Here is a 142816-nt window from a genome sequence, read left to right as displayed (position 1 = left end):
TGCTGATTGGCCAGTAGTCAGGCAGGAAGTATAGGCAGAGTGACCAGGCAGGAGGTAGAGACAGAGTGACAAGACAGGAGAACTCTGAGAAGAGGAAAGAGCTCAGTCTGTAGTCGTGACATAGTTGCAGAGAAAGCAAGATGAGACTGCCTCACCGATAAAGGTACCAAGCCACATGTCTAACACGGACAAGAATTAGGGGCTAATGTAAGTTGTAAGAGTTAATAAGAAGCCTAAGCTAATAGGTCAACCAGTTTTATGATTAATATAGACCTCTGTGTGTTTTTTGGGGACTGAAGGATCAGAGAAGCAGAGCAGCAGCCACTGTTGATTGTGGTTTCTGTCCCGCCCCATCTCGCAAAGTATACAAAAATCTCTTTGGAGAACAAAGTGGGCTAAATACTTCGCATTGCTACCTAGGCATGACTACCTCAACACGACTACCTAGACATGACTACCTAGAAATGGCTTGCAGACTCCACAAAGATAATCTCTACAGATTGACTGGGAAAAACAAGTTTATGATAAAGGTCTGGGGGAGGATCCCATGTTTGAAAAGTCAGGCAACACAAAGGACGTCAGGCTATTAAATAAGTCTGTTCCTAGCCTTCTGGGTGGATAACAGGTTATACTAGTGGTTCTCAATCTTCCTAATGCTGAGACCCTTTTATACAGCTCCTCATGCTGTGGTGACCCCCAACCAAAAAATTCCATTGCTACTTCATAATTGTAATTTTGCTACTGTTATGAATCTTAATGTAAATATCTGATATGTGGCGGCCCCCAAATGGGTCACGACCTACAGGTTTAGAACCGCTGGATTATACATGCCTTCCATCAAAGAAACAACCCTGTGTGTTTAACATTCCAGGTTTCCCTCATGCTTTTCTGTGAGTACAAAGACCTCTGATCCTCCTACATAGCCTAATATAACCACTATGAAAACAAACACAAAGGCTTTCAAACTTGTAAAATAAACTATCATAGGGTCCATCTGTGCCATACCAAAGGACTCTTACTCTATTACAGAAATCCCTAAACACCCATGCTTACTGCTGCATTGTTCACAGTGGCAATGTGAATGACACACAATGGGATTTTATTCAACTGTAAAGAAAAATGAGATTTTCTGGAAAATGAAGCAAACTAGAAAGTATTATATCAATCTGTTTATATGAGGGAGTGATTATGAATATAGGGTATGAAACCAGAAAGGAAGGGGAAATGAGATGTGGAGGCAATATAGAATACACAAAATAACAAAAATGAATGGAAGGAAGTGATGGAGTGTGTATGTGTGTCAGTGGGTGGAAGGGGACAAGGGAAGCCAGAGTGGTTGGGAAAGAGTAGGAAGAAAAATTAACAATTTTGTTTAAAAATATATAATGAAACCAAATATTGTTTATGGTAATTTTAAAAAATGAAAATAATAAGAAGAAAGGTAAAGACTTTCTGCTACCATGCAAATATACAAATGTATGGATGTATTTGTATAGAAACACGACTTTTCCCTGAAGGTAGGCTATTTTGCCCTGCTTCCCAGATGTCTTTTTTAACAGTTCCCTCATGTGTTCCATGTACTCATCTGTAAACAGAGCTTCATGTCCCAACTGAGCCTGTTACTTGCCATAAATTCATGTAGGAAGGCTATCCCTCACTCTGTCCCTCTTTGCTTGAATACTGTCTGATGGTCTTGGTCTTGGAGAAAAGTTCTGTCGAGCCTGTAGAACTTTATATTGAGGGGACTATGACTGTATCTTTTCCCCTGTATTGGCAGACACTTCAGCTTTAAGGACCAGTTCCACAAAAATAGAAGCAATACCAAGTAAGGAGGCATTACCAAATGAGGCAACATGTCACTTGGGTTTTACTTTGCTTACCTGGTTTGGAGTAAGCCCCTTGTTTCAGGAAAACATGGTCAGATGAAATGCAATGCCTCTAAACAGTTCAGCTCTACTAACAGCTGTGACGATAATCACTAGACTTATTTCTTTTAGACTTATGCTTATTATGTGTGTACTTTCAATATAGTATACAAAGTACTTTTAGAATTTAGGCATAATAATTTGTATGTTTTATATGCAAAAAGATTTTACCCTGCAAAGATTTTCCAAGTTCATATATTATTTTTATTTGTTTATACTGCTAGGCATTAAAGAAACTCACAGCCTCAGGCATCCTGGGCAAGTGCACAGCCAAGGAGCCAAATTTCAAGTCCTCTGAGTTCATGCATTTGAAACTGTTCTCCAGACTTCACAGAACATACTCATAGAAGACTTTCACTTAAAGTCCAAGGACAGAGTGCAGCAAGAAAGGAGAATACAGCCATTGAGGACTCAAGGGTGTTTCTCACTTGCTGCTTCTTCCCTTTCTGTCCATCGCTGTACCTACTGTTCCAATTAGCAATCTTTGTAACTGTTCTCTACTTGTCTGAGTTTATGTGTAAAAAAAAAACTCTTCCAGTTTTGTGTTATGGACTCTAGCAGAGTGTATAGAAAATAGCACAAATTATTTGAATCACTTATACTAAGTGGAGTCTAACGTTCAAGGTACTTTGATTAAGAATGGTAATGTCAAATCATTACTTGTATAGACCAAGTCTTCCAGTCATTCCTGAGTTGATCTTTTCAAACTGAGGCATGTTTCTACAACAAACAAACAAACAAACTACAGTGGTGTGGGAGGGTCTTCTTTCTATGTGTTGCTTTCATTGGTTAAGTAAAGAGACTGCCTTGGCCTTTGATAGGACAGCAGCTTAGATAGGCGGAGTAGACCAAACAGAATGCTGGGAGAAAGAAAGTAGAGTCAGGCAGATGCCATGGCTCTCCTCTCCAAGACAGACATAGGTTAGACTCATCCCGGTAAGCCACAGTCATATGGTGATATACAGATTATTAGAAATGGGTTAATTATGGTGTGAGAGTTAGCCAAGAAGAGGCTAGATATAATGGGCCAGGCAGTGTTTAAATGAATACAATATGTGTGTTGTTATTTCGGGTAAAGCTGGCCGGGAGCTGGGCGGCAGAAACGTAGTCCGCCGCTCCTTTTACTATACTACAGCACATTTTGTAGCTGTGGTAGTGGCAAGCTCCCCTAGGCAGTGTAGGGTTCATAGTAAACCACAAGTTGATCACAAAACTTGGGAGCACAGCGAGAATGGTCTGACTGGCAGCTGGCAGATCTAGCCAAGGCAGATGGCTGGCAAAAAGCAAAGGTTAAACAGAATGAATAGAGGTGCCTGAAACTCATGATACTGTCCTGATTGGGCAAACAGTGCATGATCATGTCTCAGGTCAACAGAGCATATGAGCTCCCATCGGCTCAGCAACAGTGTGCTCAGCCTTTGTCTAGTTTCTGCCCCAACACCTTTAAAAAGGCCCTAAACACAGCTTGATCTTTTTTTAATAACAAAATTTATTTCTTAAAGTGAATTTTCAGAGTTGTCATTAACAATATTTCATAAAGCCAAAGCTGTTTTCTGTCTCTTGGGACCCCTCCCATTCTGGAATTCTTGGGAATCTCTCTCACTTTTTCTCAATAAACCCAATTTCATTTTACTCACTCCTTTCAGCAAATTTGAGAGGTGACTCTGATGGACATCTGGTACTTTTGTCCCCTAGGCAGCTGAGAACCAAGAAAGGCTTCAGTCACCCTCAAAAAAGATCAACATCAGTACATAACCTCTGCATGTAATATTTTTCCCCAAAGCTAGAAAGACCATAAATGCCACTAAGTTAGACAATTGTGTTTTTATAATGAACATTGGTTTATAGTTGAAGGCCAATGTCACTACTCTAGTGTTACTAGGTTTCAGAAAAGAACTTTATATGGCAAAGAACTGTTGTAAATAGTTTTAGGCTGACATTTCAAGTGTTTAGAAGCCATCTGTAGCCAGACAGGGTGACTTGTGCCTTTAATCTCAACATTTTGGAGGCAGAGTCTTTGAATATGAAGCCAGCCCAATTTACACAGTTAGTTTTAGATCAGTCAGAACTACAAAAGAAAAGAAAGGCATTTATTGTCTTCTGTGTCTATCCAGATATTTTCTGAAAACATCTGTACTGTGATATTTATTTTCTTTAACATAGTTTTCACTTACAAATTAATATAAAATGATGAAAAGATATAAAACACTTTATAGAAATTTGCATATCAAATTATAGCTATTATAAGAAAAGAGAGATACTATCTACTTTTTTTTCAGTACAATTATTTAGCACCAGGTATCCCGCTCTCAAGTTAGAGAATTTTTTTAATGTCTCAGTAACAACTCATGAGTAGGGGAAAGTTTACTATTCCTTTAATCTTGAAAGAACACTGAAAGTAAAGGGCAGGGGATGTAGAGATGGAGGACTTCCCTTGTGTAGCTCGTCACACACAGCATTAGCAGATGAAGGGAAAATGTGATGGGAATAGGACTCAGTAAGGGTATCCATGGTGGTAACTTTCATGATGACGGTAGTCATCCTGGTAGCCATCCTGGTAGCCTTGGTGGTAGTTATGGTAACCATATCCTGCATACTCATCTTCTGGGCAGCGCATTCCCAGTGACTGCTGAATAGCCATTTCCTGTCTTCGAAGTTGCATGGAATCAATTAAGTCATACACGATGACCATCGACCACATAGGAGAAGGATACCAAGATTTAACATTTCCATCTTTTCCAACTAGAAGCATGGAGAAGTACTCTGGGCTCACTTGGAAATAGTTGCGAATGTCTTTCACCAAGTGGGCTGGTACATCTTCCCGCTCAACAGTGGAGCTCCCTGGAAGAGCATTGGAATGGTTGTTAGTGGATTAAAGAGTCAAGAAAGAGTTCATAGACATAACAATGCAAGAGGAAATCACTGCAAGAGAAGACCCATAAACTTGTTTTCTTTAGCTCAAAATCCAGTTGTCTGCTGGGAGCATCCAACTAGAAATTATACACTGTGTTGTTCAAGGTGGTTAGTGTCAAACTATGGGGCACGTGGCATCTCTTTTGAGAATGTCACAAAACACGGAACCCAATGCCTTATTTTAATCCTGCAATACCAACATCTTTACACTGACAAACAAAAATGTTTCTATTTCTAGGCATGTTTCCAATTAGCTTGCTTCTTTGCCTTCCAGTTTTCTTTTCAAGAGACAATAGAAAGCTTGTTTTGACATCCAAGGTGAAAAATACCAATTACATTGAAAACCAATGACTGGATTTAAATTAGTAGTATATGTGGGAAAAGAAGAAAGAGTGGGGGGACCAGAAGCTTTCTGGGGGGGAGGGGGTCTGCTCCCGCACTCTGCCAACTATTTAACACACTAGCACTTATTTCAGTAGGAGGAAAGTGCTGCCTGCTGCAGCCTTCAGTCTGTAGTCATTTTCCTTAGTTTCTCTGAGCACTTTATTGAATTTCCTTATCTCTTGAAAGGAAATTAAGTTGATACAACCTCATAAAACAATCACGGAATTAAAAGATAGAACATAAAATACTTCGAAAACCTTCAACCCTGTTATCAACAAAAAGTGTGCTTTTGCTAATAAAAATGGATATTTTTTACTGTTAGCTTGAATAATTTTGTATCAAACCCAAGATTTGTTCCTAGTCCAGCCCCTGCCCCAGACACATCATGGACACACAAGCATATTTATGCACACACAGCGTTCTTTGAGGTATACTTCCTGCTCGCATCTAGCTTAATGTAATTTAATTAAACTTAATACTAATTCATAATATTTTAAAATAATAAAACATTACCATTAATTGGGAACAGTTCTAAGACACCTCCAACCTCTTCTCCAACGCCCAAAAGCTTCAGAATGGTTATGTGACGAAGACCTGACACAGGAGAAAAAAGTCACAACATTAGAGGAGAAGCCCTGAAAATATCTTTTAATTCCAAAAATCTGACATCTGATGACTTTTCAAGTCAATTTAAGTTGGAAAAGAATATAGAACATAAAACGCCAAATAAAACAATCTGTTCTCCATGTTTCCAAAAGATAGGAAACACTCTTAAAACTGAAAAGACCAGTTACAGATTTTAAGATTAGCAAAAATCAGGAAATTTTATGTGTCAGGGGTTGGATAGAAACACAAAAATTTGCTCTTAACATGACTTTCACTGTAAAATACCAAAATACGAAGCTCTTGGTAGCAAAATAGTAAACTACCTAACAGGAGCTAAGCACAGCGATGGGTTATTCTGAAGAAACAACTTAAACCTGACGTTCTCACACAGATTATGGATAACTTTGCCTCAGAGAGAAAAACCACACAAGTCAGGTGAGTCAGCACAGGTGTTTCCCTTGACTGGCAGGTTCTTCCTCCTGCAGAGGGTCCCCAGGGGAACCCAGGCAAGCACAGCTTGCTCCCCATCTTCAGCTAAGGTTTCTATAGAGGAGGGAAGGTCACGCCTTGAGAGCTGGTTGGAATTCTTTTGAAGATGAAAAGCATGTGAAGGATTCAGAAAGAAAACATCAGGATGGGGTAATAGCTTGGAGCTAATGATAAGATCAGTGGAGTAATGTTGCCCAGGGGAGAAAATTGAAAGCTTGTCTAGTGGAGGGCTTCTGGAAAGGAGGATCTAGAATCAAGGCAAACCACTGTTTCCCACAGTTTTGTTTGGTTTTCCACCTTTGTCTTTTCCCAGAAAGGTGAAGCATGCTATTCTGAACCCCAGTGCGTCACATTTCCAGAAGGGAAGAATGTAAGTTTAGTGACTCCTGGAAAGCGTGGTTTGTTCACATTTCCTGCCTGTAACAAAAGGTTTGGCTTACACTCCTGTGGCACAGGCTTTCTGTGCTAGAAGAAAAAACCCAAACACCACCTCTTAGCCCTTGAAAGGGCATCTTTGAAAAGGCAGCAAACTATGGCTTTATTTGTCATCATTGCTTTTTGACACGGGTGGCACTCCACAGCCCAGGCTGGCCTGGAGCTCACAAATCCATGGGCTGAGACTCCCGGTGCTGAGATTATTGATATATGCCACTAAGGTGGAATTTGTTTTGATTTACATTTTTACTGTGATGCGGATGAATCCTTGGTTGCTCTAAGAATATTTTCCATAATTAGCACCATTGATTACTCCAAAGTGTAAATACAATTCATAATATTGACGCACTCAAGACTCTAAGTTGAAAGTTGTAAACTGTTAGCCTTGATAAATTCAGGGTAAGTGAGAAGTTCATAATTGGTCTTGCCATTTGGGGCTTGCTTTCTGCCTCCCTTTGAGTTATTTCCCATCTTACACTTGAAAAGTGCTTGTAGTTTAGAGACACTGAGCCATATCACAGAGCAGGGTCTAGATAATGTTCACAAAACTTTTGAAGACCCTTCCTTTAAAAATCAAGTACAATTTTAGAGCTACTTCCTCCTGGAAGAATCAAAACGGTCTTCATTTGTAACGTTGTAATGAATTTTGCAATGACCAGAACCCAGTCCTCCATAAATCTATGGATTTAAGGTGCGTTCTCCGCAGTTGCATAGCTCATGGGGGGCAGCTGTGACATGGACACCACTGACTTCACCATCACCCCATTTCACACTGAACCTAGTACTAAGTTCTCTGGACTGAGCATATGCTTCTGTGGCTACATTAAAAATGATACTAGTGCTTTCCATTAGCCTAATGTTTAGTAAGTAAGGCGTCGTGTTATTTTTCAAAACATTGAGGGATTTGCAACAAGGAGAAAAGAAACATTTTTTATTTTCCTTTTTTGACTTGACTTAATAAGGTTCAGAACCAGTCACAGTGACACACACCCGTAATTCCAACACACAAGAGGGTAAATCAGGAGGAGCTGGAGTTCCTAAGTGACATTCTGTCTCTAAAACCATAAGGTTCTGTTTCATTAATTCCCAGAATGAGATCAGTTTATGGAGAAGCATGCAATGTTAACAGCCAGTACCCAAGTATCAGATAAACAATGGTGCCTATATTTTATCATCTTGAGACGTGTGTAAAAATAAATCAAAACTAATTGTAAGTAAAATGGTAGATACTTCCCAGGGCGTCAGTGTAGCGTGTGGAAGAAAGAAGGTGAGGGGACCTATAGTTGACTAAAACAGTACTTGGAAAGCAACTTCACATTCAATAAATAGAATGTGTACCTGGGAATCTACGTTTGGATTGGGGTATATCTGAACGAGCCAAGGCCCTATGTTTCATTTTAGAACCATCCAGAAAGAAAGCGGTATGGGAAACCAGAAATGAGGTGCCTCCCACTCACCAAAATTGCATGCTTGGCCACTGAGTGCAGAGAGCTGTTGTGAATAGGCCCAGTCTTCATCATTAGGAGCAGAGATCACCAACAACCGCCTCCTCCATCGGAACCTGGAAGAGATGCCCAAGGCTGCTGTGACTGCTTCATACAACAGAGGCCAGTGTAAGAAAGAGCAACGTTGGCTGTTGGATTTTTCCATTCCCAGAATAGAGATCCCTGGCCCTTAGAACTCCCCCACAGATCCTGAAAACCATTAAGCTACATTGCCACATACTCATCCTTTTTCTGTTGAGACTTCAGTATGCCTGAAGGATATATTGGGCCCTGGTCACCATGCCTGATGGGGTCACTTAGGGTAAAGTGAAGCTCTCAGTTATAGCAAAGACTAGTCAAAACTGTAAGGGAGGCAGCCAAATCAAGACTACAGAATTGAAGCCCCAGCCGAGTTCCACGTGGAGTTCCGTGTGCATTGGGAAATGAGAATGCAAACAAGAATAGGCTAGAAAAAGACCACTAAATTTGACGTGGATGACTGTGGCAGCAGGAAGGAAAGTGAAAAGTCACTAAGAGTTAAAGAGGTTTCAGAAGAATAAAAGCCTATGCACTTTCTTTAGTAGCCAGTTGTTATTCTAGAGGCAAATGTAAATTCTGATCTTTATCTTATTATCATTAATAAAAGTCAGTTCAACTGCCCCCATGAAGTGGAAAGTCACGGGAATTTTGGCAAATCCAGCTTCTACTGCTAGTATGACTGTTATGGTGCACTAATTAGAGCTTCATCTTATATGTGGAAGCTTGAATTCAGGTTTGTCATCACTACTTTTTGGATGTCTTCGAGCATGTCACTAAGTCTCACTTTCCCCTTATTTCTGGAATTGAAAGTATCAGGGTCTCCTTCAGAGGGCGGTTACAAAATTAAATTCCAAACCCATCAGTATGCTATCCATGTGATGGATCTAGGAAATCGTGTCTTCGTTCTCAGCTCCCAGTTTCAAAACCTGTCATTAACCTACCCTAGACATCATCCATCACCATGCCACATGACAACGATTTGATTCTTGTGTCAGGGTATCATTTGAAAGCTCACTTTCACGACACAGTAAGTGTTCCTCACAAAAGCTCAAGAAAGCAAGCTGTATTTTCCCCAGTTTATGAATGATGAGAGAGACATAGAGAAGTGAGTGGGCTGCACAAGTAGTAAATCTAAAGTGGTACCCAAATGTAGGCTTAAAGATGCTGATGCTGTCGCCATGCTCTCAGGTTCCCAGTGTGGTATGAAACACATACAGTATGCGTCCAAGGAAAAGCTAAATGGAGTTGTCTCCAAAATGGAATGGGGGGTGTTGCTTTCTGCCTCAGGTGCAGGCAAACAGTGATTAACAATCACTGGGCACATGGTTTCTCTCCCTATGCCCTATCTCGATTCAGAGGGAACGCGAGAGCTCAAGAAAATGGCCTCTTGGAGAGAACAGCAGTTTGGGATGGGGGAAAATAATAGTCGAATGAAATACAAGCTCTGAATGGATGCCTGTCTCCCAAGTCTTGCCAGGAATGGCTTGCTGTGACATTACATTTGCTTCCTCTGCTTGTTTTTCTCCAAAGGGAAAGAAAAACAAGTCTCCGCTGAGGATAAGGAGATGAATGTTTTGGCACAGATGGAGGGAAAGGAGCACATGAGACAGTCCAGAGGTTCCTGGGAAAGGGGGCAGTGGCGGCTGCGGGGTCACAGACACGGTTGGTCTCTGGATTTCCCTGCTTCCTTAGGAGAAGTGCCAGACCAGCACTGGCCCCCAGCCAGGATCTAACCAGGCCAGCCTCTCTGGCCTACATGGAGCCATTGAGTTATTTTAGAGAAGTCTGTTTCAACTTGTTTACCTGTGCCACTGAATGAGGTTTTGATGGGACAGGGATGAGACGCCCTGTCTCAGACACAACAGTGCTTCCCATAAGGAGTGACTGGACTTCCAATATGGGGGTTTCAAGACCCCAGTTCAAGACACTGAAGGAAATAGCATTCAAGGCCCGAAAGTGACAAGACTTGTGACCCTGCTTTGGTCCCCATTTGAGGCAAATTGTTCTTCTGTCGCTCCAGTTTCTCAGTCAATGAAACTCTACAAAGTCTGCATGTGTTTGCTTTCTTTTAACTGGCATACCAAATTAGTGTGCATTTGGTCACTCTTTGGGGCTTCTGTCTCAGGGATGGGTAATTATAGTGTAAAAAACAGTGCTAAAGACCAGACTGCCTTCAGGGTCTGATCAGTTGAAACCAGGCTGTGCTGTCTCACCAAGTCAGCAAATTTAAGGAAAGTTCCCATTTAGGGATTGACTTAGTCATTGGATTTTTTTTCACCCAGAGTTTTTTTTTTCTTTTTCCTTTTTCTCTTTGCCAGGATTTCAATTCTGAGTTTCTCTCACCAACACAGAGTGGTATAGGGCCTGAACAACATGCTGGAATACAGTAATAGCCTTTAATAAATAACAGTTATAGGTTATAGTAAATAACCATTTATTGGTTACTTGCTTTGTGCTAAGTCCTGGGCCTTTGTTACCTTTAATATCCAATTTCCCTTCCACAATGATCTTAAGAAAAAGAACACTTATCATCATTGTGCAAATTAGAAGACTGAATCCTGAGGTGGTTAAAAAAACAACCCAATTTCTCACAATCGATGAGTGAGAAAAAGATAAAAGCAGAATTCCAACATGGGGCTGTTTTCTTCCTGTCTCTGAGTAATACACTACTCTGTTTAAATTTTTAAGATAATTCTTTGAATATTTCACATTTTGATCATATCCTCTACTTTCCAACACTCCCAGATTTACTTTTCCACCCATAACTTCCTACCCACTCAGCTTCCAGTTTTTCTCTTCTTCTAAAAAGCTATTAAGTGTTAGCCGGGCGGTGGTGGTGCACGCCTTTAGTACCAGCACTCAGGAGGCAGAGGCAGGCAGATCTCTGTGATTTCAAGGCCAGCAGCTTGGACTACAAGAGCTAGTTCCAGGATAGGTTCCAAAGCCACAGAGTAACCCTGTCTCAAACAAACAAACAAACAAACAAACACACACACAAACAAAAGCTATTAAGTGGAATTTACATTGTCCAGCTGCTTTCAGGAATAGGGCCCGCCCTGGGGTCACCATTGAAAAACACGGACTCTCATTCTCCCAGCAGCCATCAAGTGTCAATCTCTCTTCAGCTAGTTAGTGGAATTTGATGTCTACCATGAAAGGGGGTCAGGGAGATTTTAAGTTCAGAGAAGGTGATTAACTTCAAGGAAAGTGTTTTCTTTACATGACAGAGCAATTGTAATACAGACTTACAAAAATTATGAAACCATGTAGAAGATCTGTGGGTGCATATGTACACATGCATACATGCATACATACATACATACATGTTCTTGCAAACTTTAAAAGAATTTGACCTAATGACAAACTTGCAACAACAAATGAGGTTGTGTAATTGAATAATTAGGAAGTACAGCGCAAGTTGAAGTCTAAGTGAACATAATTGTGGAGGGAATGGATTTGAAAATATTCAAGGACAAGAACCTATGAGCAACATTTTATATCTGAATGTATACCAGGTAAAGCTCTTGGTACCAGTAAAATGAGTATACAGCAACTCCGGATGGAGAAAGGGCACCTACTAGCATTATTTTCACTTTAGAGTGGAAAGATTTTTAAGGCAATTTACTTGAGAAGCACAGGGTCAGCATCATGATTGTGTTGCAGACTGAATTTCCATACGAATGATAAATGGGACCTCCTTTAGATTAGATGCCATGCCCTAAGAGCCCTGAGTCCCTTGAGCCTGCAGGAAGTCAAGTTATTCACTTATTAATCCCTGAATTCTTGAGACGCTGTCTAACATGAGACAGTGTCTAAAGATTCAATCCACGTGACACACATTTAACATGGAGCCTCCAGCAAACACTTGCTTCATTTCTGGAGACCCTCAACCGTGAAGTGTATACAGTTGGGGTGGAACTTGTATTGAGGTCTCTGATTTTTTTCTGTTGTGGGTGTATTTTTCAATTTTGCCTCTCTTAAAGCCTCAAAGTCCCTGTGAAATTTTCACCCAACATTGGAAAAGGCATTTTTTTTAAACTCTCTTTTCTGGGGTATGTTCCCCCTCCTTGCTATCAAAGAGCTTTGAGTACACAATACTCCCCAGAGAATCCTGAAGCTCAGTCAAAGGGATTCCTACTTTTAGGGTTTTAGTAAGACTCTTTTTGTTTTGTTATAAGGAAGTGGAACTCAAACAGTATACCAAGTCCCATTTAGAAATGAAAGTACACTCATGTAAAACAGAATGTCATGATCACGGCTTCTTAGAGTCACTGACTGCGTGAAGCAATCCCCGTGGAAGTTCCGAATTCTATGCTTTGTACCAAAAAAAGGAACTGAAGACACCCATCCAGCATCACCAAATCAACCTTCATAGTTGGAACCTTGAAACCAGAACCAGAACCATTTTCAGACACACACAGCTAAACCCAGCAGGCAAGAAACAGACAAGCACCCTCCCAGAAGCACATGTGAAGCGCTGTGTTTCTTTGGTTCTGGGCTCACTGCAGGCAAAATTGCACTAGCCTCTCCTAGGAATGCAAAGATCATGTACCTGGAAAGGAAATTCTCCAGGGACTGTTTTTTGTCCTCCTTGCAGGTTATGCCCTCCTTCTTCTGCTTCTCCATGTCTTTTATTCGGGACTGGAAAGTATCGATCAGATCGAACACAGACTTCATTGCTATTGGAACTTCATAATATTGCTGTTTAAGAAAGAACAGGGTATATATAATTCCAGTGAGGTCTAGGGAAATCTTCTAATTTGGGGTCTAGAGGGTTTGATGGTTTATAGATGTTCTTTTGCAAGAGTACTCTCTTCCAATTGCTTGAAATTAGTACTTCAGGAAGCGATTCATATGTTCATAAAGAATTATTCTTGCTTTCTTTTACTAAAAACAATTTATATCTTCCTTACCATATAAACCCTACATTCACACCCATATGCTTAGGACTAATCTGGTTCCTCTTTATGACACAATCGAGACGTGAAGAACAGTATACTAACATAGAGAACTACATGGAAAAGGATGGTAGAATTTTTAACTTGACTTTCCCATCAAATCCTGTTTCATTGAGTCATTTAACATCAGGTCTCTTTGCTCACCTGTTCTGGAAAACAGATTGGGATCCAACTTAAAGGCATTGAAATTCATTTCTTTGGATCCCAGATACTCATACTTTTAAAAGTCACCTGAAGTGGAGATGGGCCCTGCTGAGCAGAACCAATATGAGGGACCATCTGAGTGTGGCTCACAACTTTGTCCCAGTGGGGTTTCACTTTAGGGATGGGTAGTGTAGTCCAACTTCTGTTGGAGATAAGGCAACACTTGTACACAACACATTAATGGGGAGATCTCTCCCCCAAACCACAAAAATACTGCAGGAAAAGTCAACTGTTATGATGTTGCAGACAGCACCCCTCCCCAGAGATCTTACTATAGTGTCAGCATCCCAGAATGATGAAGGCAATGAGATCTGTAGCTAGCCACTGTGGGGATGAAATCTAATTCTAGCTGGATCAACTTGAACAAGTCACTTATCCATTCAGGGGTCAAACAAGAACGATACTGGTATTCATTTTACATCTTTATGGCAAGGATTACATAGTTTTGAGCAAGGTGCTTGGTGAAAGGAAAGTGCCAATTAAAGCTAGATATCGTGTGTTATTATGACTGTGTAACCCAGTTTTGATGTGTTAGAAATTGAAAGTAAATGAAAAATCCTTGCAGTCTTTTTTATCTTAAATGAGGACTTTCCGTCATGGGCCCTGGGATAAGTGCAGGTTTCATGAAGGAAGGAATTCATCCTTTTCTTCTATTCCAGGGCTTGGAGCACCACAGTCATTTAACTAACAACTGATAAATTCACAGTGTTTGTGTGACGGGAGGACTGATTCAGTTTGAGGCATGCGGCTGGGCTGTCTAAAGCGCAGCTCAACCCAGTCTTTTCCTGAATACATCATTTCTGAATGCAAAATCGTTAAGACAACTGAAATAGTAGGGTCCTTTCAGAACCTGACTGCTATGGCATAGTATGTGCTGAATTATACATCTAGTGAATCCATTGACCATAGGGCACCATGGTTTCTATTTTAAGGAATTGCACCGCATCACCGACAGCAAGAACCTGTACCTTGACTCTTAGGTCCACATCTGTCAGCACCATGAAGAAGTCATTGTAGGTCATTCCGTACTCTTTCCTCAGCTCGCCAATGAGATGCTGGTCTCCCAAGTCCTCATCATCCACCACACGCATAGGTTTCTCATTATCTTAAGGCAAATGAAATGTGAGTAAAAATGAGTATGGCAAAAGAGGAAACACTGAGAAGAGACTGAGTGGGGAGGCTTAACTTTCATCCAGCCCAAGCTAGCTAATACTCCCTAGTTATATATATATGCTTTACTCTCAATATGTGTGAACAATACTATAGTAAACTAAATGAAAACCGCTCTATAGTGAATTGATAAGTATAATAAGGAATACGGAAAATAGTATTGAAAACCACTCCACTAATGATGGCAAAACCATCTTGGCCCACTCTAGTCATATGACTCGGAAGTGTTAGCCTTAAGAGTGTCTAGCATTCCTAGAGAACTGTCCATCCTGCCAGGGTATGAGTCTTCACCTAAATTGCCAGGAAACTAGACCAGACATGTTTGTTAAAGTTCATTTCCACTATAGATAATACTGAGTCTGAAGCCTGTGTCTGTTCCTCTTTTAGCATATAATTAACTTTGGAGTTCAGTAAATACACACCATAGAGAAAAATAGTTTATGCTCAAAACTAGTCCCAGGTTCCTTTTGACTCCAGAAGTTAAAGTCTTCACTATACAAGCTTCGCCTTTAAGAGTTTTGGAAGACTAAGCATCACGCAAGTTTTCAGTTAGAAAATCCATTATAATTCAGATTTGTTCTTGAGATTTTCGTTTTTTGAGACAGGGTTTCTCTGTGTAGTTTTGGAGCATGTCCTGGCACTAGTTCTGTATACCAGGTTGGCATCGAACTCACAGAGGCTTCTGCCTCCTGAGTGCTGGGATTAAAGGTGTGTGCCACCACCACCCGAATAGAATTGTTCTTGAGTAAATGGGAAACATGAAATGCAGGGTCTTACTTAGTTAGGAATTTTATTGCTGATATAAAGCACTGTGACCAAAAGCAACTTGGGGAGGAAAGGATTTCGGCTTACAGTTTCACAGCACATCCCTGAGAGAAGTCAGGGCAGGAACTCAAACAGGAACTGATACAGAAGACATGGAAGGATGCTGCTCACTACTTTGCTCTTCCTGGCTTGCTCTGCCTGCTTTCTTATAGCACTGAGGACCACTAGCCCAGGGATGGCACTACAAGATACAGCAGTACCACCCACCCCATCATCAATCACAAAACTGTACCACAGGGTTGCCCACAGGCGATCAGTTGGGGCATCTTCTCAATTGAGGTTCACTATTCCAGAATGACTCTAGCCTGTGTGTGTCAAGATGACATAAAACCAGCCAGAACACAAGACCCAAGGTATCCATGGCTCAACACGCAAGTTACATATCTGGAAAGTATTTAAACATTTCTAAGGACAGGACAACTTTGCAGACTGTCATTAACTTGTGGTTTCACTTAAAAAGCTTGTCCAACTTTGTGATAGAGAGTGAGAATGATGCCCAGGAAAGCTGTGCTTTGAATTGAGATCTTTCCCTAATAGTCTTTCATGATGACAAGGCTGCAGAGTCCATTTGATCATGGGTAACAACTGTATCTGTAGCCCAAGGTAGCATTACTAGGCTGTGCATCACAGCTTAGAAAATCAGAAGGTTAAGCACATTTCTTATTTTTGAGTGTGTGTGTGTGTGTGTGTGTGTGTGTGTGTGTGTGTGTGCAGGTGCCATGTGTGCATGTCAGAGCATAGGTGTGGAAGAAAACTCTCTGGAGTTGGTTCTCACAAGAGTCAGTTCTTTCTGGCCACCTGTGGGAACAAGGAATTGAACTCAGGCCATGAAATCTTCATACAAGAGTCTCAATCTGCTGTACCTTTTGCAGGCCCACCCTAAATGTGTGTCTGTATCGTACTATCCCAGGTCACCACGGGTTTATCAGTATACAATCCTATGGTAAATTAAAAGGCATCTATATTTACTTCCTCTTCAAAACAGATTAGTGTTTCCCTCAACTTGCCTAAAATCTTCAAAATAATCCTGAATATTAAGAATAAACCTGGGAAAATAAAATTAGTGAATATAGGACAACTTAAATAATAGCCCAAAGAGTCTCGGTTGTCATCATGGACACAATGAACAGTAACTTCCTGGTAAGAGGACAATTACAGTTAAACTGTTACTCTGATTCATTTGATTAGGCTACATATATATATATATATATATATATATATATATATATACTAGTAGCTTGATGTCTCCAAAAAAAAAAAAGTACAAGAGTAGAAAGAAATCTGTTTTCAATTTCAAAGTTGTAACAGTGCTTATTTGAAGTGATCCATAGTCACAAGACCTAAGAAGCTGTATGAGGATCAACCACTGTATGGAAAAATAAAAAATGAATATGATTGGACATATTATATAGGGCACATATCTATGTTTTCATTTATACAGTTTGTTGTTGTTGGCAAAATATATACCAATTAAAAATTGTTACATTGATATAGTAGTTTTCTTTTTAGTGTTTCTTCTTTAGCATAGAAAGTAAGTTGGAGAATTAAATGTGTAGTATGATATTATTTTTGGTCAAAAAAATAAGGCAAAAGGAAATGCCAGCATCATTGCCTTTACAAGATGGTGGCTTCTATGCCTAGGCACTGAATGATCAGAAGACAGAGCTCTGTTGCTCTAGCAAGCTTTATTATAGTTAAAGGTTGAGGGGGAAGGAGAGACCATTTTCTTCAGTGTAGACACTGTGAAGGTCCCCATGTTCTATAAGTAAATTCTCACCCATTTTTCTCTAAGCAGCACTAATGAAACTAATTGGGACATACATGCATACCTATTATTGTGCATAATTAATATGTTAATAATATTATGAAAAATAAAATTGTTCTTTGCAGTTAATATTCTAAATCTTTACAAACAGGCTTTATTTTCACCTAGGAATTATAATTTTGAGGGTGTTTGCTCTTATTTTGTTTTGCTTATTTTTATAACAGGATCTCAAATAGTCGAGGCTTGTTTTGAATTCTTCTATAGATGAAGATAGCGTTGAACTCTTAAAAAGTTGTGTTGTTGTTATTATTATTATTGCTATTATTGTTTTATGAGTGTGTGTGTATCTATGACGTGCATGAGAGGATGTTTACACCTTGGTCCACATTGGGAAGGCAGAGGACAAGTTTGTGCAATCTGTTCCATGGGCCGAGGGGATTAAACTTAGGTCACCAGACTTTTGAGTGGCAAGTACCTATGCATTCTGAGTCATCTCAGTGGCCTTGCCTTGTACATATGTTCATTTTGGTTTTATTTATCTAATAAAATATTTAACGCTAGTTCTGAATCATTCCTCTGCTGGTGCTAGGTTCATGGGTCAGTAACTTGGGTAGAGATGGAGAGTCTAAACTTGAAGTAGAACCAACCAGAACATTAATACCTAACAGGTAAAGGCACAAAACAAGTCAGCCACAGCAAAGAAAGAAAGGTGGAGAATGTAACTGTTTTTTTTTTTAAAGTGATCCCAATTCTTTACGTTTTCTATACCAACCTATATCCTTGTCCAAACTGTAACCCCTCCATCCCTTATGGTGAAAGGCTTGAACTATCCTTGCTACCCTTGTTGAGATTCTGAACTCATGTGTACCAGTAAATTATTCATACAGCTGTCATGAAGGAAGCTATGTATTTGATGGTTCCTGTCTCTACCAGGGACACAAGGACATTTTCACACTAGCCTGCCAAGCTTAATCAAGCCACTCAGGCTGGTACCATTTGAGCCAAGGCTCACTTCCTTTGCCCTGATGATAAAAGCATCCCAGAGGAGGTCAGCAGACTCACCCAGTTGACATGTAGCTGAGTACAGACACATACATAAACCTAACCAACCTAGACCAGCTGAACCCTATAGTTGAACCTTTGTCACCAAGAGGAGGTTTTTACATCATATGCTGCTGAGGTTTGTGAGTCTTGACTCCATTACGTCGTTGAGGGCGAATCTAAGGCACGGTGGTGGATGCTGTCCAGTTCCACCTGCTTTCAGAGCAGAGTTTACTGTATCTGTAGCTGGATTCTCCTCCCTGAGAATTGTTCCTAAAACACAGCCAACGTTCGCCCTGTTACACCCCTGCCAGGGCACAGCTCAAGTGCAAAGGTGGGTGTGAAGTTGGACAAAGAGAGTAGGTATAAAAAGCACCCCTTCACCCCCAAAACAGTCCTGCAAGTCAACCACCTTAGAGCTCAAAATCCACCTTTTGAGCTGGGCAGTGGTGGTGCACGCCTTTAATCCTGGCATTTAGGGAGGCAGAGGCAGGCGGATCTCTGTGAGTTCTGGGCCAGTCTGATCTACACAGTGAATTCCAGGATAGCCACAGACAGGACAGGACACAGAGAAACCCTGTTTCTAAAAGCAAACAAACGACAAGTAAACTCAAATTCACCCTTTGTCCATCCTTGCATACTTTTCCCTCGTTGGAGTGGAGGAAAGGAACCGACTTTCCATTAATTTCCTTACATTCAAAACACAGAGAATCAACGTCTCTGTCTCCGAACCACAATCTGTAACAGACTCGGAGGAAGGAAAGATTTACTCAAGTCCACACTGATAACTAGAAGTAAAATTAGGGCAGGACTCAACGACATGACTTATTTCCAGGTAGCCCTCTCAGTGGCACACAAACACCTCACGACTGTCGGCAACCAGGGCCCCGGTTCAAGATCTCAGGCAAACTTTGTTCTAACTGGCGAGAAGCTGATTTCACAGTCCGGTTTCTCCTCTCCAGCAAAATGTTTGCAGAACGAATCCAGTCAAACATTAGAAATAAAACGTTTTGCACTCTCAGGCTACTGAAATGTCTACGTGTTTTGCCTGAGGAGAAAAATCTGCTCAAGGAAAACAATGAAGGCCCTGATTAACCCGCAGGATCGAAGGAGGGTGGAGGGCAGGGTCCGCTCCAGGCCAAATTCTGAGGAAGGTGCACACGAGGCCACCTTCTGCCTGCTGCTGCCTGCACTAGCCGAAACTCTCTGCTATCCTCCGCATCCTGTGCAAATCAGGGCTGGGTTAATATTGCTCTTCAGAAGGGGGAGCAACCTAGAAAGTGCTGATTCGGAAGCATATCCACTTGTCTAGTCCTTGGGAAGTACTGTAAGGTCTGCAAGTAGACTCCCTTTAAGGGAGGCCTGTAAACCATTCTCCTAGTCCAACTAAAATGGCTCAAATATCCACATCCATTTTGTGATATTTGGACTAGGATTATTTAGGAAAGGGCCAGCCAGAGGAGGTGAACACTGTTTCTCCCTATTACCATTAACCTAGAGGTGGAATGTTTGCCTGGTTCTTCATCCTTTAAGAATCCCAATCCCCAGCCAGGCGGTGATGGTGCACGCCTTTAATCCCGGCACAAGAGAGGAAGAGGCAGGCGGAACTCTATAAATTCGAGGCCAGCCTAGTCTACAAGAGCTAGTTCCAGGACAGGCTTCAAAGCTTCAGAGAAACCCTGTCTCTGGGGGAAAAAAAAAGAATACCAAAAGCTACAGAAGTTTCTTCATGTATTTGAGTGACAGTACAGTAGAACTAAAAAAAAAAAGTTTCAATTATAAGCTATTAAGCAATTGTATGTTTGGCATTACGGTCAATCCCTCCACCTATGACTGCCTCCTCCCTGTGGCATCCACAGTTTCTTTTTCTCTCACCTTCCCTTAAGTTCAAGTCATGAATTGACATTTTCTAAGGACGCCCTATCTGTGCTGGAGAGTGTGCAGACTCCGGCTGATTGATGACTGACCTATGACTGACAAGAATGATGTAGTTGTGGAGAGACGGAATGTTACAGATTAAGAGGCAGAACTATCTCGGGCTGTCTTTAGTTTCCTTCATATCCACTTACTCCCCAACTTATTTGACCCGGCATCTTTCTGACTGTTAGTAAAACCCCTGGAATGTGTTACTCAGCAGATCTCCGGCTTCCACCAATCTTGAAGCTAAGGATGTTAAAAGATAAATCTGGCGCTGAGACGATGACTCATCTGGTACAGAGCTTGCCACGCAAGCAGAAGGGCTTGGGTTTGGACCTCTAGACCACACATAGAAAGCTGAGCACGAGGCAGTACCAGCTACCAGTCTAAGCAATCGGCAAGCAAGATTCAGTGAGGGAGCCTGTCTCAAAGATGAGATGGGGAGGCCAGGCATGGAGGTGCATACCTTTAATCCAAGCACTCTGGAGACAAAAGTGGGCAGATTTCTATAAGTTTGAGACCAGCCCGGTCTATGAACAGAGTTCAAGGCCAGCCAGGGCTACGTAGTGAGACCCTGTCTTAAAAAGAAAAAAAAGCAAAAGGGGTGAAGGGTAAAGAAGAAATCTGACATCAACCTCTGATTGCTACACATAATGGCACACATTAGAACACACACACACACACACACACACACACACACACACACACACACACACCTGTAACCTGTCTAAGAGATTGTCCTGATCTGCTGTAACTACTAACAAGATCTCATCACCAGTGCATTTGATAAACACATTGATTTAGGAGTTTCCGTTTGTTCTGTCACTACAAAAATTCACACAACCTCTTCTGCATTAGAGCCTAAAATATTTTTTCTTTTGATTTTATTGAAGAGAACTATGCTATATTTTAGGCTAGAATGTATTCTGTCATTCTTCTTTATAAATGTTAGTTTAAAATTCATCAGTGTGTTGTCAGACAGGAGTGGCACACGCTTTTAATCCCAGCACTCTGGAGGCAGAGACAAGTGGATCTCTGTAAGTTTGAGGACAGCCTGGTTTACAAGAGTTAGTTTCAGGACAGGCTCCAAAGCTCCAGAGAAATCTGACTCGAAAAGACAAAACAAAACAAAACAAAAATTATCAGTGTGTTGTTGTATGCCACACTCATCAGTTTTTCTACCCCCTTTTTGTTAATTTTGTTAATTACCCTTGAACAGTCATTCCTTCAGAAGAAGCTATCAGGACTGGGGAGGTAGACCAGCAGGCAAGAGCGCTTGCTGTGAAAGCAAAAAGACCTAAGTTAAAATCCCTAACACCCACGTAAAAACCCGTAACTCCAGCATTAGTGGGTGGAACAAGCAGATACTGGGACCCCTAGTGGAAACAATATGCTCACATTCCACGAGAGACTCTGTCTCAGAGGAGTGAAGTAGATAGTAATAGAAGACATCAGTTGTCTTCCTATGGCCTCTGAACGTAGTCACACTCAGGGAAGGTGAGGCATCTGTACAGAACACACACATAAACACACACATACTCTCAATGGCAGGGTGAGGGGAGGGAGAGGGATGGAGGGAGGGAAGAAGAGAGGGAGGGAGTTTAAAGTATTCCTTGTGTTTTAGCCCTTAATACTTGGGGATCTAATACCAATGCCAAAGTAATTTTCAACTTTATATTTTTCTAGGGGAAAAAAAAATCCTCACCTGCTATATTCTTCCTCCTCATTTCATCCTTTACTAAAGAACTGCTACCGAACAACTTCTTCCTCTATTGATCAGTTCTGTCTATGACCTTTCCACTCAACATCACTACTCTTATGCTACAGTGACATTTTACATAATAACAGTAAAGAATGCCTTTATGAGTGTATCTATTTTAGCATCTCATACATCTGTATTGGCAAACCCAGAGGGCATTGGAATTTCCCAAGTCTCATGACTTTCTTTAGACTAATGTCTGAAACCTTAAGTTTCCTAGTGTTTGTAGGTCCACACCAGATGTTACAACTACCTTTAACAAGATGGACCAGCGGGAGAGGGCAGCCTACACTGTGTCTGGTTATCAGCGTCTGCTTTCAAGGCCTAGTAAAACACAGCAGTTGCTTCATATTTAAGGAGAAGTAAAGCCACTGGACAGACTTCCAACCGAAAATCAGACAAAGCTGGGATTTGGTTCACTGAGACTGCAGCTCACGCCAAGTTTTATTTTCCCATAACTGACTCCCAGCCTTGGCAAAAAGAGCTGCAAGTCTTTCTCACAAGGGTAACCTGGGTCACAGCACAGGGAGGGGAGGGCCTTCCAGGAATTAGGTGAGCGATCCTCCCCTACCTCTAAATCAGCCCAGTGCTGTCGCTCTTGCAGACGGAGTTGTAAACTACTGACTTGCAATAAATCAGAGAAACAACAGCAGCAGCAACAAAACCCCATCCCCCTACAGCTCACATTCAATCCAGATTTCTAGAAAACACCAGAATAATGCTAAAAATTCTCCAAGGCGGTACCAGATGCTTATAATATGACTCTACCAGGACTGAAGTAGAAGATGTGATGACTTTTCCAAACTCCTCTGAAGTAAGGAGGGAATGGGAGCGCTGTGGAAGAGTTGGTAGGTAGCGCATTTGACACCGAGAACACCTGGCTGAGAGAACTTTCATCCTCTGCCAGCACCAGTCTGCACTGGATTGAAGGCCCATTTCCTCTCCAGACATCTGGAGTGTCATGGAGCCTGCTGGCTCAAGCGACTGTGTGAAAGTCCGGGAAGCAAATAGTTTGAATCCCTGCTAACCACTAAATATGCCTTTCTGTTGTTATTCTCTTGGGCTTCTCGCTCATCATCAGGAGTGCTAATGCAATCTGACCTGAAAGAGCAGTTGCAAGTCAGCATTCTATAGTTAGCAGAGAGCAACAGCGATTGTTTTCCTGGTGACAACTGTGACAGCTCATTAGATCTCCAAACCGCTACCTGATTCAACGGTGGTGATAAGGACAGCCACAAGAATAGTGCCTGTTATCAGCAGGGGTGTATCCACACAATCTTATTTTGTCCTCGCCACAGCCTGTGAAGGAGGCTTGATTTCTTTAAAGACTTAATAACTAACCTCCCCAAGATCACATAACAAATAAATTGTACTCTGGATGTGGATTTACTGGCCTCCAGAGTGACTTCTTTTGTTTGTTGGTTTTAGTTGATGGTTGTTTTTAATATTTTGAGGTAGTCACCATATAGACTACCCTCAGAATCACAAAGATACATCTGCATCTGCCTCCCAAGTGCTGGGATTAAAGGTGTGTGTCACCATATCTGGGTATTGTTGATTAAGGACAGTATTCCTGTCTCTAAACATCCACATTTCAGAGGGATAGAGTTCACAAATCAGCTACTTATCCATGGCGATTTATGATGGGGCACCAAGAAGAGTGTTATTTATTTGTAGTTTGAGCCACCTCAGGGGATAGTGAGCTAATGAAAGAGAATGCATAACTGAAAATGCACAGCCACATTCCACAGAGCTATTGGGTAGCATTGTGCCTATACTTAGACTACTATACTTTACAGCAAAACACTTGTTAAGACAATAGATCTTATTTTAGTGTTGTCATAATTAAAATTCACAGTTCAGAAAACTAGTCCATATGCAAATCAAGTTGACACCATCATTAGGACAGATGTGTCATTTGTAACAAGATCTCGCATCAGAAAAATCTGAGCTATGTTATATTATTTTGTGTAAATGTTAATCTTTTCATATACTTGCAGAAGTATAAAATATAGAATATAGAATATATATTCTACGAAAAATATAGAGGATAATGAAATATAAAGAATTAATTCAAGGAACTTTAATTATAGCTAAACAACAAAAGTAGTGAACTAATGTTTTAAAAAAGATTTTCTAAAAGATAAAACTTTTGTGAGGAAGAAGGGTTTCAGTAGGAAAGGGAGGAGGTATGAGAGAGGGTAACTGGGGATAAAAAAAATGACCAAAATCACACACACACAAACACACACACACACACAAATTGTTACATCAAATGTTTTATGCATAAGAGAAACATAAAAGAAGTCATAGCCTCTGGTTCTAGCCTTCTGAACGCGATAAGCGACTCTTCAGCAAGCCCATGGGAACAGCTGTGAATTACTCAGCTGCCTGAGGCCAGCAGTGCCTCATGAGCCTCACACACACCATCAACATGAAAATTGTGAAAACGCTAAAGTTCAGCCAAATTCTTCCACTCTCCAAAGGGATTTGGGTAAAGTTCAACCCATATTTTCAGTGACTTTTCATTTAGGCTAACAATTCTAACTCTAGCTAATTACCTCTCCAGGCTTGCCAGAGTCTAGGATTCTGGCAGGTCCCCATGTATGATGAATCACTTGTAGCACAGAGCACGTAGGCATATTGACGGGTGCTGCTCACAGGCAAGAGGACTCAGGACCCAAGAGAAAGGGACTGCGTGCTCTCTCATTCTCCCCAATCATATAATACTTTTCTCATTTCCCACCATTTTTCTGACTTGAAAAAAAGGGAGAGGGTATTACATATTTTTGTTTCAAAATGCTAACACCAGAGTGTTCCTGGCTGCATAGATATAGATAGATGATAGATAGATAGATAGATAGATAGATAGATAGATAGATAGATAATAGATAACAGATAGATATAGATAGATGATAGACAGCTAGATGTAGATAGATAGATAAAAGATGAAAGAGAGATAGAGAGAGAGATAGAAAGATAGGGAGAGAGAGAGAGAGAGAGAGAGAGAGAGAGAGAGATAGTCAGATGGACATCATCTCTGTCATTACAACCAGAGGACCCTCCAGACATTTCAATGTTTCTTTTGATCTCCTCCAACCCCCAACCAAGACCTCTCCCATAACAACTGGCCTACCACAGATATAGGCAAAAACAAACAAACAAACAAGAAACAAAATTATAAATGATTAATGCACCTAGCTGGAAGTGGTCAATCTTCAGGGTGCTGTTGTTGACAGGACCAAAGATGGTGATCACAGAGATCCTCCGGGTAGCCATCTTGCAGAAGCTCTCCAGATACTCATCCCGCTGCTGCACATACATGTTGTTCTCAGCCTTGGGAGTGGTGATCAGCTGGAGGCACGGGAGGATAAGCAACCATTAGTTCATAGTGTTCAGGTCACGAGGAGGTCGAACCCAGAGACAACTGAGAGCAGAGGGCATCTACACTGTAAACTGCTTTCTTAGACAGTTGCATAATCGAGACACAAATGACCATTTAGACTGTCTATCTTCCTTCCTCCCTTCCTTCCTTCTTTCCTTCCTGCCTTCCTTCCTTCATTCTTTTCTTTCTCTTTCTTCCTCCCTCCCTCCCTTCCTTTCTTTCTTCCTTCATTCATTTCTTTTCTATTTCTTCTTCTCTTTTTTTTAAAAATCTTTTCTTTTAGAGTAAAATAGAACCTAGTCCAAATAGTTCCAATGCTTCTTCTTCGTTCTCTAATTTGCCTTCATTTTATCTGTACTGTGGCTTTCCTATTTGTCGGCACACAGAAACATTTCTTCTTCAAGCCTGTCACATTCCATGAATTTCTGACATGCAATAATTATCTTCCTTCCTCTATTTTGGTCTTCATGATCCTAACTAACTAATCAGGTTAGTTCAATAATTGTTTTTTCACTTCTGCAATGTTTAAAGAGTTTCAGAGCCAGGCCTGCACACTGTGGAACAGAATTTTTATTAGACAACCCGTAAGACAGTTTTTATGGTGACTTTGGGGGTTATATTTTGCCACACAGATGGTATTCACTGTCATACTGGGCCCAAGGCGGGAATTCTGATACTAGAGCTCAACCCTACCCCATCAGCATGGCTTTAACTGTCTCACTTTAGCCTTGCCTCTAAAGTAGATCTGGGATTTTCATCCATATTTTATGACTCCTGACTACTGAAGGAAAGATACAGCTGAGGTATTTTGATCTCTAGCCATCTGGGGAGCGGTATTTTATTTTGCATTGGTTAAAACAAGTATGCTTTGGTTATTCTATGTATGAATGTATGCATGTTTGTTTGGGTGTGCATGTATGCTTGTGTATATGCATGTATATGTGTATGTATTTTGTTAATTACCTAGGCTGTCTTTTATCCTCTAGAATGTCACAATGGTTTGAATCTACCCTAACAGGAAAACTTCTCCGATACTTTGATCATTTTAGTTGCCTTTTTTGAAACTTTCTCCAATGTCACTGATTTTCCAACGTGAAACTAAACCTATTTCCCGCATGCCAAGAATGGGCAGCAGCACTTTTCTTGTCCTGGAAGAGGAAGGACGTGAAGATGCATTCTGATGATGGCCAGGTCTTGTTGATCTCCTGGAACCAAGAGAATTCACTTGGCAGGTGTCTACAGAGAGCTCTATCCAGGCGTCCTTTGTTGGCTCACCATAGACAGGGCTTGGAAGCAAGCCCCTATATTTTTTGTTCCTGTAAACATTTTCCTGCGTTCAGCCATGTTTAAATTTAACATTCCATTTTTTATTTATGCACCCAAAACGTATAAACTCTTTCTAAAGTTTGTGTCTAGCACTTTAGCATTTTTGGTGGGAGACGTTACTATGCTGGTAACTTCTGTCAAATATATATATATATATATATATATATATTTATTTATCAAAAATGGCCAGTAATTTGGCTCAAAATTGATCATGCTGCCTATTTTTTTTCTCCCTCAGAGGTGTTTATTGATACCTACAAGCTTTCCTTGCTGAAATCTCTGTGCTTGACTAAACACTCCCTCCAGGAAGTTAAATGCTTCTGGAAGCCTTTGAATGGAAGAGTAGCAAAGGTTTTTGGTTTTGCTTTTTAAGAAATTTTTAGTTCATCATTTTAAGTAGACATGTTTTGGCTCATTTTTGATTTTGTGTTTCATGCCTATTCATATGGACATAATGGCAGGAAATATGTGTTAAGAGAGACTTTTTCATGAGGGAAAGTATTAAAATTCCACATATACTGCTTAAAATTCATTCATTGATTCAGATTTAGCCTGATGGAAAAAAATACTACGGTAGTTCTAAAAAGATATATTAATCATATTTCAGTTGTTAGTTTGTTTTTAATTAGCTATATGTGTTTTGATAGGGAAGGAAAAATTTTGAAACTTTATTTTAACTTGACATATTCTAGATTTTTCTTCTTCTTTCTTGGCATGTCTTTGTTCATAAGCAGACCATTTTGGAATGAGCAAAATGTTGTTAAAGAGAGAACATAAAACAGTGAAAGCAAAGATAAAAAGATCGACTGTTCAAGATTTTGAACTCCTAGCCCGTATTTAGAATATATTCTAGAAAGTTCCATGGCACAGCTTCCCAGACACTAGATGGATGATAATTACGGTCCTCTCACTTCTTATCCACACCCAGGCTTCCTTTCTTTGCCTCATTCTTTGTCATGGAGCCCTGTGGTCCACAGTCATATTTTTAAGAATTTTCAAAGCTTCCTCCAGTCTTCTCCTCCTGGGCATGTATAATTAAGAATTTCAGACAATATGTAATCTCAGAGATGCCCTTCCTTTCTTGCATGCCAGTGTCTCCCACATATGCACACTACAAAGAAAGGCCACTGATGCCCAGTAGGAACCTGAGGAAAAGAACATCCTTACAAGCTTATTTTAACCTGGAGCTTTTGCCCAGAGATGCTTTAACTCACCAGGCAGGTGATGTTCATGTTGCATGATTTAATTCCTGGCTTCTGGCCTTGTAGGCTCTCTCCCTTATGTGCACCCTTTACACTTGTTATCAGAACAATTCCGACCATGAAATAAAAGCAACTTTTGGGCAACATGGCACAGAGGAAAGGCTGATGTCTACCATCAGAGTAGGAGGCCTGACATTTTTGTTTTACTTCAACCCCTGGACAGCCTGTGGCCTCTCACCTTTGTCATCTTTACCATGGAGCAACCTCTCTGCAAACTTCATAAATCTCAGGAACTGAACAATATAATACATATTTGTCCGGGGCTATGCATCCAAACACATGCATGCCCGTTGCCTCTGACTACTTCGCTGGCTCTCCTACCGTCTGTGCTTGTCCATGTCTTCTAGCCCCTTACATCCTCCTCCAATACCCTATCTCAAAGACTCACTCCTTTTAATTACAGTTCTACTGGTCTGAACAGCACGCATGGAAATTTTGTATCCCCTTTACAAATATTTTATGTTGACATCAAGTTCCTTAAGGCACTAAGATCTCAGACCATGAAGTTATCCTGTGTTCCATGCTGTCTGGTCCACATTCTATAAGCTAGAGATCAGTCCATTCATATCAGGGCAGGGAGAACTCAGAAGCATGAGGATCCCTGACTATGCACACATCTAGACAAAGCCCATAAGCCAGACGGAAAGCCTTTTCCTAACACTTCATCTGCTGATGGAGTTTGCACAGGGAAACAGGAGCAGCTGGTCACCTGACATGTCAGGGCCTTTCCCTGTGTGTTGACATCTCTGTCACATCTATTATTCTTCAGTTTGGCAGTGGTTCTAATACTGCTTAATATGGAAACTGTTTTCTCTTCCTAGAAGGAACACCACAGTACTCCTCAGTGAAGAGTCCTGCCATTTGGTCTCTTGCCAGCTAATGGCAATAACTCAGGGCATGCGTCCTGAATTTACAGTTGTCCTGTGATCTTATTTGTGTTTCTGTTCCAATGGTGTGTTGGGTCAATGAGTCCCAGAGGAGAATGAAACCTGGTTGTATAAGTAAAGGGAACAAACAGGAGTCAGAAAATATGAAATATTTTCAGTCTTCGCTTAGTCTGAGTACTGTGAAAGGCTTGCAACGCGAGATTTTTAAAGGATTCCATAAACTAGCTTTCAGTCTTGGAGACTGCCTTGTAAAACAGAACTTTAAACCCCTTTATAAAACTAAACCAAGTAAGTAGTTTGCTATCTCAGTTCCCAAGTCTCTGTGGCCGAGTTGACGATATTAGCCCACTTGGACTGTAGGAGATTCCATCGGCAAAAAGAGCTAAGACTTGAGCCTGCATTTGTACGGTTCAACATACCGAAGGTCCCTGTGAGCTGTCACTGGGTGGATTTCAGAGCCACCAAATGATTATTAGCTACTCTCCGGAAGGACCAGCAGTGTAGTGCTAAATAGCTGTCCACCATCCCTGGAGCCCCCAAATGGGCAGCAAGCAGATCGAAGGAAGAGAAAAATGGATTCAGTCCACTGTTCTCCACCCACTGCCTGGTGAGCCAGAGTTGAGTGCGTAGGAAAGGCAGTGACCCCACCTTTGCACTTCCTATAAAAATGTAACTGTTTCTTCACTTGATTGATAATTCAAAGTTCAAAATGAAGTTTTTAAAAACTACTGTCTATTATTTCTATTGTTTATTTATTACATGTGGGGTGGGGGGGTTGCAATGCATGTGGAGGCTAGAGGACAGCTTTTGGGAGATGGTTTTCTTTCCACCGTGCGGGACCTGGTGATTGAACTCCCGTTGCTAAGCTTGGTAGCAGGTACTTTTACCTGCTCAGCCATCTCACTAACCCCAAAATGAACTTTAAATGTTCATATTTATTAATGGACAGTTTTATTCTCCAATTTCCCATTTTTTGGGGGGGGCATATACCTCCCAAGGCCCCAGTGGAAGGGAGGTTGAGTGTGGATTGATTTTGAAGTTGAACAGAGACATAATAGCTACACGCCTTGGGTGAACGTCTCAAGAAATCTAAACTTGCGGTTTCTCATCTGGGAAAGAAGGTAAATAAGCCATTCCTTGTAGGAATTGTGAGAAAAGAAACCATGAAGCTTCAATAAAGTGTCTTACAGGTAGAATCTGCTCTTTTTAAGAAACCGAGAGGCAAAGGGCTTAAAGGATTGCACTCTGACTTAAAAGTCCGGCATCTGGATCTATCTGCAATGCGCTTGAAGGCCTCAAAGAAGCCATTCGCTCAACCACAACTTACACAGTTGCTGCTAGAGTATCCCTGAGCAATCGGTTAAACAGCAGTTATGGGATGTTTTCACATCCAAAGAACGGCATGAATGAATACAAAGCACCAGGGGTTAGATTAGAGTCAGGGATCTGGTTACTGAAAAGCTGGAGAAATGAGCCAGAAAGCCCACACCATTTCCTGGAATGCAAAGCCGCTCTTTGAGCACACCAGGTCAAGTCAAGGCCAGAAGTACATGCTCTCTGCCATACTTTAACAGTTCAAAACTGCTCAGCCTTCCTGAATGCTATTTGAATTGTCACACTTCCTGAATAACATCAGCAGAGACTGATGGGAAAAGTGAGTGGGAAGGGATTCATGCATGAGTAATGCCTTCTACCCGGAAGCTTTGTTTTGGTATCATGGCAGCTCCATCTCATCTTTTCTAATCCATTCTCTTTTCATACATCATTAGCACTTCAGAAGACACATTCGTGATATGATCAACTGGCTCCATGCAAGACTGACAGACTGAACTATGCCCTGTTGGGATTTTCTTTCTAATAACAAACCTGATTCTCTGGCTAGCTCCAAAAAGCCAACATAGGCAGAAGCAATTCTGGCTGGTTTCTGCCTTGTCTCATATGACATCAGCAGACGCTATCCTTTGAGCTTCATTTGATAACAATTTATGACCAGGGATACTGTTTAAAGTGGAGAAGTCCCTGAAAAGTGGGGGCATCCTGATCCCCAACGCAGAGAGCAGGGTGCAGGCAAGAGAAATCGAAGGCACAGCTAACACCAGGGATCGAGTATGAAAACCTCTTTCTTTTGACTTACCCGCTTGGGGCAATGAGAGTATTTGTCAGGCGGGTGCACAATTACAATCCTGACATTTTACCCTTGATTACCTCTTTCTGTGCTTAAACTCTAGCCATGAGGAGTGCTCTGCCTGCCTTGTTGTCTAAATGGACAGAATTGGGTGAGAGACTGCTTTAGTGGGCTGGGCAAAGTCCCAGGTACTCAGCCAGCAAAGAAACTCAAGTCGTAAGGCTTTCCCATGCCCCCAAGAGAGTAGCTTGGCTCCAAGGATCCTGGACAAACATCCAGGTACTGGCTAGAGTTCTACTTTAAATCAGTGATTCTTATGGCTCTAATTGGGACAGTTTGTGGATCCTGGGATTATACAAGCAGCTGTTAAGCTTCTTTAACAAATAGACTATCACTTGATTGCCTGAATTTGTGCAGTCACTTGAGAAATCTGGTTTAAAATGCCATGAGCTTACAGAAAGTACTACTGGAACTCTGTCTCCCTCAGAATCTCTCTCTCCCACCCCCCACCCCCAATCAGCCAGATTTTTAGGTTTTATTCTACTCCCTAACACCACTATTGATGGAGATGAAAAGAAAACTCAGGACATGCTCCACCCAGAGCAAATACCACAAGGGCCTCTGCTCTGGTTAACACTTCAAATGTGCCTTTAAAAATTTTGAAACCACTAAAGACACATGGCCATCAGAGTCTCTCTGCTCAGATCATAACTCCAAATATAGGCCACTTTGAGAAATTTGAAAAACCCCCGAGGAATGCCTTAGAGAAGGGTGCCTGTCTAGTGTGCAAGATGAATGTAGGCAAGGAGTCAGATTCTGTGTTCAGGAGGATGGGTGTGGTGGTCACAATGGCCTGGTATGGCTCTATCCACCGATATCTTAGAAAAACATTCATGACTTGCCGTACCCAATATGAACTTGCTGGTCTTTTACTATGTATTGTGTAACATATTAACCCTCTCCCCTTGGCAGCTCAGGCTAACACTGTGGTGTTACAAAGTCAGAGTTAAAGTAGAAATCTTGGGGGAGTTCTGAAACATGAAGGCGCGCAGAAGGAGTCATAAACAAGAAGAGTCATGTCCTGTTCTTGATGAGAAAAGACCTTCCATTTAGCCTTGGCTTGTTCCTGCCCAAAGCCTTCTTCCAATTTATCTAAATCCTTTTACCATTTTACAGACAATGGCAAGTAATGTTCAAAGAGAAGGTTCCTGATATGTATGTACACACTGCACACTAGTGGTACCCAGAACAGCAGGCTAAACAGAAGTGTGGATTGCTTATCTCCTTTCCCCAACACGGGCACACATGCCCATTTCCAATACAGCCTCGGGACAAACTGACAACTGACTCCAAATTCATACACACCTCCGAGGTTCTAGAAACCAGAGCAAACAGCTCAGTCCACATGCTGTCCTGGGGTTCTTTCTGCTCTTCCTAGTAATTTGGGACAGCAATGGAGGAGGCAGCCTTCCTGAAGAGAGAGGATACCTACCCACCAGCTTAAATGTGCCTGTGACAATCGCAGCAACAACTCGTCATGTAGACCAGACTGACCTAGAACTCACAGAAATCCATCTGTCTCCCAAGTACTACTGTCAAAGGCATGAGCCACCACACCCTGCCCCCAACCTTCCTGAACATGAGTCAGGCTCAGCCCCACTCTATAATCCAAACTGTGATTTTACAACATACACAGTACAACAAACCCGTCAATGCCCCACCTCAGCACATGGGAAAAACGCCAAAGAGATTACTTACGAGGAGTCTTCGTTTGCCTTCGAAAGAGCCCAGCAGGTCGCTCACTGACTTCTTGGGACTTGGTGTGAGTTGCTTTGGCGTGGGCTTCTGATAGCCATCCTCTTCTGGTTTACCAGCCTTTTTCTTCTTGTTCTTTTCTTTCTCCTGCTTGCTCTTTTTCTCGGCTTTCTTCGCTTGCTTTTCATTCTTGAATAGCTTGTCTGGTTTCACACCCTTCCCCTTTTTTTTCTTCTCCTTCTCAGGTTTCCCAAGCTTTTCGGGCTTTTTCGACTCCTTTGCATTCTGGGAGGGAATATTATCCACCTGCGGTTCCTCCTCCCCTTGAGATGCCGTGGGCCGGCTGAGGTCGTACTTCGCTTCATACTCATTGCTGAGAATTTTGTCCTTCTTTTTGGGCAGTTTTCCCTTTGTGGGCTTGTGAGGACCTGGCACCACATTTGGGTCCTGATGGCCATGTTCTCGTCTGTCTGTCCGATTGTCGCGGAAACGACTTGTGCCCACAGCTCTTGTGCTGCCCTCCCAGAGGGTGGTGGGTGGGGCTGCGGTGAAACCCCCATAGTTGGTGGCTTTGCTGGGCCTTCTGGTGGCCTGTGGCTTCTCCCTCTGTTGCTCCTTCCGAGATAGAGGGTAGATCTGCTCTGAAATGGAAGTGCCCCTGGCCGTGGTCACCTCAGTTGTTGCAGGAGGCCCGTGGGAGACTGAGAAAGGATGCAGCCGGGATGTCCAGGGCCTCTGGGTGGTTGGAAAGGCAGTCGTGGTTGTAGGTCTCGCAGCTACTGTCACCATCCGGGATGTGGCACGAGTGGCCATAGTGACTGGAGTAGGAAGAAGAGTGGTGGCCCGTGGGGTTGGGGGAGGTTGGGGAGTGGCTGCCTTGGTGGTGGCCAGCTTTCTCTGAGGCTCTCTGGTGGGATGGACTTGTACTCTCTTTGGGTCCTCTTTCCTCTTCTCACTGGCCAGGCCTGTGCTTCCAGCTCCTTCACCGCCATTGTTCCCTTCCTGGACCACATGGCCCTCTATGCCCGAGGCCTTACACTTTTGGACGAAACCCTTCTGTCTTATCTTTTCGATCCTGCGGACGGGGCCTTGATCAATGACCTCATACATGGCCTCCAGCCTGACGGGGTAAGGGTAGCGCTCCTCCACCTGCAGAGTCTTCTTTAATAGCACCATGCTAAACTTGCCCTTCTCCAGTTTTAGGAAGCTCATCAGCTTTGGGATGAGATTGGGGTCCAGGGGCTGCTCAAGGATCTGGCCTTCACTGGTGATCCTTCGTACCTTGCCCCCTTCCTCACCGGCCTGGTGGAAGAGCACAATCTGTTGAATGTGCCTCTCAGCCAGTTCACAATACACATCATCCTTCAGGAGGCTCATCATGAGGCGGTAGTAGCCCTCCGAGGCGTGTGGGGCTGAGATGACCCACACCCGGTTCTTTCCTGCAAAGCTGGCCAGGATATTGGGAGAACTGGACCCAGAAGGGAAACGCAACATTCTTGACCGAGCAGAAGACCCCTCATCACGGACCATCTCACGCGGAGAGCTCCTAGCGATTGGTCTCAACTCAGGTCTGACTGGGACTCCATCGACACCTAAGGGGGTTGGCCTCACGGTCGGGTGAGCTAATCTCAACACTGGTACACTCTTCCTCCTTTGGGAAGACTGAAGATTTGGTTCTTCCTGAGTGGATTTCTCAGTTCCACCGGACCTCCCAGTGTGCCTCAGATACCGAGCGGACCTAGTGCTGATTGGAGAGGCCAAAGGTACTTTGCGCACCGTGTGACTGTCTCTATCCAAGATAGGAGAATGAGATTCTGATCCGCACACCAGCCACATGGCCAACAGTATGGTGAAATGCGGTCCCATTTTCCACATCATTGTGCTTTCCACTTGGGAATGCAGAGGAGTCATAATTCGAGAGAGAGAGAGAGAAGGGAGAAAAAAAAATCATTAATTGCAAACAGAGCTGGGCATCATCTATTTCTCTATCTTGGCCAAGGGGAAGGGGTAGCTAGAGAAGAAAGGGGAGGGAGGGCAGAGGAGACAAAGCAGGGTGAGAGCCTGTTGCATTCACGCTTCTGTGATTGCCAGGGCTTAGCAGAGGCAGTCCTTAAGCAGGAAATCCAACCCTGCTTCACTGGCGGGGTGGCAGGCACGCTTGTACTGCCTCAGCTGTGCTCTGGATGCACCAGAGACCCTGCAAACCGAGCACTGTAATTATGACAACATTCACACTTCATGTCTTCAAACAAGCAACAGCGAAGCAAACAGCAAAAAAGCAAAGATTGCACACTTACATCGTGGTTCATGGAGGTGGAGTGCACAGGCTTTCCAGAGAAATGGCAAGGTTGGTCCCTAGGACAGGTTCCTAGATGAACTCCTTTCCTTCCAGCCCTCCGTCTTCTCGTAGAGGGTGAGCAATACAAAAGGGGTGTGCTGCAGCTCCTGTTAGAGAAAGCAGCCCTGGGAAGCTCAGCCTCTGGAGCTGAACTGATCCTTTTCCTGCCTGGCTGTGTCTTTTTACCTTCTGGTCCAGTGAGACCGGGTGAAAGTTGCTGTCCTCCGGGGGACTGTTCGCATCTCCATTTGTCTGTAGTTTCTCCTGGGTCTGTGTGAGCTGGTCCTTTGCTGCCACGGGGGTTTTCCTTAAAGTGAAGTCCTAAGGATTTCTGAATCTCACTCTTGCCCTCTGAGGAGTTCCAAGACCTTTCTTATCTCCCTTTCCCCACACAGTCTGGCCGAGTCCCTTTGTTTCCGAGTGTAAAGGCACTGGAATTAATGTGTTTTCCAGGCTGCTGGGAAACGGGACTGCGAATGTGGGAAAAGGGAGTTTTCCCCCTTTCCTTCCGTCTCTCCTCCCTTTATTTCTCCCCACCTTTTTTTCTCCTCTTTCTTCCGTCTCCTCCGATTTCTTCTTCCTCATCTGGATTCCATTCCAGAAATGTCAGGACTACCTCAGGTTTGCGCCAAACCAAACTCAAACAACAGCAGCCTCTGGAAATCAAGAAAACTTCACTAAGAATTTACCAGATCAGCAAAACACGCCTCCTTTCCATTTCAGTACAGGGAGAGTCAGTGAACCTGGTGAGAAGGGAGAGAGTTGTGCTTGGGCTGGGGAAAGTTTTGAAACACTACACATCATTGTAAATCACTTCAGAATGGGAGGACCAGGGACTTAACCCCTTCCGTGCCCTACCGAGCCATCAGGGACCGTTCCCTTCCTGTCGATTCTCACACTAGGGTTTGAAAGGGGAAAATCCTCAGGTTTCTCCACCTGACTGATTTTCTTGGAGACAGCTGCTCACTTGGGCCACAGAACTTGGCAGTGCATATCCAGACAGCACGCATCTATTTATAGTTCCAAACATGGATTTTTTTTTTAATCTCTTTCTGCCTGGTTTATGCTTTGAGTTTAAGGTTGGAAAAGCCCCTGGAAAACATGACTAAGTTGTTTTTATGTTATGCTAATTGGGGCTCATGTTACTGTGTTCTTGGTACTTATTTCTTGGGGTGGCTGGAAACTGGTAGAAGGTTAGCAACGCAGAAAAGGCTGCTGTCTCCTGAGACTGCAGTTGGACATTACATCAGGGAATGGGCACTCTGGCTCCCAACCCTTCTGTAGAGATGGTGAACACAGTGTGTGTGTGTGTGTGTGTGTGTGTGTGTGTGAGAGAGAGAGAGAGAGAGAGAGAGAGAGAGAGAGAGAGAGAGAGAGAGAGAGATAATATTCAGCTCCTCAGATGTTCTAGGAATCTAGACTCTTTTACAGTCCCTAGAAGTAGTTATGTGAGGGACTAGGAAGATGCTCAGTCAGTAAAGTATTTGCTTCTCAACCATGAGGACCCAAGTTTGGATTCCCAGGACTCACATTAAAAGTGGGCACCAAGGCTGTAACCCCACCACTGGGGAGAAGGATCAGGGCACTCTGATCCCTAGTGCTCACTGGCCAGTCAGTCTAGCTGAATCAGCAAGCTCAAGGCTCAGTGAGAGACTTGTCTCAAAAAAAAAAAAAAAAAAAAAAAAAAAAAAAAAAGAAGTTGAGGGGTTGGATAGACTCACTGGTTAAGAGCATTCATTGCCCTTGCAGAGGACATGGATTCCATTTCCAGCACCCACTTGGAGGCTCACAACCATCCACATACAGTTCCAGGAGATCGGTACCTTGCCGATTTCTGCAAGTCACCAGGCATGCTCATGCTACACATGTACAAATGCAGGAAAAATATTTGACACATTAAAGAAATAACAGTGGAGAGGGACCAATGAATGTGACTGATGTCAGCCTCCGAGCCTCCACTTCCTGCTACTGTGTGCACACATGTGAATATGCACATGGATACATAAAACACACACAAATAGGCACATACACAAAGAAATAGTCAGACCAGGCTCTACAGGAGAGACAGTGGCAACTTGTGATTTTCACATCCTGGGTCTCTCGTGTGGACTCAACTTTGAGTGAGAAGGGACCCGAGTGTCTACTCAGGTCCTATGGGCATTTCTCCCAACCTCTCCTATTCACTATTAACTGCCATCGACAGTAGTAACCCAGGGCTCACCAAAGCCTTGTGAACTAAGCCTTACAAATAGTTTCTCTCAATGGGTAAAAACCTCATGCCCAGTTACAGCCCTCATCTCTCCCAGTTCCATGTGCCTTTTTTTTTTTTTTTTTTTGCATACCAAGCTCTGAGCAGAGAGTTGAGGAAATTCCTGTAGGGGCTTTGGATGTAGCATTCTTATCTCGTTGTTTAGAGTGCATAGGGGACCAAGCAGGTAGGTGCCCTGGCCACTGGCCACCACTGTGAATACATGAAAGTCAGAGCCAATTTCAGCTCAAACAGTAAAGTGGATCCAGGAGTAGAGTCTAGGTGTTGTTTTCATTATTTTCAGATGTGTTCCACTGCCCCCAAGCCTTCTCCCTTCTCTTATTTGTTGTTGCTATTTTCTTCTGTTTTCTCCTACTGACAAGTTACCCATTTGCTGGGTATTTTCAAGGTCTTTGGTGTTTTCATACATAGTCCTGTTACTTAACACAGCTGGGAAGAGGGTGATCCCCCACCTTATAGCTGGACAGAGGCAGGTTTCAATAAATCTCTTGTCATCACACAAATAATTAAGTGTGGTGGAGCTGAAGTTTAGACCTGGTGTTCAGCAGGGTGGTGTCCTGCCTTCATCTTTCATTTTCTGCCTGTGCTTTTCCTGTCTAACATATACTCTCAATTTCTATACGGCTTCCCACTTTTATGAAAAGAGTCTCGATTTCTTCAACTGGAACACTTATCCTTTGATGGTTCTACTTTCTGAAATAATTGTGCAGCTTACCTTTTACCCTTCTCAGCAGGTCCTTTAAGATCTCATTCCTTTTCCTGAATTCTCATGTATTCCATGTACTCCCAGCCATGTGCACAACATCCGAATCCTGTGCCCACTCCGGGCGATAGTAAAGTTGAGATACATTTATATTAATGAGCTGGTGGTGTCCTGAGAGGGAGCCCCCTCAACCTGAGCTGCTTTTCTCTTCCTCAGGCTCCCCTTTCTTCTATGAAAGAAAGAAGTCGTCTACTGGGTCAGTAGATGGCGCACTAAACACATGAGCAGCAGCAATGTAAGGGACAGGTTCCCATCCACCCCTTTAAAGGGAGACTTGGTGGCTTGCAAGGATCTGAATGTCTACTTTTTTTAAAATTCCCCATTTAGATAGACAGTCCATTTTGCATCAACCTAGGAAAGAAATAATTTAGTATAGGGATGAGGCGGATCTAGAGGAGAGGCTGGAGCTGAGCTGATGTGTACTCAGTCAAGGTAAAAGGATATGTGAATTAATTTGGGAGGATTCTTTTGTTTTGTGTGAGACAGGGCCTCTTCACATAGCCCTAGGTGTCCTGGAACTCACTAGATAGACAAGACTGACCTTGAACTCATAGAGGTACCTACTGTGCCTCTGCCTCCTGAGTGCAGAGATTAAAGGCTAGCACATCCCACATCCCAGTCATGAGAAGATGTTATAAATGCTAACATTTTGTGAGATTTTGTGACAGGAAACTACCTGGTGCTGATTGCATAGTAATTGAGCGGGGGTGGGGGGAGGAAAAGATTATCAGGATTGCTTTAGAGAAATGAGTGGGGGAGGTAGGTATCTGGTGAAAGTCAAAGTGAATATAAAGAGATAGGCATCCAGAAAGGTGACCACCAGCTGACTGTACCCATTTTCAAAGAAATGTGCCGTCCCAGGTATACCAGTGAACCCAGGGTGCCCATCCCCTTGCACAAAGTAACATTCAGTAAATGCCACTGAACTGAATTCAAAACACTCTTCTATTGCCTAGAAAACCACCAGCTGAGAAAGAAACAAGAAAACAAGGGGGAAAGAAAACAACTCAACATTTCAATGTCATGGAACAGGGAGTAAAGGGGAAAAAAAAACAAGCCGGCATTTCAATGTCACAGGACAGGGGAGCCACCTCCTTGGCTGCAGGAGTCCATTCTCTCCTGCAGGAAGGCTAGCAGAGCCGTTTGATCACACCCTGAGGTAGACACTGAATATTTGCACAGTGGATGTTTCTGTAGATTTTATTTCCACCCTCAGACCTTAATCGAATGTTCTTCTTTGACCACATTTATGTTCTTCAGCATGTAAATGAACCCCCTTTCTTGTTATCACAGTATGGGAGGAACTACAGTGGAGATAAAAAAATTAGATAAAAGGTCAAGGGGAAACCCCATCATGACAATAACCCAAGAAGCTGAGGAAACCCAGAAAGGTTCTGAGAAAAGACAACCCTAAAGCAAATAAATACTTGAAATTGGTCTCAAACTACCAACCAAATGCCACATGCCTAATTTAAACTGGAAAATGTTTGTTTGTTTATTTGTTTTGTTCTTCAAAAATATAAATGACTACCTAAAGAAGGCCTGAAGAAGTACACCACCAACAGACTTGCTGATAGGAAAGGGGGAAACTTCACGGTGCCACATCCCTAGATAAAGAACTATAGGCAACCAAAGGATGCTGAGAGCAGTAGAAATGGCTTCCCCCAAGGATGGGACCACAACTGTTTATCCAATAGCAAGTGGTCAACCCAACCTCATAAGCACACACTTTACAATTATCACCAAAGCAACTGAGAAAGTTGTATTTATATAAATATTTGTGTATTTGTGTGTGTGTATAACATATGCTTATGTATGTAACAACAACTAAAGAAAAAAGACCCATGATTTTTAAGACATTTTAAAGCAGGCACATGGGAGGGACTGGAAGAGGAAAATGATGTAAATATATTTTAACTAAAATAAAAATAAAAATAAAATATGCAGGAATAAATATATATTATATATATATATATTAAATATATAATTGCCTGAAGAGCTAATGGCCAAAACTCTCAAGAAGTGTTACTGATTTTCTCTTTTTAAGGTTGATATAAGCACTTAAGAGCTTTTTAGGGGAATTTTAAAGGCACTGTAGAAGGTTTTAAAATTAGAAATATATTGATCTAGAGAACATTGAAGGATCTTACCCTAGCAGAACCTGAAGTCATTGGCTCCTTCTATTTATTTATTTGTACTTATTTATTTTTATTCAATGTGTATGTTTGTCTGCATGTATGAATATGCTCCAGAGGCCCAGTGACTTCAGAGGCCGGGAGTGGGAGTTGGATCTGCTGGAACTGGAGTTACAGGCAGTTGTGAGCTGCTGTGTTGGTCTTTGGAATCAAAATTTGGATCCTCTGCAAGAACAGCACATGCTTATAAGCACTGAGTCATCTCACCAGCCCCTAATGACTCTTTTTAAATCCCCACAGCCAGTGATTTAAAGTTCAAATCTTACTGTTCTGTGTGAGAGGAATGAACCTATCTGAGTATGAATCTGCTGCTTGGAGATGTGGTTTCAAAACCCTTACCCACCATGCAAAAGATTTCTATCTGTCACATTTGAAGGGGGAACATTCTAGTTGCTTTTTCTGCAGCCTCATAGGTGTATTCAAGATGGAAAAGATCTAAATTCATTCCCAGTTTTTGGTTGGTTTTTTGTTGTTGTTGTTGTTGTTTATTTGTTTTGGGTTTTGATTTTGGTTTTGTTTGCTTGGGGTTTTTGTTGGGAGGGGTTGATTTTTTTGCCTTTCCTTTTTTTCCCCCCAAAAGATCAGATTTTGCACCTGAACTAACAATCATCCGGGCAGATCCTTTTATAGAAGCTGACAGCCTGTCAGAGAAGACAGGCAATGCTATAGTCTCCATAGCACTACTGCTAGCTTTCTCCCCATGTGAAATTCTATGCCAAAGAAGGCTGAAGCCAACTGCAACGTCCACTCCTGTGGCAGGCATTGCTCCTTTGTTTCCTGGAACGGGCTTTCCACAGAGAGCTCAGGGAACATCCGCACAGCATCTGGTCCATCTTGCTTGGTATGTTCTATTGGCCTGAGAATAGACGAGAGCTCTAGCTATGCCAACTGACTGTGCTGCACTGCCTGCTGGCTTTTTGTGGTCGTTCCTCCCATCTTCATCTTGGCTTTGTCTCCAGCACCTGTTTTTCTAGGCAGAACTGAACCCAACTTTCTTTGGTCACATGTATTGATCGCATCTTCAACGTTTTGATCAAAAGACCTCAGATTATTACCTCATTGGAAAGTGGGAACCAACGAAACAATAGCTCATTTCCTCTATGTTTATTTTCGCAGTGCTGGTCATTGTTGTCGTCACTGGTAGGATGAATGTGAGCTTACACATTAGTGGAGACATCAGGATGAAAGTTAAGTGTAGTAGTCCTGTCTTACATGAGGTCTTGCTTTCTGATGTCTTGTTTACCTGTGGGCAAGCAAAGTTTGAAAACAAAGCACATACAAGGTTTACATCCCATGCAATTCTGAGGAATGGGATTAAGTCTTACACTTCGATGCTCTTTTCTTCCTAAGGATGAATCATCTCTTTATCCAGTGGATCCCCCATGGCACTAGCCTCCTTGGTGCCATGGTGGTGATCAGTTTGATGTTCTTGGTCCCACAGTACTTGCATTCAAGTAATCTAAGTTTTACCTAATGCAGAGTGGTTATACTGTCTATTGAGACACATAGAGATGCCATTTTAATAGAAAGTGTGCCCCCTTTAATAGAAAGCTGAATGTTTCTGACTTGATAGACATGCTGATTAGCTTTGTCAACTTAACACAATGTAAAGTCGTCAGGGAGCAGGGAACCTCAACTGAGAAGATGCTTACACCAATTGGCTTGTAGGCTCAATCTCCAGCTGACATTACTATTTGGGAAGTGGTAAAAACTTTAGGCTGTGGGGCCTAGTTTGAGGAGGTAGGTCAATTGAAGTTTGCCTTGAAGAGTATATTGGGACCTAGGATTTTAGTTCTGTTTCTTTGTTTGCTGGCCATGATGAAGGGAACGTCTTTATTCTACCACACTCCCAGCCATGATGTTTGCAGGACACAGGCACAAAGCATTGGGGCCAAGGGGCCACCCATTGAAACATCTAAGACTGTGAACTGAACTAAATCTTTCCTTTTTATAGGTCGATCATCTCAGGTAGTTCACCCCGTGATGGGAAGCCAACTTACATCTGGTTTGCAAGATTATCTTTGGGCAGCTTCTGTTAAGTTAGTTCTTAGTTTGAGTTGCATTTCAGTCATTGACTGAAACGTCTGGAAGCCAAATCTTGACGTAAATGATCAAATTATTTAGTTCTGTTTGGGGTCAACATATGATTATACAATAATAAGTTCCTACATAGTTCATTAACTAGCATTGAAGAAAATGCTTGGAAGGAATTTCAAATATGCTTTGAGGTTCTGCCACAGGATGAGTGTCCCAATAAGTGAATCCTCTGAACATCACCATCTCCTTCCAGTCTCTGGAAATGGCTCCTTTGAAGTCAGACTCTGCTATTTTCTTAAGGTCACACTGGCTAATAATCACATCTAATAGAGTTCTACGAGAAAAACCACATTGTATTCTAACAAAAAACGTTTTCAGCAAAAAGTCTATTGCAAAAATTTGAGGATAAAGCTCAGATATAATATGATCATCAGAACGTATAAACTATTAGAAAAATTTGGAGTTTGTGCCAATAAACGTAAGGAACTTCACCAAAGACAGGAGAAACAAATTATACTGAAAAACACAATCACAAGCTAGAGAACTCCTGCCCCCGTGTTGAAGATTCCTACCCTATTTAGAGAATCCATTCTTTTATTGGCTGGGATTTGTGTTGTCTATGAGAAAGCGAAGTATATGGTTTGTCAACATCCCTAACTCCCAGTTTATCCATCTTTAAAAGTATGTTTTATCCAGATGTGGTGGTGCACATCTGTAATCCCAGCACTTGGGAAGCCCAGGAAGTAAGATCATCACATGTTTGAGGCTAGTCAGGGCTGCATGGTGAACCTGTGTCTCAAAGAAGGGAAAAAGAAAATGAAAGTTTTACATAAACAGGAGAACTATTTTTTCCACTAAAGATGCATTATTAAAGTACCTCATGGTTTGAACAACAGAAAAAAACCGCATCTAGCTGGAGTAAGCAATTGGGAATTTGTTAGTTCACCAGACTCAAATGTCTCACTGTCGGGTGGCTTTCTTCATAGATTTGTTCTAGAAGTTCTATTATGATTTTGCTCTTAACATGGTAACATGAATATGTTGTAAAATCTACCATTGAGTCATTTACACACACAGTCCAGTGTCATGCTGTGCCCTGGCCTCGCGGTGAAGTCACCACGGCTGCTATCTCCAGAGTTTCCCATTATCACAAACTGAAAGTCTGTGCTGATTAAACACTAGCCCTCTGCTTCTCCTCTTCCTTTAGTGTCCAATGAGTACTACCCTGCTTTGTGTATCTTTCGGTTAGACTGGAAGTGGTTATATTTAATGTTTGAAAAAATAGGCCCACAATAATGCTAAAACCCAGGCCCTTGGAAAATAGCCACATAAGACTTCACTCCCCAGCAGCCTCAAGCAAAAGATAGTGAGGAAGGAGACAGGCAGGGGGCTAAGTACCAAGCACAAAGATAAATAGAGGAAACAAATTCTCCTATGAAGTACTGCAGCGCCTGTTTGTCATGGAAGTTGTAAGCAGAGCGGATCACAACATTGTCTTGTGTTAGCTCTCAGTTTCACGACTTTAGCTGTCTTGTGGGTTCTCTCTGGCTCACCAGACCCATCCTTCCTCCAAATGGCCTATATTATACCTTCCCTGAAATGTCAGCATTACATTATTACAATAAATTCCTTAGTAGTGTCCTCATTGGCCACAGTCTGGTCTACACACACAGCGTTGGCTTCCTCAGCCTTGCATGCCAACTCCGCTGAGCAGAGCTCTGATCATTCACCGCACATAGCATCATCTTCTCACAGTCTTGGAATCTGTGGCTGCTAAATTCTTTCCTTTGGAAAGAACCTCCCCCCTTCTCTCTGCACCTGCTTGTGTAATTAACTCACTCCAGACTCTACTCAAATGTAATATCATAATGTTTGGAAGAATTATTTGATCCATCTCTAGACTGACATTGGAACTTTTCTCTGTATCTGCCTGAAAACCCACAGTGTCTACTTTTTGGTACACACCATTTTTAGTCTGTCCCCTTACCATAAACACTTAGCAATTATCTTAGCAATTACACAAAACAAATACTATGTTCTTAGGATCCAGGTCAGTAAGGATCAATTAAAACCTGTTGAATGAATGAGTTATGTAACAAAAACATAAAAATCCATAATCTTCTCATTCAGAAAAATATTTCAGAATAAATCAAAATTTTTTATTTTAATCAGAAAATGAAAATAAATGGTTAAAAAATAATTGATTATCACCCAATACATGTGTAAGAATTTCTGATTATATCTAAGTATTTAAATTTGGTAACTTCTTTCAAAATAAATCTCATTTAAATATATTTTATGTCTGTTGTAACTCACATTTTAAATACAAATACAGTCTAATATACTTATGTGTGTGTGAACACACAGAGTGATTCTTAGATGGTTTTCTCAGACTTTCAAAAATTAGTTTTCCTCCTCAATGCATACCTACAACAGGATGTTCTCCACTCTACGATCATTTCCCCAGGCTTTTCAAACCCCCATCATGTAACTAACTAGATGTGAAAGGGAGTAGTGTGGTTTCTTGAGAGAGGCAATATAATAAAAGACATTGCAACTTCACTTTTCCTTCTCTTAAATAACTTGCTCCAAAAGAAGCCGACTGCCCAACATTCTGGGAAAACAGGCAGCCCCAAGGAGAGTTCCCTCGGCTAGAGAAACAGGGCCTTCAAGATACAGCAATAGCCCGTCTTCCACGTGAGTCGGCCACTTTGACATCATATTCTTCAGCTCCATCTTCACTTGTTTCTAATTCCAATCAACAATTTTTGCAGTTAGGCAAGAACCGTGACACTGGGCCACACACTCCCAACCATTTTCTTAATTTATTAATCAATCTAAGAACAGGATCTTTCTTAGTCATCCCGGATTTTGCTAAGCTGCCCCCAAACTGACTTTGCAGTCCAGGCAAGCATTGATCTGTCGTCCTCCCACCTCAGCTGCCCAAGTAGCTGTGATTTCAGGCAGCAGCTCAGCTGCTGCTCTGCAACCAGGTGGTTATTGAGCTGCAGTTCATAACTATCGAGCTAGAGTATCAGAGTAGTGCCCATCAACAGCTAATATGGCCAAAAATGTAGAATATATGCGTATGGATGTTCATTTATAACAAAGAAGAAGAGCACTTATTTGCAAGAAAATGGATGAGACTGAAAATAATCATAATTAAATTAATTCATGACCAATAAAATAAATTGCACTTGTTTTCTCTCATATGCAAAAATTAAAATTAAAAAGATGAGGTAAGAGGACTATTAGTAAAGAGAATGACAAAAGGGGACAAGGAAAGAAGATAAGAGAGGACATTATTGGATAAGTATGCTCAAAGTATATTATGTGTCTAAATGCAAACTTTTATTAGCATATATCTGTCATACAATATAATGGATTTTTAAAAAGCCTACGTGCTTGGGATAAATTATTTATTTTGTTACAGATTTTATTATGTATGCTTCACATATTCTGTAAGGGTTTAGAAAACTCAAGTGGTCAAGATAACTTGTCTAAAAATTTGTGCAAGTGAGATTCACAAGTTGAATCCTATTATGCATCTTCCAGGGTCTCTTCATGGGACTTGCAGAACTTCTCTTTATGGACTTGGGTACCATGTGCATGCCTGGTGCCCTCAGAGGCCAGAGGAGAGCGTGGATTCCCTGGAACTGGAGTCACAGAAGTTGTGACTTGATAGGTGCTGAGAATAAGACCCAGGCCCTCTTAACCTCTGACCCATCTCTCCAGCCCCCTTGTAGATTTTCCACAGTGAGAAATTGCATAAGACATGAAAAATTGTAAAGTCTATTTATGAACTGTATTAAAATATTAAAGTATACTGTATATACTTATATAATACATCTTATATAGAGAATATATGTAGAAAATACATTGTATATAATATATACCTGTTTTATATATAGAAAAATATATCGAGTATATAAAATACAGACAAGTGACTATCCCCACATATGAAGGGAAAGCACACCACACACAGAGTTAAATAGGATGATATGGAAGCTGAGTACCTGAGACTCCATTGATAAAGAATTTTTAGCATGATTGTAAAAAACTTCACATGAATCTAAACTTGCAATAAGGTGGAAAGAATTTGTTGCTACCATGGTAGCCCTAAGTTAAACATAAAGCTTATTTTCTTGTTGCTTTGTTTGTTTGTGCCAGAAAGAAGATTCTGGTTCAAATTTTACTTTGTAAGGATGAATAATTTATTTTCTCAATCAAGAATAGAGTTATGGTTTGAATTTTTAAAAACAAAAAGTCTTATTTAGAAAATACTGTGGTTTCAATTTTATTTTTAACTTGATGGTTTCTCAAAATAGATGACTAATCAAGGCGTAGTACACGGGCATCTACTCATGGCGATGTGGTGCGCTGATACTATTTTTGTGAAAATACGTTTACATTCTAAGAGACTGAAACTTTGGCTGATCATTATAGGTAATAATACACCTGGAGGTCACTTAAGACTATATAATTAACCAGATATCCTGCTAAATACTCAGACTATTTGCTTAACCTTCTTTTAGGACAGTGGTTCTCAACCTTCCTAATGCTGTGACCTTTAACAGTTCCTCATGTTATGGTGACTCCAAATATAAAATTATTTTGACTGCAATTTTTGCTACCATTATGAATGGTGGTATAAATATCTGTGTTTTCTAATGTTTGTAGGAGGAGGGGCTGCTTGTTTGTCCCAGCCACCCAGCTAGCTTACACCCGAAATAACCACACAGAGACTGTATTAATTAAAACACTGCTTGGCCATTAGCTCTAACGTCTTATTTGGCTAACTCTTACATATTAGTTTAACCCATCTCCATTAATCTGTGTATCACCATGTGGCAGTGGCTAACCAGAGATTCTAACCGGTGTCCATCTCTGGCGGAAAATCCACTCTTCTCTCACTCTGCCTTTCTTCCTCTCAGCATTCAGTTCTGTTTTCTCCACCTACCTAAGTTCCACCCTTTCATCTAGGCCAAGGCAGTTTCTTTATTCATTAAACAATTAAAGCAACACACAAACAGAAAGAACTCCTACACCCAACGTTCTTAGGCGACCTCTGTGAAAGGATCTGTTGACTCCCCACAGGTTGAGAACCACTGCCTTAAGAGATCAATGGAGCAACCAACCTTTCTTGCCCCAGATTTCCATGAAATCAGCTCTTAGCAGTCTGCCACAGACATAGAACTGTCCCTCACATTCAGAGGGTATGGTTTGGTCCTCTGCTGGTTCCTTCCCTGTCCAGCCAGACTTGGAAGGCTCCCATTAGCTCAGGTAAACTGCTTCAGTGGGTGTCCTAATTTCTGGTCTGCGTGTGTGCAGGCAAAACATTTTTATGCATAAAATAAATCTTAATTTTAAAAATTCATATTCTTTCTCTGTAGTTTTAAACAATTTTTATTTTCTATGCCAGTCCATGTCTGCTGTGATGCATTAATTATAGTGTCCTTCCTTTCAGTAATAAATTTCTATTGGATGATAAAGATTTTTTGTGTTTTCCAAAGAAACAGATTGCTTCCTCAAAACAATCTGAAAGTAAATATTCAAAATGGTAGGCAGTATAGGATTGGAACACAGTTCGAGAGTGGAGTCATGGGAGAAGAATTCTCAGTGCTTGTGAGAAAACTCTAAGAAACTAAGACATAAATCTTGTGACCTCAGTTTCTTCAAAAACACAGAATTGCTTTTGGAATGTGTTTCCATGTCCCTCTCAGGCATAGTGGATGTTAGTGAGTTTACTTCACATTATTTATTACAACTAGCTGTTGTATATTTGTTTAAATGCCTCAAGGGAAAAACATGTTTTTGCCACACGTGGCTTGTCTGCCACATTCGGCTTGCTCTTGGGATTGCACATTTTACTCATGTGACTCCTCTTAACCCTTAAAGTATAAATTGTCTGGTGCTCTGAATAAAGCCGAAGATTACATGAGACTTAGTCCGCCTAGTTCATAGGCTCCACTCTTCCAGGTCCCACCGCCTCTAGAGTGGTAAACATTATTGTTAGATCTCAAACCTGGGACAAATGGCTGGGGTGCCTATTTAACATATCAAATCATATACTGGCTACCAGGTTCTCCCAGCATCCTTCAGTCCCTATCTAATATAGGGCCCACCTGGCTGGCGTACGCTGCTCCCTCCCCTAAACTTCTCCAGCCCAGAGACTGGGCTGCCCTTCCCCATATAACCCAACCATGTTTTTAACCTGGCCTCTCTTCAGGTCTGCCCTTTACTCTCCTGGCCTCTTGGTCTGGCTGTCCCCTCTCCTCTCCCCATCTCCTCACATGGCCCAGCTCAGTCTAGTCATGTTCACTCTGCACTCTCCCAGATGTCCCTGCCTCTGGCTATGTTCTCCTTCATATCTATAATAAACCTTTACCTCCACCATATTTAGGAGCAGCCATGTCCTTACCTTTTACTTTTCTTTTTTCATCCAATTATATCAATAATTTTAAAGAAATTTAAATTGTCTATAAAAATACAGCAGAAAAAAGAAAGCTGAAAAGAGAAGGGTTATGTTTCTTGTATCTTAGAAATCAAAGATAATTTCATTGTTTAATTAAACAAAAAAATGATTTATGCAGATTTACAAGCATTCACTGGAAGCTGACCATTGGCTATAATTTTGGATGACTATGGGTCAGAGTTTTAGGAGATCTGGTATACCATGATTATGGTGTTTTTCCCTGAGCTTCCAGAGTTCCAGCTTTGAGAGTGATAACGGCTTCAGGAATCCCTCTTGACCTTCTTTCAGTGTTTTGGAGTCTCGGGCATCAGCCTGAGGGCTTATCTGAGTTCAAGTTCACTCTTTAAATCCTCAGAGTTTTCATCTAGGGCTATCTTAAGATAAATATCACCTAACCATCTTAAGAGTGCCAAGAAAAGGTACCCTGAACTTTTCAAAACTCCCTTTATTCTTCCGCTAACCATGGAATGACACCTCAGGAAAGAACCTGGGTCCTGAAATCTTGGACTGAGTGGGCAGTATTCATTCATAATTGAGCTGAGGACTTTGGAGGCAGTGCCAGGCTGAAGCACAGAGACTAAAGGCAAACCCAGGATGCCAAACAGCCCCTCTGGACCTTTCTAGCACCTTCTTTGTCCTTTACAGAATTCATGACCTCAGATCTTGACCACCTGTATTTAGTTCGAGGCAGTAGAGCAAAGCTTTTGAAGGAAGCCCCGAGGTACATTATTCTCACTCAGTTGTTCTTCAGTGGGAGCAAGGGCCTAACCTCTGAGTATCTCCACTTCCTGCATTCGTGCCTGAAGGCCCAGCCCCAGGGACTGTTTGCTTATATGGATGAAGATGATTTAAAGCCCCGTGCTTGGACTATTTCTAAAGCTTATCTTTAGATGGCTTCCTAGCATTTTTTTCTATGTTGGTAAATCCGTGCCTGGTTGGTTTTTGCTTGTTTTGTTTGTTTGTTTTTATGTGATGACTCTTCTATAAGGTAATAGGGCAAAGTCTTTAGCTACCGCTCTTGCTCTTACATAATTTATTCTCTTTGCCTTGGGGAAGACATGGGCCATTTCTATGTTTGCTCCTGGCTCTAAAGAAACGAAGCGCAAAGACTACGAGCTGCCCCACGGGACATAGCAAGACAACGTCTCCTACTCTGTGGAGTGCAGCCTGGGAGATGAGAAACATGCACCCCTCTTCTCCATAGTTGTCACTCCAACACCTTGTGAGGGCTAGCAGATATCAGTTCTGATTCTGCAACTCCTCTCTGGAACGCACTTGTGCAGTAAATTATGTTTTGCATTTGTAGTTTTTTTTTTTGATTTTTTTAAAAATGAACATCTGTTTTCTCTCTTTTAGTTTTGAAGCTCTAGTACATCTGGGCAGGGCCACTTGGCTTTCTTCAGATCTCTGTGAGTCATCGAGGAAGGCTGCAACCCTTGTCCATTGGCTCACCAGCTGCCACTCATCTCCCCACAGCTTTTTTGGGTCTCAGATCTCCTGGATGGGGAAGGGGTCTGGATCAGCTTGTTCCATCCAGCCCTTGGGAGTCCCCGGAGTGACAATGTTACATGAATTTATTCTGATCAGCTGTTGCCAAATGCTAAAGGCCCAGCCCTGAGTTGGTGAGAAGCCCTTAGAAGGTCTGGCTTGTACATCCTGGGCTTTTGAGTCATGGCAGATTAGTGCTGGTAGAAACTGTTTTTCCTCCCCCATTTCTGTGATCTGAAACTACAGATAAATTGGACTGTGCTGCAGCCGTGCAGCCGTGAAATGCTTTCTTTTCACCAAGGAAAATAAACTTCGGATCCAGTTTAGGAGTTCCATACTATTTGGAAGCAGGCGTTTGTCTTCTGCAAGTCTCAGCCATCCTGAATTCAAAACTCCTCAAGTTCTCAAGCCCACCACAGCCCTGGCAGTTTAGGACCCTGACTTGGCACGGGGGTGGGGACACAACATTAAGAGTTGTAGGAGAGGCACGGCAGCCCTCCAACACTCCGTGGAGTCCCTTTCCTGACCTCCGGTTTCTGTAACACCCTTGTCATCCCCCGTCAGCACTAAGCTCACAGCTGTTGGAAGCAGCTCACCCACTATCCAGCACTGAAGAGCCTCTGTAGTTTGTCCTCAGACTTTGATAGCCAGCTTGGCTATCAGTGCCTCCTGTGGTCTAACTCAAGTGCAGCTACTTGTGGCTTGCCACTGCTGTTTGTTCTCTGAGAGCTGTGTTTACGGGTTATGAGTGAGCGGGTGCCGAGAAGCCAACCGTACACCAGCTTACTATCGCCGTCACCTCCCTCTTCCCTGACTTCATTCCAAATGCACCCGGGTTGTCCAGAGCCAGGCCAAAGGTGTCTGCTACAGAAAAGTCCTCCCTGAGCACTTTGAACTCCTGGCCTCCTTCAAATTCCCAATTCTTTTTCTCAAAGCACTCGCTGGTGTTTTCACCCGGAAGAACAACTTACAGTGTCCCCTTTTCCTGTCTTCCCCATCACAGGCAGGCAGGGTCTGTCTAGTTGATCTTTCTACTTTGCCTAGACCCATCTAAATAGTATGCATTTGGTAAGCCCTTTCATAAAGACAGTAATAGAAGTTTGTAGAGATCTGTAGATGTACATAGCAGATCTATATTCTTTACTTAAGTCCCATATAAAGGCATTCTTTTTATTTATGACAAGTGAGGTGATGGAAAGGGAAAACAGATCCTCTTTAGATGAAATCATTTGTCCCGTTATCTCTGTGTACTTCATCTCCTATGTTGATAATGTCTGTGGAAGAAGGAGCCACATTCATTTTTCACTGCTGTGTCCCCAGTGTTTGGGAGGGAGTGAATTAGCGCTATGAAGCAGGCAGTGGCTTAGCACACCAGCTCAATCTCACCGCGGGTGCTATCTTTATTTCACAACTAAAGAAGCATTTTCACAGCACATCTTTCCTTTCACGGACTTACGACACCTTTCTCTCTGTCCCCACCCCCTCTCTCTCTCTCTCTCTCTGTGTGTGTGTGTGTAGCTGGAATGGAAGCCCAGCTCTCAGGATCTTAGATACCATGTGTTTTCCTACGACACCATCAGATGCCTGTCAATGACCTTTAAATTGTCTTTTACTTTTCTTGTGTATAACTCTAATTGCTACAATTTTATAAAAAGTAAAAAACAAAAAACAAACACTCAACCCAAATATTTCTTCTTGTTTATTTCAGACCTGCATGCAATTGAAAAGCGATAGTTTTTAGTTACCAAAACCATGGTCAAGAGTATCACTATGCAGCGGGAGAAGGGGCGTACTCTTAAAGGGAGAGGATTGTTTTTCTACCAATGTTCATTATTTTTCTCTATAAAAAATGATTTTTACCTAAGAGTAAATAATAATTAAGCTTCCATCTCAATTTATTCTGTGCCCCATCACCTAGAATACCCATCAGTACATTTTGTCTGTTCCTTCATTTTAAAAGAAGGAAATAAAATGGGAAACAACTCCATCAACCCAAGACTTTATTGAAGGGAAGAAGTATGAGGGGTAGATAGTATACTCACCTCTGTTGAATGAAAGTGAACTAGGCAGGAGCTGAAGAGATGGCCTAGAGGTTAAGAGTACTGTCTGCTCTTGCAGAGGACCCAGGTTTGTTTCTCAGCAACCATATGACAGTTCACAGCCACCAGTAACTCCATTCTAGGGGCGCTGGTGTCTTCGCAGGCACCACGCAGATACATTGACAACACACTTAAATAATTTAATTGTAGGCAAAACATTCAATATATAAAATAAAAATAAATAAACCTTATGGTTTAAAAGGGAGTACAGCACAGAGGCTGAGACAGGAAAGCTGTCATGTGTTCCGAGCCAGCCAAAGCTATGATGTGAGTCTCAAACAAATAAATAGAAGAAGAGACAAATCAACAACCTAACTGCTTCTATCCTAAACAAACTTTGCATTTTTTTAAAGTTCAAATAAAAATTTTGACTTATCTTTGAATGATTAAATTTTCTGTCCCTCCTCAGGTGAAATCTGGAGAACTTCACTTCTCTGGCAGCTTGAATGTTGTATTTTTCTGATTGATCTTCTGTAGTGTTTGCACATTATGGTGAATTGTTGAATCACTAGACTTCACATTTTGTGTTTGGTTAACAAACCCAATCAAAACCCAAGAATTAAGCCAGGCGGTGGTGGCGCATGCCTTTGATCCTAGCACTCAGGAGGCAGAGGCAGGCAGATCTCTGTGAGTTCGAGGCCAGCCTGGTCTACAAGAGTTAGTTCCAGGACAGGCTCCAAAGCTACAGAGAAACCCAGTCTCAAAAAATCAACAAAACAACAACAAAAAACCTCCCCAAACCCCCAAGAATTAAACATCTATTTTCTACTTGTTATTTTAATTAAATGTGTTTGTTTTCTATGGTCATGCTAACAGTGTATTTCTTTGAAGGCTGTCAGGGTGGTTCAGTGGATAAAGATGCTTGCTGCTAGGTTTGGAACCTTAGGCTCTACATGATGAAAGGAAAGGACCAACTCCCACAACTCACAAGTTGCTCTCTGAATTCTACACTCATACCGTGCTACACATATTCCCTTGAACATAACACACCCGAGTAAGTAAAGCACAATATGTGTAATATATACGTACATATGTCTTTGACTTCACATCTTGAACTTGGGAAGCCAAGTCTAAAAGTGCTGCTTTTGAGGGGAGGCAGGTCTGAACATGACTTCTTTTTCTTTCTTTTTGTTTTTTCCCTTCTGAGTGTGTATATGTGTGTGTATTTACATATGAGTGCCCATGGGCAGGTCAGAAGAAGACACTGGGTGTCTTGCTCTCTCTTTCTTTCTCTGTCTCTCTCTCTCTCTCTCTCTCTCTCTCTCTCTCTCTCTCTCTCTCTCTCTTTCTCTCTCTCTCTCACTGCTTTCTTTCTTTGTGTCTCATATTAAACCCAGAGCTGGGTTGGTGGCCAGTGAGCCCCACTGACACTTCTGCCTTTTTTTGTCCCCAGTGCTGGAGATATAGGAAGCGCGGGTACACAGCTTTCTGTGTGGATACTGACGATTTGAACTCAGGTGTTCATGCCTGCACAGCACACATTCTTACACACGGAGCCGTCTCTCCCTCAGCGTGATTTCTAGCACCATTTTATTTATATTTATAACTTTAATCTACCTTTAGTTCTCACCATCAACTGAGCATGGTTAGTACTCACTGGATGTGGTCTCAGCAGCTGTTCCTCCGCGGTTTCTGCTTCAGTTCCTGCTTGAGCTCGTGCCTGATTTCCCTCATGATGGGCTGTGACCTGTACCTGCAAGCCAAATTAACCCTTTTCTTCCCTACATTGATTCTGTTCAGACTGTTTTATCACAGCAACAGAATGAAGCTCAGACACTCTTCTCTTCCTCATCCTCCCACTTCTCCCTATTTCGGTCTTTCTGCCCCTACTATCCACCCATCTATACTTGTCTTATTTTTCCTTTATAATCCCTACCAAGGACATTCCCCATATCCCATGACTCATATTTCTGTTTCTGGCATCTATAGACATCCATGGTCATTTAAGCTCAGAAATCTAAATATTTAGAAATAAGATCTACACATGAGAGAGAACAAACAGAATTCTTCTTCTGGGCCTGAGTTACTTCACTTATATAGTACTTTTCTAGTCATTTCCCCACAAATTTCATACCTTTGTTTTCTTATTGATGAATAAAATTTTATTGTATATAGACCTAGTGCATTTTAATTATCCATTTATTAGTTGATGGATGCCTAAGCTCTCTCCTAGATATTGAACTGGAGCAATAATGAATATGGATATAAAACTGTCTCTGTTATGGGGTACAGAGTCCTTTGGGCACATGCCCAGGAATGATAGAGTTGAGTCATATGGTGGTTCTATTTTTAGCTTTTTGAGAGACATCCACACTGAGTTCCACAGGGACAGCACCAGCTTATGGTCCTGAGAACAGTAAATAAGGGTTCTTCCTGCTTCATGTCTTGCTAGCATTCATTTGCATTTGTTTTCTTAGTGACTACCATTTGACTGAAGTGAGATGGAATCTCCAAGTTATTCTAATCTACCCTTCTGTGATAACTGGTTTGAAAATTATTAGCTGTTTGTTTCTATTGCTTGTTTTGAGAACTCTATGCTCAGATTCATTGACCATTTTCAGTTAGGTTGTTTGTCTTCTTGATGTTTAGTTTTGGGTTTTGGTCTTTTGGTTTTCTTTTTAGTTTTTGTATATTTCAGTTACAAATCTTATGTCAGTTGTATGGCTGGCAAAGACTTTCCCCCCATTTTCCTCGACTGCTAAACTACCCGATTGAGAATTTCCTTTGCTTTAGAATAAAAAAGCTTTTTAATTTCATGAGGTCCCGTTAGCCAATTGCTGGCATTATTTCCCAGTGACTGTGGTCCATACTTACTATGGTGGATCTGGTAGAACGCATCCTCTCTTTTCACGTAGCACTCTCAGAGTTTAGGTTTTTTGCTGAATTCTTTGATGCATTTGGAACTGATTTTTGTGCAGAGTTAGAGATAGTGATCTAGTTTTAGTTTTTCCATGTAAATATCCAGGTTTCCTAGCACTATTGTTGAAGATGCTCTTTTATTTTCCTTCAGTGTGTTTTGTTGGCATCTTGGTAAAAACAAACAAAACAAGAAAACAAGCAAACAAAACTAGGTGTCTGTGGATATGTGGACTTATCCCTGAATCTTCTAGCCTAATCCACTGATGGAGTCTTCTTTCTCCTCCACAAATCTATGATGCATAACGCATCAAATGGGGGGAAACGTGAGTCAATTAACCCCAAGCTAACTCCGAATAGAGTATACTAAGGTTTTTCTTTATTAAAAAAAAAGGAACTCACAGAACAGGAATGAGGGTACAACATCTAAGTGTGGAGCACAGGAAGAGAGGGGCAAGCAGGCAGGCCCATGGCTTTTTGTTATCCCAAAGCCATGCCTCATCCTGGTCCAGCCTCTCAAAGGCCATTGACTGTTGGAGGTTCCCCTTCCGAGCTACACCTCTGTTTCTGGGCCTGTATCATGTTGCTTTCATCACGACTGTTCTCTAACATAATTTGTTACCAGGATTAGAGGGTTGGATATGGCTTAGAGCCTTGAGAAGGAAATCTCTATAATTTGATGATATTTTATTCTACAACTCAGAAGAGGAGTTGTTGCCTGAGCCGCTGAGGCAGACATGTAGACCAACAAGGTTTCTTTCACTTGTCTCAGATCTGGGAACCTAGAATCAAATTTGAATCTCAGAATATTTTTTTCACACTGAGTTCTGACCAATAGCTAGACTTCTCGTCTTAGTTGTTTCAGGACAAATCTACATTCCTTAAGCTAAGTCAGATAGAATGAACTTTCTCCCCAGCTGTGCAGAATCGGGAAGTCCTTGCACTGAGAGATGCTTCTACCAAATTCCTGCAATATTTCTGCAGAGAGATAGCTTCCTATCTAGTTATTGTTCTACTGTTGTGAAGAAGACACCATGAGGCAATTTACAGAAGAAAGCATTTAAATGGGGGCTTTCTTGCAATCTCAGGGATTAGACCTTGAACATCATCTCAGGAACCATGTCAGCAGGCAGGCAGGCATGGCTGTGGAGCAGCAGCTGAGAGATTATATCTGATCTGCAAGATGGAGGAAGAGAGAGAGAGAGAAAGAGAGAGAGAGAGAGAGAGAGAGAGAGAGAGAGAGAGAGAGAGAGAGAGAGAGAGAGCACTACTGGGCTTAGAGTGGACTTTTTTTTTTTTTTTAGTAAATTTTATTAAATTATAAAAGTTTCCATTTCCGCCCCCCCTCCCAACACCCTCCCACTCCCCCCCTCCTTCCCCTCCGTCCCCCAGGGCAGTCAGGGTTTCCTGCCCTGTGGGAAGCTCCAGCTCCCTCCCCCTCCCTCCAGGTCCAGGAAGGCGAGCGTCCAAACAGACTGGATCCCCAAAATCCAGCATATGCAGAGGAAACAGGTCCGAGTGTCATAGTCAATGGCTTTTCAGAAAGACCCCGGGCCAGCCACAGTCAGAGAATCCGGCCAAATTCCGAGAATCTGGCTAGATCACGTCCTCGTTCAGTCCCAGTCCGACTGGCCCTGGTAAACTCTCATCAGATCCGTTCCCTTGTATCAGTGGGTGATAGCATCCCTCGCAGTACTGATTTCGTTTTTCATGTTCCTCCTCCTTCCGCTCCCCCTCCGGACCTCGGGGGGCTCAATCCGGTGCTCCAATGTGGGCCTCCGACTGCATAGCCGTCCTTCGCCAGAGGAAGGATCTATGGTGATAAGCAAAATATACATCAGTATGGTCATGGGCCACGGCCGATTCAGGCACCCTCTCCTCTGTCCAGAGAGCAATCAGGGGGATTTCTCCTTGGACCTGGGATCCCATATATAATCAAGTCTCCTGTAAACCCTAAAATGGCTCCCTTAGTTGAAATATATTGTTCCCTGATCCCATATTCATCCTACCTCCCTCCCCCCACCCCATCCCCGGCCACCAAGCTTTCCCCGTTCCTCCCCTACTCCCTTCTCACTAGTCCTCTCCCCCTCCATCGACCCTCCCACCCCCCCATGCACCCGAGGTTACCTGGGACTCATGTATATTTCCTACCTCCTGGTGGATAGCTAAATAATCTTCATCAGGTTCATCTTCTTATTTAGCTTCTCTAGGATCACGAATAATAGGCTCAAAGACCTTTAATTATGGTTAGAATCCACTTATGAGTGAATACATACCGTGTTCCTCTTTTTGGGTCTGGCTTACCTCACTCAGTAAAGCGTTTTCTATTTCCATCCATTTGCATGCAAAATTCAAGATGTCATTGTTTTTTACTGCAGAGTAAAACTCTAATGTAACTCTAATGTGTTCCACACCTTTTTTAACCATTCTTCTATTGAGGGGCACCTAGGTTGTTTCCATGATCTGGCTATTACAAATAGTGCAGCTATGAACATAGTTGAACAAATGCTTTTGTAGTATGTTAGGGAATCTTTAGGGTATATTCCCAAGAGTGGTATTGCTGGGTCCTGAGGGAGGTTGACTCCCAGTTTCCTGAGAAACCGCCACACTGATTTCCACAGTGGCTGCACGAGTTTGCATTCCCACCAACAATGGATGAGTGTTCCCCTCACCCCACATCCTCTCCAGCATAGGCTATCGTTGGTGTTTTTGACTTTAGCTATTCTGACAGGTGTAAGATGGTATCTCAAAGTGGTTTTGATTTGCATTTCCCTGATCGCTAGGGAGGTTGAGCATGACCTTAAGTGTCTTCTGGCCATTCGAAGTTCATCTGTTGTGAATTCTCTGTTCAGTTCAGTACCCCATTTTTTAATTGGGTTAATTAGAGTTTTAGTGCCTAGTTTCTTGAGTTCTTTGTATATTTTGGAGATCAGACCTTTGTCTGATGAGGGGTTGGTGAAGATCTTCTCCCAGTCAGAAGGCAGCCTTTTTGTCCTACTGACAGTGTCCTTTGCTTTACAGAAGCTTCCCAGTTTCAGTAGATCCCATTTATTCATTGTTTCTCTTATTGTCTGTGCTGCTGGGGTCCTACTTAGGAAGAGGCCTCCTGTGCCTAAATCTTGTAGACTACTTCCCACTTTCTCTTCTATCAGGTTCAAAGTGGACGGATTAATGTTGATGTCTTTAATCCATTTGGACTTGATTTTTGTGCATGGTGATAGATATGGATCTACTTTCATTTTTTTACAGGTTGACATCCAGTTATGCCAGCACCATTTGTTAAAGATGCTTTCCTTCTTCCATTGTATACCTTTAGCTCCCTTGTCGAAAATTAGGTGTTCATAAGTTTGTGGGTTAATATCTGGGTCTTCTATTCGATTCCATAAGTCGACTTCTCTGTTCTTATGCCAATACCAAGCTGTTTTCAATACTGTAGCTCTATAATAGAGTTTGAAGTCAGGGATGGTAATGCCTCCAGAAGTTCTTTTATTGTATAAGATTGTTTTGGCTATCCTGGGTTTTTTGTTTTGCCATATAAACTTGATTATTGTTCTCTCAAGGTCTGTGAAGAAGTTTGATGGGATTTTGATGGGGATTGCATTGAATCTATAGATTGCTTTTGGTAGAATTGCCATTTTTACTATGTTGATTCTCCCAATCCAAGAGCAGGGGAGGTCTTTCCATTTTCTGGTATCCTCCTCAATTTCTTTCTTCAAAGACTTAAAGTTTTTGTCAAATAGGTCTTTCACTTCCTTGGTTAGAGTAACCCCAAGATATTTTATGCTATTTGTGGCTATCATGAAGGGTGATGCTTCTCTGATTTCCCTCTCTGCTTCTTTATCCTTTGTGTATAGGAGGGCCACTGATTTTTTAGAGTTGATCTTGTATCCTGCCACGTTACTAAAGGTGTTTATCAGCTGTAGGAGTTCTTTGGTAGAGTTTTTGGGGTCGCTTATGTACACTATCATATCGTCAGCAAATAACGAAAGTTTAACTTCATCCTTTCCAATTCGAATCCCCTTGATCCCCTTATGTTGTCTTATTGCTATTGCTAGAACTTCAAGCACTATATTGAAGAGGTATGGAGAGAGTGGACAGCCTTGTCGTGTTCCTGATTTTAGTGGAAAGGCTTTGAGTTTCTCTCCATTCAGTTTGATGTTAGCTGTCGGCTTGCTGTATATTGCTTTTATTATATTTAGGTATGATCCTTGTATCCCCAGTCTCTCCAACACCTTTATCATAAATGGGTGTTGAATTTTGTCAAATGCTTTTTCAGCATCTAGTGAGATGATCATATGGTTTTTTTCTTTCAGTTTATTTATATGATAGATTACATTGATAGATTTGCGTATGTTGAACCAGCCCTGCATCTCTGGAATGAAGCCGACTTGATCATAATGGATAATTTTTCTAATGTGCTCTTGGATTCGGTTTGCCAGTATTTTATTGAGAATTTTCGCGTCAATGTTCATGAGTGAGATTGGCCTGTAATTCTCTTTCTTGGTTGTGTCTTTGTGTGGTTTTGGTATTAGGGTAACTGTAGCTTCATAAAAGGAGTTAGGCAGTGACTCTTCTGTTTCTATATTGTGGAATACATTAAGGAGTATAGGTATTAGCTCTTCCTGAAAGTTCTGGTAGAATTCTGCATTGAAACCATCTGGTCCTGGGCTTTTTTTGGTAGGAAGATTTTTGATAACAGCTTCTAGTTCTTCACGACTAACAGGTCTATTTAGATTGTTCACCTGGTCTTGGTTCAACTTTGGTATATGGTACTTATCTAAAAAAATGTCCATTTCTTTTACATTTTCCAACTTTGTGGCATATAAACTTTCGTAGTAAGATCTAATGATTCTCTGAATTTCCTCTGTGTCTGTGGTTATGTCCCCCTTTTCATTTCTGATCCTATTAATTTGCAAGTTCTCTCTCTGCCGTTTGATTAGTTTGGATAGGGGTTTGTCAATCTTGTTAATTTTCTCCAAGAACCAGCTTTTTGCTTCATTGATTCTTTGAATTGTTTTCTGTGTTTCTATTTTGTTGATTTCAGCCCTCAGTTTGATTATTTCCAGTCTTCTACTCCTCCTGGGTAAATCAGCTTCTTTTTTTTCTAGAGCTTTCAAGTGTGTTGTTAAGTCTCCAATGTGTGCTTTCTCTGTTTTCTTTAGGTGGGCACTTAGTGCTATGAACTTTCCTCTTAGCACTGCTTTCATAGTGTCCCATAGGTTTGAATACGTTGTGTCTTTGTTTTCATTATATTCAAGGAAGACTTTAATTTCTTTCTTTATTTCTTCCTTGACCCAGGGGTGATTTAGTAGTTGACTGTTCAACTTCCATGAGTTTGTTGGCTTCCTGGGGGTACCATTGTTGTTGAATTCTAATTTTAATCCATGGTGATCTGACAAGACACAGGTGGTCACTAATATTTTTTTGTATCTGTGGAAGTTTGCTTTGTTACCAAGTATGTGGTCAATTTTCGAGAAGGTTCCATGAGCTGCAGAGAAGAAGGTATACTCTTTCCTATTTGGGTGGAGTGTTCTATAGATGTCTGTTAAGTCCATTTGATTCAGTACCTCCAGTAAATCTCTTATTTCTCTGTTAGGTTTCTGTCTGTTTGACCTGTCCATTGGTGAGAGAGGAGTGTTGAAGTCTCCTACTATTAGTGTGTGTGGTTTGATGACTGCCTTGAGTTCTAGAAGAGTTTCTTTTACATATGTGGGTGCCTTTATATTAGGGGCATAGATATTCAAGATTGAGACTTCTTCCTGATGAATTGTTCCTGTTATGAGTATGAAATGTCCATCTCCATCTCTTCTGATTGATTTTAGTTTGAAGTCGATTTTGTTAGATATTAGAATGGCCACACCCGCTTGTTTCTTAGGTCCATTTACTTGGAAAACCTTTTCCCAACCCTTTACTCTGAGTAGGTGTCTGTCTTTGTGGTTGAGGTGTGTTTCTTGTAGACAGCAGAATGTTGGATCCTGTTTTCGTATCCAATCTCTAAGTCTGTGCCTCTTTATAGGTGAGTTGAGACCATTGATATTAAGTGATATTAATGACCAGTGATCGATGAATCCGGTCATTTTTTTGGGTAGTAGCGTGTATGTGTTTTCCTTCTTTGAGTTGTACTTGTGAAGGGTCGCTAGATGTCTGAGTTAATGTAGGCAGTGTTGGGAATGTTGGATTCCTTGGGTTGTGATTTTCCTTCTAGTATTCTCTGTAAGGCTGGATTAGTAGCTACGTATTGTTTAAATTTGTTTTTATCCTGGAATATTTTGTTTTCTCCGTTGATAGTGAACAATAGCTTGGCTGGGTAAAGTAGTCTGGGTTTGCATCCATTGTCTCTTAGTTTCTGCAGTACCTCTATCCAGGACCTTCTGGCTTTCATGGTTTCCATCGAGAAGTCTGGTGTAAGTCTGATAGGTTTACCTTTATAAGTTACTTGACCTTTTTCCTTTGCAGCTCTCAATATCCTTTCTTTAGTCTGAATGCTTTGTGTTTTGATTATTATATGACGAGGGGATGTTTTTTTCTGATCCAGTCTATTCGGTGTTCTGTATGCTTCTTGAATCTTCATAGGAATATCGTTCTTTAGGATGGGAAAGTTTTCTTCTATAATTTTGTTGAGTATATTTTCTGGACCTTTGAAATGCAATTCTTCTCCTTCTTCTACTCCTATTATTCTTAGATTTGGTTTTTTTATTGTGTCCCACAGTTCCTGAATGTTTTGTGATGAGAATTTGTTGGATTTGCTGTTTTCTTTGGACAGAGTGTTTAATTTCTCTATGGTGTCCTCAGAGTCTGAGATTCTCTCTTCTATCTCTTGTATTCTATTGGTTAAGCTTGTTTCTGAAGTCTCTGTTCGTTTACCCAGATTTTCCATAGCCAGCCGGCCCTCCGTTTGTGATTTCTTCATTGACTCCATTTCAGTTTTCAAATCTTGGACTGTTTCTATTACCTGTTTGATTGTTTTTTTCTTGGTTTCCCAGAATTTCATTTACGGATTTACTCATTTCTTCAAACTTTTTGGTATATTTCTCTTCCAATTCTTTACTCATTTCCTCAATTTTTTTGTTATACTTATCTTCCATTTCTTTACGGCAGATTTTCACCTCCTGTTTAAGTTCCTCTATTATTTTCATAAAGAAGCGCTTAGAGTCGATTTCTTCTATTTCTTCTGGAGTAGGGTGTTCAATTCTTCTAGTTTCGAGCTCCCTGGATTCTGGCAATGTCATGTTGCCTTTCAGGTTGTTGGAGGAATTCTTGCATTGGCGCCTGCCCATCTCCTCCACTCTGGATGAAACTCCTCAGCACTTTCTGGATAGAACTCCTCAGCACTCTCTGGGTAGGACTTCACAGCACTCTCTGGATAGAGCTCCTCAGCCCTCTCTGGGAAGAACTCCTCAGCAGGGCAACAGGGCTAGCTGGTCTTGCCAGGACCCAGGAGACAAAGGGCCCGCAGCAGTGGGGGGAGGGGAGGGGTCCCTTGGAACACGGAAGACCCTGCCGCAGAAGCTGAGGGGGGCAGGGCTGTGCTCCCTTCCCGGAGAGGCAGGCAGGCTGCCCAGGCTAGCACCCACTCACCTCTCTGGGAAGAACTGCTCAGCAGGGCAACCTGGACTTTTTGTTTTGAGGCAGGTTCTTTTTGTAACCTTTACTGTCCTGAAACTCTCTGTGTAGATCAGACTAGCCTCTAATTCACAAAGATTCACCTGCCTCTGCCTCCTAAATGCTCAGATTAAAGGTGTGTACCACAACGCCCAGTTTGTTGTGGGCTTTTGAAACCTCAAAGCCTGCCCCCCCAGTGACACACTTCCTCTCACACGGCTGCACCTGCTAATCCTTCCTAAAAGTCCATCTCTTAGGAAACAAACATTCAATTATATGACCCTGTAAAGGGCTATTCTCATTCAAACCACCATTATTATGGAAGAAGTACACAATGTACAGCGATAGTTCCATTGGCTAAAGGATGTGATTTTTTTTCTTATCAGATGAATTTGAGGATACATGAAAATTCCAGTGTGGTTTATAGTAACATTTCAAAAAATATCCACATAATCCATATGATCTCACTAACTTAGAGGGTAAAATTTCCTCTTCTTTTGTAGAGTGACTGGGACCTAATGTCAGAAAAGGAATGAACATAGCCTTAAAATTTTTTTAAAACATTCATTGATCGTGTGTGTGTGTGTGTGTGTGTGTGTGTAAAAATGCATGTACCACCGGATGTATGTGGAGGTCTGAGGACACCTGGCTGGAGTTGGCTTTGTCCTTCTACCATGTGGGTTCTGGGCATTGATCCTGGATCATCACATTTATTCACAAACACCTTTATTGCTAAGCCATCTTCTCTGCTCCTAAAAAGCTTCCCTATTTTCCCAAGTTATATTCAAATTCTTCCTCTGTCTTTATTATCCTGAATGACAAAACCATGCTTGATGGATTATTATTGCCAAAGTGCTGCACAACACATGTATTCTTTTTCTTTCGCTTTTTCTTTTTCACTTAATAGTTTTTAAATTGGAGTAGTAGATTTTTGTTTTATATTTATTTTTTCTCTTTTTTCCCTTTATTTAGTCTTCTCTCATGTAATGCATTCCAACTTCAGCATCCCTCATGGATTGCATCCCAACCATAGTTTTCTCTCCCTCCTCTCCTTCAAGTCCCATCCTTCACCTCTCCTCTTCCCCAGATCCACTGCTTCTCCACTTCCCTTCAGAAAAATCAGATTTCCCATGATATCGTTGAATATACATAACAAGATACACTAAAACTTGGCACAAACCCTCATATTAATGCTGGATGAGGTAACTCAGTAGGACAAAAAGGGTCCCAAGAGAAGGCAAAAGAGTCAAAGACATCTCCAACTCTCACTGTTAGGAGTGCCTTAAAAACCCTAAACTAAACAAGCATAGCATATATGCAGAGGACTTAGCGCAGACCCAAGCATGCTCCACGATTGCCATTTTAGTTTCTGTGAGCTATTATAATTAATTTATTGTTGTTATTTATAAACTGCAAAAGAACATCCTGTCCTTGACATGTCAGTCTGATAGAAGTACATAAAGGGCAAGCAGGGAAAAGAAAGAATACAATAAACTAGATTATACTGCCTGTTAAGTGTGTGGTATAGAATGGTTTTATAGGAAATAGGACATTTATCTGATATTGAAAGGACAGGGAAAGATTAAATTATCAGAGAAAGGAATGTATTAGCTTGTTTTCTGTTATAATGAAACTAGATCTCTTATAAAGACAAGAGGTCAGCTTGCCTGTTAGTTCTGAAGGCTCAAGGGTATTGTCTCAGCTCAGGTGAATGCCTGGTGACAGAAGACACTGTCTAAGAGTATTAGTGAGACAGAGTTTATATACTAAGAGAGGAAGTCGAGGAATAATTCAAAGGTCATGATCAACCTTTCATAGAAAGCCTTTTTTTTTTGTGAGAACTAACTAGGTTCCCATGGAAACTGCCTTGTTTCCTTTGAAAAGCAGAAACCTCAATGACTTAACCACAGTCCATAGGTCCCACCTAGAAAGGCTGAACACCACCTATCAAAACTATCCCACTGGGGAACAAACTTTCAAAATGCCTTTGAGGGCCATATTCAAGCCACATCCAAACCACAAGGAACAACCCTGAAGAGGCCCCCAGAAGAGTAGTGCAAACCCTAGCGTTGGAAAATATCGATACTCAGCTGTAGTCTGCATAGCCAGGCAAGTTGTACATCTTAATTTATTCAATTCCTTGCAATACTCTTTTGAGTATTAATTATCCTTTATGCTGGAGAATAGAAACTTAAACAGAGCCACCAGATATGACAGTCTCAAGAATTCTGCCACCAGTGTGTGGTTGGTGTTAACTCTTTAATTCTAAATATCTCAGAACACATGAACAGCTGGAAGGCCTCCTGCAGCGGCAACAGCACAGAGCAGAATCATACTTGGATGTACAGGGGCAGAAGGTAAAAACAGATGGGAAGGAACACACATACAGAGATGTCCCCAGACCCTGGTGTTCTCAGTGCTGGTATTAACTTGGAGGGCATTTACCTATAATTTTTAAGACAATTCTCTTTTTCTTAAAATAAACAATATTTTATTATACCCTTGATAATTTCATACAGGCATACAATACATTTTGATCATATCCATTCCCAATTTTCTCCCTAACTTATCCTCAATCCAATCTGTATCCTCTACCCCTCCCAAATTTGTATAAAAGACAAGTTTCTACTTACAGACATACATATGTTTGTAAACATCAAAATTCAAATAATGCAGTCTCGCTGTTACAGATTGCAGCTTGTGGTAGCTTGGAAAAAAAAATGGCCCACAAAGATGTAGCACTATTAAGAGGAGTGGCCTTGTTGGAGGAAGTGTGTCACTGTGGAGGTGGGCTTTGAGGTCTCATATATGTTCAAGTGACACCGAGTAACTCCGTTCACCTCCAGTTGCCTTTGGATCAAGAAATAAAATCCCCAGCTCCTTCTTCAACACCATGTCTGGCTGTGTGCTGCCTTGCTCCCCACCATGATGATAATGGATTAAACCTCTCAAACTGTTTTCCTTTATCCAAGAGTTCCTGTGGTCATGGTGTCTCTTCATCGCATTAGAAACCCAAACTGAGACTGATTTGGAGTTAATGGGAAACCAGAAAGTGGCACAGGGGTGATCATCCATTTCAATTATAATACGATTTTTCAGTTGTGAAAATGTACAGATGAGATGTTATCTGAAATTTGTGGCTGTAGCTTTGAAATTTGTGTGTGGGCATCCATTTTAATTTTAAAAATTCACAGGTGTTAAGTTTGGTCTCAGAACTGACCCCTCTCCTCCATGCTGTCTCTGGGTTCTCCCTCCTTCTGCCCCGTCAGAGCCAGGCAGGGGTAGTGGTCATGCTGCACTGGCCAATCCCCATGCTCGCTGGGGTCCCAAGTAGGTGGAGATGTGGATCCTGCTCAGTCGCTTCCTATGCTGGTCACAGAGCACTGCTGTAAGCCAATGGGACAGAAGGGGAGAAAATCAAGGCTGCAGGAGAACGGGGGAGGGGGGAGGGGGAGAAGTTGGAGTGAGAGTGAGCCTCGCTCAAACTGACACTATCTATCCTGGAACAGATTCACAGAGCACTTCCCGTCCCAAGACGTTAGGAAAACAATGATCTCATCTGCAGGAGCCGACTGGACTTGGGAGAGGACTGCATCAGACAAGCTTCCTGAAAAGAGAGAAAAAAGAAGAATCAACATCTGAATTCAATAAATTCTTTAAAAAATAAGTTTCCAAGAAAAGAGCCAGTAACTCTGTCTTCTCCATGCTTCTTCCGGCTCTAGTTCAAACAACATCAAACAGGACCCATGCGTCTATTTAGAGATTTATTTGGTGGGGGGCTGCCTTGAAATTATTTTTGTTCCTCCACTCACACCGAGTTTATTTTTTTAAAAAACCTTTCAATCATATGACATTCATTTTCATTCCTTTGGAAACATGCATTTCTGATTCCAATTTAGTGGGGTCGGCTCTAGCTTTACCTCTTTAGCAAGGAGAGGTAGAACTTTGCCAGGAGCGAGATAGAGTATTTCTCACACACATTTACTCCTTGCATAAAGCTTTCCTATGCAAGTCCACAGCACCAGAACCCCCAAATGGCCAGTAGGGGTAGAGTGGTCCAAGAATGTTGAGTACTTACAGGCTACCTACGTATGACATCCCTTTCTTGAAACAAGAGTAGAACGTAGATAGTGCCCTTGTGCATTTTTCCATGTCTCCTAGTATGTGTTATTTATTTATCCATATTGAAGTCTTAATTGATAATTGTTTAGAATGCTCTAGAAAATAAGAAAAGGTAAACCTCTTTAGGGTTCGCTGGAAAAAGAAACAGATAAATTGCTTCAAATAATTCTTTACTGATGGATGAATGGACGGAAACAATATCTTCTGGCATCTCAAGTAGAAATAGATGCAGTGTGATCCTTCTTAGAAGGAAAGGGTCCACAAAGGGTCCAAAGAGGCTCTAGGAAGGATGAAGATGGAGAGGGAAGAGGAGAAGGGTTTTCGGTGAGCCAAGTGTGTGCTGTGATTGGCTGCTGAAGCAGGAGGGACTGGTGATGGGCACATCTCTGCTTGATACAGAAACAGGTAAGGGAGTCAGATGGTCACGTGACCGGGTGAGTAGACTCTGCCAGGTCTGGAAAAGGAAGCACAATACTGCAAAGGATAAGAAGACTTTCTGATCACGGATGGTGACAAACTTGCTTGGGTGGTTCAGTCAGAAACACAGTACCAAGAACTGGCCTCTGGGCTAATTGATGGCTTTTTTTTAAGGTCTAAGTATGTTCCTGATTTCCTAGAAAAAAATAACACATATCTTAGTTTTCTTGGGTATTTCCCCATTTTTCCTCCAGTCCTCTTCACTGGTCTTTGGGTCTCTTTTTCATAAGCCACATTTTTAACTGAATTTTGAGGTGATTTCACCTTTTCCACCTATTTCCTTTAGGCATCCAATCAGCAGTCTTCATTTCTTTCTGACTGATGTTTCTGTTTGGCTTGGATTGATTTGGTTGGGATCATTTCTGATTTTTTTTTCTTAAATGTTTAATTTGTCTGGTCATCCGGGTAAGTGTAATGAGATGAGAGAACAAACCTTGTGGTGTTTGTCTTAGTCTGGGATAGACACAAAGTAAAGTTTCAAGGACGGTGAGGCAAATACACATGTGTCTTGTGTGAGGAGAGTTGAAGAAGCCAGTGTGGCTAGAAGGGGAGCAGCAGAATTACACTTGCTTATGTGGGCTCTGTCTAAAGGTGTTCTAGAATATCACCTCATTTTGTTTCCATAATAATCCGATGAGTCAGCTTCTATGATGGTAGGGGACATGGAGGATTGAAAGAGAACAGGGTTGGGGAGGAGCGAAACAGGAGCCTTCGCATTTCTTGTTGGGTCCTAACAGAGTAGAGCCCCGTCAGTTCTCTACTGAAGTATTTTATCACCATATATTAATCATTCATAGTGGGTTTCTTTATGATATCTTTATACATGTACATTTTGATCATATTTACCCCCCCACACACTCTCTCTTAATCCCTTTTACAGTGCTAGCCTTCTTCTCAGCGAGGTCCCCTTCTGTGTGTGTGTGTGTGTGTGTGTGTGTGTGTGTGTGTGTGCATGTGTGTTATGTATTCAGTAACTTTCATTTGAGTTGTTTATAGGATCACAGGTGAGGGTTCTTTTAAATCAATATTTATTTTTTAATTTCTGCATATATGTGAGCCTGTGTGAGGTTATGTGCACCATATATGTGCGCCTGACTTCCAGGAACTGGAGTTACGGGCAGATGTGAGAAGCCTGATGTGATTGCTGGTAAGTGAACCTAGGTTTTCTGAAAAAACAGTAAATGCTCTTACTGCTGAGCCTTTGCTCAGGCTCTGGTTGGAGCCTTTGAAAGAAGCATGGGAACCTTACCTGCAGCTACACTAATAAAGTAAATGCCCCCATCAACTATATACATGCATCTTCAGAGAGGAAGGGGCCCATGATTCCCTCCCCTTTTCATAATAAGGTATTAATGCCCAATCGTGCCTACAACCTATCTTATAAGGTCATTAATCTCATTCGTAAGGACGGAGCTCCTAGGAACCAGTTGATTTCCCATCTTATTCCACTATATGAGGAAATGCGTTTCATTTCATTTACAACATTTGTAGTTTATTGATCTTGACAAGCTGAGCACACCAGGCCTAAGTGCAAATTGACTCTGGCTTCCATCAAGTTTCCAGCAGGGTGGGATGGGAATTCTTTTGAAGTTAAGTGCACTTATGTAGCAAGAGAGGGGTGGGTTTGGTTCTCCTTGGAACTTCCTGCCCAAGACCACAAACAGTTTAGCTACGATCATTTGGAGACTGCCTTCACTTCTCTGTTGGTTGGAGTGGAACAGGCATATGAACTCTGTATATGCTGATCCCAGGCATATGAACTCTGTAGGTTAGTGAGAATGCTGTGTCTATGCTTACACTACTTTTGTAAAACAAGCTGTTTTACAAAATTCAAATCAGCGAGGAAGCAGTGGTTGCATTTCCTTTTCCTTTACAGTTTCATTTCTCTATATGACATCTAGCCAATACCCATTTCACTAACTGTGAAAAATTCAAACAATAAAGCATCCCTTTCTCTCTGAAATTTCAACTCTGCCCCCAGGTAGGATCCTATTCCCTCGTAATGCCTTTACAGTGGCTTTTCCTTTACTTGAAATACAGGGGTTCATAAAGCAGTACACCCGATTATCACCAGGCGCATCTGACTCAGTTTGATCTAAAGCTACCTGAGGCGATGTCTAAGGCAAGCCATTGAAGTTGAAAGCTGTGTTGGATTCTGCAGAGAGAGGGGAATAGAATACATAACTAGAGCAGGCTGGTGGATAGACCAGTCTGTAAACTCCCCTTTGGCAAGCTGTGTGATCATGATCAGACCAAAGAACTTACAGAGATTTTGTTTTCACCCATGGAAACAAGAACACTAAACCAGACTCTGAGCCTCCCGGGATATACAAATAAGTAGATTCCATTTTCCTTTCGCGGCTTCTCTAGCCCAGCAGTCTGCTAGTAAGGTGACCATGTTCAGCTCATGTCCTTTCCCTGGCTCAACTTTTTCTTTGAGAAGTTTAACTTTAGTTAAAAATCAAGCTAAGGGAATTAGCATCTAATTGTAAGAGGTATACAAAGAAAAATTGTATAAACAATCAGGACTTTTAAAATTGTGTATCTCTAACACCATCTAGACTGCTGGTTATCACTAAGTTCAATGGTTTCCATCACCACCTAATGCTCTCCAACTCTGGTCAAAGTCTAAGACATCAAAATGAACCCCCACCACTTCCTTCCTAGAGTCACAAATTTATTTCTTTACCTCATTATGGAGCAGAGGCTCCTTGATTCCTTACCGATTGTAATTAGCTTTAGAGATCATTTCTGATAGGAGTTTTCTCCTCCCTCATCACTGGCCAAGGAGAGCACTGACAGGGACCCATATTATACTATGACTGTAGAAATACTTCTCTGTTCTTTCCGTCCTGTTGATGACATGACATTTAGGCCTAGCCACATTTACAAAAACCACCTAGCACTTGGTGTCTGTCAATGCTGAATTTTTCTGTCAGAGTCTTTCAAAGCACGTTTGAAGGGCTGGGAAGTGGTCCAGTGATTATTGCAGAATCATGGGGACAGATCCTAAGCATCCATGTAAAGGGCTGCCATAGTGGCATATACCTGAAATTCCAGCTTTGGGAGGCAGAGACTAAAGAATTCTAGGGCCTCTCTCCTGCTAGTCTAAAGCTTCGAGTTTGAGGTTCAGTGAGAGACCTTGCCTCAAACAATGATGGAGGGTAGATAGAAGGTAACGGATGTCAGTATCTATCCTCTGTATGTATGCAACACACCCACACAAACACCCCCCAAATGAACTTAATAGAAGAACATTAAACAAAATCATATAGTATGATTTATATACTTATCTATGAATTGAGCACTTTGCATCTTACTTTAGTGTTTAATACTAGATTCGATATCTCTTTTCTTACCTTGTCACAAGGAATTCAAACCTATTATTAAACACAATATAATATAAACAATGCACATATTTTTCTATGTGTATTGACTCTTTGGAACCATTTTTACCAATCAATGTTCCATTAACTTATATGTATCAGTAAGACTTTTCCTTTTTTGTAATGAATTATTTTTTGTGATCATTTTTGTTCACAATTGCTTTTTTTTTTTAAAGTCTAAAGCAGGTTCAGGGCCTAAATGGCACCTAGAATAACTTAGATCCTGAAATCATTTTCTGCAGAATACTGGCACAATAATTGCTGTTCCTATGACATCCCTTCCTCTCTACTTTTTGGGTCTGCTCACGAAAGCAAATTATGGGTCAAACATATATGTTTCTCCTCTAATGGGCCTTCACCAAACAGTGTTAGAACACAGCAGTGAAGATCAGCCTTCTCCTGCAAACCAGAGAGAGCCATGGCTGCCTAGGGACTCACAGAAGCATCTTTGCTGTGGAGCCACAAACCAAGTTTGTGGGGCTTAGGTGTCTAGCTGACTTACAAGTGCACGATTCTAGAGAAACCAGGGTTAGTTTTGCAGACTTAGACAATAAAATGGCTGAGAAAGCAATTGTCCAGGTCTTTGCTTCACTGGGCTGTGCCTTTCCTTGACAGTAAAGAATTTCCAACACAGAGAGCAAGTGTGCTACCAGGGTTCCTAGGATGATTTGACTTACCATAATCTTCTGTCTTCCCCATCTCCTACATGATTCCATACTAATGACTTTACCATGTTTTTCTTTCTTTTTTTTTCTGATTCAGGAAGATGTTTTGATTAGCAATTCAACCAAGCACGAGGTTATTGCAAACTCAAGATAGATGAAAAGTTTCCCAGAGATGCTGAATAATGTCCAGAGAATATGCTGTCCAATTCCACATGCATTCAAATATGACCAAGTGCAGTGCTCTGAAGACCAGAGCGGCAGGAGTTAACCTTGAGCAAAACCCTAGTTGTATACTTTGGGCTCTGTAAGCCTGGAGAACTGCTCAGTGTCTTGAATTTCAATTTCTAGAGTAGCGTGGATAATTTTCCTCCTTATAGGACTGCTGTGGGAATTAGTAAGATGAAGGTCCTTGTACCATGCCTGGCATGCAGAAGTAACTCAGTAGTCAGAATCCAAACGCATTTGAGGGTGCATATGAAGCTTTGTGCAGCTCATCTGGGATCTTAGCTGCTGACATACAGTAAAGACCCAGTAGGTTTTGTTGAGTAAACACAATTGTGAGTTTCCTCTTCTGTCCTGACCTCTTCCTCTCACTCCCATGCCTTTTTCCATCACAATGGAACTTACTGGAGCTTGAAGAAAGAATAAAAATGACTGTGTCAAAATTGACTATGACAAGGCTAAAAATGAAACCAAGAAGAGCCAGACCTCCAAGGAAGTTTACAAATCAGGACCAGGATGAGGATGAACTAGGAGCATAGGAATTCCACATATGTCTCCCTCCAGGGGCTGCCTGTGCTGGGCAGTACAATAACTTGAGCTCAGACAAGCTAAAACCTGAAAGCTTCTTTAAAGTTGTAGCAAGAGCTTAGTGGGCGTGCAAGTTCACCTTGATAGATGAAGTGAGGACTGGACCACTCTAAGGTATGGTTAAGGGGAAGGTTTTTATTGTAGATATGAGGGAGAGCCAGAGGCACCTGGAAGAGTACAGAACAAAAAGACCAGGAGACTAAACTGGACCATGAGAGAAGAGGGGGAGGGGCAAGAGAGGAGGAGAAGAGAGGAAGGCAAAAGAGAGGAGGCAAATGGAGGGGGCGAAGGGAGCACATAGTCAAAGTGTCAAGGTTATATAGGAATGAGAAGCTGAGCGAAGGGAAGCCCACGAGCTGGAGAAGTTTAGGGTAGAGGACAGGATGAGAAGAGCTAAGAGCCATGGACACCCAGCTGGCCTGGAGGCCAGCATGTGCTTTGATTTGCTAATAGGCACCATAGAGAGGCAATTGTCTCGAGTTTATTTTGGACCTGATACCAGATGCTTGTTTATTTGTTATATCCCCTCATCTGCCCTTCTTTCTACCTCCAGCATCTCTCTCTATTCAGACTCTGGGAACAGAGAAGTCAGGAAGTTGTTTCTTTGCATTTGAAGACTAGCAGCAACAATAACGTTCATACCCATCAGTAAAACCACTGTGTTACTCTTATTTAAATGTGTACAAACTAAACAGATAAGTTTTGTGTATCAATTCAAGGAAGCAAAGGGTCTGTACATCAGCATGTGGGTGGCAGAGAGTGTTCATCACTAACGTCTCAGTTGATAGCCTTAATGATCCTTTTCTTTTGTAACCTTCATGGTGTTACAACTTCTTACCAAGTACCTTCCATTAAAGGAAACATTCTAAGCCTTCTGCTTGTCATTAATAATTTAAAAATCATGTTGTTGGTTAGCATGTAGAGAAATGGGTTTCACAGTAACATTTTCATACATATATACGGTCATGCTCCCCATCTTCCCTAGCTCCCTTGCTGGTCCTCTTGTCCCAAGGAGCTGTTCAACTTCTGCTTCTGTAATACCTGTATTTCATTACCCCCCCCCCCCTTCTTTCTTACTTTTACTCTTCTTCCTCCCCTTCCAAGGTCCCCTTCTACTTCCTGTAGATTACAGATAGGTAATAGGTAGGTAGGTGTAGCTGGGTGATAGATTGATTCTGCATATGAAAGGAAACATTCAATAATTGGCTCTCCAAGTGTCCTGTCCTCCTTCAAAACCCTCAGCCCACCAACTCACCCCTGTAGGAGAGGAGGAGGTGTATTTTCATCCCCACAGACTCTAGCTGAAGACTGAAAAGTCAACCTAAAATGGATGGATTTTTCCCTAAGATCATTTGCATGTTGGTGTTGGCAGGAGTGCCAGCACAGCAAGAGAGGAGGGTTTGTGCCCGGTGGTGGCTTTCACACCCCGTGTGTCGACAAGGCAAATACTGAGAATGTTTCTGCAGTGTCTCAGGTTCTTGTCCACAATGGGCCGGCAGTTTGCTCTGTGGTCACAGCAGCTTACCAGGCTTCAACGCGTGTCTTTGGTGTAGTCTCCTTTCTCGCGCAGAGTCTCTGACCTGTGGTGGTTTCCCTCCAACGCTGAGCACAGACCACTGTGTATGTGGCAGGGGAAGAAAACCCTTGGTTTCTTTTCACACCTCCTCCTGCTGTCTTCGCTGACACTAAATCAGAGATTTTTTCTGCTTTCATTTTGTGCCTTTTTGATTCTGCAAGCATTCATTCTCCGGCTTTGAAAAATAAGTTTTACCTTTACCTTTCCTTTCCTGCTTCCTAGTATCCTAACTGTCCAAGCTTAGCAGCCACATCTCTAGAAACAGGTTCTGATTCAGGCACCAGAACTAGAATGGTAGGGCCAATAGGACCTGGGTCATATGAGGCACAGGAAAACCCCAGGATACAAGAGCCCCAAATGTGGTTTAAGCAAAAGAGACAAATGACTATATTTGGTACATAAAATATAGAACAGATGTTGAGGCCACAGAAAAACCTCAAAAAGAAGTTATGGCCAAAGCCAGAGTTCAAAGCAGGAGCGTAGAGCACAATTGTAGAGGTGACTTAGCTAAGAAAGGCCTTTCAGCCACCAGCATTGCTACCGTTGCTGATGTCTGCCACACAGCAACTAGCCTTGCTACCATGCTTGATATGCACCACACAGCAACTAGCCTTGCTTCAGTTCCTTGATATCTATCATGCAATTGATGCTCTGCTTGATGCACTACAAACACCACAGCTCAGTTGCACTTGGACCCTATGGTCCCCATGGTCCCCAAGGTGTAGCAGCAAGTGAGCTCAGAACTGGATGCTTTGTTTCACATGCATCCCTGCTTCTATGATGACGAGCCATGCTTTCTCAAGGCTCTGACATTGGGTAGGTTTTTCATGTTCTGGGTTTGGCTGACACTTTCTAGAGGAGATGATCCAAAGGTAATGTGAGGTTTGGTTATAATTATGCTTCAGCGTGCTTGCATGTTACAAGGCAGGCAAGAAGGAAGCACAGACAAGGAAAAGGAGCAACTGGATAATAAAGTAGAGGCTTTTATTCAGGACAAAGACCTGCAGAAGGGGGCTCCGGTTTGGAAGTCAGAGCCCAATGTCAGCCTACAGCACAGAGTAGAAACATAACAGAAAGAGACTGGTGTGAAGGAAATTGAATTTTTTCTTTCTTTTCTTTTCTTTTTTTTTTTTTTTTCCACAGACGGCCATTGCTAGGGGTACCTAGTGAGTGGTAAGTTGAAGAATGTTAGATAGTTCATAGATCTTCTGACTGACTAATACTGGGGTGAGGAGTGGATCAGTGGGACAGGGAAAGCAAGAATGGAGAGAAACCGGTTACTTAAATTCTGGAAATGAGGGGTCTTATTAAAGAGGAGAAACTTTACAAAATAATGTGGCTCTATTTGACACTTACCATAACTACTGCACTAGTCTGTATAGACACAGGCCATATTCTATGAATGCAGAAAGTTCTGTTCAGTAGAACTGTCAGGAAATGGCTTATAGCCTTTAGAAGTCTTTGCTTTCATTAGAGCACTGAGACTTTTATTCTTTTATTTCTTTGTTTTTGTTTGTTTTTCTGAGATAGGGTCTCTCTACAAAGCCCTCACTATCCAGGGTGGTGAAGATGGACACTTAAAAAAATCCCACACTAGCTCAGAATTGAGACTAATAGAGGATTATTTATTTAGGGTAGACTCAAAAATCAACATCCTATGCTGGAACAGAAAATAGCAACTGGATCCCGTAGCTGGAAAAAAGGCCAGACACGCACTTTACATCACTTTACATCGGCATAAATAGTATAAGAGGCCACGCCCAAGTGGGCAGGTAACTTAGGTTGCTGGCAGTAGGAATTCCTACAGCAGGCTGGCCTTGAACACACAGAGTTCTCTGCCTCCCAAGTGTAATGGGATGATAGAAAAGGCCTTGGTTTGGGATTTAAAATGGACTCAGATCTCTGTGTCTTACACTGAACCAACTGAGAAAATTCGGCCAGGAATCAATTTCTCAATAAAGAAGATGATAGTAACAGTGCTTCACAGGGATCCATTGAGTGGGTCTATGTAATATAGCTAATTCCATGGTCTGAACACAGAACTCAATATTCTTCATGTGGTAGTCTGTTCACTGTAAAAAAAAAAAAAACAAAAAAAACAAAAAAAAAAACCAGTGTGTGGCAGAATGAAGGATCATTGTGGCTAAATAACTAACCAGTTAGATCAGAGCTGTTCTTTGTTATATAAATGCCAATTCACTCAGTCCTCAAAGAACCCTGTTACATAGGGGATATTATTATTATTTTCATTAGTAGAGGAGAAAATTAAGATAGATCAAGAACCGAGTCTCTGTTAATGTTAATTTCTCAATGGTTTTTTCAAATAGCTCTCAAATGTCAGTGTTTTAACACAGGAAAAAAGTATCTCTTTTTAAAAGACAGAGGCTAGCAGATGTTCAGTACAAAACCACTGTGCAGCTCTTAAGAGCTCCAGGAACCTTCTACCCAGAGTCTCAGCCAACTCTGGGGTTCTCAGAGTTCTCTTGTGGACATTTTGTATCTAGGCAGCAGGCTGAGGGAGGCCTGGAAGCAGCATTTCTCAACTTCAGGGCTCCTGATGGCTAATTTTATATGGCAACTCGACTGGGATAAAGGACTCTCAAACAACTGGTAAAACTGTGTCTGCGTGTGTCAGGGAGAATGTTCCTGGGAAAGATTAGCACTTGAATTTGTAGGCCGAGTGAAGAAGATCCACCCTGCACAGTGTGGGTGGTCTTCATACAACCACCCAAATAGGGCCCCCAATACAGCTGAGGGCCCAATGAGGACAACCTGGTAGAGATGCCAATTCACTCTCCCCTCCCCCCACCTCTCTCTCCTTCTTTGCTCTCTTCCCCTTCCCTCCTTGAGTTGAGCCACCCATTTCCTGCTGCCTGCTCCCCTTTCTTGCTCTCAGGGTTTCAGCACCTCTCTGGTTTCCAGGTCTTCAGAGCTGGACTGACTCATGCTGAGAACCCATGAAGCATCTAGCATTGGTGAGACTTCTCAGTCTAGAGCTAAGGAGGCCCATCCCTTTTAAATCTCCTCTTCCATGCATCTAGCTAGTCATATCTGATGGGAGCTCTATTTCTATGGAGAAATTTGACTAATATTTATATTTTGGGTGGAATCATTCTTTATCTTTACTACCAGTAATCCTGGTCTCCACTCTAGATGCCAGTAGCCATCTCCCAGTTGTGATAGTCATGATGTTCTAGGGATGGTAAGTGGGGGATGAATACCAAGACTGCCCTACATATAAGAACATTCTTTGAAATGAAGACTTCAAGGGTCATAGAGTCTAGTATAAAGAGTGGTCAGCTAACTATACCCTAACTTTATTGGCCAGAACTCAATGAAACAGTCACACTTAACTAACCAAAGCAAAGGGGCTATCCAGTCATGTGTCCAGGAAGAAAAGGAGGTCTGAGAAGAGGAGCTTGGCAGTGTGGAATCTAAGTGTTATAGATGCTCTCCTCCCACCCCACCCTTGCCCCCAAAAGAATCACACTAAAAACTTCAGAAAATCTGGCAGAAATATGCAGGCTATTCTACACTGTTGGGAGACAGAAACACATCATTCTAATAATTTTTTTCACAACTTTTTGACTAACTCATTCTATACAGGCTCTCCTAAAGTAAGATATTGATGTTATCCACTGTTAGATGCCATGGTCCCAGGTGGAGAGATTTGCTAGCCAAGAGCCAGAAGCATTCAAACTGTTGCAAGGACCTATGAGAATGCTGAATACCTGCAGGGTGCGCATGAAACCAGAATGAGTGAGTGTTCCCCAAACACATTCCAAAAAGATGAACATTTATGGTATGTGTGGCCCAGAGTGCAAAAGAGACCAAAATACATTTTTGGAGAAGTATCAAATCTGCAAACATGTGTCTGCGTTGAAGGAGAATCACACCCAGAAAAAGTAAAGAACAGTAAATGCCATCCATTTACTGTTTATAGTTTCCCAGACAGCTCCTAGGTTAGTGCAAAGGCATTTGTCTAATAAACGACGCTGTCTAGCCTCTCACTGGAAGCGTGAGGCCTTTTGTGTTTGAAAATGCAAGAGGTCATACCCAGTTTGCACATTTTTTAATGGTCTTCTAAGTTGGCTCCCATGAGTGCATTCAAACTTTTTAAAGATGTCTCCTGTTCTGTGGTAAAAGGCAGAAGGCTTCTTGAAGCCTGTTTGTCTTGTGTGTTTTATTATATGGTGTGAGGGAAAGTGTTTCTCTGACATTTTTCTCCTGTATGCAATCACATTGCAGAGGATGGAAACTGCTCAAGTTTCCACCAGCTGGCACCAAATCAACCTCCTGGAGCCAAGGCTGGCTCCCCTTGCCCCTACAATTGGCCCAACCGCATCCAACTCCTACCCCAATTAAAAGAGAAGACCATTTCATCTCAGTGCCAATAAAAATAAATCAAATCTAGCCTAGATAGTCAATGCGAAAGAAAATGGTTGGTCCAATAAATACCAAGAAAGATCCATATTATATTAAAGTTACTGAGAACCTGAGTATGTCTTACTAAAATTAACTATTCCATTTCTTTGAAACACAGACAAAAATAAAAAAAAATAGAAAAATGAGGGAAAGAATCAAGTTCTTCTCAAAGAAAAGTCAGGCATGGAGGCACATCTCCATTACCCCAAGATTTCTGAGGCTGAGGTGGAAGCCAGTCTGGGCTCTATAGTGAGAACTCATCTTAATATATAATTTTGCTAAATGAATTAATTAAAAGATATTCTGATCTATCTCAATGAGAGGAAAAATTCATTTTCAGCTCTACATAACAGATCTCAGAGACATTTTCCAGAGAATGGAAAAAAACAGTCAGAACATAATATCAATCAATGCAATAACTAGAGGCAATGGCCTTTTTAAAATGCATTTTTAATTGAAATAGTATTATATCACTTTCCTCCTTCCCTTTCCTCTCTCTAGCCAATCACAGAACCCTTCTCAAGCCCCCTCAAGGTTGCTAGTCTCTTTTCATCATTATTATTGTCACATATAGATATATGAATGTATGTATATGCACAAGTTATAAAGATGCACGCACACACATCCTGCTGAGTCCTGTTGTTTTTGTGTACATATACGGTTACCAGGATGATGGCTGTGCTGGACAACCAATAAGGAAGGGGTTTCATCACTGAGATGCTAATTATGTAATTCCAAGGAATCATTATTTGCATGAAAAAAGAAATAAAAAGGAAAAATAAAAGGAAATATGACTGCTCCTAGGTATGGTGGAGAAGGTTTACAGCAGATAAATTGGAGAACACAGTCAGGAGCAGAAACCTCTGAGAAAGTCCAGAGTGGTCATGACCATACTGATACTGAGCTGGGCCCTGTGGGGAGAGAGGAAGAAAGGGAATCAGGTGCAGCAGCCAGGAGACCCCAACTACAAAGAAAGTTGGTAACTAAAATGGTTGGATTACATAGGGAAAAGCAGCCCAGATCCTGGGTTGGAGAGTAGTGTGGGGGCAGGGTATGCCATCCAGGAGAACCTTGTAACAGCTAGGGGCTGAGGGACGCAGGGAGAACCTGGTGGCCAGTTCAGCTATCTGTTAAACAGGCACCTCAGCCAGCATTTGAAACCCCACACTGAGAGTGTTTTTGTCTATTGGTGGGAGCCCTCATTATTTTTCCACTTGCACAGTAATATGTCCACTGATGTTGCCATTTTTCTGCTCTTGTTTATTCTGTGATTTCTAGGGCAGACTTTTTCACAGAGGACCTCCTGGTATCCTGGCCCTTCCACTCTTTTCTCCTGCCTCTCTTGAGATGTTCCCTGAACCATGGACACAGGCGCTGTGAGGTAGATGTAACCCCTGGGGCTAGGCTCTCCATGGTCTTCGGATGTCTTGTGTCCAGTTGCGGTTTTCTGTAATGTCTCCATTTGCTGTAAGGCTTCTTTGACAAGGGATGGTAGCTATACTCATCTGTATGTTTAAGGATAAGATTTAGGATGTGGAAAAGAACCATGCTGCTTGAGCAAAAGTGGTAATAGTAGATTGTTTTCTAAGCCCCATGACCTCCTTAGCCCTGGGAAGCTAGCTAGATTTCCAGTACCAGGAATCATTTCCCTCCTGCTTAGTGGGTCTGAAATCCAATTAGACAGCTGTTGGTAGCCACCAGCATGTAAGTGCCAATGATGGCGACTTTGTGTATATCTTGCCTTTGGTAATTGTCATAGTTCCCCTCCCTTGGCAGCTGAGGCAATGGCTTTTCTCTAGTGTTTCAACAAGAAATAGATTAGCGATCACGGCTAGTTAATCAAGGTGCCCATATGAATGTCAACTTACCAAATATTTATTTAGAAATGTCGTATGCAAATTACTTTGCTAAAATGGCAAATAAGGGTGAGAAAACACAAAATGTATCCCCAGCAAACTTGGGATATATTAGGTAAGTGAGGAAAATGAGACATTTGGGGGAAATGGGAAGTGGAGAGGATGGAGGGAAGGAGGAAGGAGAAGAAGAGGATGGGAGGAAATGAAAAGGGAAGTGAGGGGAAGAGTAGAGAAGGGCAGGGAAGGAGAGAGACTAAAGATTTGAAACACACTATTAAGTTATAAAATATGGAGCAAAATCAACAGTTTAAAGAGTTCAAAAATTTGGAGGTTGGTGATGGCTCAGTGGGTAACGGCATCTGCTGCTGAGATGGACAGCCTGAGATGGATCCCCAGTACCCATGTGGTGGAAAGAGAGAACTGACTCCCACAAGTCTTCTGATCTCCATATGTGCATACACACCTCCATACACTACACACTACACACATACACACACACACACGTAGACACACACACAAATAATAAACACACAAACAACCAAACACACATAAATAAATAGCTAAATAAATAAATGTAAAGAAAGCTAAGTACAAAATCTGAGGGCTGGAGAGATGATTCAACAGTTAACAGTGCTTCTTGCTCTTCCGGGAAACCTGTGTTAAGCATCACACAATGGTCTGTAACTCCAGCTCCAAGGGATCTGACACCCTCTTCTGGTCTCTAAGGATATCCTCCCCTCCACCCACACATGCACGCACACACAAGTAAACAGAACATCTGGAGAGGAATGTACTAAGGCTGTCAAAATTAAGTCTACCATTATTGTGACTTATGATGCAATGACAAATTTAGAACCCTAAGTGAGAGAAAACATAAGGCTTTATAATTTTTATTATTCATCTAATCTGGTGCCAAACCAGCCCCAACAAATGTCTTCTCTCAGCCCAGAAGTGAGGCGTTTTCCTCCCCCAAAGTCCTCAGCCCAGACTTGACATTGCTCTCAGGTCTAAGGCTGCCAACAAAGCAGCCTCCCTCTGTAGCAAATCTCCATCCAATCACTTAATCACTCTCCTCTGTTGAATTTGAAATACTGTAAGGAGGTTGTTTTTTCCCCTTGTTTCAGAGACACAAACAAACAAAACCTTGAGCAGACAAAATGAACCTGAGAAAGGGGTTGGTTTAGCCAGCCCCTCCCCTCCATTGTCCAGATGCTCCTGATTAAGGCCCAGCTTTCCCCTGTGGTTTCGCCTTGCCTGTGGGTGCGGCTAGAGAGAACCAAGTGCAGAGCTGACAGCAGCCACTAAAGACTATACCACTACTTACAAATTAAACAAGCAAGCTGATAGCCAAGAGAAAAAAGCCCTATGTGAAGAAATGGAATTGGCCAGATTTCATAGTCTCATATGCCTTGTGGATTTATGTACTCATTGATAAGTGTACTTTCCAAATCTGTGTGATGTCCCCCATGGACACATTTAGAATACTATAACTGTTATCATGCTATGCATATTTCATCTGCTATCTTGTTTCTTTTGTTTCACTATCATCTACAGCTTCATCCATATACAAGGCAGTGTCTATGTCCGTGTTGGTCCTAACTACTGTGTTTTGCTCTCATTGAGACAGGCACCCCAAAGCCACATTTCTGGGTGCTGACACACACATAATAAACGTGACCAAGAACTGTCACTTTCCTCTCCAGTGTGTCAGAACAGGCCACACTTCTTTTAGCCCTCTGTTTCACACCATAAACCTCATCCTTTTGTTTTCAGAATGATTTTCACAAAATCCCTGTTACCACCGACGTTTAAGTCAAGTTCTATTCTTGTGCACCCACCTCTCTGTGAAGGAACAGACAGTAAGAAGGGCCATAAATTATGTGCTTGCTTCTTCCTTCCCTGATATGTTCTTATTGGAACAAGAGCTTCCTTTCTCTATAGTAATTTCTCCCGATGTTGTACCTGTTACTCACTAGACTTATCTTAGAGCTTTATCTTTGTGTGTAGCCCCTCTTGTTCTCTTTCATGTGTCTGATTAAACCCCCTTTGAGCAGGTTTAGAGTTCTTCTGTCAAGCATAGTTTATTGTCATGGGCTGCTCTTTCTCCCTTGCCCTAGTTTTGATGTTCAGGCATGGAAGTCTTGGTCTGAAACACTCTCAAACCATTTCTGTAGCCAATGGTTCACTTCCCTCTCCCCCTTTTTCTTCCAAAAAGCTTCAACTTATAGCCTATCTTCAAATCCATCAGCAATGCTCTCCAGATTTCTTTGGCTGGTGTATTATTAATTCCCAAAGAGATCAGCAAAACAGCCAGTAGTTAGTGGGTTTGAGGAGAGTCAGTTGCTGCTACTTTTTAGAAGATTTCATCATCCTTTCCTCTGAGTCACTGTCTCTACACATTAATAATTTGACATTGGCTTCTATTCCATTTATTTCTTAAGATATTTTTAACTCCTTTCCTGGATTGTTTTGTTCTATGTTGTTGAAACAGCTGTGTAATTTCTCAGTTACAACAGGCCACCTAACTCAGGAGTGTGAAAACAGTTTTTCGGTAACTTTGCATAACTCTTTTGATTTTGAGTCCATATTTGCAATAACAGCAGAAAATTCAGAGACTGAAGCTCATCAAGTTAAGTTCAAGGTCATCACATCAACAAGCTAGTTCACAGAGATGTTTCTTTCTCCCCACCCCCAAACTATCAGGACTCAGTAGTCCTAGACATAGAGCATAAAGTCCCTATTTCCCCCATGCCTGCCTTCTGTTATCTCTCTGAATTGCTCCAGAGCTCAGTATGGTCATCAGATATTGAAAATTACAGATAATGCCCAAGTTCTAACCTGTCAACCTAACATGGATGGTGGGGGCAGGGGAGGAACATGTGAAGTACCACCCCTAGTGAAGGAGCTTTTGACCAGCAGTGGTTGCTGGGAGAGGAGGAGTCATTTACTTCTGCAGCGTAGCCACCCTACAAGTCACTGCCTGTGATTCAGTAAATCACCCATCACTCACCCTTGAATATGCAAGCAACACTAATAAAACCCAGGGACTCATCATAAAAAGGAAAGGATATGAAAGTAGCAGGAGAGATGATGGAAAGAAGGGTTCCACAGGAAATAGAAGGGGCTAAGATGAGGTAATAGATAAACATAATCAAAATGCTTTATATAAGCATGTGTGAAATTGTTAAACCATAATTAAAAAATATTTTTTAAAAGAAAGCTACAGGGGAAAATTGACTTGAATATGACAACTATTTTCTCCCTAAAAATTTGGTTCCAATTGATCCTTTGAATATATAGTCACTTTTACATCTTGTTCCCTGTAATAACCAATGAGCATTCTTCTGTGTTTCTCTGTCTGCTTAACTGGCTAGAGGAAATCTAAGAGTTAGCTAATAAAAATATACTACCCACTAACATCAAAAGCTCCCTGAAGCCATAAGGGAATTATACAAAACTTCTTAAGTTGCCAACCCTGTAGGGAAATTGAATATGGCAAAAGGGGAAATCATTGCTCCCATCCCACAAACCTAACTGCCATGTTTCCACCCAGCCCAAGGGAGTGATTGCTGTCCTAGGGCTGTGCCCAGGAAAATTCACTAATTCACCCACATAAGAATATTGCTTTATTCTCTGCTCTTTGGGAAAGTTTGGGATGCAGGGAGGTGCATCCACCACCATTTCTCTGCAAATCTTCACTCATAGAGAATTCAACATTCAAAACAGAGACTACCTGGGTGCCCACATCTAAGTGGCAACAGGTTATGTCCCCATTTCTACTGCAGAATATTCTTTGCTCAGTCTTCTCCTGATGCCTGTCATTTACTGGGTGTCTTAGTCAATGTTCTATTACTGTGAAGAGACACCATGGCCAAGACAACTCTTCTAAAAGAAGACATTTGACTGGAGACTTGCTTATAGTTTCAGAGGTTAGTTCATTGTCATCATGGTGCGGAGCATGGTGGCATGCAGGCAGACATGGTACTGGAGAGTTCTACATCTGGTTCTAAAGGCAGAAAGAGACAGAGAGAAAAAGAGAGAGAGGGAGAAGGTTGGGGGAGGAAGGGAGGAAGGGGTAGAGAAAGAGTCTGATCGGTCATGGACTTTTGAAACCTCGAAGCCTACTCTCAGTGACACACTCCCTCCAGCAAGGGCACACTTCCTAATCCTTCTAATCCTTTCAAAGAGTCCCTTCTACTGCCTGGTGACTGAGTATTCAAATATATGAGCCTGCGGTTGTCATTATTATTCACACCCCCGCCCCAGGACAAAAAATGGAGGTAGATCAGAGTGCAAACTTTGACTTTAGGGATTTCTGAGGTGGCTTGCCTCTGCAGCAACCATTTCCAACTAAGCCATTCAGGAAGGACAGGCACAATAGAGACGTGTCCCATCAGTACTTGAGATTAATTCCTTTGGGAAATTTCCTGGGGTTTATAAAACCAGGTAGGGAAAAACTTGCCTCAAGCAATGGATGGGACAACTTCTTGGAAGGTAAATAATTTACATCTAGTGAAATCCCATCTGGTAAACACTCACAGGCCTCTGAAGCTTGGTAGTGATCTGTATAATAACAAAAATCCTACCAAGCTGTAGACAGAAAATATTGAATTCAGCATGGAATCTCCCTAGGGACCTGGTCTAAACAATAAGCTTAACCTCAGGATCTGGCCCACGCCTCAGTGCTATTTAGCAGACATTAAGGTATGATCGCAATGTTTACTGTGAAAGCAATAAAACCTTGAAACTGTTAGAGTCCAAGGAAGTTTCTAGATTTTCTCATAGCCTTAATCAAGTATTTTTAATCATTTCTTATTTCTTGCCATTGTTCTATTTGATGAATATTTTAAGTACCTTTATGAACAAAACATAAACTATTACACATAATCAATTATAAGCATTGAAAGGAAAACATATATTTTAAAATTTTTACTTTTATACAATTTGGTGCTTTATAGAATTTGGTACTTTTTCAGCTGGAGCAGCAGTTGAGAAGAACAGTTTGAAATGGTCACATAGGTTACTTGATGCCTTTGCTCATTTTCTGCTCAGCCAGCTGTCTGCAGCAACAGGACACATCTCAACTTTGCTAGCTCTTCAGCCTGCAGAGTACCTTCCAGGACTACCACTCAGGTGTAGCCAGGATCTTCACACACACACACACGCACACGCGTGCACACACACACGCACACGCGTGCACACACACACGCACACGCGTGCACACACACACGCACACAAACACATGCACACAGAATTTCAAGGTAAGTCTGACATAACTGACAAGAGTGTAGGTGTAGCTTCCTCAGAGACAGAGAGAACAAGACATATCCTAACAACGGTTGTGTCTATTTCACAGTAGGCCATTTGGCTTTTGAGTTGCACTATTAAAAAAATTCACTCAATCTATAGCTAAACATAAAAGAGTAAGTAAAACACAGTGTTTTGGTATGCTTATCTAAGGAAGGTGGGGTTTTCTTGTAAATGAGATTATAAGGCAATTTATTGAGCACATTGCTTACATTTCTAGAAAAGAGGGGAGGGATGATAAGGTAAAATCTCACTCCAAAAGGTCAAAGGAGTTCTTAGTCTACACAGATCTCCCAAGAGAGTCCAGACTTAACATTTGGTAACTGATGTGGTCAGAACCTTGCTTGTGCAACTTTCTCAGAGAAAAAGAGGATAGGACTTTGCAGGAAATTTCATCAGCCGTGTTGAAATTCTTGACTCTCAGCCAATAGGAGACTTAAGATCTAGAGACAGGACGGGCTCTTTTCTTTTCTCCCGTTGCCTTGAGTCTCCCTATCTTCTGTACACATGGGAGATGTGGTTCTGTTCCTCACCCATCATGCAATATCCCTATATAAAAACAGCAGGCTAATCATAGAAATACATGATGAATTTAATTAATGAAAAGGTTAAAAAGAAAGCATTTGTGTACGTATGCTCTACTCGCCTGTATTGTATACCACATTGGTCATAAAGGAGGTCAAATCTCCTGGATCTGGAGTTATGGGTGATTGTGAGCTGCCTGGTGTGAATGCTGGAACCAAGCCCAGGTCCTCCACATGAGTAGCAAGGGCCTTTGACTACCGAGCCATCATCTCTCCATCTCTACCCCAATCAGTCTTCTGGGGCACAGCCCATTTCATCCATTTCTGTGCTTGGATTCCCTGAAGAAGAGACAGCGGTACAGACGCATGATTGGGTGAAAGGCCGTGGCAGATGGTGGTATGCTGAGGGAAACTCAGCCAGGCCGCTGGAGTCTCGTCCTCTTTGTACAGAGACGGTGCTCAGAGGATGCCACCCCACACTTTGGGGTGCTGGCACACTGACTATTTTGAACTGAAGACATATGGGGAACACCAGACACAGAAATAGTTTCCCCCAAATGCCTGTTTTCTACTTGAAGAGACTTGCCCCCTAAATGCTCTCAACTGTTATGAATTCTCTGTCCCAACCTTCACACTTATCAGGGAAGATGAACTTGAGTAGCAGGCATAAAACTAGGGGTTGATACCATGACAATTACCTATTCTTTGATTACTCAAATTTTCTTTTATTCCGAGTAACTATTCTACCACCCACTCCTTCCCCTTACTCTCTGATAACTCATGACCGCAGTCTTCAGAAGGACTACTTCTTTCTCTAGCTCATCCGCCACCATCTGTCGTCATGTCTTCAAGCCTCATATTTTGTGGGGCTCTTGCAGAACTAAAATGCTTTCTCTTCTGACCGGCTGCTCTGTTTTAGCTTGGACCCAAGCCAACAAACCTGGAAAGGTATAAGGAAGCCATTTCCCCTCCCCTGATCGCATTATTCCCCGCACCATGTGTCAGGAAGAACCTCTCTGAAATGAGCTTCAAATGGCCCACTTTCAGAGGAATTTCAAAGAATTTACTTATGAAAAAATAAAAAAGACCTGGGGTGAGAGAGGCCAGAGTGACCTTGAGTTCTTCCATTTCCTTTAGTTCAAAGGACCTTGGTGTAGAATTTTCTAAACCCTAACGTTGCAAACAGAGTAAAATAAAACATCACAAATATACTTCTGAATGGTAGAAGTCTGCAATGGGTTTTTAGGGCTAAAATCAAGTAGGGCAAAAGGCCACTGACATTTCTTGACTTATGTTTTTTTTTCTCCATATCCAGAGTAGGCAGTGCAACAAGTTCAAATCTTTAAAAATCTATCTATCTATCTATCTATCTATCTATCTATCTATCTATCTATCTATCTATCTGTGAGATTACCTCTGGCCCCTTTTCCACATTGAAAGGCTTTTGTAGATATTGTGAATGTCTCCAAAATATGTCTCCCAATATAAATGCCTTCGCCTTCTATCAAGATGGCTAGTCAGAGAGACTGCACAGCAGTACACAGTCAGAAATGTATAGATGCATTTTTTGATAGTTTCTTTTCTGCCCATAGAAGACCTTTGGAGACCGGGGATCTGACACTGGTCCTGGGAAACTTCACCTGTACAGAGAGCCCTCAGTTCTGCGTGCACAGCCCACTCCACCCTTGCAGTTTAGGTCATCTCCATTGCTAGCTGAAACTTCTGCCTTTGCTTAGTTCTGCATCACATTCAGCCATTGTGCCCCACTTTGGGTCTTGTGCTGAATTTGCCTGGCTTCCATGTTCAATCTGTAAGTTTGTAAGTTCTTAAAAACTCACCAAATGTATTTATCACCACACAGACTCAAATTATCAAAACCTCAGCTGGGGGGAGGATGGGAAATGTGAAGATAAAACTTCCCTACTTGGCACTGGGTCCTCCTGGATAACTGAATATCTGAATATCTTGAAGCCAATGGATTAGTCAGCTTAATTCCACACTTAAGCTTTAAAACCTTATTTTTTCACCTCACAAATAGTTTCCTTTAAAGGTGTGACCTTTGGTGGGTTGGCCACACTCAAGTGGATTGCCCACGAGCCTAAATTGAACTCCATGGGTTATTTTTAAAGAAGATGTGAAGTTAGGAGGGTGGACCACGGATTTAGGAGGAGGTGGGTAGAAGGGAGGGTGTATATAACCAAAATGAATTGTATGGATGTATGAATTCTCAAAGTATTAATTAAAAACAACATATTTAGCAACAACAAATTCCTAATGCTGTCCTCAGAAAAGCGAAATTGAGTTTAGAGGTTCACAACCACTCATTCTCAGCAGCCTATGAATTAAATTATTTGTTTGAACTTTTACTGTGGAAAAGATGGTTTTACATTTCATTCTCTGGTACCTATTAAACAGGTCTGTATTAATGCGTAAGTTTTTGTATTATCAATTGCTTTTGTCTGTGTTTGTTTCTCAGCTAGCCTAAAACTCATAATATAGACTAGGTTACCCCCAAACTTGAAAACACCCTCCTGTGTTTCACAAGTGCTGGAATCATAAGGGTGTATTTATTTTTACCCATTAACACCCTTAGAATCACCCAGCATTCAAGGACTACATATCATTACCAGGATCCGGAATGATTTCTCTATAAAATACTCCAGATAACAATAATTTTGTGATTTTAAAAGAAATGTTTCCTGAAGGGAAGGTTTAATTTAAAATAAACAGAGGAGATATTTTATTTTCCAAACCCCTTGTGCTGCCATGTTTGGATGTAAATATTCATTTGAAATTTTTGTGCTAGATTCTAAGACCCTTGCAAACTGTTGATAAATCAATGGCCGAGACCCTCCTATATGATAGGGCTTATATCCAGAAAGATATTTATTACCTTAATTATTTTGTGACTTTCCAACTTCAAAATTCTCACAGTTGTCTGTAGCTAAAACCTGCGCATCCAGTTGGGTTGTAGATATACAGCTGTGTCTTTAAAGGGAAGCTGCTCTGACTTATCTAAATGTTTTAGATACTCAAGAGGTTGGGGTAGGTTTACAAATGTCCAAATGTGAGCGCAAAATGAATAATCAGCAGCATAAAAGCTAATTTTCAGGGTCTGATACCCCAGCGTCCTTGCCGCGAAGGGCCTGGTATGGTGCTTAGGTGACTCTTAAGGGGCCAGCCACCGGTCCAGCTTCTATCACACGGGATAAACACTGCTTTATGTGTAATATGACCGTTTCACTACAGCACAAACCAAACCTCCGAGGTAATAGGTCACTGTTGAATGCTTTACGGCACAGGAAGAGTTGCACGGTCGCCGAGGTCTGTGTGGCAGGAAGCAACATGAAACACAGGCACCCAGGCCCTTATCTGATGGGGGCCAGGGCACAGGCCAGAGTTCACAAGTTTGGTATTTTGGAGAAGCGAACAGGTCATGTCCTATATGCCAGCCACTTCGAGTAAGCAGTGTACATCACGACACGCCTACCTTGCTGTACCTGGTAATGCTCTTGAATTGCTATAATAGATTACAGCCTTGATGGAAAATTGGGCTGTATCTTGTATTTCTAAAGCACGACTTTATCTGTCATGAGAGATAAAGCACTTGAGGGGCTGGAGAGATGACTCGGGATTTACAAACGCTGCTGTCTAAAAATGATGACAGAGGTGGGAATCCCGGCACTGGTCAACGGGCTTGGTTTCTTGCAAAGGCATGCAGCTTGGTTTCTGAGGGACTTGATACCCTCTTCTCCCTCTGAGCACTCGTGCTTATACACATGCACGCACACTTACATGAACACACACAGACACATATTCGCACAAGTAAATTAAATTCCCTTTTGAAATCTAAAGTATTTTTGCTGTTCAATGAATCCCAAAGCAGCTTCCAGGGCCAGCCTTTGGAGGCCAGTTTCTGTTAACAGCATTCCAGACCTGCACCTACTTTCGGGTACCCAGCTCTGTCCGCTGAGTTCAGTTTCTCTCTTTTTTCCTGGACAATGCTGACAGAACATGGAGGGTCCTGCTTTCTGTCTAGAGTAAGTTTGGGTCAGTCAGGGTAGAACAGATTTGGCCTCTAGGGGGAGCTCCAGGCCTCTGGTTCCCTCTTGTTGCTGCCACGCCCCTCATCTAAATCCACAAGCCTGGGCAAGTACTGAGGCCCTCCCAGAGAGCTTCTAGTGAGGCACTCCTCAAAGACTGTCAAATCCTTATCGATAGGTGTGTGTTTGTTTTATTTTGTTTCTTGAAAAATCTTTCTCCTACACTTATGGCACAAACGATGGCCAGGAACTGCCCCTGTCGAAGGCCGATCTCACCCTGAGAAAGCATAGACAGAGTGGACAATTTAAGCACAATAGTGTCCCATAGAACTTAAGACGTTGCAGGTCGCTCTCCTGTTGCCTTGGCAGGAAGGCTTTTGTGTCTCCCTTCCTTGTCATCAGCACGACACAACAGTGACATCAGAGGCTCTGATTTGACTCCAAAGGGGCAATGGGGAGATGCATCAGTAATTGAAGCAGGGGCCTCTGCATGCTTAGCCTGTCTTACCAGGGTGCACATTTGCGATTTAGGGTAAAAACTGACAGAAATAAGTGTCAATTTCTTGTCTTGCCCTCCATGTTTGTTTTCTACATGAATTTTGGAGAGAAATGGTTGTAGCAATGTGTTCCCTAGGTCCTCACATACTGTCTCCTCATTTAAAAACAATTTTTAAATATAGTTGAAACTGGATGGATGGTTCAGCAGTTAGGAGCAATTGATGTTCTTGCAGATGAACTAAATTCAGCTTTCAGCATCTGCATGGAGGTTCACAACCATGTGTAACTCTAAGGCCAGAGAAGCCAGTGTCCTCTTCTGGCCTCCCTGAACACCAGGCACACACGTCGAATGCACATACATGTGGGGAAGGAAATACTTTTATACACATAATTTTTAAAAAATACACCATTTAAAATATATGCTTGTTTAATATTTATACTCACTAATAAATTGCTTTCAAATAAAAATTACCACGTTTAAAAAATTGCAGCCGAGAATTACTTTTTTGGCAATGGTATCTATTTGCTCACTTTCAAGGATATAAATCTTCATAATTTTTAAAACTTTGAGACAAGGCTTTGATCTGTAGCAAAAGTATCAACAGATTCACACTGCACTCTCACTGGCTCTCGTATTAATCATCCTGCTGCCATCTCCCGCGTGCTTGGATCAAATGCACGTGACAACCCAGCCATGTCATTACTGTGCCCAGATGTTTTTACAAATGTTCCAGAAAATTTGTATAACTTGGACATTTTTATACCTCAGAATATCAGTTTATATAACGTAGATGTTGCATTTCTTTCCATTAAAGACTTGTTTGTTTTTATTTTTATGTCTGTGTTGCCTGAATGCATGTTTGTGCACCATGTATGTGCCTGGTCCCTGGGGAAAAGAGAAGCTATCTGATGTCCTGGAACTGCAGTTGCAGATGGCTATGGGCTTCCATGTGGGTGCTGGAAACTGAGCGTGGATCCTCTAATGTTAATTTTAAACAGAATCGCTAAATATAGAAGTTCAGGTATTGAACTATGTGATGGTAACTAAACAATATCTCTGCCTTAGTTTCTTCTCTGCTGCTGTGTTAAAACACTGAGCTAAAGCTACCTGAGCTGCGGGCGGCAGGGGAGAAAGGGTTTATTTGGTTTATAGCTTATAGCATATCATGAAGAGAAGTCAGCGCAGGATCCGAATACAGGAACTGATGGCAGGAACTAAAACAGAGGCCATGGAGGAGTGGTGTAAACTGGCGTTCTCTCTGTGTCTTGCTCAGCTGACTTTCTTTCTTTTACATCCCAGACCTACCTGCCCAGGGTGTCACAGACCACAGCGAGCTGGGCATTCTCATACCAATCATCAACTGAGAAACTGCCCCACAGACTTGCCCACAGGACAGTCTAATGGAGGCATTTCTCAACTGAGTTTTCCTCTTTTCGGGTTACGCTGGTTTGTGTCAACTTGATAAAAACGAACCAGTGCAATTCCTAATCAGAAGAATACACGCACACACGCACACACGCACACACACACGTTTGCCTAGCTATGCCATTTCTTGATTCTGATCCCATTTCAGCCTTACCTCCTTCTGTTCACATCTTGAAATTGGTTGGTTTTATACTTTCTGAGGGGTCACATTTACAGAATCCTTTTGAGATATTTCTGAAGGTGGTTCCTAATATCCACTTACATCTCACCAACTTAGTTTCAGAGGGTACCTTTGCATCCACATTGGATGCACAAAACCCCCTAACAACTGTAATGACACAGGCACCAACCAATCAGGACAAATGCTGGCTTCAACCTTGAACCAAATAGTACAGTACAAGGCCACACAGGTAAAGTCCCATTTTGGCAGGTATACATCCTGTAAGAATCTGTTGATTCTCTTTCAATCTCTACTCCCGCTCCATGCTTGGACAACTTGCCAATGCATCTTCATGTAACCATGAGGGCTAACAGTCAGAGACAGCATGTGTTTTAATGCACTCCATACTTACGCAGCAGAAGACTTAAGAAGAAACTAAACTCGGGAGGCTGATGCCCAGTGCCTCCTGAAGTGCAGGATGGAAGGAGCTGTTCTCTGGTGGAAGGTGATGTCTGCTTCTGAAAGGCAGGATGTGGCCTCTGAGAAACTGCTCTTCTGAAACGACCATCCTCCCAAAGCTGCATCAAGCCTTTAGCTCCAAAACAATTGCCTAAGCCTTATTCAAATTTTCTACTCTAGAAAGCACAAAAAGAAAAGATGTTTCCTAAACCTAATGACTGTAACCTTTTGCTATAGAAACACTGGGCGCCAAAAATACACATTTCATTTAAATATCTCAGAGCTTTCTGAAGTGTGAACCACGAGGGGGAATGAACTGCTTTTAGTATATGACGTCAAGTGTCTAACTCAGAAGTCTGTTCTGCACTTGAGAGTCCATAATACTACCTCTTGACCAAGGAGGGAAGTCCACATATGGCTCTATCAGACACCCTACGTTTCGGGGGAAAGAAAAAAGAACTAAGAGCACAGAATCATTACAGGAAGCTGTAAACAATAACAAAGATACAGGAAGAATTAGAAGAATGGTCTCTGAACAAAACTGGGCAACTCAAAGCTCCTACCACCTGCGTTCTGCTTATAAGGTTCCCAGGCATTGTCACAGCTTCCATTTCAAAAGCACATAATAGTATCACTAGATAAATATTAATAGAATCTTCTAATACAGCTTTATCTCATCTTTCTGTAGATAGAGAGGGGTTTGATGATGAACGCGAATGTCACCTAATAGACACAAGTTGATGGTCTCGTTGGTTGGACCATTTCTGCTGTGTAAAGCATAGGGTAACTGGTGGATAAAGTCTTCTCTTCCAGGGTTTCCAAACAGTGAGCCTGCTCTCGAGTGTGAAGAACCTCTTCCACGTAACCCATTCTCATTCCTTCGTGAGCTCACTTGTGGTCCGTATTTGTACCAAATTTCAGTTCAAAGTCAATTCTGAACTGAAATTTGATGATTTCAATTTCAATTAGTTTCAGATCTCCTCACTCAGACTTATAAAAAGCATTTGTTAGCCACTGGCATGGTCATTTACATTTCCCTAAAAACGCCACACGGGGTTGAGAATTGTGCTTAGAATTACTTTCAGCCAGGCGTCACAATAACTGTGTCTGGAATCTGCGCACAGAGAAGGGTGTCGCCTTATTTTTCAGGCGTAGAATTGGCAACTTAAAAGTAGCTTGCTTCTAATCCCAGAAATGTGGTAGGCACCACCCTGCACCTTGCTCTTCGTCCACAACTACTTGGTAAGATGGCTGAATAAGACCTGCTGGTTAGCCATCTTACTGGTTAGACCAAATTCAAACTCTTAGAGCTCACATCACCTATTACCAAGAGGGCTTGTTTTTACCGTGAAAATCATGACCATGTACCAGCTCATTTGAATCTTTGCTCGTGCACAGCGGAAATGATAGTGTCTACATTTTACATGTGATTCAGCAGAGCTCCGAAATAGCTCATTCTATCTGGAGGCTCACAGATGGGCTGACAAGCCGGAAAGGGCCAGGAACACACTGTAGGGCTGGTTACTGGGTGGATGGCTATCTTTTAACTTGTCTCAGCTGAAGCAAATGGAGGGAAGTGTTTATCTTGTAGGTTGAGCACTTGGTAAAACAAATGAAAAAGAGCAAACATGGTAAATGCTCAAATTTTTTATTTGTCCTATTTAAAGATGTCTTCATTGAAACTACGAGAAAATGATGGTGCCTTCCAAAAGGAAGAAAGTGTTTCCAGGGTTGGACACACACACACACACACACACACACACACACACACACACACACACACACACACACAAATATCAGACCTAGGATACACTCTTGCCAATTCCATCCTTATTACTCTACTCCATAGGATCTCCTGGGCTGAATCCAACAGTAAAGTTTTGTGCTACTCACATCTTCAAATTCATTTTAGTGAACACATTTCCCTGAACAAACTTTCCTATGGAGTTCCACTGTTCAAAGCAGTTGGTGACAATTGCTTTCTGGTTCCTCATTCAGCTTCCCCCTTTTCCCACAACAGCTCCCCCGATAACTCTATTAGACCCTTGGGGTTCCATGAAGCCTAGGCTGAAAACTAGAGGAAATTTCTTCTTTCTTGTCTCTAGTCAGAGAAGCTGGCCCAGATTGAGGTGAACCCTCTTTTCTTGCCACTCTTTCCTTCACGTACTCATACTTGACTCATAGTTACAGGCTCATAGTTGTACAGATTTCGAAAAACCCCGCTTTAAATTATTTATTGATCTCCTTACACAGCCTTATTAAAATCACACTTCTTTTTCTCTTCTTAGGATTGCAAGACTGCTGGCGGCAGAAAGATATCTAAGCAAATGATCAGAGCTGACCAGAACTGAGTAAATCAGAAAATAAAAAAAGAACATAAAGCAAGTAAACAAATTTTCAGGAACCTATCTCCCTCCAAGATCGCCACAAAATGTCAGCGCATTAACGTGAAAACCCAACCTGCTACGGTAGGTTTTCCAGAGCCACTCGAGTTTGCTCTTCACACTTTTGGAGAGAAATGCAGAGTTTCCTGTTAGGTCCTGTGGTTTTAGTTGTTTAGTTGATGTGGTATCATCCAGGGCCAACCTTCCTTGTGTTGTAAGACAGGAAAATACAAGAAACCAACAAAGACGTTTCAAATCTCCTGATTATCTGCTGATTCTGGTTTATAGGAATCAGACCTCTGAAAATACTGCAGGGTGCAGCCTCATGAGTAAAAGGTCTCAAAAGAACATGCTGCAGCTTCAAGTCGGATGCAAGGCAATACATGGAGGCCTAGAAATTTTGTCTGGATATAGAAATTGCTAGTACACAGGAGTTCTGGTAAATGAGGACTCTGACAAAGTAGAGTCTCAAGAACCAAGCATGGCTAAAAGTGGATGCACATACCTTTTGGGGAATTGCCAACATCAGAAGATTAGTGTTAGTCTTATTGAGATCATGGAGGAAGTAGGGCATGCAGTTCATTAATGAAAATGCCAGAGAGTAGAGGTCATAGCAGCATTTTGTTACCTCTTCTACATCCTGGGTTCCTCCTGGGTTGATAAAGCTTAGGGTGGTTTGAAGTAGCAAAACTATTATCCTTCTATTTGTTCTTCCTCAGGATGGTGTTCTCTCTCTCTCTCTCTCTCTCTTTCTCCTTCCCATCTTTTCTCCCATCCACTGCAGGTTGACTCAGAACCTCTTACATGTTAATGAAGTTTTCAGTCACTGAACTGCCTCCCTAGCCCTCCCCTCTCTTTTACAAAACCCTAATATATAATTTGGAGGATTTTCATATGACTATAAACACATTTTTTTAATGTGGGTCCTTGGAAGAAAGTGCAAGGAAGACAAAAAATACTGAGAAAATTTGGAGAGAAATCTCTTTAATCTGATTTGGCAGTTAAGGTTGACTTGGTTCCCCCCGCCCAGGTCTGAATATAGAGCTATACATTTCAGAGAAGCTCAGTACAAGATGACTCATTAGATAGTGCTAGATAATATAAGAATACAGGCTGTCACAACATTTTCATCGAGAAATTGAAACTCAATGCAATTTGCAAGATCTGTATTGCCTCCTAAAGTCATGATTTACAAATAGTTGCTTTTCTAATAGCACTTTATAGCAGGTAGTCTCAATGTTTAACTCAATAGTTTTGTAACAATACAATGACCCATTAACTCTGATAAAACTTTTGATAAAGGAATTTATCAAGCCTGTTATCTTAGTTACTTTTCTATTGTGACAAAACACCACAGCCAAGGTAATTTATAGAAGAAAGAGCATACTAGCAAGTTCACAGCTTTAGAGAGGGATTTCATGGCCATCAGGGAAGAGAGCATGGCAGCAGCAAAGGGAGGCATGGTACTAGAACCATAGCTGAGAGCTTACGCCTTTAGTAAGCACAGTGCAGAGAGAGGGCTGAGAATGGTGTGGATTTTAGAACCTCCAAGCCCACCCCAGTTACACATTTACTTCAACAAGGCCACACCTCAAATCCTTCCCAAACAGCTCTACCAACTGAGGACCAAACATTCAACTATGAAAACCTATGGGGACCATCCGCATGAAAACCACCACATCTGTTCTCAATTTGAAGCTGTAGGGTACCTCATGAAGACTGAAACAGAATGACATTTTTCCCCATTTTACATATGGGCAAAATTTAGGATCATAAATACTACAAAAGTCTATTGGGAGAGTTATTCTTTATTTCATTTTGTGTTGTTAAGACAAGGTCTTTATATATAGCTCAGGCTGCCCTCGAGCTCACAGAAATTCTCTTGCTTCAGCTTCCCAATTGCTGAGAGTACAGGATTGGCTATTTTAAATTTTATAATTACACCCAAAATTTCTAGATTGCTGGCTTTCGAGCTGTCTTCAAGTCCAACTACCATCCTGATATAAACATTTTGTAGAGCTAAGATTTAAAAAAAATCATAAGAACTAAATTTTCCATGCCCATACAGAAGAAAACCAGAATCAAACAATCCCCAAGTAAAACTAGATATATTCCAAAACAAGAAAATTGAACAACCTCTTAGGGTTTGGGGGATTTATCCAAGTATATGCTGTCCTCTAGTTTTCTACCACCCACAATACTAAGTTTTAAGGGAATTTTTAAAAAAGTACTTGCTGTCCTTTTACGTTAGTCTCCTTTCAACTTGAAGACCTAGGAACTGTGTATGGACTTAATAAAAACACCAGATGTTACTAGCACTGGAGTTGGGAGGATCAGCATCTTAAAACCATTTGATCTCAGTTACTTGCATGGGAGAGGTGACATGGGGTAGAAAGAGGAGAGGTTTGCAGGTTCTGGAGTCATGACAGAATGCTCATTTTCATATGTATGACTAGCAGGGTGAGAGACGGAGGAAGTGGTGGGTTGCTTGGTGAAGCATCTCACACAGAAGTGGTATTTAGTGGGCAGTAGCTAGCCTAAACAAAAGTACACTCCGTTACGGCAGAGAAGAAATGGATGAAGATGGTGTGAGATTTATTTTCTGTTTCCTAGGCCAAGGGAAAGAATCCAGAAAAAAAGAAGCAAGACCAGATTTCTTGAACTAGAGTAAAATAATTCATACTGAAAATTATGTGATGAACTCTTGATTACCATGGCATAAAAGGATTTATGTGCTGTTGGTGACAGTTTGGGATTAATTTGGAAACAAAAAGATGTGAGCATTTGGGATTTTAGGCGACCCTACGTTCCCTTCTTCTGAGGCTTCAAAGATGTGTAACAGTCTCTATTTAAACACATTTAGCTGAAAAGAAATTCATCATTAGCAAAGATGCTGTGAAACCACAAATTATAGTCCCATAAAGGTTTTCTGTGTTTATTGTGCTAAATGTTAGTTTTACCAGAGAGGCCAACCAGAGTTTATTCTTTTAGGGTTCAGTCTGTATTGCAAACATTGTGTAGAGCAGTCTTTCCATAAGATAATCAATAAGTTTCCTAATGATGGTTTTAAAGGTGTTCAAAGATCATAATTACCAGTGTCTACTTACCTTGGTGGGTCCTGAATTAACTGGGGGCGTAGTTAAAAGTTGGATCTGGAACAGGAAATAGGCCTTTCTCATTTCCACATCACTTCCTGGTTGAGTAAGATCTACTAGAACCTGAAAGATGTACAATTTTTGTCTCTTTCTTCAAGGTAGTAGCTTCCATGGTCAGCAGCTTTATAATTAATATCTGTAATTTTAGTTGGAAGTTTACTTATGGATTCATTCAACAAATATTTATTGAGCAATATTCTAGGCTTCATGCCCAGTCCTGGGGATTTGGGAATGAATTTAATAGAATGGAATAAACACTTCAGAGCCTACTCCAGGCATTTCTCCAACCAACTTATCATACGCCAATCAATCTACACTAGGCAACCACACAGTGTAGGCATCATTCTTCCCTGAATGGTTTTCCTTTAAAAGGAAAATTGATTGTTATGACACATTCCATTGCCTTATAAAAATAATGTGTGATTCTATAAAGAATATGAAAAACTAATATCCCTAGTAGGAACCCCTAGAGAGAATTGCTATTAACTTGGGAGGTTTTTCTGTTCAAATGCTCCAGAGCTGTTGTATTTGAAAGATTGTAGTGCATCCTGAGATGCAGCTTTCGGCCAAGTTGCTGATAGGGCTTAGAAACTGAAAGTCTGTGCTTAAACTCACTGCTTGCTGTAGTCTTGATGGGAAATGTCCTCTAGCAGCCCATTCACTAACTTCAACATTAATGGTGTTGGGAGACGGTGAAAATATTACATGTATGAGACCTACTGGAAATTTTATGGTTATTGGCATTGTGCTCCTAAATGTAAAAGTAGGATTTCTGAACTTGAGGATTCCTCTCTGTCAGTCCCCAGCCATGTGGTGAGTATCTTTGCCAAGTTATGCCATTTCCACCAAAATGTGTTTGCTCCCAGTCACAAACAAAGGAGCATCTTGGGGCATGAACTAAAATGTCAAAACCCATAAGACAAAACAAACCTTTCTTCCTTCTAAGGTAAGCATCTCGAGTATTCCGTGGTAGTAACCGACAGCTGGAAAACAACAGACCGTTTATGAGAGACTTTGTGAGATTTAGTCTCAATTCCATCTACATACCCACCTCACTATCTTTAATTGGAGGTATTGACCTCACCTTCCTTTAGTCTAAGAAAGTATCATTTTCTTTGGGATGTCAACATGAATGATTTATCAAATCCCCAATTAAATAAGGCCACCATTCTATGTTCTGACTTTTTTTTTTAACGTAGCACAATTTTCATTGTAACGGAAGAATCAGCTTTTGTTTAATGCCAGCTTCTCTCCTCATGCTATGATGTGCTGTACTTGAACTGGGTCCTTCTTCATTTTGTATTAATTAAACAATGAGTTATTTAGTCTATGAACACTTATACACGCACACAATGTAGTTTGATCATATCCACCCCCTACTACCTCTTGGGTCCCTATTTGCATCGTCATCCTAACTTCATTTCTCTCTCTTTTAAAAAACTTTTTTGATAAACTCCTCGCTTAGCACGGTAGAGCACACCTTTAATCAGGATATTCAGGGAATGGGAAGTAGAGGCAAGTGTTCAGGTTTCAAGGTCAACCCGATCTTTATAATAAGTTCCAGGCTAGCCTGGAACAGGGTGTTACAGTAAGACACTGTCTACACACACACACACACACACACACACACACACACACACACGCCCTCTTGCTTAGTACTGCCCATATGTGCATGAGTGTGAGGCCATCTAGTGGTTTGGGCAACCAACCTACCAGTGGTAACTTTCCTACCAGTGGTAACTTTCTCCAAGAACTCCCTGAGTTTCCTTCCACAAGCAGTAAGAGTCAGACCTCGTGAGCCCCTTTTCCATCTAGGCTGGAGTTTTGTCTGGCTTGACTTTGTGCTGGTCTTGTACAGATAACCATAGCTGGTGTGAACCTGCATGCGCATCACATCATGTCCAGATGTCACAGGTCTTCCCCTGTACTCTAATTCATCCTTCCTTCATTCCTTCCTTTCTTATGTATACAGTGTTCTACCTGCATCTGCGTGTATGCCTGCATGACAGAAGAGGGCGCCAGATCTCATTACAGATGGTTGTGAGTCACTATGTGGTTGCTGGGAATTGAACTCAGGACCTCTGGAAGAGCTGCCAGTGCTCTTAACCTCTGAGCCATCTCTCCAGCCCTGTCCTCTAGTTCTCACAGTCTTTCTAATCACTCTTCTGCTATGTCCCCTGAGCCTGGGTGAGGAGAGGTTGATACAGATGACCCACTTAGAGCTGAACATGTGTCATCACTTACTTCAACCCTTGGACCAGTTGTGAGTCTGTGTTAACCACTAGCATTGCAAAAAGGAACTTTTCTGGCCAAAGTTGGGAGCAGCACAGATCTACTGGTAGAAACATAAATATCTAGAAGACATTTTGGCAACATGGTAACTCCCTCCCTATCTTTTAAACTATTGTATCTTCACTATCTAGCAAAGTGTTGGGCATATAAAAGTAAATAGTCTTAAAATGAGCATAGTTAATGGACGAAGGGCTGTAGTATAAATAGAGAAGGCTAGATGAGAATTCACTAGGGTTGTAGATGGTGACAACAGCTAGAAACTCCTGCTCCTAATTCCACTGTATATTCTTCCTGGACAGAAGATAGAGAACACAACTTGTCAGAATGGGGAGCAATATGGCACAAAAATTCTCTTTTCGGGAAAGAGAAGAGAGAACGTGCCAATGAATCTAACTTACAGAACTTAAAGTTCACTTTATAGGAAACTGATCCATTTTGTACAGTGTAAATTCCAAAAATAAGTTGAACAAATGACCTCAAATTCATGTTCATATAAATAAAGAAATTATCCTAAAGTAAACACTTGTAATCTCATACAGTGGGTCAACTGCTTCACAAACATTCAGCAACATGGAGAACTTAGAATTTTGGAAACTGATGTGGGAAACAAGGAATCTCTGTTTTCTGGAGAAATATTTAAGGAGCTTTTTTTTTTGGTTGTCTTGCTTTTTAGAGTTCATCAAAAGGAGAGATTCTGAACAAGTATTTTCTTAAGTTATCTTTTATTCCCCGGCTTCTTTCAAAACCAGAAGAACAGTATCAACAGACTACAGGCAGCTGCTGCTGAGATTTTTCTTCCATTTGCTCATCAGAAAGGAGATACTGAGTCTTCATGCATTTAATCTTCACCACTATTGTCTGACTTAGGATTCTGTGGACTTCTGGGACTTCATGATTACCTGCTCCAGCTTCATTGCATTGCACTAAGTAATGCAGGGATAGAGAGAGCCACTAGCTGCTCTATTCCCTCTCTTCTTCTTCCAGTGCCCTGTCCCTGTGTGCCATTCTCCCAGGTGTGAGTTATGTTTGCATGTGTTTGGGGACAGGAAGGTGAGTTATGTTTGCATGTGTTTGGGGACAGGAAGATGAGGCAATGTCTGGGATTCAAGACTGATCAATTACTGTGTAACTATGGCCACCACTAGGTCTAAGGAAGTAGGTGGGCCTTCTGTCTATGTGTTACTTTCATTGGTTAAATAAAGAAGCTGCCTTGGCCTTTTGAAAGGCCAGTCCTTAGGTGGGTAGAGTAGACAGAACAGCATGCTGGGAGAAAGAAATCTGAGTCACACAGATGCCATGATTCCCCTTCCCGAGATGGATGCTGGCTAGACTCATGCCAGTAAGTCACAACCTCGTGGTGGTATACAGATTATTAGAAATGGGTTAGTCAAGATGTGAGAGTTAGCCAATAAGAGGCTAGAACTAATGGGCCAGGCAGTGTTTAAATGAATACAGTTTCCGTGTAATTATTTCGGGTGTAAACCAGTCAGGGAGGTTGGTGGCAGGAACACAGCCCGCTGCTCCTTTTGCAACAAAAGGAACCCAAACTTCCATACACACTAAAGAGTCAAAGAACATAGGAAGTTCTAACACAGAAATATGATGCATTGCCAGTTGCCTGTAAAAGAGCTTTTTGCATCCCTAAGAAACTTAAATCTGGAATCATCCTAAAGAGAAAAGAAACTGACAGAATGGAATTTGGAACATCCGTTTCTTATTTAAACTGAATTTGCGGAATTAGAACTGGATAAAAATAACATTTGAAAACTCCATTTCTCATTATCCTTAAAGAGTAGTTGACAATATCTACGATCGTCAATGATATCTAAAGTGATACTGAACATATAAAAGGAAGGTTTCCTCAGATGTTTGCACCTCAATACTCCCAAGAAATTAAACAAAGAAGGAGATTCTAAGAAGACAAAGTGTAAAACAGACAGCCAGAGCCATTTAATTTCTCCTGCTATTCAAGGGAGTTCTTGTGAAACATGCAAACGGCCCACGGAACATGGATGAAGATGAATTCATGTGAAGCCAGATAAGCAAAGGCAGCACATATAGATAGCCCAGCCCCAACCAGTGTTCTCCACGGTGGGAACAGAATTTCTTCCCTCTGTGAGATGCAAACAGAGTGGAGGCTGAGTCACGGGCTGGGCCTGCTCAGCCCTCTGGAGTGCTGAACATCTGGGCTCTGGCTTCATGAAGCTAAATCTTCAGTTCTTTTGGCCCCAAAGACGCTCATCTCCCCATTCTGGGCCCGACGGGGTGCTTATCTGTTTTGAACATTCAGTCCTTCTTTGCAGAAAGATTTTCCAAGAGAAACCTAACCCTTCCAAACTGCCAAATACAGCCTGGCTTCTGTGTCTCTCAGCTGGAGTTCTATTGAACACACATCCATCTGGCTGACTGCTTTGTTCCCCCATTAACTCAGAAGCTGCTACACACACACACACACACACACACACACACACACACACACACAGTACACAACTTTTAAAACACTTCATTGGTCATGGGCTTTCAGGCTTTTATGAGTTTTCATAAAAACATTAAAAACTTATGACTGTATGTAGGACACCTGTCGGGGACGTGGCTTTGTAAACTCAGAACTGCTGCTGTTTACAGATTCTAAGTCACCAAAGCCTGTGGGAGATAAAAGGAAAAACAGGAGAAGTTGATCATTTAAAGGATCCTACAACGAAAAAAAAAATGGGTTGTCTTGATTTCTGATGGGACTGTAACCTGCATAGCCTGGTATACTTGCTCTGCAGTCAGGTGCAGCCCAGGGAATTAGTCAGACCATATCACCATCACCATGACTCGGAAAACTATCAGGAATTTACTTGATTTTTCTTTTCAATTTCCTAAAACAGATGTATTTTAAAAAAAGTTTTGTTTTCTACAATTTCTTCTCCTCGGATTTCATATTGCCAGGAGCACTGACTTCACACATCATCAGGCAAATCCCTATGCTGGTACACACATCTATATTGAAGAACAGATTGAAGCTACAAAGGGAATTCATGCAAATTATTTCATTGGCTAGCTCAACGTGCATGCATTGAGCAGCAGCTCAACCGAACTCCACCCTACCCTATTCTACTCATGGTTTGGTTGATTTTCAGTGCTGGGATTAAACCTAGGCACTTGCACAGCCCAGGCAAGTGCTCTATCACTAAACCCCACCACTAGCCATTACCTCTTACTGTTCTATGCTTGGGGACTACAAAGCTGAGACAAACAACCCCGGCAGGATGGCACACCACATGCCTCTAATTTACAGCACTCAGAGCTAGAATTTAAGGCAAGAAATGAGTTCAAGGCCAGCCTAGAGTGCCAGGAGAAATCTTCTACCCTCCCCATCAAAAGAAAAAAGACACAAAACAATGCCCCTTTCTATTGATAACGAAACAGCATGGCAGTGATGTAGCCAACACTATTTTATAAGATAAAATCTACACTCTAGGATTATGAGGGCTTTACTCCCCCTCAAATGTTGGTTTGATGTTCTGATTAAAAATGGCCCTCATAGACCCATAGGGAGTGGCACTATTAGGAAATATGACTTTGTTGGGTAGGTGTGGTCTTATTGGAGGAAGTATGTCATAGGGGTAGGCTTTGAAGTTTCAAAAGCTTCAGTCAGGCTTAGTGTCTCACTGTCTCTTCCTGCTGCCTTCAGATCTGAATACAGAACTCTCAGCTACTTCTCCAGTATCATGTCTGTCTGCATGCTGTCATGATGCCAATGGACTAAATCTCTGAACTATAAGCCAGCCCCCAATTAAATATTTTCCTTTGTAAGAGTTGTGTGGTCATGGCATCTCTTCATAGCAAATAGAAAGCCTGACTACGACAATAAGGAAGTAAAAGAAGTAGAAAACTAATTTTATGAACTTTAAAAAAATCTCCCACATGGTAACATAGGAAGGAGCTTCAGCCCTCAGGCTTAAGTGCTTTCACTTGTGACCCAGGGGTGACTTTCCTCAAAATGTTCCATTGACAGCATATCAATACTACCTGGGGCTATCTGTGTCAGAGCATAGGCTCATGCATTTGAATACTTAGTGACCAGGGAGTGGCACTGTTTGAAAGGATTACGAAGTGTGGCCTTGTTGGAGTAGGTGTGGCCTTTTTGGAAGAAGTGTGTCACTGCGGGTAGGCTTTGAGATCTCCCAAGCCCAAGCCACCAGGACCAATCTTTCTTCTCTCTCTCTCTCCCTCTCTCTCTCTCTCTCTCTCTCTCTCTCTCTCTCTCTCTCTCACACACACACACACACACACACACACACACACACACACACACAAGGATGCAGCTCCCAGCTACTGCTCTAACACCATGTGTACCACATACTCACTTCCATGATGATAAGGGACTAAGCCCCTGAAACTGTAAGCAATACCCTCATTTAAGCACTTTTTTTTTTTTTAAAAAAAAAAATGAGCTGCAGCAGTTTAGCCACAACAAGATTGCAAGCAGACTTAATGATTCCTGGATAAAATTAGTCATCAGCTTTATTTCAGCATTTTTCCTGAGGCCAAAAACGAGAAGTTCAACAAGTATCTAACCGCCTATTTTTCTCTCAGGTTCAGTAACCCCACCAGGTGTCCTCTTACACTTCCTCCTGCCTGGTCTTGGCCTCTGTGGTCAGAAGGTGTCAGACACTGAGTCCTGAGAAAAAAGTCCTAAGAGTGATTGTCATTCCTCAAAGGGCACAATGATGCAGCAGCGTTTGTGCTGGGTTGTTCCCTAACTGAGTTCCTTTGTGTCTTATTCTTTGAGCCTGTTCCCTTCAGTCACTCCCCAAAGGGAAGGTCCTGATGTCTTACTCTTTTTCCATTAGACCATACCATTCTGGTTCCTGAACTCTTGGCCTTACAGGCCACAGGCTCTGGATTTGGGCCCATTCTTTCCCTAAGTAGTGTGTACTCTACAGTAAATTTTGAGTTCTCTATTCTTGGTGTAATCTGGGGAGAGGGGGGCGAGGGGTAAGGCACACAATGGGGATTTTTGTGCACCTTTCACACCATATGGTTCAACACTGGTGGGGAATTTTTCCAAAGAATTATTTTGCTTGAAGAGACTTCCGTCATATACAACCTCATTCTCCACTAAAGTCTGCACAAAATTTTTCAAAGGAAAAAGCATAAGGGAATTCCCATAACACACACTGAGAATCATTAAGAATGAAGGCAAAAGGATGCTGGAGAACTGTGATCTGCAATGTCGAAATGATGGAACTTTGTCACGCAACAGTGGTTACCATGTAGTCCATACCAGTTAGGGAAGAGAACCCATGTTTACTTCCCCCACTCAGTGCTGGGACCTTTCTAGCTTGAACCTGCTCGGGTCATGAACATGCTGCCATGGTCTCGGTGAGTTCATATGTGCATTGGTCTTGTAGTGTCTGGAAAACGCAGTTTTCTTGTAGTCACTGTAGTCATCCACCCCTACTGGCTCTTACAATCTTTCTGCTTCACCTTCAGCAGAGTTGTCTGATCCCTGCGGGGAGGAGTTTGGTAGAGACATCCCATTAAGGTCTCTCACTCTATGCACATTGTCCAACTGTGGGATTCTGGGCTGGTTTTCATTACTGCAAGAAGCTGATACTGGATGAGTGAGGTACAGGTATGAGTACATCTATATGTATAGTGGAATATCATTAGGAGTCGTATATTGATATGGCTCTTTATCAGAATAATAGTGTTTGGTTTTCCCCTAAGCCCATGGTGAAACCTCCAGTGCCAGGAATAGGCTGTATCAGTTGACTTGTTGGCCAAAGGGGCCCCATGGAAATCCTCAAACATCTTTGAGGTTTTTGATTGCATTTCACAAACTGATGATAAGGCTTTATTGATGAAGACAACACTTACACATCTTACTGAACACAGGGGAGTCAAGCCAGTACCGACTAGAGCCTTTACCCCCTAGTGATGAGTGTTCATGATACTGGAAGGTACTGGGCTTGCGGCCAGAGGATACTGGTAAACACCAACTCAGCTACTAACCCTGTGTGTGATCTACAATGGCGACATGTCTACCTGATATGTTGGTACCATGGTTCTAGGTGTAACCAACCACTCTCTGATTGGATGTGAGGTCCACCCCACTAGCTGTAACCCATGTCTGACATTGCTCAGTGGCCAAAAACTTGTAAGACGCTTCATAATGATACTTTTATCAGTTCAAGAAATTTACAGCTATTTCTAGATTTTTGTGTGTGAAACAGCTTTGAATTCTCCATATATTTTACCTGTAGGCATTGAAAGAATTGTATTATTCTCCTCAGCACAAGATACTGATTTCTATATTCGAATGCCAAACCAGAGTTGTATTCCCAGGACAAAAGCCCTCAGCCAAGCTCTACTTGTTAATATTGTCTCTTTTATTGAGCTTTGTTTTTTTTTTTTAATCATTGTTGTTTTTGTATTGTTTTGCTTTCTTTTTTCAATTTACTCTGTGTTTGCTTTGCTTTGTTTTCAGCTGGGAAAGTATGCTACTGTCCTCAGAAGCTGCATATTTTGTATACAAACATTTGAAAGTGCATTTTTCTTCCATGCTATTGTTTCTATTCATGTCAATATATTTTCTGATTTCCCTTGTGCTTTCATCTTTGACTGTAACTGAGTATCTTATTGTCAAGCAATTCATTGTAGCACGGCACTTGAAAGTAATGAGGCTATTATAGATAAGTAGTGTTTTCTTTCTGTCACTAAGTGGTTCGTAGTGTGATTCTCATCTGATATTTATTGAGCTTTCTTTTGTCTAGAGATGAAAGATTAAGAGTTGAAAATTTCTATTATGTGTTGGTTTATCCATTTATTCTTTATATTTGTTAAATATTTTAAGTATCTTATAATTGTTAAATTTACAACAATGCTGTATGTTGCCTAACATTATTTAACAAGTGAGAAAATTGAGATTTGTCTTAGATTTTTAAAGTCTGAGACCTGAAAAAATAGATTCTAGAGCAAGTAAGGATAGATTCCATATTCCAAGCCAGATAAGTAGACACTAAATCCTCAGCTAGGGCACAATGAAATAATCCATACCTGTTTCTTGGGTTTTCATGCATTTGCAATTGTCTGCTCATGGGTCAAATCTAACAGAATCTTCATAGGCGATCTAACCACTGAACAATGTTCTATCACCCGGACAAAAATAGAAACAAAGCCCTCTGTAGCACAATTAATAAAAATCCAGGGACAGAAATTGAGGTTCAACTTGAAGGGCAGAAAGACAAACCTTCTGTCACTGGCTCTTACTTCTATCTCAGTCTGAAATGGCAATTCTGCCTCTAGAGATCTCAGAATGAAATTGTGTGTACGAGCTGTCTCCTCCCATCTTATATTCCTCTCTAGGGCTGGGATTTAAGTTCTGTACCACTACCACCCAGTTTCTATGGCAAATTAACATGACTATGGAGATTGAAGGTATGTGTCACCACTGCCTGGTCTATCAAGCTGATCAGTATAGCTTCTTTACTCTCTGAACTTCAAACAAACTTTGTTTATTAAAAGACAAACGAAATAGCTTCTACAGCCCTCCTAGGGACTCAGAATTTCTATGGGATAATCCTTCTGTATGCTGTGACTATGTATTGTTCTCATTGATTAATAAAGAAGCTGCTTTGGCCTATAGCAAGGCAGAATAAGGTTAGGTGGGAAAGTCAGACTGAAAACACAGAGAGAAAAAGGGTGGAGCCAGGTAGAGATGCAAACCAGTCACAAGATGTGCTAGAGAACAGGTAAAGCCAGGAAGTCATGTGGCAAAATGTCGATGAATAGAAATGAGTCAATTTAAGTTGTAAAAGATGATTAGTAATAAGCCTGAGCTATAGGCCAAACATTTTTACAATTAAGATAAGCTTTTGTTTCTTTATTTGGGACCAGTTAGTTGTGACAAAAGAAAAGCTCTGACTCTGTTTACCCAGAATTGTTTTCTCCAGGCACTAGACACTATGAGCCTGTGCCCATCTTGGGAGTCCCATCTCCACAGCTGATCCACAACATTGAATAGACAGGAAAGTTTCTGACATAAGCTTTTATAATAAGATAAAGGAAATGTCTACACCATTGCAGTCACATCTTAGGGCTGTTGCATGGACTTGAACTACCTGTGGAACTCCAAGAATGGCTCAGTTCATGGGACTGATGGCAAAGGTCCACCTTTCATATGAGCACACATCTTGAAATTGATAATTTTCAGAACAGATCCTTTTCCTAGTGTATAATGCCCTCGGTCACATTTTTATACTGATTTATCTATAGCCAGTCAGTTGGCACAGCTCTGTCACCATTTGAAGATTGTTAAGTCCTCATAAAAATCTAATGACACACAAGCTTTGTTTGGTCTGATTCTATCTGGATTGTGGATGTCCCAACTCGAAAACCACACAGGGACTGCAGACTCGCTGGACATCAACATTCTGTACTGTATCCCGTGTTCTACTAGTCAGACTTTAAATTGTGGTCCTCCTGTTCTCTCTCACATTCACTCCTCCAAGCTCACTGCCTGGGATGGGAAGAACATCTCCATTCTGTAGCGGAAAAGCAGAAGTCTAGGGAGAAAGAGGGACTCACCAGACTGACACTGGATTGGAACTTGAAACAGGGCTTCCTTGTTCAGTGAATTTTTAGGAGTGTGTTGGGATCCACAGATGTGGATTTGTTCCACTTTGACCAGAGGTCAGAGAGTTCAGGCCTATTCTTTCTCCTTCAAGGTTTGACCCAGGGTATGGCTACTAATAGTATGTTTTGATCTAGGGTGTGATTACTTGATGATTTGGGTATTTGAGAAGGTGATCACTTTATTTGTTCCTTGCATTTTGGTAAAAAGGTCTTTTGTTCTCCCCCTTCTCTTTGGATGGAAGTCTATGGAAAAAAAAATGTGGGCAGATTCAGTGTTCATTAGGTTGCCCCCCCCCCCGACTCTATCCTGTGTCTCTGTCATTTCTTTTGTGTCTCTGTTTCTTCTGCCTAACATTTCTAATAAACACACCCCCACCCTGGAACACACAAACCTGTCGAGGCTGGAGCCCAACAGATGTGGAGCCCCCGACAACAGTGAATCACTCTCTGCATTAGATTTGGTCCGTATTCCACCTACCCCACATGCCTAGTGCCCTACACAAGGTGAACTGAGAATAGTTTTTGCTGGATATTGTTTTTAAAGAGATTGGATACCTGATTCTGGGGCTGCCATAATTAATTACTACAAACTCTGTTGTGTGAAGCAACAGAAATTCATTATTTCAGCATTCTGAAAGCTACAATTTTGAAATGAAAACATGAACAATGGAGGTCCTGGGGGCGTCTGTTTGATGGTGGGAGCAAGCATCGGTATAGATGCATCATTTATAGCCTAACCTCTGTCTTCCTTTTGGTGTTATTGAATTCTGGGGCCCAAGGATAACACAGGATAACCTTTAGACATGAACACATCTGTTGGGGAGGAAGGAGCACTGACCGCTGCACCATGGACTTCCTTTGCATTTATTTGTTTGGGTTTAGACTTGTTACATGCTAGAGTTAAGTAAAATAGCAGATTTAATTACAAATTTAAGAAAACTTTGAGTTTCTATCGAAAAGCAGGAATCCAGCTCGGAGCCAGGGATATCAAAAGAGACGCGCTGCAGCACTACTCTCCAAACTGTAATCTAATAACCGGCTCTTACGCAACGGATCAAAGACACCAGTGCAGCAGCAGACTTTGTGCTGTCGTGCTGCTGGACACTCGCATGTTTAGCATAGATGAGTAATTGCAACATCAACAAAAGTATCTCCTCAGATCCCACAGTTAAAGGAAATGCCATCATTTCCTCCGCCTTTGGTGTGAACCCAGCATACGAAAGATGACAGTACAGAAAGCTGGCAGGAGTTAAGGCATGCCTGCCCTGACTCTTTGAAATGATTCCATGTGGTATGTAGCAGAATCTTGGCTGGTTCCGACTCCCTTTGATTCTCGTGGCCAGACACTAGTAAGCGAATGTAGAACTCAAAACAAGCCTCTCGCTGGCCACCTTAGCAAGCAATCAGCATCACAGGCTTCCCAAAAGACAAGAAAGGATCAAAGATGGGAAATGTGTTGGCTTTAGCAAACACTTGCTGTTCGCACCCCGGAAACACTGGAAAGTTCCCTGTGAGCACCCCCTACCTCTTAACCTAAAGAAGGCACTGCGTTTTACCTACTGTTTCTGCCAATGTGGATTTAATGGATAATTCACTAAAACAAGACCTCTACACTACTCAGAGTCACAAAAATCAAAGTCACCAAATGAACTGTGCCCAAAAGGAGGGATTTTAAAATGCTCAAATCCCCTTCTTCGCCCCAGGCTTCATTCTTTTCCTTCAGGGGTTGCACCTCTGCCTTTTTCTTCCTAGTTTTCTGAATCTTCAGCTGCCATTGTCTGAACAGATTCCGTCCAATGCAGGCTCAGTGCTGTGACCTCTGAAAGCCAATGGGTGAACAAGAGAGGGGAACAAAAACGGCTTTTTAAAAAAGTTCCTGGATTTGTGGTCCTCAGTTTTCAAGAAACACTAGGAAAGGTTTACTACCTGTGTTTGCAGAAGAGAAAATCTTGAAAGCAAGGTTTAGGAGGAGCGGGGTTCCACTGCTGTGCTACTGGCATGGGGGAAATGAGGTCAAGGCTGGGAGATTGCTGTTTGGGGAGGAAAAGCAGCAGGAAAAGAAGAAAAGAGAAGGGAAAAAGGAGAAGGGAAAGAAAGCGAGAAAGTGAGAACCCTATTGCTTGGTGTCTGGCCTGATTCAAGGTCCAACTGGCAGCAGAAGCCAAGGGCATAAGTTTCAGAGAGTGGAAAAAGTGAGGAGGTACCCACAGGGTAAAGCCAGTTTACAGTCTCGGTTCAGATTCCTACATAAACTTGCTTGCCAGCCTGGACCAAGACACGCTCTTGATTGCTTCTCATACTACTGTTGGGGCCAAAATTCCTCCTGTTCTCTTCCTCATTTAATTGCTCGGCGGCCTTTGATCTCTAGGCCACAGATTCTGCCAGCTAAGGATACCCTTTCATATGAATCCCTCTGTCCATGGGATTTCCATTTTGGTATACCCGACGGGAAACTACCTTTGAATTTATTTCTAAAGCAATGCTTTTTGTCTCCAAAATAAGCTTCTTAAGTCTTCCTTAGTCTCAGTTTTTCTTATTTGGCCTTTTTTCATACCTCAGAAGGCTTCCAAGGTACCACTTGTAGATTCATTACTTAGGATTGTTTTTCTTCAGAGTCACAAAACCATGAGGTACTAGTCAGACCAGAATCACTTTCTTCCTCTAAGGCACACACCAGACACCCCCATTACTCCTGCAACAGTAACAATATTCCTGATGTGGGTGACATGGAGCTTTGACATGTACCTGATGAAACTTAGAACACATTCTCAAGCACTGTGTATTCTCAGGGTACTCTGCATATTTTCCTCAGAGTTAGTAATCTCACCTGCAGACCTGAGTAGGGATTTTACATCTAATCTCGTTAGTTGTAGAGAAACCAGTGAGCATCAAGGCAAAAGGGGTCCTCTCCATTGCCGTTCTTTCGTGTTACCAAGAACCACGCAGCAAAATACTAGAATAGGGTTGTCATTGCTTCCTTAAGTATCACACATCGAAGGCCAAACTAGCACTGGCAGAATAAAATTACTTGAAGGCAACCTATAAAATATAACATTGATGGAACAACAGAGAATGGTAAAAGTTGGCGGGGTGCCTGTAATGTGTAGAAATGGATCTTCAAAAATTAGCATGCTCAGTCTAGGCAGTAATGGTACATGCCTTTACTCCCAGCCCTCGGGAGACAGAGGTAGGTAAATCTTTAGAGTGCTACAGGAACAGCTTGCTCTACAGAGTGAGTTGAGGACAGCAAGGGCTACATAGAGAAACCCCGTCTCAGAGAAAACAATAGCATGCTCACGCGTACCTGCCTGGTATCATTTGCTTCACCCAGCCCCCAGTACCAGTATTTTCATATCAGTGGGTCTGACCCAAACCTAAGTTTTAGAGTATCCAGACGAGTTTTTTTTCCCTTTAGATACGCTTTAGATGTAACCACCACAAAATTGTAATCACTCAAGAATCACCCAGCAAGAGGTTGTAATAAGATGGCTGTGACCTCAATTTATATATGAAGAGGATAAAGATGAGGAAAACAGCCGAAAACTGAGACCAAGAAGGTGAGTTCCTGACATTAAACCTGATTTCCCTGTTTCTGCAGCCCTTTCCCCTGGAACTTCCTTAGACCTTACCGCTTCAGGACAACTCTTCAGCTGCTGTTTTGCTGACCACTGTACAGCCTCCATGATTAAGAACCCTTCATGTCAGTTATTTCCTTCCTCTGGAGGATTTGTAGCAATACCCCTAAATAAGCTATAATGAGCAACTGTTTAGACAGTTACTTTTAAGTAATGAATTCGGGTGGATTAAGGAATATCCAAGCACTGGCAATGTGTTTCTTCAGGGGCTGGGGAATCTATGAGTGTGGTTCCAAAGGCTGTTTGTGTGTGAGTCAGTACACAGAGTGTGGAGATGGTTCAGTGCAGGTGGATAGAACGCAAAAGGCATTTGTTTTCTCCCTCTTTCCCAGAGCTGTGAGACACTCTTCTCCTGACCTTTGTATCAGAATGTAAAACTGTCCATCAAGCAAGTGGTCTCCAGTTGTCAATATGGCAGCTCTGGCTGCTTTAACCTCCTCATGGCTACTCAAGAGTCTCCCATTTAACATCAGACATTCTCAGAAATCTTTATGACAGCCAGAGGAAGCACCAATGATACACCATGGCTACTGTTGCAAGCTTGGGGTTTGCTTTGGGTGACTTTGTTTCAGTCGGGGCCATACCAGATTCCTTGTGATAGCCCCGAAGAATTCAGTCCCACACACATTCCAGTTTCAGAAAGCCCCCATACGACCATGGCTCTAACTATTCCACATGACCCTACTCATTGCTTCTTTAGGATTTCTGCAGCTGTCAATACAGTGAGGAAGGAACTCCTCCTTGACCCATGATCATCAGGGCAGTGGACCTATTGTTTCTGCAGACCAGAGTGACTAAGCAGAAAGTGGGTGACCAATTAGTGAGAGGCTATGTGTCCGTGTGACTGCCTGTATCATCAGCCTTGTCCTCCCTTCCCTGGGGTCACTCCTATAGACCTCTCTCCCGGATATTGCCCTCCTGTGCTGCAGTATTATGACTCAATAATGCCACATCGGAATGGCTCTATTGTCTACTGTGCTCTTTATTGTTCACTGAAGCAGACTGAGCTGGTAGCGTGAAGAGCAGACAGCCCCTGGGCTAACAGTCATCCAAGTAAAACCAACAATAGCTAGAAGAGGGCTAAAGAGCAGATATCGGGGGAACCTCAAGTTAAGGCTGAGAAGGGAAAACACAGAGGAGCGTTTAGGATGCAGAAAGTAAAAAGCTACTAAGGCCCGAAATGGCAGAAATACTGCAAGCCCAAGAGAATACCAGAAAGCCACCAAAATTACTAGTTCCACCATCCCAGAAACTATACTACTGACACCCTATACTCAGAGCTGTAGCACAAACTGATAGATTCTAGAAGGCTGGCACTTAAAGTCTAAGCTGGAATGCTAGGGATAGAGGGGACCAGCATCTGAAGTTCTCAGTTCCTGGCAGGAAAGGAGCTACAGCTTGCCTATTTGTGATTGATATCCACATAGAGCTAAAGAGCCCACATCCCACTGACAACACACCTATCCAGAGACCCAAAGGTTCGGAAACAATTTTAGAAGTTAGTAGACTTTTTTGACAAGAACATGACCATTTGAGTCAAGGAGAGCTGGACTCGAGTACAGTTCTAAATGTGTGACCAAGTGTAAAGTTAGATTTGATAATGTGCTTACCAAATGGGAACTGAACAACGAATCTAATCACGTTCACATCGTAGAGTGATTGGAAGAGTAATCACTGATGTTTCCATATAGCTCCAAGGCTGGGAGTTAATGTTTATCTTTAGTGACATTTTGGGACTTCCCACTGTTATGGGTTGAGTGAACGCTATACTCCCGGATCTCTCATTTTGCTCTCCCATTCAGACTTCTGACTCTCTGTGTTGTAGTTCTAGGCTTTCTTTCACAAACCTTCTCTCTGAGCCTCTGCCATTCCTGTTGTGCCTCACTCTCCATCTTGAAAGGAGGCAGTTCATTCCTATGTCCACAAGACCTACCTCTTAGCTCTTGAAGTCAGCAAAAAGAATTAACAATCAAAAGGCAACACACACATTCTCTCTCTCTCTCTCCTCTCTTTCTCTCTCTGTCTCTCTGTCTCTGTCTCTGTCTCTCTCTCTCTGTCTCTCTCTCTCTGTCTCTCTCTCTCTCTCTCTCTCTCTCACACACACACACACACAGAGCGCCCTAAATGGTATCATTCACAAGGCAGCTAAAGGTGAGGACGAGGAAGAGACAAGATAGATGAAATGACTTGAGAATATTATTGGAAATAAAGCCTAGTGATCTGAGGAGTGAGAAAAGGTAACTGGAGAAGTATATGTTGAAATAATCAAATTCCTGTGTTCTTTATGCAGCTTTTTATGTGACATCTCAAAGTACTGTGACTACACTCTGAGGGTACAACCTAGGCCCTCAGATTTCAACATGGTCACCCATTGGCCTCTTATAAAACCCAGATGAAGGGTGAGTGATTTCAACTGGTTTTAAATCTGGTGAAGTTCTTGAAAAACGTAGGCCATAATCCATATCTACAACAAAACTAAAGAATATATTACTTGTCTAGGGAACCTCTGAAGTTGATGGCAAAGTAATGAAGAAAAAGCAATTTGGGGTTATTTGGACTTTCCGCTGGTTTCAGTACAGGCTGATATTATTTCATAAACTTTAAAATAACAAAATATTTCTTTAAATGATTCGTTAAAGTGTTTCAAAGTTGTGGTGTGTGGTTAAGAGCACTGATTGCTCTACTAGAGGACCTGGGTTTGGTTCCCAGCACCCACTGGGCATCTCACAACTGTCTGTCACTGTAGTTCCAGCAAATCTGATACCCTCTTCTCACCTCTGCTGGCACCACACACGCACATGTGGTTCTCATGCATGTATCCATATAGGAAAAACACTCATACACATAAACACAAATAAATAAATCTTTTCAAAGTTTATTGTATAAAAGGAAAAGGAAGAGAGGGGTGAGGGGAGAAAGAGGAGGATGGACGGGGTGAAAGAAACAGCAGTGATACTGCATAAACTGTCTGTGCTCTGAATCAATTCCTCTGTTGACCTCTAAGCCTGAATGTGATGACTGAAGATGTAGGGGTCTTCAGAAAGTGATTAGATAATGAGGGAAGGTATCTCATAAATGGACTAAGGGAGGTTGGAAAAAAACGGAACCATTAAATACTAGATTCACTATCAAAATGACGAAAAGAAGACAAAGGGCTCTTGAGTGAGACCACAATGATGACGCCCTCTTTGAAAAACAACCTCTCACCAACAGTCAATTTATGGCTCCTTGGCTTTGGGTGGCTCAATTTCCAGGACTGTGATCAATAAATTTCTGTTGCTTTAAAATGTCATAGTCTAATGTGCTTTGTTTTATCTGCTGGGAAAACTAAGACAATCTTTGGCATAAGAATCTGGACCCAAGGCAAGAACTAGATGGCACTTGAGGTTTGAAGGAAACTGGGAGGAAAGAGTGGGGACAAGTTTGGTGATTGTGAAAAGCAGGCTAGATCTTTTCATAACACTGCCAAACTTTCATATACATCCCCACTACAACCACCAACACAACGCACCCTATGTACACATTTGTCTGCCACTGAAAAGTTCCTAGTTGCCTCCTCTGGTCTAATTGTCATGGAATGTTACCTTGTTCTGAAAGAAGCTCTGTGAGAAACATCAGTTCAGATAGCTGTTCTCAGAAAAGTCTAGAGCAAACTAAGACCTCAGTTTCTTTTTGGGGCTTAAAAACGTAATTAATGAGGTGATTAATACACACAACTTTGTAATTTAAAGTTTATGCTTTGCAATATTTAGATTAAAAAGGCTATCTTGCGTGGATAAATCTCCAGTTTCCAGTTAGATAAGCAGTTATATTCAAAACATGAGGAAACTTGGACTTTCAGCTTTGATGCCACCCACATCACATTGACTACAAAGAACACATCCACTTTCCCAAACAAGGGTCTATTCCCCCACAGCCAGACATTACTCAGGGAGAGTGTTCTTGGAACTCACAGCTCTAAATGGGAGTCCCCACCAAATCTCTCCGGTCAGAGCTCTAGGAACCCCACAGAAGAGGAGGTGGAAAGCGTGTAGGAGCCAGAGGGGATGGAGGACACCAAGAGAACAAGGCCTTCCGTATCAACTAAGTAAACCTCACATGAGTTCACAGAGACTGAATCAGCAAGCACAGTGCCTACATGGGTCTGCACCAGGTCCCTCTGTGTATGCATGATAGCTTTTAGTTTAGTTTTGTGTAGGATTCCTGAGTGTGTGAATGACTGGACCTCTGACACTTGTGCCTCTTCTTGGAGTTCATTTTCTGTTGGGTTTTCTTTATCCAGCCTCAATGTGATGGTTTTGTTTCATCTTATTGTATTTTATTTTCTTATGTTTGGTTGTTATCTCTTAGAAGCCTGTACTTTTCTAATGAGACACAAAAAGGGAGTAGATCTGGATGGGAAGTGAGATGGGAGGAACTGGGAGGAGTAGAGGGAGGGGAACCTGTAATCAGGATATGTTATATGAGAAGAGAATCTATTTTCAATAAAAGAAAAAAAAAGAAGGTCCTATTTCAACCACATCTACTTCTCAGTTCTCCTAAAATTGGGCAAGGAATGAGTATGTGGTTCCTTTGCCTGGCCTGCTCTCAACCAGCTTGGAGCTGGACAGCTGAGCTCAAGCCACAGAAGGCTCCTCTAACTCTCCTCAACTGGGTTGTCTGCTATGCTCTTGTGTCTCATCACCATTGGAACCTCACAGAGTATAGGAGAGAGATCAGAGGTGTTTGTGGGGGTGACTTGGAAGACCTCCTGTGAGGTCAGTTCAGAAGTAAGTTTGATAAGAAGTAGCAGCAGTCTTGGGGGCTCTTCTGACAATGAGTCACCCCCACCTTTGCCAGGTTCCCTACCCTCCCTCCTATGGAGCTAACAGCAGACTCAGTCTTGTTCTTTGAGCCATCTTCCTCCTGTCCTGACCCCCTCTCCAGTCACAACACTGTCCTAAATATGTTCATATACCAGGCCGTATTTGAATCACCCCATCTAAAAGCTCCCCTCAAGGAACCGTCTTCCATTACCCCTGAAAACCTCATTTTGCAGGCATTAATTTCAACGTTGGTCTGCCTTATAGATAACTTAGTTGCTAGCATAAAAGAAGCTGCTAGAAGGTAAATAATCATCAGTTTCCTGATCTAGAAGATTCATGAGCTATTCTCTTTGTGAGAGTCCCTTGAGTGGAATACTTAAGATTTCTGTTCGGTCGTATTTCAATAAGAAGATTTTAAATACTCCCATTCTTACTGTCATCTATTCTCCAAAGACAATTTTTTTCATCTGCCTCCAAAACTAGAAACAAAAAAATGGATGGTACCTAAAAAATGTTACCATAGGACATTGATTTCAATATTAATGACCTTTCTGTAGAAATGGAAAAGTCCAGTAATAAGGTAATGAAATATAAATTTTCAGGCTCAAATTCTGCTCCTAGGTCAGCTATATTAAATGACTGATTAAACGTTAACAAGTCATTGGCTGCTTAGTCTCAGTTTATATAATTATAAAATGTACTTTCTTGCACTTGCCCTCTTAATAACTCTTTCTGGGAAATTGTAATGTGCGAGGTGACTATAAAATGGATTTACAAGGAGCTTTCTGCTTCCACCCATGTGGTTTGCTGTGACACAGGAAGCCTGGTATCAGATCTTTGTGTCTATTTGTGCAGTAGAAATAGAAAATCTTTTTCTATTATGGCAAATCATTGTTTTTAATTTTCTCTTCCTTCTCAGCCTGAATTCCTACGCAGTTTCAGAGATCCCGTTTCATGTCTTTCAGTCCATCAGGCACCAGGTTTGATTCATGAGGTCAGTTCTCAACCCTGGCCACATGGAAGACCAGTTACTCACTGTGCACCCTGCAGTGCACAGAGTCATAACCAACAGGAAGCAGCAGTGGACCAGTAGGAAGGCCATGATTAAGGAGGAACAGGAATTGGTCTGTTTGAGATAGCAAAGATTTCTCAGAGAAAAAAACCTAATCAGGACCCATTATAGTACAAGCTACAAAAGATGCTCTCCCTTTGAATGCACACTTTGAAGCAACTTGCTCAGAAATTGACCAGTCAATCAAGGAAGAATGATAAGTGGCCTTCCTGTGCTAGAGAGGTGTGGGGTTCCCACCGTGACCCGAAAGCTAATGTGAAGGTTTGACGCTTCTCTATGATATAATATGTATGATATTGATGTGATGTGTTATGATATGATATGATATGATATGTTCAGAAAACCAACTTTGGGCCATGTCAACTCTAACTTGAATCATAAGTTATGCAGCTTTGTGGCTGTATGACCTTGGCCCCTTTGAATGTCACCTGTTTATCTAAAAATGTGCTGGTAGGTTTCTGGTGAAATTAATGAGAGAGGACATAAAAAGCATTTATCACTGTGGTTGGCACATGGCAAACACACATTAATTGGCACACAGTAAATAGTTCCCCTTACCACTACGTTTTTAAATTAGATTTACAGGCGACCACTATAGTTTGGATGCCCTGCTCAAAGATCATGCAGAAATCTTATCTGTATTACAAGGTATTAAGAGATGGGACCGACTGGGATCTTTAAGACATCATTGTACTGTAAGGACTCTGCTCTCATGAATGGATTAGTCCGTTTATGAGTTATCAGCTACCTTGAGACTGGTATGAAAGTCAGTTTGTCCCCATTTCTTGTAGATGTGCCTGGCTGTTCATATGATGTCCTGTGACATCTCACTACTCTGCAGAGTCTCCAACAGCAAGAAAAGACCTCAGCAAGTATTATCTCTCAACACTGACCAACTCAACCTTCAGGTACATGAGCAGGCAAGGCTTTTATTCCACTATGTAGTATTTAGGTACAACAATAGAAAACTAAGGCAGACTATCATTGATTTGGACTGACCTCCTTAACTTAGCTCTAATGAGTGAACTCTAAATGAGCCTCTAAGGGTGAAACCTGGCCTCTTTGTTTATAAGATCTCTGGGCATTTAGAAGAGAGGCTATTGCCAGTTCCCTAAACAAGCCAGCATGAGGGAGTTCCCTTTGCTCTAACCCTGACAAGCAAAGTTACCTAATATAAATTGATTTTAACAAATCTATTGTTGTTTAATATTCCTGTTCAAGTTCCCTGACAAAATCCAACTCTTCTGTTGGATCATCAGAGAGCCTTTGCATTTTATAGATATGAGGGTACCCAATTAATACATCATTAACAGAATTCCATTATGTTTTTATACTAATTTTTTAATTAAAAACTGATTTTTAAAGTTCTGGTGTGTTTTATTTACATCTGTTAGTTATGACGGTGATCTGTTCCTGGTCTAAGGTCTGGACTGCCCACTACTAAGAAGCCAAGTCTGAAGTTGAGAGTTGGGGAGATGTGACTGCTCCTGTTTTACGAGCACTCCATCTCTGATGTGTCAGGGCTCAAAGGGACTGTGAAGGAAAGGAGAAGATAGAAGAGAGGAGATAAGGGAGGGGAGGGGAGATAACTTCATGAGGTCATTGGCCATTTGGCATTAAAAAGTGTGTTATTGAATTATTCCTTGGAACCCATGTAGTCACATTAGCCATGAATGAATTTTACATGAAGAACAACCATTTGCAGGTATGTGAACAATAAACATACTTGATCAACATTCATCTTTTTAGATGTGCAGTCAGAAAAGATCAAGAGGTGTTTATTTATGGCCAAGCATATTGTTCAAAAGTGTAAACAATGCTAAGTGTTGTGGTCAGCTGCCTCTAGAAAAACAAGATGTGTAAATAAATAATATTTTCCAATGCTTGCAATGATGCTCTATAGCAAACAACTCTAGAAGATGTTATTATCACCCTTGTTTGGGTGGCTCGTCCTACACTGCTAGAACAGTGCCTCTGTTTCTGGGAAACCAGTGGCTGCCTGGCCCATTACTGTGCTATGCTGCAAAGGTGATCTGCTGGTAATATGAAGGTTGCTTCCTTTCCCAACTTTTTTTCTTCTCACCTATGGAATGGGATGAAATGACTTTAACACTTCAAAGTAAAGCAAAACACCAGGGAGCATGCATGTAGCTAAAAGATTCTGCTCCCCAGATGGAGCCTCAAGGAAGGGAATGAGAGTGAATGTGTCTCCCCTGATCCTCCCGAAAGGCTAGACAAAGCTTTGGCTCTAATAGTACGGAGGCAACTGTGTGGGGAGGGGGTCATGAATGTCGGGAGAACTGAGCAGAATCAAGCAGTGCCTTAATTCCAGGCATTCAGTTATCTCCCTTCTAGGTAAGACACCTTCTTGCTTTATTTCTTTGTGCTTTATGTATGTCTGTTTCATCCTGGCTCCCACTTGTGACAGTTCATGAGGACTCACTAATGGGCTGGGTGCCTCTGCATAAGTACTACATTTAAAACACTATGATGCTGTATTCTCTCTCTCTCTCTCTCTCTCTCTCTCTCTCTCTCTCTCTCTCTCTCTTTCTCTCTCGTGTGTGTCCACATGTGCCACATCATCAGAGCCAGATTGCCTGTCATTGTGACCCACTTTCCAGTTGTATAAACTCAGTCTATTTACTCAGCATTACCAGTTTTCAGTGCCTTCATTTCTAAAACAATGTTCAGGAGGATATCTACTTCAAGTATTGAGGATATGCAAAATACTTAAAACATAAATATCTAGTAGGTGTTAGCTAGCCTAAGTACCACTGTCACGGCTACTATTCCCTTGTGTGAGCTGCAGTGACCAACCCTGTATATATTTCTTTATTGACTATTCCTGAGCTCTTCTGAGGTGTAGACTACAGAGAGGAGTTGCTAGGTCACAGGGTGTAGGCTCTCATAATTTCACCATGTACTGCCAATTTTCTCTCCAGAATGACTACACAGTCTAAGTTCACATCATCAGTTCTGGAGGATTCCGGGAAATGTTTTCTCAGCCATTGAGAGCACAGATTTTAATAAGTCTCCTCTCAATTTCCACTGACATCATCTGTCTGGGAGACTTTTGTCTAAGTTGGGTGGAGACACAGCTTCCTGACATGATGCCAATGTAACAGCATGTGCCATTATGTACCCTAGAGCCCAGAGTCTTGCAAGGTTCATCAAAAGGAGTAATTTTCACCCTGAGATAGGGCACATGACCCAGAGCACTTCCTCGGAATTTCTGACTCACTCTGTAGGAGGTCATGACCCTCCAGCTCCTTGGGGATCCTGAGTAAGAATTTCTACTTCTGGCAGTTACTGCCTTTGCTGGATGATATCTGCTCAGGATACCAGGCAGAGAAGTATTGTGAACAAGAGAGTTCTGCAGAGGGTTAGGGATCTGAGGATCCAGAAGCTGTTAATGGGAAAAGATGGAGCAGGAGAGACGCATGAGTCTTTCCCTTTCTAAGGTTTTTTATCATGGTTAGCAATTTTACCACGGTTTAACGAATAATATAAGTGAGAGGGTTTGTGTGAGTCTTTGAACTCAGTAACATTTTCCCTGGAAGGTAGTACACCATCATTACCTGTGAGGGTTCTAGGTTCAAAGCCTATTTGTATTAGAGGATGTCAGCACCTAAGCAATAGACACTAAAGGACTTGGGCATATGATAAATGTTTAGTATCCAAGTCTGATGAATGTTTGATGAGGTTTTAAGATGTGCCTTGGGCTCCCAGGAACAGTAGCTCCAGAGGAGACTCTGGGCGCTCTGAGATGTACCAGTTATATCCAGTCTGACACTCATACCATCATAAATATGCTAAAAATGCCAGGCTTAGTAAACAGGCCTGCAATCCCTGCTTCTTGGAAGGCTTGGACCGGAGGATTGCAAATTCAAAGCCTGCCTAGGTAGCAGTAAATCAAAACCCTATTTTGTAACTTATTTTGAATTTTATTGAATTAACTTGAATTTTATTGAGAAAACTTAAAAGAAAACAGGGTGCATATAACCTAGTGATAATATACCAGACCAGCCTGTGCAAGGCCCCAAAATTCAATCCCTGTATCACGAATGATAGCAATAATTTTCTTAATGTTAAGTGTTGTAGGAGGCTGCTTGTTCATCCTGGCCACCAAGAACTGAAATAACCACACAGAAACTGTATTAATTAAATCATGACTTGGTCCATTATAGCTCTAGCTTCTTATTGGCTAACTCTTACATATTAATATAACCCATTTCTATTAATCTGTGTATCACCACGTGGTTGTGGTATACAGGCTAAAGTCCTGGCATCTGCCTCCGGTGGGGCTACACGACTTCTCTCTGACTCTGCCTTCTTTCTCCCAGCATTCAGTTTAGCCTTCCCACTGCTGCCCCAGCCCCCCTCTGCACAGGCCCAAGACAGTTTCTTTATTAACCAATGGTATTCACAGCATACCAAGGGGAATCCCACATCAGCTAAATATAAGAGCTGTTAAGAATCTAAGATCTAGGTCTAGAATTCAATAAGTCCAAAAGGGCTCTTTATTGACATATAAGTCAGTAAAATTATGTAGGCCGTATGTCTTTCTCTGAGAATTTTATCGAATCTTAAAGCAGAAAGTAAATAAAGTGTCTATTCTCTACCCACCACTGAGCTGTTCCTCACATACGGTGAGTTTTTGCTTTAAAAAAAAAACCAAGCACAGTGATTTTGGTTGTTCTAACATTATTAGAAATAAAAATCCACTGAGATGCATGAAGGTGTAGAAAGCTCAGGGATCCAGAAGCAGAGAAGGAAGCCCTGAACCTGAAAAGAGACAGACTGCTGTTGTGAGTGGCAGTCATGGGATGCATCTTGGCTTGTGTGTGCTTCCGTGCTGGAATCTGGAGACTGCTTGCTACAGACTCAAGGTTCTTAATGGAACAGAAGATCCTCAGGGAAGTTTAAATTGTCATGTATATTGATGACTTTTCTCATTGCTCTAAACAAATGCCTGAGAAGAAGCTACTTAAGTGGTGAGAGGGTTCTTTTGGCTTACAGTTAGAGGGGGATACAGTCCATCTTGACTGAGAAGGCATGGGGGAAGGTGGCTTTGGGGCGGCAGACGTTGTGTGGCTCGTTAGCATCTTAGTAGAGACTGAGAGGAAGATGAGTCGAACGCCCTAGAGCAGTGCTTCTCATCCTTCCTAATACTATGATACTTTAATTCAGTTCCTCATGCTGCGCTGACCCCCACAACCATAAAAGTATTTAGTTTCTACTTCAAAACTGTAATTTTGCTATTGTCATGAATCATAACGTAAATATCTGCTATGCAGGATAGCTGACGTGACCCCTGTGAAAGGGTCATTCAACCCCCACAGGGTCCATGACCCACAGGTTGAGAAACACCGATCTACTGGCTTTCTCTGCTTTCTTTGTATGCTCATTCCAAAACCCAGACTCATGAAAGGGTGCCATCCATATTCACAATATTCAAGGATATTCTCACTTTCATTAAAAATTTGAGAGACCTTCACAGATACATCCAGAAATGTATCTCCTGGGTGACTCTAAATCCAATTAAGTTGGCAATGCAAATCAACCCTCAAACTTGCGAACAGATTGTTCAGTATTAAATACTGCCTATCTTTCTTGTTACTCTTTTCTTTTGAGACAGGGTCTGTATTAGTTATTCAAGCTGACCACAAACTTTAATCCACCTCCTCAGCTGGTGGAGTTATAGGTGTGTACCACAACAGCTGGCATCGTATTACTTTTTCTTCTTAGTAAAATTTTTTAAGGACCAATCCAGCTATACCCAGTAGGTTCTCAGAATGCATCTTTTGGTGAGTGAGTAGTTAGGAGGAAACAGGGATTTTTACTCTTCTCATATTTCACCAATATTGTAACCTTCTTTATTTTCTCATACAATCTATTTTTATAATGCAACTAATAGCTAAGATAAAAGGCATGCTGGAACCTGATATTTTTAAACCCTTTGCTGGAGGTTCTGGAGACTTTGCAGAAGGATGGCAGCATAGGATGTGAAGAGTCTGCAGCCAAACCACTAGCTGATTCAACAGAATGAGAAGCTATGGCCTTGGGATTGGTGTTGAGAAGTAGAGCAGCCTGGGGAACATTGATGCTTACAATAAACCTTTAGGAGGCAAGGCAAGATGCTGCTCTGTTCAAAAAGGGTAAATTAAATAGGGAGCTCCCAGTAGAGTGACAATGTTGAAGATAATGCTGGAGGTAGGGTTTGGGGTGGGTGGGATTAGCTATACAAGGGTGGAAAAGGCTATGATCAGTAAAATAACAAGAAGCTGAGGTTTCAAACCTGACTCTAGAGTTGGAAAGGTTCTGGTACAGTTTTTCCTCATAGACTCTTTCTTTTCATCCAGTTCCATCCCATGGCACTCAAGGCTGACAGTTCGGAAGTTTGACCTTCCTACTTAGGCACCAAGTTGATTACAGTAAATGTCCCTGTCTGGATTTTCTGGAGCTGAGCCTTGATGGACACAAGTCACCACAGCCTCTAAATGAGATGCTCTCAATCTCCATCCAAAGTTTTCCCTTGCTTCAGAGGAGACAGGACTAAGAAGACACTTTTAAGCCAGTCTCTGCCTATCACCTTGGAGTTGACTCCACTAACTATAGCCTACAATCTACTTCTGATTTTGTCTCTCAGTTCTAAACACTAAGTTTCAATCAACTCAAAACCTTTTATGGAATTCTGCTGTGAACCAGTCCCTCTTGACTGAAAACAAAGTTAAGAATAAGGTATTGATCCTGGCTTCGTGGAGATTATAGCCAAGGGAGAGACTGCGCCTAGTGCATAGACACTTTCAGTAAGATAACAGATGCTGGGATGGGGAAATGGAAGCACGTAGGAGGAGCGCTAACTGAAACTGTGGGTGAGAGGGTGGGTGGGACAGGAAGACCTCCTTGGGGAAGTGAGAGCAAGCCCTGATGCAAAGAACAAGTGGGAGTGGACTGAGCAGACGTCTGTGGTACAGGCGTGCGATGATGTTGCCAGGAAGGAGCAGAAGCCCACGTCACAGAGATCAAAGAAGACAGGGCACATTCAAGGGTCTAGACATGATATGGTTGGAGCCACGGAGGGTGTTCCACTTAATTTTCTGTGAACTGGAACAAGCTACTTGACTTCTTTGATACATCCATCACTTGCCAAAACAGAAGGCAAGTTTTATTAATAGTTCTCTATTACTCCATAGAGTTTTAAGGGGTAAATGAGGTGACAGAGTGAAGGACCTTGGCTTAGCATCTGTCTTGTGGCAGATGTTCAGTAAAGCTGTATATTCCAAGATAACTGATGATTAATTGAATCTTGCAGGTTCAAAGACACCATAGCAATTACTTGCTTTCTTCATTCTCAATCATGTTTACTCTAACTGCTCCTTGTATTTTCACGTAGGGGTTTCACTTTGTATTTCTTTGTGAGTCCCATCTTAGCTGTTTCCCTTCAGTGGGGACAGTAGTATATTTATAGTTCATCTATTCTACTCAATTATTTGGTAGGATTTATGCCCCAAATCCATTAGCTAAGGCTGATAGAATTCTGGCTTCTCACGGAGGGTAGGGACCTGGAAGTGAAATACATATTGATATTAGAAGCCTTTCTCTTCCTCATGCCAGGTTTCCATGAGCCTACTGGATCCCATATGCTGCCTTAGCAAACCCAACCTCAGTGTGCAGAGTCCAGTGTCTTCACCTGGAGCTCCCTTCACTTTAGAGCATCTCTGTCATAGCACCCCAGGTTGACAGGTAGGATTTACCCTTAATTTGGAAGTGCTGTATCTGCCTATGAGGTTTGTCATTTCTGTAGAGACTTGGCTACTCTAATGTCCCTCACAGTAAGGACAAGGGATAAGACTTCTTTGCATGCCCATCACAAGGGACAGGTTCATCACAGTGCATTAAAGGAAGCAACAATCACACTGGACATCTCCCTCCCAGGGAGCCTGCCCCAAGCCTTCATATTCTGCTCTATCTCTTTCTTTACAGGGTTTCAGCAGACCTTTCCCCTACAGACCTGTGATCTGATGCTCATCTTATCTCAGAACTAGAAGTTCATCATGTTTATTTTGTTGTCATTCAACCTCAGGTTAACAGGAAGCTGGCAAGTCCTTCTCAGGAGAAGCTTCTTCCTATGTCTCGAGTCTTCCAGGTCCTTTTTGTCACCTAAGACATGTCTGATATGTATCTATGGACAAATATGCTCTTCATTCATTGAATACAATGGTTTTGATTAATCTTTTACAATGCCCCTATTTACAGAAACCAGAGCCATACAAATGAACTCTACTTCTGCCATGTTTCTGAGGAAGTCTAATGTATTGCTACTTCCTCTGGAGCCCTTGGATTCTTACTGAAGGATGGTTTTTCACAAAGATAAATCCATTGAATACAGTGTCCTACTTCCTGCTCTGATGTCTATCATATTTACTCTCTTTTGTGCTTAGATTCATAGTGACTCTGGAGCCAAGAATCAGTTAGAGTTCAAGAACAGAACCCGTACCAATTCTCCTACCTACAGGCTGCAGAACTAGCAGACAAACTATTCAGCAATTCTCTCCAACATTTTCAGTGTCTAACTTTTGCCCTATCCTGTACAACACATTTGTTCTTCCTGGAGTTAATCAGCCTAAAACCAGTTATGATAACTAAGTGAGTTTCTCTTTTAGGCCACAAGACATGTACCCTGGCAGATGATGTGGTAACAATGGTCCCACCAGTCTGAGTCATAAAGAATGGCAAGCCTTTTCCAGCCTATTAAAAAACACTCTCCAGTGCAGAGTTTACAATAGTGGTTCAGAAAAGGCATTGATTCTGCTAGGCCTGGTGAGCCAAGCCCAAGAAATTTAAACTTACTTGTCTTATTTACTGCTGTTTCCCAATGTCTAGTGCAGGACTCAGAAGTTAAGTATCATTCAGTAATACTAGATACATGAATAATAAATCAACCTAAAAGAAGAACAACGTTAAAAAAGTGGAAGCTAAAGTCAATACAATAAAAGGATTTGGATTCTTCTTTAAGAAATAAAAACAAAAGAATTGAAATGAATTTAATAAACTTTGAATTTAAAACTTTGCAAGGACTTAAAACTAGAATGTATCTTACTCACTTTTCTGGCACTATAATGAGATACTATAGCCAAGGCAACTTATAGGAAGAAAGGTTTATTAGGGTTTACAGTCTGAGAGTGTGAATCCATCACCTCATGGTGAGAAACGTGGTAGCAGGCTGGCAGATATGGTGCTGGCATGGTAGCTCAGAGCTCATATCTTGAGACACAACCACCAGACAGGGTTGAGGGACAACTGAGAATGGTTCATACATCTGAAGTCTCAAAGCCTTCACTCTCTCCAACAAGTCCACACTTCCTATTCCTTCCCTAAGAGGTCTATCAACTGGGGACCAAGCATTCAAATATATGTGCCTATGGAGGCCATTCTCATTTAAACCACCACAAAATGTACAAGTTAGTGGTATGGTGTGAGAAGTACTTCTGTATATGTGTTGCTTTTATTGGTTAATGAATAAAGAAGCTGCTTTTGGCCAATGGTTTAACAGAATATAGCCAGGGTGGAAGATATATTTTATATATATGGAGAGAAAGAGAGAGAGAGAAAGAGAAAGAGAGAGAGAGAGAGAGAGAGTAAGCGGAGTCATGGAGAAGCCAAGTAGTCCCTCCAAAGACAGACGCTGGACAAAACCTTGACGGTAAGCCATAGCCACTTGGCAATGCACAGATCAACATAAATGGGTTAAATGAAGATGTAAGAGTTAGCCAATAAGAAGTTAGAGCTAATAGGCCAAGCAGAGATTTAAATAATATAGTTTCTGTGTAATTATTTCGTGGTCTTGGCAACTGGAAAAGAACAAACATCCTCTACCTACAGTATTAGACAGTATTAATGGTCATTATCTTGTTGCTGTGTTGTTCTCTTACACTAACAACAGTAATACTGGGGATAGCTTGGGATTTTGCAGATAGATGTGGTTAAATGTATCCACTGAGCATCTAGGCTTAAAAATAAAAATATTTGAGTTATGCAGGCCATTCACTAGATCAAAAATTTCTCAAAAGCAGGAGTACCTCCACACCTTATCGAACACTTGGTACGTATGTTCTGCCCATAATCCTTTGCTCTGGTATTCAGTTTTTGCCTTGGCTAATAGCCTTATTCTGCCTACAATTCCATGGGCTGGATCATCATGATGGTTTCATGTGTTTTAGTAAAACCTGGGGTCAGCTGCTCTCCATAGGTGGCAATGACATGTTAAAAATACACACACACACACACACACACACACACACACACACACACACACACACACACACACTTGATCTGTTGGGAGGGACCTGACAGTAGAACCAGGACTTATTTTGTGTGCATGAACTGGCCTTTTGGAGCTCATTCCCTATAATGGGATGCTGGTCCTTCCTCAATTTGATATACTAGACTTTGTTGACTCCCCAATGGAGGCCTTACCCCCTCTGAGAAGTGGTTGGGTGTGTGACGTGGCGAGGTGAGGGGCGGGAGAAGGGGATAGAGGGAGAACTGAGACTAGTATGTAAAATGAAAAAAATATTTTACATTAAAAAATGAATCCACACATGGACTCCAGGAAAGAAGTTCCTTATTCCATGAAATAAAATCTTGACGCACAGTATCACACATGGACACTTTGCTGGTCCCTGTCTCTCCTCCGTCCTCTTTTCTCAGAAGCCTTTTATCTTTCTAGACTTTTGATTCGCATGAAAAAATTTTTGCTGTCTTAAAGCAATTCTCTGGCAGTGATTCATCTGTATTTCACAATTATATACTGTTAAAAAGCAATATGTACAAGCTTACCAGTGAATTCTTCAGCTGCCCTTTCTGTCACCAACAGAAACAGCAAAGTCTTTTCTGTCACCAGCATGCAGCTGATGGAAGCAAGGCTTGACATGGCTGCTGTGCTGCCTGGGTTTTTCTGTCCATATTGCTTCAAAGAGCACAGGTCCTCCTGACCTACTACCAGCATCATGGAAGATTCCTGCCATGTTGTTAAAGTGGAATGTCCCCTACAGGCTCTTGTGTTTGCACGTTTGATTCCCATACATGGTTCCCAGATGGTAGTGCTGTTGAAAATTGTGTGACCTTTGGGAGGGGCTGCCTAACTCAAGGAAGGGGATCACTGTAGGCAGGACATGAGGTCATTGCCTGGTACTGCTTCTGCAATTCTGCTTCAAGATCTCTGCCTCCTAATTTTCCAAGGCGTAACAAGTCGACTCCTGTCCCCATGGAGCTACTCTACTGTACCTTCCTGAACATGATGAGTTTATATCCCCTCAAACTGTGAACAAAAATGCATTCATTCTTCTTTAAATTGTTTCTTTCAGACATTATGTCACAGTAATGTATGACTAATACAATTATTAGCAATTTATTTTATGTGTATGAGTGTTTGCTCAGATGTACGTATGTGTATCAAAGGCATGCCTGGGTGCCATTGGAGGACAGAAGAGGGGTTTGGATCCCCTGGAAATGGAATTAAAGAGACTGTGAGCTCTTGTGTGGCTTCTTGGAATTGGACTCAAGTCATCTACATGGCAAGAAGTCATGTCGAGTCATGTCTCCAGTCCCAACTGTCCCAATTCTTAATAAGAAATTCTAAAAGGGAGAGAGGGTGTCTTAGTCATTTCCAGGCTGGAGAGAGAGCTCAGGAGTTAACAGCTACTTGTTGTTCTTACAAAAGCACTCAGTTGGTTTCTAATATCCGTGTAGTAGCTCAGAGACTTCCTGAACTCCAGTTCCAGGGGATCTAATGCTTTTTCTTGGCCACCATGGATATAAAGTATGTCTGTGGTATACATGTAGGTGAAGCATTCATATTTATAAAATAAAAAGAAACTTTGAAGACAATTTAAAAGAGATTAGATATTCTTTAAGCAGACACCCAATTGAACTGGAAGACAATTATGGTTTAGATTTAAGCAAGGATCACTTTAGATCTTCAGGGATGGGTAGCCTTCTAAAAATTCATGAGTCTTACCTATGGGGCAGCTCTGCTGGCCTATATCAGGACCTGTTATGGTTAGTGGAAATAATAAGAATAAGATGGAAGATGTAGTGTGGCAGAGTCACCTGGAAAGCCAGTGGAGCATGAGAAGTAGAGATAGAAATCCAGGCGTGAAGTTGGCAGGATGGTCTTTACCACAGACATTGTCTTCATATAGAATTACCTCTTTTGAAGAAGAAAAAAATACTGTGCAGTGTTCACCAGATCAGATTTTAAGTTGAAGAATTATGTACTTACACATAAAGTGAGTGTGAAGTCAATTGGTTGAAATCATTCATTTTATGTCTCTTTTGCATTAGCATGCCTACTTTTGAAACTGTCAATGATTTTCTTAAAGTTTAAAGAAAGTACACATGCATGAAAGTTAATCAATCTATAAATAGTTATATAAGCAACTTATTTTTTTCCTGAATGATTTCATTTTTATTAATAGTTTTGATTTAATAAGTTTTCATTAACCGTCTAGAACAAGGTAACTATGCAAACCCTTTTCTTCCTACTGGGTTGCCTCATCCAGCTGTAATATGAGGATTTTGTACAAGGAACAGAACAAAGTCTAAGATCTGGACACTGACTGTTTCACATAAAGTTACATATATTGTTGCCTCTTTGGAGGAAGCTTAATCCTGACCACTTCTCTTCTTGCTTTGTCCAGAACACTCACTTTCCTCCTACAAACTGTTTTCTGTTGTCTGTGGGTCTTCACTAGAACATCAACACTTATGCTGTTAAAACTGTTGGCAGAAACATTACGCAGAGCTCAGGAGAGGGGGAGAAAAAGTTTTAGGACTCAGAGGGGCTGGGACACTATGAGAACACTGACCACAGAACCAACTAAACAGGACTCATAGAGGCTCACAGAGATTAAAACAACAATCCTGGAGCCTGTATGAGTCTGACCTAGGCCCTCTGCATATATGTAATGGTTGTGTAACTTGGTGCAGTGGGAGTGAGGATGTGTCTCTGATTCTTTTGCCCACACTTCTTTCTTTTCTTCTTACTGGGTTTCCTCATCCAGCTTTAATATGAGGGTTTGTGTCTAGTCTTATTGCATTTTTTTTATCCCATGTAGAACTGATATACCTGGGAGGTCTGCTCTTTTCTGAAGGGAAAGAAATGGAAGGGAGGAGGGGTAGATTTAGGAAAGAGGGGAGATGTGGGGGAAGGACTGGGTGAGTGGAGGGAGGGGAAAATTCAGTCAGAATGTGATGTATGAGGAAAGAGTAAATATAATAAAAAACTGTTGACAGTTTTGCTTGTTCACTTATCTCAACTTTCTAGAACAATGCCTGGTAGGTGAAATTTACAGCATATGCATTCCCAAAACTATAGACACACAATCAATGCTGAATAGACTCACAATCAATGCTGAGTAGACACATAGTTGGAATGACTCTTTCTCTTGCTTTTATCTGGAATATAGACATAGTGTTGAGCCAGATCCACTGCCATAGGAAATGGCCAGAAGAATTTCAGGATCTCAAGTCTTTGCTTCAAGGACAGCACTCAAGTTTGGATTTTTAATACCCCTCCAAGGAACAAGTGTCAAAAGCTAGGCCGATGGCTCATGGCATCATTGGAAGGCATTAGAATCTTGAATAAGGACTCTAGCACAAAGCAATTAGGTCTTGGGGGACGTGCCTGAAAGGAGGCAGTGAAATATCAGCTACTCCCTCTTTACTTTCCAGTCAGCATAGATGACACGCAAGAGAAAACTGGACAATGCATGTGATGACGGTGCACCACCAGCAGAAGGGAAACTTGACACATTTATTTTATAGAGGAGAAGGCAGGTTTATTGTATGCAGCTGAACAAGGAAACACGTCTAGCTAATGGCAGGACAAAGTGTTTATAGGGGAACCTGGGTGGCTAGAGACATCCAGGAAGAGGAAACTGCGGTTGATACTTTCCAGACTCTGTCAACATCCACACAAGCCAGGGAAAGGCTATGCATTCTCATGAGTCTGCTGCACTGGGGTTCTTGGCACTGGCATTCTCATGTGAAGAACACACATCCACTCTGGACTTCATCCACTGCCCGCACTCACCACAGGTTCAAAAGCCATGGACTGACCAACCATGGCTAAAAACTCAGATACTGTGATTTTTCTCAGGTATTTTGTTACAGTAACTGAGAGCTAACTTATACAGACACAAAAACATCAGTAAGTTGTCAACCTTATTAAGTAGGAAAAATTTCTTTATGTAATCCAAGGGTCTGGTCATTTATCTGTTCATTCCCCAATTTTAAGTTGAACCCTTGCCTGCAAATGTTGTTTCCAAATTCTATGGGCAAATGGCTTTAGCTAGATGTAATCATCAGAGAAAGTAAGGAAAGGGGAATTCAAAGGATTATCACCAATTTTCTTTTCTTTTCCTTCAGATTGTATCTCCAGCATTGGCATTGTCTTCTTTGTGATCCCAGCTAGCACCCACAGGCCTTCTTCCATAAGTCCCAGCACCCATCTTATTAAAACTGTACATCTATAATACATAGGTATAGTGAGGCAAATACAAACCCCTCTTGGACTGTTATTTGATTCTTGGAGTGATATTAAGTCAGATTTAACCATAGTTTAAAATCATACCATGAAAGTCTCATGTTTTGTCCCTTTACCCAGGTTAGCAAGGAAAATATTTTATCTCCTTCCTGACTGACATTCCATCTACGCACATCTGATTCTTGAGAAGGTAGGAATGGTAAAAAAATTATTTCAGAATTAAAGATGGGTCTAATCAACTTTAAAGTGCACTCAGCAAAGAGACCCACACACCCCCCTAGTTCCCTTGTGAATACATTCGTGTTATGTGAAAATACTTTGCAGACATTTTCAGTCTCATATCTATTGTGGTTAAGCCAAGGAAAGGATTGCAGTTTTATCAGAAGTTTATTTTGTAAGACTGACACACAGCTTTGCCAGATACAGTATCCATCTCTCTACACTGCGCTGAAGCCAAAGATCCCCTTAAATAAAGTTCAAGTCCTCAGCTATGCAGAAATATAAACAGTCTTCTCAGTGTCATTCAGAATTATCTTTAGGGAAAAAGGAATATTCTAATATTAAACAGCCCTGACCTCTGTATGAGGAAGTTTGAACATGATAGAAGAAATTCTGAAATTTCTTCATTAGAAGATAAAACACTGTATTTTCACACAATACACATGCACATGTATTTTATGATTATTTACCAATATCCTCTCTGTGGACATATGTGGAGTCTATTTATATTTAAATAAAGTACAAAGAATGTTTCCATTCTAATGAGACTACATTTTGTAACATGAAAGATCTGTCAGGTTTATTCAGTTCTACCAGGGCAGTGAGCTCTTCCCCAACTGAGGATATGGTATTTGTGGTTTTCTCTAAAGGCTAAAGCTAACCAATGACAGGGCCACATATCCAATGGAAACTTCCACAGATCAAAGCTGTGCTGCTAGCTTTGTCCTCAGGAGACCAGACTAGTAGAAGGGATGACCCATTCCCACATAGTTATCCCAGATCCCCAAGCCAAACAAAATTATTCCTATTTCCATGTAGAATTGTGATCTTAAAGAAAGCATACTGTGTGTAATTGGAACTCTACATTCTTTTTCCGCCGGCACCTTTAGAAATCCAAATCGTATCCCTCCAGGGCAGCCCCTACAGTGCAATGGTGGATAATTTTGAAGGAGATGCCACCAAGAGAAGAAGTTGTAAAAATTGCCTTTTCTGAAAGAACAATTGAAAGCCTCCTTCTGGAAGGAGTGTCTGTCTACTCTCAGGCTAGTTGTGCAAACAGCATGATCGATCATCTCCACACTTGTTTTTGGCTTTTCACTTACTAAGATGTAGCCTCATTGTGTGCTCAATTATACTGTGACTCAGGTTGTCACAGAATATAAGAAACTCTGAAGTTTCTGTTCCCCCTTAAAGAAAGACCATCTTCTCTGAAGCATTTGACCCCTAAAAATTTTAACATCCTGGTATATAGAATCAGCAAGTAACCCTGATATTGTCTTCACTCAAAAGCAAAATCCAATATGCTTGGTATATAATATGTGCTTTTTGACAATACCCTCATGCAACACAGTAAACAATACAATGAACGCACATAGTGGAAAAAGTGATAACAGTATTAAAGAACATACCCTTTTCATTGTGGCATAGTCTAGAATTATTGCCTTCACTCAAAAGCAGAATCCTCTGTGAGTTTGAGGCCAAGCTGGTTCTACAAGAGCCAGTTCCAGGACAGACTCCAAAGTCACAGAGAAACCCTGCCTCAAAAAAATAAAAAATAAAAAAATAAAAAAAGCAGAATTCCCCCCAAATATTTTAACTGTTATAATTCCCCTTTTGAAGGTTTCATAATACACAGGTCTTTTTTTATGTATATGGATGTTTTGTCTATATAGATTTCTGCACACTATGTGTGTGCTGTGCCCACAGAGGCCAGAAGAGGGCATTGGATCCCTTAGATCTGTAATTATGGATGCTTCTTAGCCAACACATGAATGTTGGAATTTGAATCTGGGTCTTGATCAGCTAATGCTGATTATCACAGAGAACCTGGCATCAGAATAAAAAGCCCCCTGTACAGACATTGCTATAAAACTCTCAGCATCTCCCATCTATTCTCATAAGGGTTCACTACCTTTCCTTAGATTTGTTTGCTTTTCCATAAGTTCCCTTTCTCTCTATCCCTGCCCCTATAAAGATGGAATATTATCTCCAAACCCCAAAAATCTTCTCCAGTCATCTTTTTTTTTTCTGCAAATTTCCTCTTGTATTTTTGCTAGTTTATTTTTCAGGCCCACAAATGCTAAAGCTAAATAGGTAGAGGGTAAGTTTTCTTTTTGGACAAGCCTCTACTAAGGTGAGAGGGGAATTCATCTCTGGTCATTACTAGTGTTGACATTAAAACAGAGCTCTCGCTCCAAAGGAATAAGGGATCATTTAGTCTGAGCCAACTATGAATGACCGAAGGTCTGAAACTTTCCAGTTTTCCCCGAATAACACGCTCCATGGTTGAAGTAGGCATATGAACTTTTACTTGCTAACACATTGGTGGGACACTAAGTAAGTGGGCTACAGAAAATTGGGTGTCTCTCTTCTATAGGTTCCAGATGCTGTAGCAGTCTTAGCCTTTGGGTTGGTGGAGACAAGAAGTCTGCTAAGCTTAGCAATACGTCCCAGGAGCGTTGCCTAATTGTCACAGAAATGTGAGGTCCGGTGCTGAGGTTGGAAGTAAACGGCTAGTGGAGATAGCCTGTGAAAATGTTGGCGTCAGTCTGCATCCTGTCTCTCTACAGTCACAACACTGTGCTTAGTCAAGGTCAGTCTTCAGGATCTCCAATGCAGATGTGGCTTCTTCGAGGTCTTTAGATCCACCTATGGATTGGGAGGGAAGAGGATGTGCCTCAGTCTCCAGCTAGAATTCAACAGTTTATTTCTGGAAACATAGGAAAGTCAAACATTGGTTCTGAGATAAGCTTTGCACAGTTAACATTGTTGAGGTATCCCTGTGGTGTGTGTAAACAGAGAAGTCACAGCTGAGGTAGAAGCCTGGGTAAGGGTTCAGACTCCTTAGACACAGCTTCCTGTTCCTCTTTATGTTGCAGGGAATGAGCACATCTGTCTCCCATCTAAGAAGCCGCCCTTCTTAAAGAATGTTCACTTCTTCCCCACCTGCCTCATATGTAAGGAACCCACAAGGACCTCAGTCTGCCCAGACACAAAAGTCAGAAAGAGCCATTGCCGCTGGTAATGTTTACTCTGTATTCACAGCTCACTCTTCCATCCAAGCAAATCCTTCCCGTGGGAGAAAGGAAGACATACGGCACAAAAAAATCTGTCAAGGTGTCTCAGCAAAACACCCAGATGTGTGTTTAACAGGGTCCTTTAAGTATGGCAATGATCTATTAAAGTGCTGGTGTTTCAACTCGAAACAGTAAGATCTTTTAATCACCCCTGCCCCTGCCCTCTCGGGTCTCACACACTTCTACAGAGACAATAGTGTGAAGCACCGTGAGCTTGAAATATTGGGTTTGTGACTGTTCTTAGAGACCCTGTTCTCATCATTTCCCTTCTTGTAGAAGGGAGAATACTCAAGAGCTGATCTTCTCACCATGAAGACAGCATCCTGCATGGCAACTTTGGGATCTCATATTGCCCCCTAAAGTTGGGTAAGGCCACCTTCCCTAATGAGCTGTCCCATGTCCCCACTCATCCCTGCCCACCTGGTGGAAGATGTAACTAGCCTGCCAGGACTCTGGTCTCAAAGCTTTTCCAAGAAGTAAACATCTGGGGGGACCTTTTCCTGCCCCACCCCTCATCTTCCAGAATGTCAGCAATAATTTGGGTTAACAAACCAAAGACAAGCCCTGGTTTACCTGGCTCCTGCCAGAAGCCGCAGTGGCCTTTGCAAAAGCAGCAAAATTAGCAGCCAGGGAAAGGAGGGAAGGAGCCCTGGCACTGGGTGGAACTCACATTCATCTCCTGCTGCTTGTTTATCCTCAGCCCAGAGAAGGGAAAATGAGGTCACCAAGTAGTGCTGCTTCCCTTGTCACTGGGCACAGGTTACCTGTGACATGACTTCCGTTACTGGACACATTCATCTACTGTGAAACCTAAACTCTGGCCTGTGGAAGGATTATGGGGGAGTGTGTATCTGTGTGTGTGTGTGTGTGTGTGTGTGTGTGTGTGTGTGTGTGTGTGTGTTTGCCACCACGCTCTGTTTATTCATGCAGTCTTGTGCTTGCTAGGAAAGCACTCTACCAGCTGAGCGATTTCCCTAGGTTCAGGTTCTATTTTTTTTTTTCAGTAGAGCATTGTTGTTGTTTAACTTCACGTTGGTCCAGTCGGCAGCAGTCCTTACTTTCTAGTCTCTGAATACTGTTCACAGACTGCTCTGATATTTAAACTGGGGATCAGAGGGACGAGGTATCTCTGTCAGGTTTCGCAAATGGTTAAGTTGTGTATTTCATTATTCCAAACTCAGATTGCTGGTTTTCTGGGCTAATTTGCAAACCTTTCACATGTCTACCTCACCAAGACCTTTATAGATTTATCTGTTAGTGGTAGATAGAAGAGGATCATTAAAACACCCTAGCACAACCAGTGGTAGTGGCTTCAATCCCAGCACTCGGGAGGAAGAGGCAGACGGATCTTTGTGAACTCGAGACCAGCCTCGTCTATAGAGTGAGTTACAAGTCAAGGCTACACAAAGAAACCCTGTCTCAAAAGCCAAAAAAAAAATTAAAATAAATTACCAACAAAAACAAAATAACAACAACAGCAACAAAACTCCTAATATGAAGAAGATCTGAGTTCTTGTCTGGAAAACTAGGTATATACTTGGGAAATTCTGGAAACTGGCATCCCCAGGAGACTCTAGTAGTTCATAGATGAAAGTAAAATCTAAACTAGTCTCTATTATTTTATAAAAGGTTGCTTCCTGTTTATAAAGTACTATAGATCAGTTCCATGTCTGCACTACTGTACATATTGGATGTGTTTCTCTCTCTCTCTCTCTCTCTCTCTCTCTCTCTCTCTCTCTCTCTCTCTCTCTCTGTGTGTGTGTGTGTGTGTGTGTGTGTGTGTGTGTGTGTGTTAGAGGTGTCTCTGGCATAGACAAGCTTTAACAGAAAGCAGGATAGTTAAGAATAAGCACACTGTATACAAAAGAAAAACTAGAGTGTTTTGTAGCTTTGACAAACATTGTGGCCAAACAAAATGTTCTGCCAGGGGCAACCAGGGTTAGCTCTCTGTCTTCTCAGTACAAACAGGCTATATTTTTCAGTTCTAGGTCTTCACCGCCCAGTCTAAGTCACCGTGTTATGTAGTTCGGCAGCCTGGTCAAACCAACAGTTTTGTTTGGAGTCTGAGGAAGGAAGAGCAAATTTCAGAATCTTTCCAGAGAAATCTTTAGTCCTCCCCCTGGAGTTTCTATTCATAGAGGATGGAGGCATATTTTCTTTGAAAATTAAACGGCAACATGTTAAAGCATTCTTCAGTCGAGTGAGGAATTCATTAGATCACACTATTAACAAAGAACTACCGTTAACTGAAAGTGAAGGCACTGTTCACACACAATCTCTTTAAACCTCCAGTGAAGGTCATAACAAAGCTAAGAACTGTTGCATTTCTGACACAAAAACCAGAGATCAGAAACCAAACCAATTTGTTCAAAACTACCTTCTGTACAGTGATGGAACTTTTCTCTTCCCCATTGTCTTGACCACTCTTTTAGAAGCAGTAGAAATCAGACATAGTTATCCAGATGGAATCAATGGTAGTTGGCACTAGACAGCCAAGAAATAAACGGTGAGTGGCTAAGTCAGACAACAGCTGTAGTCTGTCTTTATCCCAGATGCCCAGCCTATGCTTCGCTCGCCCATCAGTAGGAAGCCCACTAACTGAATACCACCTTCTCCAGAAGGAGGAGGAGCACAATTCCAAAAACACAAAACGAGGTGGGGGGAGAGTTTTGGGTTTGAATTCTATCTTAACCTTGACTTCTTTGTTTATTGGACAAAACTGACAAGACAACAAGACAATCCTTCCAGGGGAAGACAAATCCTTCTGCTTTCTTCACGTGAGCTACCTGATATGCAGGAAGCTCTTACACACAGAAGACGAGGATTTCTGTACATCACCAGGCTAAAAATGTCTGTTCTGATGCACTTTCTTGCTTTCTATTTCTAAGTTATCTGCCACTTTTACATTTGCCCTGCTAGTAAATATTTTCATTCAGTTTGTTTTCCTGCAACATATGACAATACATACCCTTATGCAATGCCTAGTTTTTTGTTGTTGTTGTTCTTTCTGGTTCTTTCTGAATTTAAAAATCAAAGTAAAAGAGTGTATTCTATTTAGCAATGATTTTTTTCTTCCTTAGAAGCATGAGTTGTAGTGAGGAGACCATTACCTCAGCATGCGCAGACATTATTAAATTACTCAGGTCAGTAAAAGCAGTGCAGAAAAGGCTGGGGGTGGGCTGAGAAGACGTAAAAGAATGGACCTCTTGTTGGCTCACATACTACATTATTTAGAAACAGTTTATTTTGCTAATGTGACCAGATGGTTCCCAACCATATATAAAAACACCCGAAATCATAGTGATTTGCTTGACAAATGTCCCAAGACCAGTTAACCCAGACTGAAAGGTGTGTGTCTATCTGAGGGCGAACTTCATTCAAGGGCATCATTGTCTGCTGAAATCAAGCAGCCCCTGGTGTTGGTAAAATTCCAACCTTAAGAGGAAAGGCAGTTGGTCGAGCTGGAAGTTAATAGGTTTGAATTTTTACTCTAGTACTTCCTGGAGAGGTGAAAGGAGCAGAGCCCTTCAGCCCTTCATTTGACCAGAAGGCGTCATCACTCAGAGTTCTGAGAGGATCTAAGAAAATAGGAAAGAATATGGAACAGAACCAGATGTTTGGTAAAGTAAATATTAGGCAACATCTCCGTTGACTCAGTACATGAACTTGTGCATGCCTTGAAACTTCAGACCTTCATTTCAAGAGGACAGATCATAAGAGAATAAAAGGAGGTACTAGCCTTGATGTCAAGAGACATCTTAGACAAATTTCACAACTCGTTTCTTTTAAATTTTCATGTATATATTTATTCTCTCTGTGTTTATTTATTTATTCAGAGAGAGACAGGGGCTGGCAGAGAGTGTATGTACACACCTTCTCCCCTTCCACCAGGTCAGCCCAAGGATAGAACTCAGGTCCCCTCGCTTGGTAGCAATCACCTTTACTCACTGAGCCATCTCGCTGACCTTGATTTTTATTTTCTTGATATGCAGAATATCTTCCCCTTTCTACTTTTAGGTGGCACTATGTGTCATCAACTTTCATATTCTGTTCCTTTTTTATCTGTTGTTAAAAATAGAGCCATTATTAAGCTGGTGTTTGTGTTTTCCCCAGTTGTTAACTCCTGGAGGGAAGGATAGACTTCGAAGCATATTCCAGGGAAAGAACTACAGCCAGGCTCTGCAACTCTAGTCTGCTCTGTGCAGGGACAAACAGCAGCTCCCCAGCAGAGTGACAGTCGTGGTGAAGGTGGTTAACTGGTCCCGGAAAAGTGTCACAACCTTCTCAGACCGTGTGCTTTTTAAGCTTATTGAAATAAAAGACCGATGCCCCTGTTTAACTCCGAGAACTACCTTCACGTGAACAGAGTGTGAGTCATAATTTCTGAACACTTGAGACATCAAAGAATGTCAAGGCCTATTGCTTCCATTGGTACATAAATTAAAAAGACAAGGCTCAGGAAAGCTGGAGTTCTTTGGGGCTTCAAATCAATCTCTTGGGTGATATTCCAGCACATGGGATAGACAATAAACATAGAGCTTACACAGCGTAGTCCATAAGAAAATGTCTCAGATTTCAACTTCATTGAAGAGTAAATGCTTAGGTAATTCTCCTTATGATCTTCAATTACTAAAAGATAAAAAAGAAACAATTATGTCTAAGTAAAACATCACACACTCTTTTCAAATTTTTGCTATTTGTGTGTGTGTGAGAGAGAGAGAGAGAAAGAGAGAGAGACAGAGACAGAGACAGAGAGGTCTCTGTCTAAGGGTGAATAAGGTACATGTGTGCTATAGTGCTTGTGTAGAGGTCAGACAAATATCAGGAATCCGTTCTCTCCTTCTACCTGAGATAAGACCTCCCTCACTTCCACCATATTGTGTACTCCAGGTTGGGTGATCCATGAACCTTTGTGCAATTCTCGTGTCTTTTTTCCATCTTCCTAGGCGTGCTGGAATTTCAGGTGTGCACCACCACAGACAACCTTTTACATGGATGCTGGGAATCAAAGTTGGATCATCATGCTTGTATAGGAACTTTACTCACAGAACCATCTTGCTGGTCCCATGAATACATTCTTATTAAAAATTTTTAATGCTACAGATAAAGCTTAAGTCCTCTTCATCCTCTTGCCTGGAAGGAAAATATGAACCCAAAAATAATGGGTTTTAGATTTGAATTTTATAGCTGGGAATGGTGATACACCACTATAATCTCCACCCAAGGGAGACAGATAGAATTTAAGGCTAGCTTCTCAAAGGTGATTACTCTTATCAGTTAATTGTGAATCTTCCAGAATGTTATCTTCCAATACACATAATATGAGCTATACTAATTTTATTCAGGTTCCACAAAAGCCTAGAACTTCAGAGACGAAGCAACTTAGGTAAGAATTATCTAGTCTAAACTGCACATTGCAGACTAAGGAGTGTCCCTGAAGCATAGTTTTAGAACAGCCTTCGGAATTCGGTTGAGCTATCTGGGTTTCATAAACAAATTATAGTGTTTTCCCCTGATAATCTACTAACAGGAAAAGAATGTTGAATTACTTTCAAATCATTGTAAAAGCTTCATTTTTTTATTCACAAAATAAAAGACAATAAATGATAAAAATTTAAGACTATGTATATTAGACTGAGAGATCTTCTTCATAGTTATACTATGCTATGAGACAACATAAAGGGAATTAAAATATCCTGAGGTAAATAATATATTATTAATACTTACTGTTCACCTTCTGAGTATACAAGTATTTCATGGAAGGTCATGTATGGTTTGGGTCTAAATTCACGTTTAAAAGCCCATAGCCTAAATGCTTAGGTCCAAGTCTGTGGTACCATTGAGAGGTGATGAAACATTTAAAAGGTAGATTCAGGATGGGTACCTGAAGAAGAAATGGGGAGTTTTATGTTCGTTTAATACCCACCTCCCTTCCTAGCTGACATAAATACACAGTCTTTTTTCACCACAAGGTCCCATTATCATGATGTATGATATGGTCACAAGCCCAAATCAACAGGACCAGTGACTGTGGAACCCTCTGATACTGGGATCCCAAAAACTACTGCTCTATAAAGTCGGTCTTCTTAAAGATTTTGTCACTGCTACAGAAAATTAAAAAACACAGATGGCATTGCATTGCTAAGCATGGAAAAACAACCAGGTTTGCATTGAGCCATGACGACTATCAAAAGCCCTTCTCTCTTTTGACAGGCATTGTTTTGCAACCTGGTTTTCCACACTTAGAGCTAAGCATCACTTGAACACTGGATTCCAATAGTCATTTTGTTTTGCCCACCAGCACTTTTCTTAGCCACCACAAAGGACTGAATGATTTAACTGTGTCATAAACTTCAACAAACAAGATTTTTCACTACTCCTGGAAAGACGGGGCTTGTAGTCAACCTGGGCTTTGATGTCATCAGAATTTTGAGCCAAAAGCAGAAAGGGGGTGGGGTGGGGGGGACTGTACATTCTAACAAGACTTA

The 142816-nt window shown here is 41.7% G+C and overlaps 1 protein-coding gene and 2 long non-coding RNA genes across 5 annotated transcripts; 1 reads left to right on the top strand and 2 right to left on the bottom strand.

The window, feature by feature from the left end:
* Nucleotides 1-4234: 4234 nt before the first annotated feature.
* On the bottom strand, nt 4235-35776 carry Ccdc80 (coiled-coil domain containing 80). The gene is made up of 8 exons (XM_048422524.3): nt 34952-35776; nt 32658-34543; nt 25112-25268; nt 14406-14542; nt 12828-12976; nt 8210-8313; nt 5736-5816; nt 4235-4766 (listed from the first exon to the last, which is right to left on the bottom strand). Exons 2-8 carry the CDS (start codon nt 34530-34532, stop codon nt 4420-4422), a joined length of 2850 nt encoding a protein of 949 aa, XP_048278481.2. The 5' UTR covers nt 34533-34543; nt 34952-35776; the 3' UTR covers nt 4235-4419.
* Nucleotides 35777-65060: 29284 nt separating this feature from the next.
* Nucleotides 65061-74080, bottom strand: LOC146895656 (uncharacterized). The gene is made up of 3 exons (XR_014997553.2): nt 73762-74080; nt 71439-72058; nt 65061-66383 (listed from the first exon to the last, which is right to left on the bottom strand). It is a non-coding gene; the product is annotated as an uncharacterized LOC146895656 (long non-coding RNA).
* Nucleotides 74081-76323: 2243 nt separating this feature from the next.
* On the top strand, nt 76324-136451 carry LOC125392819 (uncharacterized). 3 transcript variants are annotated; one of them, XR_015735138.1, is made up of 11 exons: nt 76324-76422; nt 77419-77571; nt 79516-79618; nt 94799-94978; nt 112385-112526; nt 114895-115003; nt 118329-118403; nt 119273-119389; nt 133153-133222; nt 135629-135844; nt 136131-136451. It is a non-coding gene; the product is annotated as an uncharacterized LOC125392819 (long non-coding RNA). The 3 variants fall into 3 exon arrangements; XR_015735140.1 differs by having other exon boundaries at nt 76325-76422; nt 77458-77571; XR_015735139.1 differs by lacking the exon at nt 133153-133222.
* Nucleotides 136452-142816: the final 6365 nt, after the last annotated feature.

This window comes from Myodes glareolus, chromosome 2 (genome assembly GCF_982192425.1).
Source record: "Myodes glareolus chromosome 2, mMyoGla1.1, whole genome shotgun sequence".
Taxonomy (NCBI): domain Eukaryota; kingdom Metazoa; phylum Chordata; class Mammalia; order Rodentia; family Cricetidae; genus Myodes; species Myodes glareolus.
This window is presented reverse-complemented; position numbering and strand designations above follow the sequence as displayed.

Excerpts from the sequence above, each read along its gene's own strand:
- Ccdc80 (XM_048422524.3), bottom strand. The coding sequence starts at position 34,532 with ATGATGTGGAAAATGGGACCGCATTTCACCATACTGTTGGCCATGTGG. Across the intron at positions 8,314-12,827 it reads CTGGAGAATTTCCTTTCCAG|GTTCCGATGGAGGAGGCGGT; the intron begins GTACATGATCTT and ends CATCTCTTCCAG. Across the intron at positions 5,817-8,209 it reads TGGCCAAGCATGCAATTTTG|GTCTTCGTCACATAACCATT; the intron begins GTGAGTGGGAGG and ends CTCCTGTGTCAG.